Source organism: Ambystoma mexicanum, chromosome 6q, assembly GCF_040938575.1.
Source record: "Ambystoma mexicanum isolate Mex_15411 chromosome 6q, UKY_AmexF1_1, whole genome shotgun sequence".
Lineage (NCBI taxonomy): Eukaryota > Metazoa > Chordata > Amphibia > Caudata > Ambystomatidae > Ambystoma > Ambystoma mexicanum.
Genome location: NC_090937.1, coordinates 398,461,604 through 398,598,422, shown reverse-complemented (window position 1 = coordinate 398,598,422; position 136,819 = coordinate 398,461,604). Strand labels below are relative to the sequence as shown.

Genomic DNA, 136,819 nt, shown 5'->3' with positions numbered 1-136,819 from the left:
GTGGTTCATTAGAAGGCGCCCACCCATGGCTGCCATTTTTACAGACGATCGGCAGCATATTGTCTTGTTTTTCATAAGTCCTTCTTTTATTTCAACAGCAGTTCGATTGTTAGAACCTTCTGTGACTGGGGGCGGCATTCAGTTTCAAGTAGCGTGCACAAAATCTGGAGCGGATTTTCAATCCGGACTCTCAGTGCATCCTCGCTCCCTAACCCCTTCTCGCCCCGCTCTTGTCCTACCCACTTAACCCAGGAGAAGAGAGCGATAAGTCCAAGGAGGCTGTGATGACAAGGACCTGGGTCCTGGGTGTGCACTGATCAACTTTTGACCTCTCCATCCGTTTCGTTATTAAACATAGGGAGGGAGTGTGACGAATCAAGATTATCAACTCCCGGGGCACCAGTGGTCCAGGGATGAATATCGGTTTCTAACCTATCAATCAACCCCACACCTCTAGTTAACTCAAAGGGATCTGAACAGATTGTCAATTAGAAACCTCCTTGTCCCATTTTGGTAATGTGGATGTGTCATAACTTGGGCGTCACATCTGTCAGATGACGACTCACGTGTGTGGGAGGACTGTATAATCATACATGGAGGCCACGCCTGGGTGAAGGAAGGGATTCCTCCAACCTAGTGACTATGGTCCGTGTCGTTATTCAGCGTGGTGGAGCATCATAACAACTGGCGACGAAGGGGTGGTGGCCCTGTGTGGTGTGCGCATTCAGTGTGATGTGCTGACGGGACCTCAGCGCTCTCCCTGGAGACTCGCATTGTGTGGCTGGCGGCCCGTGGGCTGTTCTGGGACGGGCCAACTCCTCCCTGGGTACTGGCAGAGTGTGGCTTGCGGCCCGAGGTGGGTGCTCATGCGGCCACCTTTGCTGCTTGTGCTTGAGGCCCATGGTGGGTGTTCATGCAGCTGCTGGTGTCACTGTGGTTGTGATGAGAACCCCGCTGTAAGGAGTGCCGGCGAAGATCCATGATGGCGGATGAATGGGAGGATGAAGTGGCTGGCGATGGTGCTAGTCCTGTGGGAGGAGTGAGCCGGGATGTGGCAAGGAGTTCGGAGAGAGTAAAAGGGTTGCAATTCTTTGTTGAATTGTACTAGGCTGAGCATCTTGGCCTGGTCTGTTTTGCGTTTCAGGTGTATGTGGGCGACGCAGAGGGCCTTTTGGAGAAATACACCAATTTGTTTGACGGGGTGGGCTGTTTGAAGGACCAGGAAGTAAAGCTTCATATTGATCCCTCTGTGCAACCCGTTACTCTGTGACATCGCCGCATTCATTTACATTTGCGGCACAAGGTGGAATTGGAGTTGAAGAAGCTTGAGAAGGCCGATATTACTGAGCGAGTGGATGGTTAGATTATTTAATTTATGTTAGATTATTTAATTTATAAATAATAGTAATATAGGTGGTTCATTAGAAGGCGCCCACCCATGGCTGCCATTTTTACAGACGATCGGCAGCATATTGTCTTGTTTTTCATAAGTCCTTCTTTTATTTCAACAGCAGTTCGATTGTTAGAACCTTCTGTGACTGGGGGCGGCATTCAGTTTCAAGTAGCGTGCACAAAATCTGGAGCGGATTTTCAATCCGGACTCTCAGTGCATCCTCGCTCCCTAACCCCTTCTCGCCCCGCTCTTGTCCTACCCACTTAACCCAGGAGAAGAGAGCGATAAGTCCAAGGAGGCTGTGATGACAAGGACCTGGGTCCTGGGTGTGCACTGATCAACTTTTGACCTCTCCATCCGTTTCGTTATTAAACATAGGGAGGGAGTGTGACGAATCAAGATTATCAACTCCCGGGGCACCAGTGGTCCAGGGATGAATATCGGTTTCTAACCTATCAATCAACCCCACACCTCTAGTTAACTCAAAGGGATCTGAACAGATTGTCAATTAGAAACCTCCTTGTCCCATTTTGGTAATGTGGATGGTGTCATAACTTGGGCGTCACATCTGTCAGATGACGACTCACGTGTGTGGGAGGACTGTATAATCATACATGGAGGCCACGCCTGGGTGAAGGAAGGGATTCCTCCAACCTAGTGACTATGGTCCGTGTCGTTATTCAGCGTGGTGGAGCATCATAACAACTGGCGACGAAGGGGTGGTGGCCCTGTGTGGTGTGCGCATTCAGTGTGATGTGCTGACGGGACCTCAGCGCTCTCCCTGGAGACTCGCATTGTGTGGCTGGCGGCCCGTGGGCTGTTCTGGGACGGGCCAACTCCTCCCTGGGTACTGGCAGAGTGTGGCTTGCGGCCCGAGGTGGGTGCTCATGCGGCCACCTTTGCTGCTTGTGCTTGAGGCCCATGGTGGGTGTTCATGCAGCTGCTGGTGTCACTGTGGTTGTGATGAGAACCCCGCTGTAAGGAGTGCCGGCGAAGATCCATGATGGCGGATGAATGGGAGGATGAAGTGGCTGGCGATGGTGCTAGTCCTGTGGGAGGAGTGAGCCGGGATGTGGCAAGGAGTTCGGAGAGAGTAAAAGGGTTGCAATTCTTTGTTGAATTGTACTAGGCTGAGCATCTTGGCCTGGTCTGTTTTGCGTTTCAGGTGTATGTGGGCGACGCAGAGGGCCTTTTGGAGAAATACACCAATTTGTTTGACGGGGTGGGCTGTTTGAAGGACCAGGAAGTAAAGCTTCATATTGATCCCTCTGTGCAACCCGTTACTCTGTGACATCGCCGCATTCATTTACATTTGCGGCACAAGGTGGAATTGGAGTTGAAGAAGCTTGAGAAGGCCGATATTACTGAGCGAGTGGATGGTCCTACACCATGGGGGTCCCCAATTGTGGTTGCGGCCAAACCTAAGGCCCCCGATGAGTTGCGGATTTGTGTTGATATGCGGCTACCGAATCGTGCTATTGGCCGTGAGCGACATCGCACCCCAACTCTTGGTGATATTCTTGCCGATCTTCAGGGGTCTGGTGGCTTTTCTACTCTTGACCTGAGGGCAGGTTATCATCAGGTTTTTCTGCATGTGGACTCATGACACCTCATGACTTTTTCTTCCCATGTTCGGTTGTTAAGGTATAAGCAGTTGGGTTTTGGGGTCTCATCTGCTGCTGAGCTTTTTCAGAATAGGATCAGGGGTGTATTGGCAGGGCTTCCTGGTTTTCTAAATGTTAGTGATGATGTGCTTGTTTTCTCTGGTACCTACAAGGAACATCTTTTGAGGCTGCCGCCAGTTTTGGCACGCATGGACAGTCATGGGTTGCCGTTTAATAGGCGTAAATGTAAGATCATAAAGCTGACAGTGGACTTTTTTGGGTTTGTTTTTCATGATGGGGGGCTGTTGCCAGATCCAAAGAAGGTGAACGACATAAAGATGCCACCTCCCACTGAATCTCCCACTGCAGTCCAAAGTTATTTGGGGATGGTTAACTTTTGTGGATGGGTTGTCCCCAATCTGGCCACTATCACTGAACCCTTGAGGTTGCTCACAAAGGGGAATCAGAAATGGTGGTGGGGGTAGGTGGAAGAGGACATTTTTTTCGCAGGGTGAAGGAGACATTGGTTGAGGACACTGTCATCACTTACTTTGATCCTGCGCAGGCTACGGAGATTGTGGTGGATGCTAGCCGTTTGGGCTTGGAGAAGTACTATTGCAGGTCCATGGGCAGGTGTGAGGAAGACGGCGGTGTATGCTAGTAAGGCCCGGTCTGATACTGAATGCTGATATTCTCAGATTGAGAGATGGGCATTGGTGGTCTTGTGGGGCTGTCGACATTTTCATCTTTGGGCATCCGTTTACTGACTGTGTATATGGATCACAAGCCCCTTATCCCAATTATGTCAGGTTAGGCTCTGAGACCGCCTATTCGGTTTGAGTGTTGGCTTCTGCAGTTGCAGGAGTATGGGGTGACATTAAGGGCAGGAGTGGATAATCCAGCCAATTTCCTCTCGCGTTACCCCGTGACGGCAAATATTTTGGGTGCTTGCAGTGATGAGGGGGCTGAGACCGAGGAGATTGTCTCTATGATTGCCAGGGCAGCGGTTCCTAATACAATGTTGCTTGACGAGGTCGCTGAGGCCACTAAAAATTATTCGGGTCTGTGGAATCTTGTTGCCCAGGTACGGGTTGGCTATTGGAAGTCCTTTCTGTCAGTGTCCTAGAATAGGATGCCAGAGTCGCAGGCCTTTGTGCAGGGGCTGTGGAGGATCCATCCCGAGTTGTCTGTGGGGCCTGAAGCTGTCTTGTTCTGTGGAACTCAGTTAGTGATTCCATTGGACTTGCAGGACACGATTCTGGCGTTGGCACATGTTGGTCATCAAGGGGCAAGTAAGACTAATGCTCGACTTCGAGAGAAATTTTAGTTTCCTGATTTGGAGCAGAAGGTGGATGAAGCCCTTGTGAGGGGTAATTGGTGCCAGACCGCCAGGCCGGTGGCCAAAGGGCCATCCATTGAATTGGCAGAGAGAGCAGTGGAACTGTGGAAGACGCAGAGTATAGACTTTGGGACTATATTGTAGTCTGAACACTTTTTGGTTGTGCTGGACGAGTTCTCAAGGTATCCATTCGTTCAATTTGTGGAATCCACAGCTCCAGTGCTAGTTATTATGGTGTTTGAGGGTAATTTTGTGGCACATGTGGTCCCTGTGTCTCTGAGGTCTGATAATGGCACTCCTTTTCAAGGGGTTGAGTTTAAACACTTTTTACGGTTTTATGGCATTACGCATCAGTGTATTACTCCTTGTTGGTTCATTTTTGATGGCGTATAGGACCACGCTGCATCCGTCCACTGGGATGGCGCCAGCAGAGACCTTTTTGGGAGAAAAGTGGTGTCACTCATTCCTGACCATCCTTCTCAAAGGTTGGCTGTTCCTGACCCAAAGGGGTGGAAGCAGCGGCAGGTGCACGTCAACAGTCAGGAGTATGGGAGGAGGGCCCTGGGTGTTGAAGGTCCTGTGGTCGTTAGAACTTGGTGTTGGGAGATCCAAAAATGTGACTCATAAACTGTGTCTCCTGCATGAGGTTGAACCATGGACAGTTGAGTCTTAACGGGTCCGTGGTAACTGTGCAGAGAGGACTGGAATCAATGAATCAAAACGCTAGTTGGTTTAGGCGGGTGGCTCCACCTCTGGTAGATGGGACTGAGATGGATGAATTTGGTTCCCTGGATGATGATGACCGAGTTATGCCAGATGTTGTGGGGTGCATTTAAAGGCTCTAGACAGAAGCCCCTCTCACCTGAACAGCAGAATTTAAACACTGCCACCAAAAATGGCCTTGTTTTGCTCTTATTTCACATGAGTGGCAGGAATTTCTACACTGCAACCAAAAATGGCCCTGTTTTGCTCTTATTTCACATAAGTGGCAAGACGTTCTACAGTGCAACCAAAAACAGCCTTGTTTTACTTTCATTTCACATGAATGACAAGGAGTTATGACGCAACCAAAAACGGCCTTGCCTTACATTTTTGTTACCTCGGGGGCAAGAATTTCAACACTACAACCAAAAACGGTTTTTGCTCTCCCTTGCAAATGAACAGCAGACCTTTAAACATTGCAAACGAAAAACGGCTTGGCTTTTTCTTTGTATTCATGTCAAATTAAAGAACCACGGGGAAATGGGGCCTACCCATCATCATCTATGGACAAGCAGCAATATAAATTCACCCAAGAAGGACAAATCAAAGAATCCTGTGACCTGCAAGACAGGATTTTAACCATTAAAAGCAAAATCCACCTGCACACGTGTGAAAATAAAAACAGCTTTAAAAAGCCACAGTTTCAAAAGATAGCACTGCTCACAGGAAATGTCAGAAAGCAAAACCTGATGTGGGTGGGGTGACCAAAGCAAATTTATATTATGTTTCCCCCACCAGACTCCAGTGACCATTGAAGAGCCACTTGCTGCAGGAAAAAAACAGTTCTGGCAGGGGCAGGAAACTTCACAATTAAAGGCCCTGCTTCCAGCTGGAAGTCGCACCTACCAGCGGACAACCCTGCGATAAAATGTGATGCTGCTGAGGGCGTCATCATTACCTGTTCTGCAGACATGAAGGCAGGAGCCCAGAGATTTCAAAGAAGGCAAAGTGTGACTAAAGCATGACCAGGAGGTGTGAGCCCTTCCTGCACCCACTACAAAGAGCAAACTGCCAATTTCAAAGGTAGTCATAAAAATCTCTGGTCACCGGCTGAGCCCAGAGGAAGACAGATGGCTGTCGGGGAAGAAGCGTCCCTCACCCCACAGGTGGAACAAGACACTCCCAATTGACATTAAAAGACTGATTTCATTTTAGGCATTTTTTGCAGCAATCAGAATGAGGGTTAATTTCGTTTTTCTGCCATTTTCTCATGTAATTTCCAGGCAGTTTAAAACATATAACTTGCATTTCTCTAGGATTTTGGGGATTGAAATGGCCAGTTAAGACTAGTTTCTGGCTGATCTGAACAAGTGACAAATATGACAGTTGGTGAAAAGATGGAAAATGAAATTAGGAACATGCTTGATCATTTGCAGAATCATAACTGTTATACATTTTATGAAAAGGACAAACATTTTCCAAATGGCCATGCTACATCGTATGGATTTGGCGACCTACTTATCGAAGTCCCCATGACCAGCTAAAACCGCATATCTGTTTCACATGGCACTGGCTAGTATAATTATGAAGTTATGAGACACAACTATTTTTGCCAAAAAGTGGTAATGAGATCAAAGAATTGTAATAAATGCAAACAGACAGATGGTGCTCCCTTCCATTGAACCAATCATGCTAGGAGGCAGAGAGGGGAATGGTAAACTCTCCTATCCGAGCGGCAGGGTTAATTACAGGGTACTCCAACTAGATTGTAAAGTTAGTGATGTCATTTTTGCTATATAAGGGGGGCTGTACTAGGTCAGGGGGAGACGCACAAAAACCGGGAGACAGGAGAAGGAGGGCAGAGAAAAGGCTGCTGAACCTTACTTTCTTTGAGAGTGCAGTAACCAGATCCCTTGCACTAGCTGTCTAGAGTGCCTTGAGATCCAGCTGGCTTTCCTGAATCCTAAACCAAGGCTTGCTTTGTAAGTAGTATATAAACCTAGACCTAAATTGCATATACACCTTAATTTCTGGAGTAGTACATTTAATCCAATACCCCATTGGAAACCCTAATTTGCCAGTGTAATCCAGTCATCTTCCCCTAGAAGAATCTCTTATTTGCTTGTGTATGTTGGCATATCTCCTTTCAAAAATCTCTTGGTGTCTGTGTAAATCCTTAATATATTTTTAAGTAAATCAAATAATTCCCCCATTGAAATTCACTGTACAAGATTGTTGAAATTCAAAATCAACCATCTTGTACCTGGTGTTTATATTTAATTGTTATAGTCATTAAAGTGTTGCCTCAAAATAATCAGTCTCGTTATAATTAAAAACCGAATTTGTCCGTGTATTGTGTGTACAACCGAAAAATTCCTATTTGCATCTGTCCTATTATTTTGTTAAGGATTTCAATCGGGCGACACACCTTGGTTTTACCCTAGGATGTAGCGCATAATTGGAATGGTTTATCTTTATTTTCTATGAATTCAATTTGAGATGGCACACAACACGCCTCACACCCCCTTTTACAAATACCCCAGGTCACAATGGACCATGAACCAGGCCGGTTGGTGGTAATGTAATATTTATTTACATTAGTGGCTCCAAGATGTGTCTGCAGGTGTCCGCAGGGGACGCCAAGGAAGCCAGCAGCTAACAGACACCAACAAAAACTGTGAGTGTGGCATGGGTGGGGAGTAGGGCAATTACTCTACTCCAGAAAACCACTGCCACTCTATCTTACCTCCCAATAACATAGAGTGCCATAATATTAGCATGTCCACATTTAGACAGAATTGTAAATATTAGCCTGTCCACACTTAGACAGAATTGTAAATATTAGCATGTCCACATTTAGACAGAATTGTAAATATTAGCATGTCCACACTTAGAATTGTAAATGTTAGCATGTCCACACTTAGATAGAATTGTGAACATTAGACTACGTCGCATCTAGATGGAATTGTGAATGTTGGCATGTCCACACTTAGATAGAATTGTGACTTTGTGATAGAATTAGACATTGAATGTTAGCATGCCCACACTTAGATGGAATTGTAAATATTAGTATGTCCACACTTAGACAGAATTGTAAATATTAGCAGGTCCACACTTAGATAGAATTGTGAACATTAGCCTATGTCGCATGTAGATGGAATTGTGAACGTTGGCATGTCCACACTTAGATAGAATTTTGACTTTGTGATAGAATTAGACTTTGAATGTTATTATGCCCGCACTTAGATGGAATTGTGAATATTGGCATGCCCACACTTAGATAGAATTGCGAACATCAGCCTGCGTCGCATGTAGATGGAATTGTGAATGTTGGCATGTCCACACTTAGATAGTATTGTAAATAAATATTAGCATGTCCACACTTGGATAGAATTGTGAACATTAGCCTGCGTCGCATCTAGGTAGGACTTTGAATGTTAGCATGCCCGCATTTAGATAGAGTTGTAAATATTAGCATCTCCACACTTAGATAGAATTGTAAATAAATACTAGCATGTCCACACTTAGATAGAATTGTGAAAATTAGCCTGCGTCGTATCTAGATGGAATTGGATTCTGGACAGACCGGGATAGGGGTCTGGACATTGGCCTGTGCCGCATCTAGATGGGATTGTGAGGGTCGGCAAGTGCCACACTTAGACAAAACTGTGAATGTTAGCATGCTAAAGGTCAGGTAACCCACTAACCAATATAACCTCAAACTCTGCATACTTATCTCACTCAAAAACTCACACAACCATCTCTCGCACCACAAGCGGCACGCACTTCACAACACTGTAACAACACATAAGCCGGAACAACAGCACACGCGGACTGACACCGATCCAATACCCGCACCAAAGCTCAGCACCCGGTGTATACCGAGTTGAAGCTGCCAACAGAACAGCACTCCTCTCACTATCCTACTCCCTCTTCACCTTACTAACCCATCCCACCTTATCGTTCAAAGATCCGCCAGAGCACCTAGGGACCAATTCCGTTGGTGCGCGGTACAAATACCTTTAACCTTTAACATTTAAATTCAAAGGAAATCATACACATTTTAATATTGGGCAGCAATCACCAGTGGGGTGATAATTACAATGGAAACTGAAGCAATACACTTAGTTAACCTCCTATAAGAACATATCCAAAGCACAATTGAATAGGAGCACTTTTTCAATTAGGATAGATAGCACCAGAGTGAAGATTTCCGCCTGCAATGTTCCCTCAACCCACAATTTATCGAATTCTGAGTGTATAGAAAGATGCAGCAGGTAGTCAGGGATACGAGGCAGCAAACAGAATCAAAATCCTACCTTCCCTCACAAAATATGCAATCGCCTAAAATGACACTCAGAAATGGACAAATAAATAATTAAGGGCAGGAAAAGTACAGCAGGAAATTCCCCCTTGCCAGGTGAAGATCCTCTCTGGTGGTAAGTCATTGTCACTGTCATTGTCAAAACAGTCATTGGGGATTGGTCCTATCGGTTCATTTCCTAGATCCATGGAAAAATGTTGGTCATCAACCGCCATTCCAATATTGGTGCCTGCGCCCAGAGTGATACTCCTGAGGTCGATGTTATCCACCACTATTGGAATGGAGTTGCATTCTACATTGACTAATGGGTTTGGGTTTAACCCTGACCCCTGCTGTTGGAGATGGGCAGTGAGGTGTACATATGAATCAGGATTTTGCAGTTTCTGTCCTCTTTTAATTTTTAATTCAAGTGGGAATTGTTGGGTCCATCCTGGGATGGTGACCCAATCTCCAATTTGAACTTCAACTGCATACGGCAGCAATTGGACTGACCGAAATGCTTTTTCAGAATCATAAAAGCCCATGGGATTGCCCCCTAGTCGTGACCAGGCTTTGTAATTTATCAGGTCCAAATTAATGGCAAACCGATTGGGAATGTCACTTCCTAAGTAGAATGCACTAGGGACATCTCGCACGACCCAACAATCATGTTCTATGCTTTTGTTACCTATACAAACTTTGAGCATACACCTGCTAGGCAGGAGATGTTTGGAATTGGGAGTTTTCAGGCCCATTTCCCACTTATCGATCAATTTAAATGTGGGAATGGCTGGATCTTTTGAGAGCATTCTGAACATGGCTTCATGATGAAGCTCTTTCCGTTGTTCACGCACACTCGGACGAGAACAGACTCCTTCCCCTCATTTAACTGAATAGGGATGAACAACAGTTCTCTCATTTTCTGAATATCAGATAAACTTTGAGCTGGTTTCTCATCACTTTTGACTATAGAATTGGGATTTTCAGATTGTGAATCAGTATAAAATTTCAAAGTATTTCTTTCCAGTGTGGAATGCCACTTAAAACTGAAAGGAAGGTTGAGTTTTAGGAATGGAGCAGAGTTCCCATCACCAGTTTTTTGTCCTACAGCAATTACTGTCACGTCAGGTATTTGATTGTTCTGGAAATTAAACTCAATATGATCTGATTTTTGTTCAACCATGTGGCATGTGCCATTTAAACTAACATGGTTGCCACTCTGTTTTAATTTTATAGGCCTGATAGTCTGAGTCCAGAGGACCTTGTTCACACAGTCTATTAGGGGGGACAACCTGCGCAGGCTGTCATTCCCTAGTAGACAGGGTGTTCTCTCTGGAGTTACGACTATGACCAGGTGTTTCACTTTGTGTCGCCCAATTTTTATTTCCAAATCCGCAGTCCTCTCGACAGAAATTCCCTTCCCGTCGAAGTTCTGGAGTTGTCCAGGAAGCGGGTTGAGAGGGATCTGGTATCTCTTCCCCATTACTGAATTTTGGCTGCTCAAAGACCCTTTTTGACAGAAGATTGGCTTGGGATCCAGTGTTCACCAGTGCTGAAATTGGACATTGCCCTTGCACTTGAAGGGGGCATAAAATCTCCCCTCTTTCTTCTCAAGTGGGCAAAATTAATGTGCATTTTGGGTAAGCTGGGTGGTCAATTTCTTTATTTTGGACTCTGACCCGGTGGCAATTTGGACAATTTTCTGTATCCGAGTCTGGGGATCTGTAATATAAATTTGACACCCTGAAATAGCTGGGGATTTGGGAATCCCCTGTTTCCCTAATTATGTGCTGCCCCCTTTTACCTGGAGGCAGTCACTAGGACCAGTTTGTGGGGAGGATCCCTCCTTTCCTATCTTACTCTCAGAATGGCAATTCTGGGGTTCAGGGATAGGTGACTCTGAATCAGCCCCCACACCCATCCAGTCTTCATTTAAATCTCTTGGAACCCATTTTTCTTTGGGAGGAGTTCCCCTGTCCCTGAAGGAGAAGATGTTTTTCCCAGAATCCTCTAAGAATTCTTCCCCTTCAAACTGGAGGACACTCACTTCCTTCACAAAATTTGCCTTTTTACTGTCTTTATTTCTCCTACCAACCCTCTGTTCCCTGGGTTGCAGATTTTCGGGGGTAAGAGATTTTTGTTCCGGTTCCTGGGTGTCCAGGGGCTTTTCACGGGTGAGGAAGGAAACTTCCTCTAGGGATTTACACCTCCCTTGCCCTCGTGACTCCTCCTCTGGAACGGATGAGTTGTCGGGGTTCTCTCCCCGTCATTGTTCTGGGATGCCAGACCCTTGGTTTGTGGGGTTCTGAGCCGCCATGTTCATCTGAGGGTTTTGTTGAGCCCTCAACATGCAACCCAGATCCTGTGTTAAGTTCTGGATCTGGCGCTCCAGTTGAGACACCCGTTCCGGCTGGTACTGGGGTCTCTGTTCATACCTCGGTTGTTCTCGGGAAGGGTAACTATCCCGTCTCCCAGAGTACCCTGGATATTGTGGATTTTGGTAACCCTCCACCGTTGGCCTCCCCTCTCCCTGATTGAGTTATCTGGGTTCCTGAAACCGGGGAAAGAAAGGAGGGTTGTCCTGCAGGTTGGGGTTTTGTGGATACCAGGGAAAGAAACTTAACCCAGGATTCGGGGGATTACTGCCCTCCTGAGCAGTGTTACCAACTTGCGACTTTTATTTAGCGAGAAAGCACGGCCCCCTCGTGACTTTTTTTGGGAAAAGCGGCTAGTGAGAAATCTAGCTATTTTTTTCAATTGGTTTGGAGACTTGTGTCATTTACACAAGTTTCCAAACCAATAGAAAAAAGTGGGGCCGTGCTTTCTCGCTAAATACAGAGAAAGTCGTCTTGCTGGCAACACTGGTTATATGGCCGTGCATGTGTGCAATGGCTGCTTGTTATTGCTTCGGCTTATCTTAGAGACCTTCCCGCTCTGACCAATAGGAGAACGTTCTTGCCGTGCACCTTACTCTGCATTGATAGATTTGTCTGCTAAGTTTTTCTTTGTCTAATAATAAATATACTTTCTCTAGACATGTCAAACTAATGCAATATTGTGACATTGTGTTTATATATGTAGAATAGCTGGATTATAAAATTCTAGCATATTCAAAATGGCAGTTCATGTTTAAGAAGCTACAACAGAACATGCAATACATTATATTAATAACAGCCAACCTAATCATTGTGGGGTTTAATTAAATACTACTGCATTTGCATGTCCATGTATGCATATGGATGTAATGAGTTTGCATCTGTGCATTCGCGACTTTCATTACAAAAAAGGGGTGGGCTCAAGGAGAGGCTATAACAATCATGCCCTCGGCAACCACCCATCATGCACCTGAGGAATTATGCAAATTAGGAAATGACATCATTTTGCTACTTCTAGCTACTTTTATGACGGCCAATAGCTACTTTTCTTACTAAGGAGTTGGCAACACTGCTCCTGAAGGAAGTTAGGAGGGAAGTTTCCCGGGGAAGTACTTACCTGGAGGCACCCCCTTGGGCTGGGGGAGTCCATACGTACCCCATTACAGGTCGGTTGCCCATGTATCTGGGACTTACATAATCAGGAGAATTAGGGGTCCCATTGGTGGGATTACATCCCTGGTTGTTTGTGATTGGCCTGAAGACCTTCTTGACCTCTGGTTTTGCTGGTTTGGGATTGGTGCATTTTTAGGCTCCCCCATTTCTAGGTCCAAAATGGGGGCAACCTTCACCTCTGCCACCTTAGCAGCAGGAGGGCTGTTGGCTGGTTTAGGGTTTTTGGTCTGATTTTTATTTTCTGCATGTTTTGGTCTTCATATATCCGGGTACCCTGCTCTATTACCAAGTCCAGAGATCTTTTATCATGGAAATCCCCCACCAGCTGGATTATAATGAGCGCATGAAAGTAGGTAGTGATAAACTCTTCGCTATCCATGCGCACCCTCTTGGTGGATTGGGCAAAGGCGCGTTTTAATTCCTGCACAAACTCTCGTGGGGCCTGGTCTTCCCCACATTGCAGATTGTAGGCTGCTCTGCAAGCCTCTTGGGGGTTTCTATGGGTCGAAAAGGGCTTGAAGATGGCGGCCTTGTAGGTGGACCATCTTGAATGTTTTCGGTCTTCCAGTCCAGCAAAGAAGCTGGGGTACTATGGACAGAATGTCCTTTTGGCATAATCTATACAGTTCTGGCTATCTTTTATGTGAAATGTGTCCATCATTTGCTCATAGAGTTCCAAATGCTCCCAGACAGAATATTTTGAGTTTTTATTGTGCAGTGTCATGAAATTCCTGATGGCCTTGATCTGCCTAATGGGGTCTTTCACCAGAACTCTTTTTGGTTTATCTGCCTTCTTTCGCTCCGTCACCAGAGTCCATTCGCCCTCAGACTTAGTGGCGCTGCTATTTGAGGTTCCCTCATGATCATCTAGGCGCTCCCTGATTCTGCAAGCTTGGGAGGGGGGTTGCAGAATGGTGGGGCCTAGTTTCTTCTCCCCTGTGGCCCACAGGAGAGTAGTCTTCTGACTCCTCCCTGCTTCCAGGGTTGGCAGACTATCCCCCCACTACCCCGATTGGGTGGAGGTCTTCAGGAAGCTATTTCTGGGTCTCTTTTCCTGTTGTTCTTGTGCAAATCGAACCAACGGGTCCCTTTGGAGGTAGTGATTCTGCAGATCGAATTCCCTGACTTACTCCTCATTGGAGGTTTCCGGGCCAGAGACACCAACCATTATATATTTGTCCCTATCCAGGGATGCCCTTCTATCAATTTCTGGGGGGCGCTGACTGTAAAGACTGGAGGAGGTGTCTGTACTTCTGCTCTCTATATGGTAGAGGAGAGGCACAGAGGACCCCAGTCAAGATTCTCTATTCGGTAGCTATGGTTGAGCAATCAAGGCCTAGCTTCTCAGGAGGTGATGCAGGCTGGTTCTTAATAATAATAATAATAATAATAATTAGGCTTTTATATAGCGCTACAAACCCTCAGGTATCTGAGCGCTGCTTATTATTACCCACGGTGTGTGGTGCTCATTTATCGACCTCGGAAGGATGAAAGGCTGAGTTTGGCCCCGCCGGGATTCGAACCTGCGTTAACAGGCTCTGCACGGGTGTCAAAGCGGGCGCTCTACTCGCTGTGCCACTTGACCGGCTAAGTACAGTGTAGTCCTCAAGCCCCCACAAAGGAATGGCCACACACTGTATTAGTTAAAACTTTATATAATTAATATGCAAGGTTATATACACTATCACAATAACTCACTTTGTGCTCAGAAAATCAATAATGGTAAATATATACAGTTCTAAAGTGGTACCACAATTATTATCGGATCTCATTAAAGTGCATCAACTATACTGTCAAAATGCCACACAGATCAATAAAGAGGAAACCAGCAGTAGAGAGGGGAAGGAAAGCAAGATGGTTGAACAATTGGCAGAATGCTGACCTTTACCAACTAGGCACAATTCTGTGTGGAGATCCCCCCACCTGGGCAACCTGTAAAGCAAAGATGTATCACAAGCCCAGTCCATATATTGTTCTACGTGTCTTATTTCCCTCTACAATAGTTTTACAGCCCCAATGTACCTGGAATTGTAGCGTTCATCGTCGGGGAATCAACAGCCCTTCTTGAGTGCCCTCCCTTTAAGGCATGAGTCACGGGTCGTTGAATGTCCGACGGAGAACAGGGTGAACTACGGCGGTGAAGTGGCAGCTTCGTTCCTAGCGGTGGTAGTCGATGACGAAGCGTTGGCGTCCTGCAAGGAAGACGCGTGTGGGGCACCTCGGTGAAGGTAGTTCTGGACCGCAAAGAGTTGTTGAAGAACTGTGGCCCAGCAAGGGCGTCGAGTCGTCAGCGTCTCTGTGGTCTTTAGGTGGCGGGAAACCCACCGGTGGATGTTCTTCGGCGTGTCGACGGTCGGGCCTTCTCCATCGGGATAAAGTGGGCGGCGATGCAGACAAGAGCGTCCTTGGCTCAAATTAAGTTCTTAGGCAAACGGGAGCACAGCGGCTCCAGTCGGCGACAGCGGTCGTCGACAGTGGCGGACAACAATCCGGGCGCTTCTCTTTGGGATTCCCCGGCAGTCCCCGTCTCCGGTCGACAGCCTGTCGTAGGTCTGTCTACCAGGGAGCTTTGGCAAAGATCAGCTGGTGCACGATGGTCCCTTATAGCTCGGGAAGAGGGCGCCTTACCAGGTCCTCTCTGGGGCAGTTCTTGAAGACACAGCAGCTTGTGAAGGAGAGCAACAGCAATTCCTCTCAGCAGGGCTTCAAGGTTAAGCTTCAGTTTCAACTCCAGTTTCTCTTCAGCTTCTGGACACGAATTCTAGCAGTGAGAGGCCCCCAGATATACTAGTTGATCTCCCATTCATTCTGCTGGGTCACAATCAGGCAACCAATCGGTCAGAAGGGCATTCATGCAGGCAGCCATCCAATCAGGCATCCAATCAGGTACATAGTGCATTCAGGCCATTCACTCCTCTCCAGACACTCACAACAAGTTATGTGTATTGGGACAAGTACCCAGCCATTCAACTCTCCACAATGCATTCATACCAGTTTCGGGCAGGGCTGTCTCAGTCATTGTGTCAAACACCAGATACTAGACACCCCCAACACAGAATGCGTATTCGTCACACACTCCATTCACCCAGGTCCCTCCCACAGGGTCTACCCACAACATACAGTCACTGGGAAGGCTCCAGCCAGTCTGGCCTGGACTTCACAACAACACCATACATGGAACTTCCACCCAACAGCCGGTCAGGGGGAAGGGACAGAGTCAGGGCTTCCCAGGACTTTGGTAAAACACAGTAACAGGCAATAGAAAGTAAGAGGCCACGGGGGCCAACTTGTTTCCTATCAGGAATCAACTGATCCCAATTGCAGGGTCTGGGTATCCCAAAATGGAGGATACTCGGAGCACCAGTCAAATTCAGCATGGAGCTACCACCAGCCCATACCCTGCTCTGTGGGCCACACACAGGTGCCCAAAAACATACACTAGGGGCACAGGGATGTACCCCTACCCATGGGTGCCATAAGGGTATCCCATGGGTCTGTGCACCAAACCAAAAGAGAGAGCTGCACCGCCAGGAGTCCCACATGAACTCCTGCCTGGAAGACACAACAGAACACACAATAAAAAGCAGTAAAGGACAAGGATACGGAGGCCCTGTCCCTGCGATGCATATCCAGCATCACACTGACCTGTCAGCTCCATCATGCTAGACCTATTAAATTCTGATGGCCTCATGGTTTCTGGCTCATGTGAACCGGTAGCCATGAAGTCAGCAGTACACAAAGTATTAAATGGGGTTGAGTCTCTTAGTAGAGAGGTTATCATACTATTATCAGGGGTTGCCCTATACATCTCTACCTAGATCCTATAGATCTAGGATACCCTTTCTCCAACCTCACTAGTTTTTCCTTCTCAGCCCCTATCTCTTGATAATAGGCAACGATCTGACGCTTTTGCTCGGCTATCAGGGCTTTACTGGCCTCTATGACCCGCTCTTGAGCTGCCACTTGCTTGTGGAGCCCATCTTTCTCCTCACATTATATATTATAATGGCCTCATTATCTCTTTGGGCTGCTTGTATAGTTTGGGGACACTGAGCCAATTTTTGTTACAGGAGACTCACCTCCCGAGTCTGTGCATTTTTAGTTTGGGCGTCCTCTTCCAGAACACCTTCTACCCGCCTGGTGTGCTCCAATAACTTTTCATATTCTGTTTTGAGTTCATTTAGTTTCTGGTGGCCCAACTCACTTTCCTGTAACTCTGTTTTAAAATGTCTTAGTTCCTGACATAGGGCATCTTTCTCCTGATTTAGGGTGCCCCTCTGTTCAGCCAGGTCATCCCTTTGTTGCTTGATGGTATTTAATTTCTGGCGCTCTTGATCAAATTCTGCTTGGGAGTGGAGTTCTTTAATAATGAGTTTATTATTCTCCTCTTCCAACCTTTTGACCTGATCTTGCAGCATGGTGATTTGTCCTTTCCTCACACTCTATTTTTAATGCATTTAATTGGGCCTCTTGGTCTACATTATTCTGCTCTTGTAGAGCCAAGTCCTCTTTTAATTCTTTTATGTAATTTCCAGATTCTACCTCCAAATCTTGGCTCTTTTGTACTTTTCGATCCGCTAATTTTAGCTCAGTCTGAATTTGAGCAAAAACTTTGCATTGATTTTGCGCAAGAGTTCTATTTTCCTCATGCTTTTCCCGCATCACTCCCATATGGAGATTCATGTAGGCTGCGATTCTGACAATTTTAATCTGGTCCTCTTTAATTTTCAGAGTCATCTATGACTCGTTCAAAGCTTGATGTAATGGGTGTAACGCTCACCTGATTCCCGCAGAGGCGCCGGTCTTGACTGGGTGAATGCCGTATCTTCAAAGGTGATGTGTAACACACGGTTGGCTCTTTGGGCTGGACCTCTGTGCACTGTATGTCTGACTCGAAGAGTAAGATGTCTGCAGATAGAAAATATGGGATTAATGAACTGGGGTTATTGGGTGCCTCTCTCCTCTTCCCTTTCTCTTCTCCTGTAGAACCCCAAAGGTTAACACCCTCACCTTAGGTAAGTGAGCGCCGAGCTCTCCATCTGCCTCGGGGCAGGGTGCTGTAACCAGTTTCTTCACTGGATAAGGGTGCAGGCCTCTTGACCACAGAGGACTGCTGTCCGTCGTTAACTGCACGAACGGTAAGTTCTGCGCACTTCAAATGTCTTAAAAGTCTTTTGTAATGATATCTCTTGTTTTGCAGGGTTCCGGCGATGGCGGATGGCGGGCTGATGAGAGTTGAGGATCGAACCTGCGTGAGGAATAGAAGCGCCTGGATGCATGTAAGTAAGCGCTTGTAGCCTGCTTCACGATGCGCACTAACTGTGCCTTTTATCTTGCAGGTACAAGTTCGGAGCTTTAGAGAAGCTGAAGGGTGCTGGAATACCCACTGGATTCAGCGTGGGAAGGAGCAATGGCACGTGAGTAATAAAGTTGCCCAATGTCTTTAAACGCACCTTCTTTTGTCTTTCAGATGCGGGATGCAGCGCCGAAGGCCTCCGGAGCGTGCGAAGAGCTGGCAAGCTTTTGTCTTTCAGATGCCGGAATGCAGTGCGAAGACCTCCGGAGCATGCGAAGAGTAGGTAAGCCTTTGTCTTTCAGATGCCGGAATGCAGCGCGAGGCGTTGGTGACAGCCGATGGACCAGGTAAGAGATGCGCTGCCACTGAAGACCGTAGTGCTAACCTGTTCTTTCTTTGTCTTTACAGGTGCTGCTGACTGGATTCCAGGATGGTAAGCCTTTGTTCCCTTAGGCCCAGGATCAGAAGCAGAAGACACGATGAGCGTTCTGCTGCAGAGAATGCAGAATAACGCAAAGCAAGATTCATCCATCGGGTGTGGTTTAAATAGCCTCCTGTAGTGCTTAGGTGTCTCCTTCCACAGCCACGCCTAAGAAAAGAGTTCCTGCTTTCCAGAAGAGTTCCAGTGTTCTGAACCTAGGGAGTGGCTCCTGCCCCACCCAACAGGAAAAGTAGTCCCAAACAGAAGAGGATCAGGGGTTCAACTGGCAGGTAAGTAAGCAGCATGGTCTGCTGCAGGTAAGTCCACCCAAGCATTATGAGCCCGGCGCTTCCAGCGCTGGGACTGGGCATCTTTATGAGCCTGGTGCCACTGGCGCCAGGACAGGGTCCAAAAGGTCCCAATTGGGACTGGCTGGCACTCGGAACCGGGGTTATGGGTCTGCTTCCAAGGGAGTCGGGCAAGTCCTGATCTTTTGGAAGCAGAGATCATGACAGCACCCCCCCTCAAGGCCCCTCCCAAACCGGGCTTCTCCGGGGGTTTGGGCTTGTTAGGAAATGTTCGATGAAATCTTTTGATTAGACGAGGCGCGTGGACATATTCTGCAGGTTCCCAGGATCTTTCTTGGGGACCGTAGCCTTTCCAGTCAATCAGGTAAAATAGTTTAGATTTGGAGATCTTGGAATCCAGGATGCTTTTGACTTCAAACTCGAGTTCTCCATCAACTAGAATAGGTTTTGGAGATGTAGTTAGTCGGGTTTGAGGTTTCACAGGTTTTAATAGAGAGACGTGGAAGACCGGATGTATTTTCATGTGAGGGGGCAAGTCCAACTTGACCGCTACTGGATTTACTATGGTAGTGATGGAATAGGGACCAAGGTATCTTGGGTTGAATGTGCGTGGTCCTTTTAGAGGTAGATATTTGGTGGATAACCAGACTTGATCTCCTACTTGATATTGGGGGGCTTCCTTCCGATGTTGGTCTGCTCCTTTCTTGTATTGTTCTTTAGCCCTTTGAAGGTGAGAAACGGCTTCCTTAAAGGCTTGGGTGATTGTAGAATGCAGGTGGTCTACTGCTGGTGTTCCAAGATCTTGGAGTGGATCCAACTCCGAGGTTCGAGGGTGACTACCGTATAAAAGAAAAAACGGGGTCTTCCCAGTTCCCGAGTGGACAGAGTTATTGTAGGCATATTCGGCTATCCAAAGGATATCTTTCCACGTTTTTTCAGTTTGTTGTAGCATGCAGCGCAAATACTGTTCCAGAGTTTGATTGGTCCTCTCGGTTTGTCCGTCGGTTTGAGGGTGGAGGCTGGTCGAAAGTCTCACATCAATTTGAGCCGACCGACAGCAACTTCGCCAAAAATGAGAAATAAATTGACTACCTCGATCCGAAATTAGAACTGAAGGAAAACCGTGCAGTCGGACGATGTTTTCGAGAAATTCTCGGGCCAGAGTTGCTGCTGTTGGTAAGCCTTTGAGTGGAATGAAATGCGCCATCTTGGAGAATAGGTCCACGATTACTAGGATCGTATTGTATCCGGAGCATGGAGGTAGATCGGTGATGAAGTCCATAGAAAGCGTATGCCAAGGGCGAGGCGGGATGTCAATAGGGCGTAAGAGGCCGGCTGGTTTTTCCTTTTGACTCTTGTTTTGGGCGCATACTCCACAGGACATTATAAAGTCTCTGATATCTTTTTTCCAAGACGGCCACCAGAAGTAGTGCTTGATCTTTTCCGAGGTCTTGGTCATACCGGGATGTCCTTCCATTAAAGAATCGTGATAACAAGAGATTACCTTTTTCTGTAAATCTGTGCTGGGCAGGTATAACCGTTCTTGGAAATATAATAGGTTGTCCTTCACTGTAAAGTCCTTTCCCTGCAGATGCCAATTCTGTATGTCTGCTGGAGTTACCAGTAGCCTGGCTTTATCCTTAACTTCCTCTATGGATTGTGTGGCGATTACACCTAGAATTCTTTGTTCGGGAATGATAGGTACAGGTTTAGGATTGATCAAATGTTCTTCCACTCCCATCCGAGAAAGGGCATCAGCTTTACCGTTTTTTGTACCAGGTCGATAGGTAATTATGAAGTCAAACTCGGCAAAGAATAGTGCCCAACGGAGTTGCCTAGAGGATTGAGCTTTTGCGGTTTTCAAATATTGCAGGTTTCGGTGATCTGTAATCACAGTAACGGTGTGTCGGGCCCCCAGAAGATAATGCCGCCAAGCCTTAAAGGCGGACTTGATAGCTAGAAGTTCCTTATCAGTAATAGTGTAATTGATTTCAGGAGGCGAGAATTTGCGGGACCAAAATGCCACGGGATGCAACTGATTGGTTACTGGGTCCTTTTGTGATAGAACTGCCCCCATGGCAAGGCTCGAAGCATCAGTTTCAACGATGTAGGGGAGTTCTGGGCGAGGATATTTTAAGATCGGTGCAGAGAAAAATCTAGTCTTCAAATTCTGGAAAGCTTGTTCCGCCTTGGTAGACCATTCAAAACGTTTGTTTTTCTTTAACAAGGCGGTGATGGGGTGGACTATTCGAGAGAATTCGGGGATAAACCTGCGGTAAAAGTTAGCGAAGCCTAACATGCTTTGAACACCTTTTACGGAGCATGGCGATGGCCATTTGAGAATTGCATCGACCTTCTTTGAATCCATACGCACTCCGCTAGGTGATAATATGAATCCCAAGAATTCAACTTCAGTCACGTTGAAAACACATTTTTCCAACTTAGCGAAAAGTTTGTGTTGACGCAATCTCTCGAGGACCATTTTCACGTGTTTCCGATGTTCAGTTTCCGATGAAGAATAAACGAGGATGTCGTCAATGTAAACAACAACACACACATCTATGAGCTCTCTGAGGACATCGTTCATAAAATATTGAAAGGCGGCCGGGGCATTTCAAAGTCCGAAGGGCATGACCTGATATTCAAATAGCCCATACTTGGTGCGGAAGGCCGTCTTCCATTCATCGCCCTCTTTTACACGTACCAAGTGGTAGGCTCCTCTAAGATCCAGCTTTGTATATTTGCATGCTTTTCTGACTTGGTCCAGGAGTTCAGGGATCAAAGGTAACGGATATCTATTCTTAACGGTGATCTGGTTCAGGGCACGATAATCTATACAAGTTCTAAGGTCCCCTTCTTTTTTTGGAACGAAGAACAAAGCTGAGGAAGCAGGGGACTTGGAAGGACGAATAAACCCATTCGCTAGGTATTGATCCAGGTATTGTCGGAGGTGAAGATTCTCAGGCTCGGTGACGGCATAAATTCTACTACAAGGTGGAGTAGATCCAGGTATCAGGTCTATCTGGCAGTCATAAGACCTATGAGGAGGTAGAGAGTTAGCCTGATCCTTCCGGAAAACATCTTGGAATTCTAGGTATTCAGGAGGTAACTGATGAGCCTCCGAGGAAATTGCTGCCAGTGCAACACCATGTCGAGGGTGACAAGTAGAGACACATTCTGGAAACTGAACCGTTCTTGCTCGCCAATCGATCTGAGGATTGTGCTTCTCTAACCAAGGAATTCCTAGAATAATCTGGAACTGGGGGGCCTTGATCACATCGAACACGATCTTCTCATGGTGTCCATCTTGACTTACTAGCGTCACTTCTTGGGTGGTATGCGTTACTGGTCCGGAGGCTATCTCCGTACCATCCACCGTAGTAATGACGTCCTTTACAGCCTTTGGACAAAGAGTCAGATTCATCCTCAAAACCATTTCATGATCCACATAATTGCCGATGGCACCGCTGTCGACGTAAGCTTCAATCGCATGTAATCGATCCGGATGTTCAGGGCTAATGAGGACCATAGGTATCACGAAATGCGAGGTCACGGAACTGGTTTTAACGCTCGGCAAGAGGACCTCTATTCTTGTCGGGCGAGGTCGTTTCCCTGCTCAGAGTTTGTGACCCTGGTAACTGCAGCTCCTACTGCCTTCTTGGCTGGTTTCACCGGACAGTCTCGAAGAAAGTGCCCCGAGTTTCCGCAATAGAGGCATAATTGCAGCTGTTTTCTCCTTTCCCGCTCCTTTTGTGTTAGTGGTCCTTTCAGGCCCCCTATTTGCATGGGTTCCCCGGAGTCTACTCCTTTGGTAGGAGTTGGGGGTTTGGAAAATACTCGAGCATCAAACTTGGAACGATCGGCCTTCCTGTTCTGCAGTCTATGGTCAATTTGAACGACTAAGTCAATATAGTCCGAACAGTCTTGCGGGGGATTCACTACTTGGGCTAACACATCTTTGAGCTCTCCACGTAGACCTCTATAAAACAGCGTAATCCTTTTGTCCTCAGGCCATCGAGTTTCCACTATCAGTCTGTTGAAAGACGCCATATAAGCCAAAAGGTCTTGATTACCCTGTCGCAATGAAAGGAGCTCATTGTCCAAGGCCTGCCCCTGTGAATGTCTTGCAAACAGTTTTTCCATACTGAGCTGAAAAGCTCGAAAATCATGGAGAACCGGATCATCTTTATTAACTAGAGGGATCGACCAGTCTGCCGCATTGCCACTAAGGTACGAAAGCACGAAAGCTACCTTAGCTTGATCAGTTGGAAAGGCTGCTGGCCGGCATAAGAAGTGCAACCGGCACTGATTAATAAATACTGCAAACCTCTTTGGGTCACCAGAAAATCGTTTGGGCGGAGCCAGAGGTACATTCCCAGGCAGGTTGATCTGCACTGGGTTCGTAGAGGATGTTGAAGGAAGATTTGCCCCTGATGCGGGTAACGGAGTTTGTCCGGCTTGTGACTGTAGCAATTGTCTAGCGAGATCGTCTGTTCGCTCCTTGGAAATAATCAGTTCCCTTCTTAGAGCATTCGTTTCCTGACGGGCTGCATGCACTTCTGCTCTTAGTTCCCCAAGTAACTGGGCTAGCTGGTCGGTATCCGAGGTTTCCATAGCGCCTGGGTGGGAGTTTTGCGATAGGCTTTGCGTTCTGTAACGCTCACCTGATTCCCGCAGAGGCGCCGGTCTTGACTGGGTGAATGCCGTATCTTCAAAGGTGATGTGTAACACACGGTTGGCTCTTTGGGCTGGACCTCTGTGCACTGTATGTCTGACTCGAAGAGTAAGATGTCTCCAGATAGAAAATATGGGATTAATGAACTGGGGTTATTGGGTGCCTCTCTCCTCTTCCCTTTCTCTTCTCCTGTAGAACCCCAAAAGTTAACACCCTCACCTTAGGTAAGTGAACGCCGAGCTCTCCATCTGCCTCGGGGCAGGGTGCCGTAACCAGTTTCTTCACTGGATAAGGGTGCAGGCCTCTTGACCTCAGAGGACTGTTGTCCGTCGTTAACTGCACGAACGGTAAGTTCTGGGCACTTCAATTGTCTTAAAAGTATTTTGTAATGATATCTCTTGTTTTGCTGGGTTCCGGCGATGGCGGATGGCGTGCTGATGAGAGTTGAGGATCGAACCCGCGTGAGGAATAGAAGCGCCTGGAAGCACGTAAGTAAGCGCTTGTAGCCTGCTTCACGATGCGCACTAACTGTGCCTTTTATCTTGCAGGTACAAGTTCGGAGCTTTAGAGAAGCTGAAGGGTGCTGGAATACCCACTGGATTTGGCGTGGGAAGGAGCAATGGCACGTGAGTAATAAAGTTGCCCAATGTCTTTAAACGCACCTTCTTTTGTCTTTCAGATGCGGGATGCAGCGCCGAAGGCCTCCGGAGCGTGCGAAGAGCTGGAAAGCTTTTGTCTTTCAGATGCCGGAATGCAGTGCGAAGACCTCCGGAGCATGCGAAGAGTAGGTAAGCCTTTGTCTTTCAGATGCCGGAATGCAGCGCGAGGTGTTGGTGACAGCCGATGGACCAGGTAAGAGATGCGCTGCCACTGAAGACCGTAGTGCTAACCTGTTCTTTCTTTGTCTTTACAGGTGCTGCTGAAGACTGGATTCCAGGATGGTAAGCCTTTGTTCCCTTAGGCCCAGGATCAGAAGCAGAAGACACGATGAGCGTTCTGCTGCAGAGAATGCAGAATAACGCAAAGCAAGATTCATCCATCGGGTGTGGTTTAAATAGCCTCCTGTAGTGCTTAGGTGTCTCCTTCCACAGCCACGCCTAAGAAAAGAGTTCCTGCTTTCCAGAAGAGTTCCAGTGTTCTGAACCTAGGGAGTGGCTCCTGCCCCACCCAACAGGAAAAGTAGTCCCAAACAGAAGAGGATCAGGGGTTCAACTGGCAGGTAAGTAAGCAGCATGGTCTGCTGCAGGTAAGTCCACCCAAGCATTATGAGCCCGGCGCTTCCAGCGCTGGGACTGGGCATCTTTATGAGCCTGGTGCCACTGGCGCCAGGACAGGGTCCAAAAGGTCCCAATTGGGACTGGCTGGCACTCGGAACCGGGGTTATGGGTCTGCTTCCAAGGGAGTCGGGCAAGTCCTGATCTTTTGGAAGCAGAGATCATGACAATAGGCCACCGTCCTGCCACATATCCATGTTCATGGCAGTGACCTGTTGCACCATTTCTTCTAGCCATACTTTTTCATCTTGTTCTGCCCATTCCCCTCTGACAAATAACTTGTGCAGAAGGTGCTCCCTAGCTATATAGATCTCTACTCTGGCCATTTTGGAAAGTGTTCTTTTTAATTAATTCATTTATGCAAGGGTAATCTGTATTCTGTTGCTTTTTGTCTATTTTTGGGGTTGATTTAGCATTAATTTTATACACAGGCCTGATACTTAGGATTTTTGTTTTGGGGAGACGCTTCTATAGCATAACACAGTGTTCCAGCCACACAAAGTATTACTACCTTGAAGGTTAGCCTGCTGTGTTAAGCTGTCACCGGTGAATAAACAAACCCAATCCTGGCTACAAGCCCCCAATTTTGTTAAGGATTTCAAATGGGTGACACACCTTGGTCTTAGCCTAGGCTGTAGCGCACAATTGGAATGCTTTCTCTTTATTTTCTATGAATTCAATTTGAGATGGCACACAACCCGTCTCACACCCACTTTTACAAATACCCCGGGCCACAATGGACCATGAACCAGGCCGGTCAGTGGGAATGTAATATTTATTCATTTTAAATTCAAAGGAAACCATACAAATTTTAATATCGGGCAGCAAGCACCAATGGGGTGATAATTACAATGGAAACTGAACCAATACACTTAGTTAACCTTCTACAAGAACATATCCAAAGCACAATTGAATCCAATAGCACAATTTCACGCCTTGAAACACTTGTGTATAGGCGCGTTATAAATGCCATATCATATCATATCATATAGGAGCACTTTTTCAATTAGGATAGATAGCACCAGAGTTAAGATTTCCCCCTGCAACGTTCCCTCAACTCACAATTATCGAATTCTGAGTGGCTAGAAAGAAGCGGCAGGTAGACAGGCATATGAGGCAGCAAACAGAATCAAAATTTGACCTTCCCTCACAAAACGTGGCTTTTAAACCCTTTGCAATGGCCTAAAATGACACTGAGAAATTGACAAATAAATAATTAATGTGTGGTTAAATCTATGAGGCAAATATGATTTCTCACAATAGCAGTATTGTATAAACCCTAGCAATCACAAGGCAAAGTATCAACAAAGGCATACAGTTCAAAAGCAAGTTGAAAGTAAGAACACAATGCAGCTGAAATCACACATTGGAAAGTTGCTTTTTTTCTCAATTGCAGTTTTAAATGTCAGGCGATTTTTATAAGGAAACGGGTGAAATACACAGATTTGGAATGCAGTTTTTGGGCTGGGGATAGATTCACATCACAGGGACGATATATGGATAATAGGATGGCTATAGCTAAAGAACTGGAGGAGAATTGCAAGATAAAAGGAGGTTCAGTTTTGATAAAATTAAGCCGTGAAAGAGAGGAAACTGGTTTGGAAAGAAAGACAAGTTTTACTTAAACTACATTATCGAGACTAGATAGTTAAAGAAAGACATGGTACGATCCAAGGTTGATTTGCGACGTCAACCTTGTCACCCCTGCGTTCAACTTTATGTGGGAATTAGTTTAAATTATTCCAAATATCGCTAAGGAGTTACAAGATGGGATGAATGACAGAATTGCGCTAACACTAGAAAAACAAGGACAGGGTGCACAGAGAATGCTATCAGTTTTAAACAAGTTACCAGGGTATGGATAGGGTTACTGGGAGAGTGGAACAAGACAAAGGATCAAAACGGGTAGGCTATGTGTTTCTATGGGATGGGGAGATACTCACAGTCCACGCTTGAGCTTGGGATTTTGGAACAGTCAACCAGGTTCTGGTCATCGCTTGACGGGCGCCGGATAGTGGCGGACTCTTCTGGCAGAATGACAGCTAGGCTTGTCTGATCACTGGATGGCAAAGGTACAACTGGATGCAGGTAGTTGTACAGCTGGATGGCAGAGGTACAGCGGCATGAACCGAGCGGGCAAAAAGCTGGTCTGGTCTCAGGATGCTCCCCAAAAAGAGTACCACAGCTTTTCCCCTTTTTTTGTGGGGTTTTTAGTTCAAGGCCTTGCTGGGTTAGGGTCAGCTATACTTTGACCTTGCAGTGGATTCTGGAACCTGGCAAGATGAATGTAAAATCTCAGGATACGCGGGTGCTGGAAATTCAGGAGAGAGCGTGTCTGTGAGCTCCCACCCTTTATATAAATGCGGGTGACATCATAGAATTATATGGTAGGGCAGGCTTAGGCTGGGTATGCCCCTAAAACTAGATTGGACAGGGGTCATTGTTACCACCCTCCTATCAGCTGATTGGACTTTTAGAGACATGACATCAGCTTTATGATGTGAGTTTACTATGTCCAGTTAATTTTTCCACAACCCACTTTTGACATACATGGCATATTTTTACATCTGTGGCATCTTAACAAATCACATGGACAAATTACATATTTTACGCAGAGCTTGCAAGTCCAACTCTCCAGTTTGTAAGACTTTGTTTCGTCCGCTTAACAATTTTTCATCGTTTTCAGTAAGAAATATTCGGCCTAAAATTCTATAACTTTATACATGTGTATAGATTATTATTGGGCATATTAACATTGAATTTCAAAGTGGCATCATGTACAGTTTCCTTAGAATATGCAATTCTCTGCCATTTCTGTTCCCAATATGGCAGTGAAGGCTACAACGTCTTAAATTAAAAAACACAAAATTATATTTACAATGTCTTTTAACGTTCCTGCGAAGTCCTGTAATAAAATAGTCTTTTGAAACAAACGGGGCTGGCCTTCGTCCTTCTTTTAGCCCCTTTTTTCTCAGTTACCACCAACTGTCATTTCAGCCCAGGGTGGTCATGGAGTCTTTCCTTGAAACTCCTTGGTTTGAGTGAATAATTGGTGTCACTTCCCAGGTCGCATGTAGGTGTCCCAGATCTATTGTCTCAGCCTGAAGCACAGACAAAAGTCTGATGGGCAGGGGATGTTTTAGTGCTCTTGGTCCATTCAAAGTTTTCAAGGTTGCAATTAGCATGCATGTGTCCTAGAAGTTTATGGTGGCTCTTTTCGGGGGAAGGCATCACTTTAGCCAGCAGAAAGACCTGTTCTGGAGCTTGCAAAATCCAGCCAAAGCATTTTAATTCCTTTATTTTGTTTTGAATCAAAAACAAGTCTGTTGAGTAAAATATCCCATATATGTTCCTCAGCAAAACCCCCTTTACATTGCTAGGCAGGGACACATTTTTATTCAACATTGTACTTTTAAAACGGGCATTTTCGAGGGCGTGGCTTGGTGCTGCCGCGTGTGGAATGTCTCCCTAGGAGATCCTGGCTGGCTGGCGCACCGGATGAAATTCCGCCGGCCCCGATCCCCGTTAAGCCCTGACATTCAAGGAGGTGTTGTCGGAATGTCCGATGTAGGTCTCGCTCTCAGAAATTCTCCTGATTCTGCCCCTACCTTGACAACGGGGCAATTTAAACCCTGGGGTTGGCGCCAATCGGCATAGAAAATGGCAGCTGCCATCGCGCAACCCAAAAACCATCTACGAGGGGGAGGTGTAGGCATAAATGAAGAGCCCTGATCGCCTGACAAAACTATTTAGAGTAACCACATTTGGATCCCTGAGCTGATGGCCCCTCAGCGCTGTGACTACAGAGCTGGGTTCATCGTTACAGACCGCCTACAGCCTCAGACCCATGCTATGGAGGTCAGCCGTTCTCCCCACAGCCTGCTTAGCATCCCAACCCACGGACCGCCCTGCTGAGGATACGCTGCCTCCACTCACCACGCACCACGTGTGCAGTCATTTTTTCGAAAACATAATGTCGAAAGACAATAATTTGGAAAAAAAAATATCGAAAAAAAAGTCAAATTCTTTTTTTTTAAATTATATATTTATTTTGGGGTCCGGGAATAAAAAAAGGGGTAAAATAAAAAAATAATATAAAAAGGGGGGTTGGGGGGATTCCCCCCCATTTCAAAAAACAAAACGGATTGAAAAAGAAATTCGACTTGTTTTTTTCGACATTTTTGTTCTCGAAAAAATGACTTTCGACATTTTTGTTTTCGAAAAAATGACTATGAACCACGCACCACATGGCGATGCATCATCTGGGAGGCCGCCTCCCTTCCCATCACCAGCAGCCTTGAACACCCGCTGCTCGCGGCCCTCAGTGCACCGCCCATCTGTGTCACTTGCCATCACGGAGCCGCACCTGGGGATGCACAAAACACCGGAGGATCTCCACCCACCCGGCAGGCCCACAAAAATGGTAAGATGATCGAGGGGGAGAAGTGCGCTCCGCACCACTGATAGCCTCAGAAGAGGTGGGGGCCCCTCCCCTCCCTCCCACCAGCGGCATGGCGCCGTCACAGCTACAAGCATTTCCCCATAAAAAAATGCCCCATAGCACCAACACAGTTCAGCCACGGTGCGGCTGGGCCCACAGCAACAGCCCACTGAACGGACATACACCTAGCTGGCAGCGCTTATCTCCATGTTAATTCCACGCCGCATACTGCTCCGATACGAGAGGGGCCATAAAGGTAACAGCCCTCTGCACGGACACCTACCCAGCCGGCAGCGCTTCTCCCTAATTCCATGCTACATACTACAAAAGGGGGGTTCCGTCTAAGGAAACACCAAATTACAGAGAAGAGTCCTTCCCCAGGCAGGCAAGAGGCGCTCCATGAGACCCCTAGCAGAGGGTGATCTCTGGGAACTCAGAACTGTATACCCTCCTAACTCTCATCCTCAGGGGTGTGCTTCCCCTCACCACCACCGAGCCAAGCAAGGGGGGCGCGAGTGGAGAATCGGAGAATAGGTTGTATTCCCGACCAGCACTGCGGATCCGGGCTCCCTGGGCCCCTGCATGAAAACAGAGAGCGTGGGCACAGATTTCTTTGAAGGAGTAAGGTGCGGGTTGCCACCCACTGGCGCATATCGCTACACACTCAAGAGATAGCAGGAAGGCATCCAGACAGACGGACATTGCAGCATTAATGAGCGGGGCAGCTGCAGAGAAAGCAAAGAAGGGGGACCCACCAGGAGAACTAACACCGAGCTTTGGCCTCGTGCCAGAGAGTTCGGACCCAGCACAATCAGCCACCAAGTCAGACCTGAGGGAGTTATTATCCGCCCTGACGAGAGAGATCCAAAAAGGAACCGAGGAGGTGACACAAAAGCTCATCTCCCTAGACAAGAGGGTCGTGATGGTAGACCACTGAGATAGAGAATGAGCTTTGCAAGCAGAAAATCGAATGGGAATAGGGGCTGGACAGAATAGCAGCACTCGAGGCGAGATGCAAATCGCTAGAGGCGAAACAGGAAGACGCTGAGAACAGGTCGCAACGAAACAACATCCGCCTCCATGGGATCCTGTTCTCAATCTCTTAAGGTGTTAACGGAATGGCTGCGTGAAAGAAAGATCCTGTATCGCTATGGTTTCCCAACATCTTTGAAATTCACTTGGGAGGGAACTAAAAAGGAGATTCACTCCCTAAAGGAAGCAGAAAAATTCATGGGGATTGGCGGGGAACTGAAGAGTCAGAATCAGAGGAGACGGCCCAAAACACCTCCATGAAGCACCCGGGAACATCTTGGTCTAGAGCCAGTCGAAGGCGCAGGATCCGCAGGCCTCCTTGAAAGCCGCCTAAACCAGTCTATTATCACCTCTGTTTGACTAATATGGCTGGCTAACTCCAACCAGGAATTCATATCTCCTCATTGGCGCCAACCTGGAGTGGGTTCCAGCGGGGAAGGAGGGCACCAGCCATGGGCAGAGGGGAATAGAGAAATGCACTGGGGCATCTGTGAAGTAGGGCCTCGAGAGACTCTCGGCACATCCTTCCTTAGCACCTAAACCTGAGTTGCTATGATACACCACAGTTTATCCGTTGGGCCCAGTTGGCCACTTGATAGGTGCGGGAGCACCACGAGGTACCCTGTTAAGTGGGATGAGTTCTATCCTGCTAAGTTTGAGGGGGGATGCGGCAGGGGGGAGGGAGGGAAGTAGGAAGCACTGGAAGAACGGACTTACCTAGTCCACCCTCTCCGATAGCCTCATAGTGTTTATTCACTTTTTATGCGCGCCAAACCCGTATGTAACAGGGCGCAGCAATAAGAAAATGCAAGGCTTACAGGGTTACAAAATTACACAAAATATACAGGTTACAATATATTACACTGAGTAACAAAAGTAGAATAAATTACACATAGGGTCTCATTCCGACTCAGGCGTTAAGGGGTTTACGGCGCCGACCTTAACGCCTGATTACAAGGTTCCCTTTGTGGGATGGCTGTTTAACGCCTGATTTTTGCAGGCGTTAAAAGCTATGCCGCAAAGGGACCTTGGCGATAATTACGGCACCGTAATTTACGGTGCCGTAATTATCGCCTTTCCCCATTCCCATTATGCCCTATGGGGCAAAAATGGGAATGGGGAAGGGGCCATTGGTGAATGGGGTATTACCGCCCCACTCACCTTGGAATGGGGCAGTAATTCCGCCATCCACCATGGCGGCATTGCAACCTTAGCGGCATGGACCATGGCGCTAATAGCACCATGGTCCTCCGCCAAGGTTATAATGAGGGCCATAGTCTTATAAGCAGTGCCACAAAGTTCAAATGGGAATATTTGGCGAGTAGGAGTAAACTGATCCAGATGCGGAATCAACGTAGAGAATGGGAGACTAAGGGTTAGTAGAGATGAGATGTTTGATAGCATTTTTTCTAAAGTGTAGGTAAGGTTGGTCTGCTCTCAGGTACTGTGGCAGTAGGGTCCAGAGTTTAGCAGCCTTCACTGGGAAACTATTACCACCAATAGTGGTAAGCCTGTATCTAGGTACTGCCAGACAATTGTTGGTCTGAGAGAGATTCTTCTATGAAGTGTATCTATAAGGTAACTAGGGGCAGCGTTATTTAAGGCTTTGTGGGTCAGTGATATCGTTTTTAGCTGTATATTGTTATCAGTAGAAAGCCATTTAGGTTGGCGACTAATGGAGGAAATATGAGTTCTTTTGTCTATGCCAAGTGCTGCTCTCAAGGCGTTATTTGTAATGTTTGTGGCCTCCGGATGGTGATTGTATTAGCACCACTGTAAAGGGCATTGCAGTAGTCAATTCTGGAGAGTATTAAGGCTCTGGCCAGGATCATGTAACTGTCGTTGGAGAGGAATGGCGTGCCAGCTCTTATCAGCTTGCAAGTGTAGGCCATGGTGGAGGCCAGGGTTTTTACCTGTTTGTCAAAGGACATGGTGGCATTAAGGTAGAAACCAAGGGTTTTTACTTCCTTGGAAACTTTGATGATATTCCCGTCGATATTGAATGAGGAAAATTCCTGGCCTAGTTTTTTAATGGTGGCATGTGTGCCCATGATTATCAGCTCAGTCTTATCATTGTTCAGGCACAGGCCATGAGTGCCCATCCATGCCTGGATGATAAGATATACCCTATTCACCAACTCTGTGTCCTTACTATGATCCCCAGGAAGCGGGAGGAGAATCTGTGTATCATCTGCGTAGTTAGTGTAGGTGATACCCAGATGGTCCAGATCATCAAGCTGTCATTATGGCTCCCCCGGACATCTGGATCAAGTCCATCTGCCCAGGAAAATGGCATCCAAGCACCCACTGGGATTCCCACAATCCCAGTTAGGAGTTATATGGTTGCGGTCCTGGCGCCGTAGGCTCATATTGTTAAACTTACCTCATGCAGACCATGCTGCAAGGAACTTAAGCATAGGCCATCGTGAGGCCTGGAAGGGATTACTTTTCTTTAGGGACAATTTTTTGCTTGGGTGTGGTTTTGGGACTTCTTACCTGGGACTACTTTGAAGGCTATTTAAACCACGCCCGATGAACAGCACACGCTTCGCGTTATTCTGCCTTCTGCAGTGTAACGCTCACCGTGCCTGCAAGCCGAGCATCCTGTCTTCAGCCACGTCCGCCTCGACCAGATCCTAGAAAGAAGGGAAAGAAGAAGGAAAAGTTATAACAAGGACATTACCTTTTGATCATCAGCAGTTCTCAGAACTGCCGCACCATCGAATAGAGAAAAAGACTTAAAATTCAAACGCGTCGCATCGCCAGCTGCAGCACCGCGCCATACTCACCAGTCTTAACAGCATCTCCACGACCCGGCGCAGCCTCCATCGCCTCGTCGCCGAAATCCTGGCATCTGAAAAGACAAAACAAATAACAAGGTGAGCCAATTGCCAACAAGGACAATCTTTTTTCACCGCAAGATACTTACTTGAGTTCATCTCCCGAGGCATTCTTCTTCTGCACACCATTTCTTCTTACGCTGCACCTGTAGGGAGACAGAAGGTAGTCAGTTAAATACATTTGGACCATTATCTTTCGCCGGACAGTTTGGGAAATACAGACTCTTACCTAAGCGCTTCTGCTTCCAATGAGGTGATCATCCCTCGGCTCAAGCTGCAAGAAAAAAGGGAGAAAAGAGGGGCAAGAGTGAATAACAGACATTTTGAACTCTAAAGAACTATATGCTACTTACCTCGGAGTCATCAGTTGTCTGGAACTCGCCCAACTCCTTCAGACCAGTGAAGTAACTGGTTTTCTACGCGCCCCTGCCTTCCACGCAGGATGGAGAGCTCATCTTTTCAAACTATAAGGTGAGGCCAGTGAACAGTTCCTTTAGCACCTCCAGAACGCTTTGCAGGGGACCCAAAAAGGTTTGCTGTGTTTATGAACCAATGCCACCTGCATTTTATGTGTAGACCAGGAGCCTTTCCGAATGACCAAGCGAAGGTGGCCTTTGTATTATCATATCTCAGCGGCAGTGCTGCCGATTGGTCTATCCCATTGGTCAATCAGGATGACCCCATTCTTCGGGATTTCCAAGAATTTCAACTAAGCATGGAAAAACTATTTGCCCGACATTCCCAAGGCCAGGCCTTGGATAACGAACTTTTGTCTTTACGGCAGGGTAACCAGGATTTGTTAACTTACATCGCAACTTTCAACAGATTGATAGTAGAAACCGGGTGGCCAGAGGTCAAACGAATTACATTATTTCATTGTGATCTACGAGGTGAACTAAAAGACGTTCTGGCACAAGTAGTGAACCCACCCCAAGATTGTGCAGAATACATAGACCTGGTGGTCCAGTTGGATCACAGACTTCAGAATCGTAAGGCAGATCGAGCCCGGTTCGAGAATCGTGTATTGGTAAGACCTAAAGACAATGTTATCCCTAAAGGAACTGATGTATCTGAACTTATGCAAATTGGAGGGGTTAAAGGACCTTTAACTCAAAAAGAAAGGGAAAGGAGGCGGCAGTTAAAATTGTGTTTGTATTGTGGAACCTCGCGACACTTTTTACGGGATTGCCCATTGAAACCACCCAAAAAGATGGTAGGAGCTGCTGACAAAAGCAATATAGAGTCTGAGTCGGGAAACAACCACGCCCGACAAGCATAGAGGTCCGCTTGCCGAGCATGAAGAAGGACACTCAGGCCTCGCACCTAATTATACCAATGGTCCTTATTGATTTCAGGCAACCATCTCGTATGCACGGAGTGAAAGCATACATTGATAGCGGAGCTATAGGAAATTACATGGACCACGAATTGGCTACAAGGATGAACCTACCTCTTTGCAAAAAGATCATAACTGATGTCCTTACCACTGTCGATGGGACTGTAATTGCCTCCGGACCAGCGACTCATTCAACTTCGGAGATGACACTGTTGGGTCAAGATGGGCCTCGAGAGAGCATTGTGTTTGACTTAATCAAGGTCCCCCCAGTTCCAAATAATTCTGGGAATACCATAGTTGGAAAAGCATAACCCTTGTATTGAATGGCGAGAAAAGAGAGTGACCTTCCCGGATTGTGCACACACTTGTTACCCAGTAGAAACCTTGGACAAAGGCCTGGACACGGTTGCGAACCCGATGACTCAGTTACCTTAGGAATATCTGGAATTTCAGGATGTTTTTCAGAAAGACTAAGCAAACAGGTTACCACCTCACAGATCATATGATTGTCAGATCAATCTCTTACCCGGTGCCCACGTTCCATGCAGTAGGATCTACGCCCTCACAGAACCTGAAAACCTCCACCAACGGCAATATCTGGATCAATACCTTGTTGCTAATGGGTTCATTCGTCCATCCAAGTCTCCAGCAGCATCAACTTTATTCTTCGTGCCAAAAAAGGAAGGTGACCTTAGGACTTGCATAGATTATCGCGCGTTTAACCAAATTACGGTCAAAAACCGATACCAGCTGCCCCTGATCCCGGAATTACTGGACCAAGTAAAAGATGTCCGTATCTACACTAAGTTAGACCTTAGAGGGGCATATCATCTGGTACGAGTTAAGAAAGGGGATGAATGGAAGACTGCCTTTCGCACCAAGTACGGATTGTTCGAATACCAGGTGATGCCTTTCGGGCTGTGCAGTGCACCGGCAGCCTTCCAGTATTTTATGAACGATGTCCTTCGTGAACTCATTGATGTCTGTGTTGTTGTATACATAGATGACATTTTAGTGTACTCCTCCTCAGAATCAGACCATGTGAAACATGTTCGTGCTGTCCTTGAAAAACTACATAAGCATCGGCTATATGCGAAATTGGAAAAGTGCGTCTTCCACTCTACTGAAGTAGAATTCCTTGGATTTATCCTCACCCCAAATGGAGTTCAAATGGATTCACGAAAGGTGGACGCTATCCTCAAGTGGCCTTCACCCACCTCAGTTAAAAGAGTACAAAGCATGCTCGGATTTTCTAATTTCTACCGCAGATTTATTCCTGAATTCTCACATATTGTACACCCTGTCACGGCCCTTTTATGAAAGAATAAACGCTTCCTATGGACCGAAGAAGCAGAAAGGGCCTTCCAGAATCTAAAACAAAAATTCACTTCTGCTCCCATTTTAAGGCATCCATGTCCTGAACTTCCATACGTGGTGGAAACTGACACATCCAGCTTAGCCATGGGGGCCGTTCTTTCTCAGAAGGATCTTGAGACTGGCCAACTTCATCCAGTGGCATTCTGGTCAAGAAAATTCTCAGCACCTGAACTAAACTATGCTGTTACCGACAAGGAGCTACTGGCCATCAAGTCAGCGTTTAGGGCTTGGTGGCATTATCTTCTTGGTGCTAGGCATATCATCACTGTAATCACTGATCACAGGAATTCGCAATACTTAAAGACAGCCAAGGCCCAATCATCACGTCAGCTTAGGTGGGCCTTATTCCTTGCGGAATTTGTTTTCGTGATTACTTATCGACCAGGTTGTCGAAATGGCAAAGCTGATGCCCTATCCTGTATCGGAATGGGAGAAGCATGTTGAAGCCCTGACCCAGTACCTATAATTTCGGAGAAAAGAATCCTTGGTATATCCACTCTACAAACTCTAGATGACGTCCATATTAAAATCCAACAACTGTTCGACCCAGCAGCATTACGAGACTGGTTAAACAAGGGCCAAGATTATTCAGTCATCGATGGTCTACCCTACTATCAATGTCATCTATTTCTACCAAACAAGGAACTATGGGAATTAGTTATCTCCAATTACCACAACGCTCTGATTGAAGGACACCCTGGAATCGCCAAGACTGAGGCCAAAATCAAAAGACAATTCTGGTGGCCGACTTGGCAGAAGGACGTAAAATCATTTGTGTTGTCTTGTGGTATTTGTGCCCAAAACAAGTCCCAGAAGAAGAAACCAGCTGGTCTTTTACAACCCTTGGACATTCCACCTATGCCCTGGCACACCTTATCCCTAGACTTTATTACTGACCTTCCCCCAAGTAATGGATTTAACACCATTCTAGTTATAGTGGACCTTTTTTCCAAGATGGCTCATTTCATCCCCTTGAAGGGGCTACCTTCAGCCTCAACCTTGGCTAAGGAATTTCTTGAAAATATTGTTTGAATACACGGATTCCCCTCCGTATTGGTTTCCGATTGAGGTAGCCAGTTTATTTCACAGTTTTGGAAAAAATACTGTCAATTGGCCCAAATCGACGTGAGATTATCAACCAGCCACCATCCCCAGACCGATGGTCAGACGGAGAGGACCAATCAAACTCTTGAGCAATACCTACGTTGCATGTTACACCAAACTGAAGGCAATTGGAAGGAAATCTTCTGGCTATCCGAATATGCATACAATAACTCTTTACATTCAGGAACTGGACAAAGCCCTTTTTATACCATGTATGGGCGACATCCTCGGACCTCAGAACTCGACTCACCCCAACACTTAGAAATGCCCGCTGTAAACCATCTACACACCACTATTACACAAGCTTTTAAAAGAGCGATTGAACATTTGAAACAAGTTAAGGAAAGATACAAGAAGACTGCAGATCAACACAGAAGCGAGGCTCCGCTATACCAGATAGGAGACCAAGTTTGGCTGGCTACAAAACACATATCTCTGAAAGGAACTCGGACCTTTAACCCTAGATATTTGGGACCTTACACTATTAAAGCCATTATCAATTCCGTGGCCGTTAAATTGAAGTTCCCTTCAACTATGCAAATACACCCCGTCTTTCATGTTTCACTTCTGAAACCAGTACAACTTGGAACAAGACTCACAAAGCCACCTGATCCCATCCTAATAGACGGGGAACCCGAATTTGAAGTGAAAAATATTTTGGATTAAAAAATAGTCAAATCAAGGCTCTTTTATCTAGTTGACTGGAAGGGTTATGGGCCACAGGAAAGGTCATGGGAACCGAGTGACTACATCCATGCACCAAGGTTGATAAGAAAATTCCATCGGAATTTCCCAGATAAACCCGGACCAGCGAGAAGACCAACCTTAGGAAGGGATTACTTTTCTTTAGGGACTATTTTTTGCCTGGGTGTGGTTTTGGGACTTCTTACCTGGGACTACTTTGAAGGCTATTTAAACCATGCCCGATGAACAGCACACGCTTTGCGTTATTCCGCCTTCTGCAGCGTAACGCTCACCGTGCAAGCAAGCCGAGCAACCTGTCTTCAGCCACGCCCGCCTCGACTCCAGACCAGATCCTAGAAAGAAGGGAAAGAAGAAGGAAAAGTTAGAACAAGGACATTACCTTTTGATCATCAGCAGTTCTCAGAGCTGCCACACCATCGAATAGAGAAAAAGACTTAAAATTCAAACGCGTCTCATCGCCAGCTGCAGCGCCGCGCCATACTCACCAGTCTTTACAGCATCTCCACGACCCGGCGCAGCCTCCATCGCCTCGTCGCCGAAATCCTGGCATCTGAAAAGACAAAACAAATAACAAGGTGAGCCAATTGCCAACAAGGACAATCTTCTTTCGCCACAAGATACTTACTTGAGTTCATCGCCCGAGGCATTCTTCTTCTGCACACCATTTCTTCTTACGCCGCACCTGTAGGGAGACAGAAAGTAGTCAGTTAAATACATTTGGACCATTATTTTTCGCTGGACAGTTTGGGAAATACAGACTCTTACCTAAGCGCTTCTGCTTGCAATGAGGTGATCATCCCTCTGCTCAAGATGCAAGAAAAAAGGGAGAAAAGAGGGGCAAGAGTGAATAACAGACATTTTGAACTCTAAAGAACTATATGCTACTTACCTCAGAGTCATCAGTTGTCTGGAACTCACCCAACTCCTTCAGACCAGTGAAGTAACTGGTTTTCTACGCGCCCCTGCCTTCCACGCAGGATGGAGAGCTCATTTTTTCAAACTATAAGGTGAAGCCAGTGAACAGTTCCTTTAGCACCACCAGAACGCTTTGCAGGGGACCCAAAAAGGTTTGCTGTGTTTATGAACCAATGCCACCTGCATTTTTTGAGTAGACCAGGAGCCTTTCCGAATGACCAAGCGAAGGTGGCCTTTGTATTATCATATCTCAGCGGCAGTGCTGCCGATTGGTCTATCCCATTAGTCAATCAGGATGACCCCATTCTTCGGGATTTCCAAGGATTTCAACTAAGCATGGAAAAACTATTTGCTACTTACCTCGGAGTCATCAGTTGTCTGGAACTCGCCCAACTCCTTCAGACCAGTGAAGTAACTGGTTTTCTATGCACCCCTGCCTTCCACGCAGGATGGAGAGCTCATCTTTTCAAACTATAAAGTGAGACCAGTGAAAGGGAATACAGGAGGTGTTCAGTGGGGAACAATTGAGTGCGTGTATCCTCTCGCCCACGGGTGGCTAATTCCCTTTCTCCTACCTTTAGGAAATTATTCTTACAGGTCAAGCAGACGAAACTAGGAGGGCCAGTCCAGTCAGCCATCACCGCACTACGAGTCACGCTGGTGGAGTCCGTAGCAGTCCAGCCCCGTTCGACGCCCCTGTGGGGTCCAGGTGAGCGTAACACAAACAAGGGCTTGGTGAAGATGTTGTATAGAGTTGGCGAGACACAAAAGCCTTGAGGAACACCGCACAGGATGGGGGTAGGGTCTGAGGCTGCAGATGGAGAGAATACTCTCATGGTTCTCTCACTCAGGAATGACTCAATCTATCTGATAGCTTCAGAGGAGAAGTGGGCGGCAGAGTCCAGGTGTCTACAGAGGACCTTATGGTCCACTAGATCAAATGCAGCTGGGAAATCAAGTAGGAGCAGAAGTGCTGTCTTCCCTTTGTCTCTCAGCTTGTCAATTTGGGATTTTAAATCAATTAAGGCAGTTTCCGTCCCATTTAGTGGGCGGAAACCGGATTGTCTTTCTCCTAGGAGTTTATGCAGTTCTAGGTGTTTTTGAATCTGGATATAAGCAGCTTTGTCCAGTATTTTAAGTAAGAATGGTACCGTGGTAATGGGACGGTAGTTGGTGGGGATGAGAGGATCAAGTGTCTGTTTCTTGAGGAGTGGGAACACCTGAGAATGTTGTAGGTTGGCAAGGATGGTGCCTGAAGCAAAGGAGGCATTAATCAATTTGGAGATGAAAGGAGATACGTCTCTGGCAGCATCTTTTATTAGTTGTGCTGGGCAGATGTCGCCTATGCAATTGGAAGGTTTAAGCGAAAGGATGATTTTTTCTACTTCCAGGGTAGACATTTTAGTGAAGTGAAATATATTGTTGTGTGCCGTAGGTGGATCACTGGGCGGAGGGATAATGGGCGAGTGCTGTAGATTCAGCGTTTTTTTTTTTTGCTGCATTTTATTTTGGAGCATGTTCATTTTATTTGCTAGTGCATGTTGGATGTCTGCGCACCAGGACTTATCCTTAGTACAAATATCAGGTATGGCTACTGGGGACTCTAGTTCTTTTAGTATGGAAAAGAGTTCCTTCATGCTAGAGTTGGATTTGGCTATGCGTTCGTCATAAGAATTACGTTTTAACAAGCAGACTTCATTCTTATAATGCGAGAGAGAGGTTAATTTGGCTTTACTGTCAATGGAGGGGCATAGTCTCCAATTGGTTTCACTTTTTTTTCAGGAGGCGTAGGTCTCTAAGTTGTTGCATAAACCATTTATTTAAATGGGCTTTGGGTTTGCTTGATCTAAGTTTAAGAGGGGCAATTTTGTCCAATGTAGTGAGCATGATATTGTTGAATTCATGGACTAGAATACTGGGATCTAGATTTTCTGGCAGTGCATTTAGAGTGGGTAGGATAGCAGGGATTACTTTATCTTCTGTAGTGCTCTTTTTGTTTCTTGTTAAACATGGTGGCGCTAGTAGAGGGGCCGTAGGAGTGGTTTTGGTGGTGGATAAGTTAAAGGACACCAGAGAATGGTCTGTCCAGGGTAGAGGCATGATGGATGAGATAGTAGCTGTGCAATTATAATCTACTTTCCAATCTAATGTTCTCCCCTTCAAATGGGTGGGTTTGTTAACTTTTTGAGACACACTTAGTACCAAGGGGACCAGGAGGTCTGTATATTAGATGAATAGTGAGAGATTGTGAGTTGTTTATCTGGAATTTAGCAGATAGAATTTCACAATTGTCACCACACACACGGTTCACTCTGGCACCAGAATCGGCAGGTCCATTGCCAAACTCTCCATTGCTACTCCGGGGTATGGCTGACAAAAGTGAAATTGTATTCCTCACCTGGAATGTCCAGGGCCTTAATTCCCCAAGGAAGCGCAGATCAGTGGAACACAGGCTTGGGTTGTCTATCAGGAGACATTGTTCTCCTTCAGGAGACCCCCCTACTGCAGTCGGACGAAAGCAAATCAGATTTAAAAGATTTAAGAAAGCATTCTCCGCCTTTTCTGGGGAGGTAAAACGCAGATTGGCAATCCTGCTGAGTGATAAAGTCCCCTTAACAAAAATCACAGTTAGAAGAGACCCCGGGGGAAGATTCCTCTTGCTGAAGGGACTATTCGTGGACCAGCCCATCACTATCGTTGCAATCCACTGCCCAGAATAAATTCCTCACAGGCCTTAGTCCAAGTATTTTAGCATTTAAAGATGGGATCCTCCTCATAGGTGGAGACTTTAATCTGGTTCCCAACCCCCAAATGAATAAAACCCTGCCCCACCACCAATTCGGACTTCACGCAATCGCTCTCTCTAGCAAAGCTCCTAAGGGAAACCGAAACAGTGGAGGCATGGAGGTTGGATAATGGGGACACAAGGGACTACACCCATTACTCCGCTGCGCATGGAGGATTTTCAAGAATTGACCTCTCACTTGTCTCCAGTGTCCTGTTCCCTTGCCTAGACAAAATAGTGATCCACACCCGTATGATCTCGGACCACTCCCCAGTCTCTGCAAATCTCAGCATCTCGGGCCATGTGCACCCTCCACATTGGCAATGGAAATTGCATGACCCAATACTTCTGGATGACAGCATCAGAAGGGAAATCGGGGAAAAAATAGGAAACTATTTCAGCGAAAACACGCCCGCAGACACATCCATAGATGTAACCTGGGACGCCATGAAGGCAGTGGTGAGAGGTTCCCTTATCAGCGCAGAGGCGGGTTTCAAATATTGCTGCAGCTAAGCTTGAGAAGGGGATGAGGTTCTGGGAGGCAGAGCTGAAATCCCAGAGCTCTAGGAAAACGGAAAGGGCACTAAAGAAAGCCAAAATTGCACTCCAAATCTACTGGGTAGATCGCCCCACCAAGTTGCTGGCCTTCACAAAACAGTTTTACTATAGCAAAGGAAATAACGCGAACCGGGTCCTTGCATACAAACTAAAAAAAAGTTCAAAGTACGAATAATATCCTGAGGCTCATAGGAGCTGATGGCAAAGCCAGATACACAGAGACAGATATAATGGAGGAACTGGTGAACCACCACAGGACAATAATGTCAGGACACCCACACTGCTCACTGACCTGCCCAGATATCATCGACCCCCAAAATAAATCTCTCCTAGCACCGCTAGAATCCCCGATCACACCAAACAAAATAATTGAAGCCATCAAATCGTTAAAGAGCACGGCCCCGGGACCAGATGGCTTTACGGCAACATTTTACAAAATTCACACAAGCATATTGGCCCCATACCTGGCTGTCCTATTTAACTCCATCCTATCCATAAGCTCCATCATGAAATCAATGGCAGAGTCGCTCACAGTCCTCATCCACAAGCCAGGGAAAGATCCCGAGCAGGCTTCTTCCTATCGGCCTATTACCCTAATGAACAATGATGGGAAAATATATTCAAATGTATTGGCGGGTAGGCTGAGAGCGACCCTCCCGGATATAATCCATCGGGATCAGACGGGATTCATTCCAGGGTGGGAGACACGCGACAACATAAGGCGCACGATAAACCTAATTGAAAGCGCCTGTAGGAGGGAAGGGGGGATGTGCGTAATATCTTTAGATGCTCACAACGCCTTTGACTGGGTGGACTGGGGCTATATTCGAAAGGTTCTGGAGCATTTTGGGTTTGCTCCAAATTTTCCTAAATGGGCCATGGCTAATTATGAGATCCCCACCACGCATCTTCGGGATAATGGCAACAAAGCTGATATGATAAAGATAAATAGGGGTACACGGCAGGGGTGCCCTCTCTTGCCCTTGATCTTTGCTGTATCCATGGAGCCCTTTGCAGCCAGAATCCAGCAGAACCCTGGGATTAAGGGGCTTATGGTGGGGGACCATGAATATAAAATCGCCCTTACTGCAACTAGGTAACTACCGAAAGCTGGAAAGCTGCAGCTTGGAAATCGGGCACTCAGGGAACATTAGGCCCTCTGACGCCCATTTGGAACAACCCACATTTAAGGACAGACTTGTAAACACAAGACCTCCACAAAAAAGAAAAGTACAGACAGTACTGGAACTTACCCTTGCCTAAATTGCAGTAACTGTGGATACATCCAGAAGGGGGAATCAGTTAGCCATCCATGTACAGGAGAAAGAATTAGACTTAAAAGCTATGCCACGTGTGATTCACAAAGTATCATTTATGCAATCAGATGTCCATGTGGCCTGTACTATATAGGACAATCTCAGAGGGCGGCCAAAACCAGGTGGAACGAACACAGATCGTGCATACGCAACCATAATGTGAATTCAGCAGTTGCCAGACACTGGCAAGAAAAAAAGCATAACCTGGCACAAATAAATGTTATGATTTTGGAAGTTGTGAAAAGAAGAGATCCATATAAGAATATCCAGAAAAGACTAGACCAAAGGGAAACATTCTGGATAGACAGAATGAGTTCATTGATACCCAAATGATTGAATGAGGAGATCAACTACATGTGCTATTTATAAAATCAAGATGGTCATTCACTGACTCAGAATAGACCAAGTGATGAAGAAGGGTGAGTTTCATGTATGATAAGAGAGTGTGAGACCGGAACTGCATGCCTATTGATGTTATCTAAAGCGTGTCTACATCGCAGAATGACAATTGTATGACTGAAACATGTGAAAACCGCAGTATGACATTTGCAAAACCCAGCATATGAGATGTGAATGAAATATGCAAAGACTGCAGTATGCGATTTGCAATACACAGAAATACTTAGGACCTTTTGTTTCTTCAACAGCTCTAAAATTAACTGTTAATGCCATTTATTATATGTTTTGTTTTATTCTGAGAACATTGTCTAAGTTTACATTTACCTATGTTGGAATACACTCTGAGCGCATAATGCCTGCACACGTGACAGTGAGTTTCTTCGCCATATTGTTCGAGCCGATAAGAATCACTATGAAATACAGCCTGGTTGGTACATTGTTGGAGCGAATATGAATCAGTTTTCATTCACATCCTCATGATCCTTCAAACAGAAATCAGCACAAGTAGAATGATTATTTACATTTTGTTCACTAGCCATAGGCACTTCTACGCACACCTCCACACACAGCCATTTTCATGGGGACAGTCCTGCCCTCCTGTTGCTATGGGAGGCTAAGACGTGAGGCGGACGTGCTCCTGCAGCACTGCGGGAGCGCGACGCCTCGCCGCGTCACCATAACAACATTTAAAAACAAAGTGGAGCCGCGCGTCCTCGCGGCTTCACTCACAGATGAACGGCTCCGAGTCTGAGAGGTAAGACTCTGCAGCATACTTAGACACAATGAATAGCAACAGATAGCTCGCAGATTTACTGACATATTTACTAAATATAGGTGCCGCTTTCATTTCAATGCTGGAGTCGGCATTCGAAGATACGAAGAACACGTGGCGCATGTTGGACAAAAAGGAGTAGATAGAGGTAGGATCCTCATAGATACATCCACATGCTTATATGGATAGTTTAGAATGGAATCTTACGGCTATTGAGATTGATTGACATTTCTATCATTTCTCCTTTTTCTCCACCCCTGCAACGTTGATGACACCCAATTCGCACACTATTGGCACGTACTGGTATGTTTATTATTCTGTTTTTACATGGATGTTCCTATCTTGTTTTGAAACTATATATATTTCTTTGAATGTATATTCCTTGAATACACTTTGACAAATTTATGACGATATATGCAGCAAATTGGACAGCCCTGAAGATGGCGCTTAGCTTCACCGAAATGCATTGGCAAATGTACATTGAATAGACCTTTGTATTAGACCTCTGTCTCATTACTCGCCACTTGAAAAATATCAACACAGGAATGTGCATTAAACAGTCCCTGTACTTTTCATATGTTTCATTGGATTATGTTCTAATAAAGACAATAGTACATTTTCTTCAAAGAAATAATAAATATACAAATGAATTCTAAAAGCAAAGATGGGTCAGAACAGATATCCTGCTCTTCTCTATGCAGATGATACAGTCTTGTTGTCCACTACCCCTCGGTCTTTACACTCTTTACGAGCAAATGTGGTGACCTTGACTTAAGCCTGAATGTTGAAAAAACAAAGGTCACTGTCTTCAAGTCTAAATTTGCCAAGGATTGCAAATTGAGTATTGATGTTGAGGGTCGTACCTTTGGACTAATTCAAATGTTATGGCTATTTGGGCATCAGGTTTTATGCCTTTGAGGTACGCAGGTAGAGAAGGCATGTGGGGAAATATGGTGGAGCAACATTTACATTTTTCAATAGACATGGGACACGGGCACTTCTTCCGGCTATTGAGCTCTATGATAAACAAGCCATTCCTGCCTCCCTCTATGGCTCAGAATTATGGGGGAATACAAATACATCTAATCTCAGTAGATGGGAGGGAGGAACACATATTTTATAACAACTTTTACAGCACCCTTCTGGTACCCCCAATGTTCTCTTACACCTGCAGCTTGATACCCCCAATTGGCGACCAAGCCTCTCTCTATCCAATTTTGTATTGCTGAGGCTTTGGAGCTCTACAGTGCTGGGCAAGTATCTAGACGCCCCGAAACACCCCCTGAGTCTTGAGGGTGGCAAAAACATTCTGTGGGTGGACCATGTAAAAAAAGCCTGTTTGAACTGAATGAGGCTAGATTCTAGGAGGAACTGCAAACTATAGATAAGGTGGCCATCAGAAGAATTAAGAAAGCAGCTATTGTTCTATCTAGGAAAAAGATGATCGAAGATGCAGATTGGCTGAATTTAGAACTGCTGAACCTGGATTCTTTTTTTTTTTTTTAAACTTGTTTTTACTGGTTTTACAACATGTAACTTATAACAGTCCCTCCCTCCCTAGCCCACCCACCTCCACCCGCACCAGGATATTCTCTAGGTTGTGCGTTCTGTCCGAGGTTCCTTTCACTGTGTCAGTTAAACATGTCCAGGGTTCTTATTTTGTGTGGGCACCACTGCTCCATGTAGTCACTCTGGAGGTATTCAAGGGCTATTCCCCAGTCGTCCCGGAATCTTTGGTGTACGCCTTGCAGGTTGTACGTTATCCTCTCTAGGGATATATGTGTCCAGACCCTTCTTATCCTTTCGAGTGCTGGGGGCGGATTTTTTTGTTTCCATTTTTGGCCTATTTCAAGCCACGCGCCAATCAGTAGAACCTTCATTCTAAATCTGATTTTTGCCTTGAAAGATACCTTAACTATATTCCTCCCTCATATGCAAAATCACGTGAAGTCAGATTGATGTTTGGGACCTTGCAGATAGTCTCCCTAACACATTGATGGGCTGGCAGCGGGCTTAAAGGTTTGTCCTCTTTGTGGCTTCCACAAAGAGACAGTGATTCATTTTTTTGTTTCTGTGTGATGCCTCAAGACTACCTTGCTTAGGGAAGCTGGTGTCCGCTCAACCAACGAGGCAGTGGGACTTTGTAAAGAAAGCCCAAATCCTTGTTGTAAGTAGTGTTTCTCAATATGTTCATAGAGCCTGGCTCTTAAAACAGAAACGGACTATGTCACTCAACGAGGAAAACCAGTCTTGAATTTACCAGAACAGGAACATGGACATTAATGACTGAAATTATGAACAGACCAGAATCACTGTACGGACATGGATTATTGATGCTTTTAAGAGCCAGTAGGGCTGCGATTATACTCTCCCTACTGGACTCCTAACAGAGATTATATTTACTCTCTTCTTCACTATGCACTTTGCACTTTAACCTCTGAGCACATTTATCCATATAATGAATTTCCTGTTGATATTGTTTTAACATGTTATTGCCATGTTTTTTATGTTTCTAACTTTTATGCCATTCAAGCCGAATAAAGTCTGTTGATTGATTTCACAAAGGTATTTATCATGCACACAACTTTGCACATTAAACAAGCATTTGTAACGCTTCCGGAGACCTGAGATCTTTTAGAGTAATGGCCTACCCCTTTATTGTTTGCCGTACCAGCGGTCAGGGGAACAACCACACCAGAACCTCAGGTCATGGGGAGCAGACTAATGCTTCCAATAGTGGCTTTGTCAGTTTATAGTCCATGGTGCATGTCCAGCTGCATTTAACTATAATCCCCTGTAAGACTGAGTGACACTAAAGCTGGAGTGTCCTTACGGTTTCTGCGGGCAGTCAGAAGGGTGGTCCTGGAAAACGGTAATTCAACTGTGGGCCCTTAATTTGTGCCATGGCATGGTGTCTCCTAACATAGCATCACATAGCCTAAAATCATACAGTATGGCATAATAAGACATAAAAGCTGGAGAAAACATTTTGGAAATGTAGAAATAGCAATCTCAGCACGTGGATTCCTATGCTGTTTCTGATATATGAGATGAAATTGTATTTTTCAAATTGCGCCAGGACAAAAAAAAACTGAATTGACAAGAAGTCGTTTCACACTTATCTTACGTATTTATTAGATCTAACTCAAGGAATGCATTAATAGCCATGACACTCGTCTAAGTCTTAGTTAATTACCTGTAACTGTATTTCTCCAGCATTGGTATCTTTCATAGATTCACATGCTTGAATATTCCCTGTCATCAGACCGGGAATCCTCAGTGATTTAAATAATTATTAAAATTTTTAAATATATACATTATTTCCATAGAAATATGAGTGTAGATTGCCCATTATGGAATATGAGCCATTCACTTGTGTAGTCCCACCACCTCACTTTGGTCCTTTATGGCACCAACCAATGAGGTGGCAGTGCTTAAGCTCCACCCATGTCAGCCATCTTCAGATTTTGAACCGTAGAGACTACAGTATGATGGATGCTGAGCATAGGAGCAGCCTCTCGGGGAGGCGGGTGGGCGCATGTGAGTCTATGAAAGATACCAATGCTGGAGAAATACAGTTACAGGTAAGTTATGTTATGTTATGTTACTTTGCATTTATATAGCGCCTTATGTACCATTGGTATGGTCTGATGGCGCTGGTAGGTTGAACGCCCTTGGGAACCGAAGTTCAAGTCAGTAGAGAGATTAGAGAGAGTCAAAGGTGCGTGTGAGCACCGGATATGTGTGCAGCTGGTGTGGCATTCATGTGATAGCTGCTTCTAGCGGTAGGTGTGGTGGTTGAGAGATCAGGAGTATGTGTTCGTTCTGGCAGGATTTATTCAGACCGTGTGGTCGTGTTAGGCCTGCGGAAAACGACTGGCTAGGGTGTGTGTAACCAGCAGTGTTTAATTAGAGTGATTGGGAGTATGAGGCAGATGTTGGTATGAGAACAGCTATACCGAATGGTGTCATAGTATCGCTGTGTTCTATTTGAGTGGTGGTGTAAAGAAGAGAGTAAGCGTGGGGATGTGAATATGGCGGTTTACTTTAGGTGCTTGAGATCGCGCCCACTCCAATAATTCCCTGAACTTCATCCGTTCCATGTACTCTGACTGTTCCGTGCATTACGACCGTTTCAAGCACTCAGACTGTTCCTTTCAGTGCTCTTTCAGACGTTCCATGCCCTCCAAACCATTCCACATATGTCACGCCATTCTGTGCACTCCAATCCGTTCCATGCACTCCAATCCGTTCCATGCACTCCAATCCGTTCCATGCACTCCAACCCGTTCCATGCACTCCACCCTGTTCCATGCGCTCCAACCCATTCCATGCGCTCCCATCCGTTCCATGCACTCCCATCTATTCCATGTAATTCAACCATTTTATGCACTCCACCATTTTAAGCACTACTCCATTCATTCGATCTACCCACGTTATCCTTTCTCCATGCATCATCCATACACATGTCATCTTCACACTGCTCCTTTCATTCGTTCTACCCATGTTATCCTTACTCCATGCATCATCCATCCACATACGTCATCTTCACGTGGAGCACACGTTCCATTCACTTAACTGATTCCACCCATTTCACTCGTTCCATCCACTTCACTAGTTCCGCCCACTTCGCCGGTTCCAAGCACATCACCCGTTCATTCATCTACTTCATCCGTTCTACCATTTCACCTGTTCCACCCACTTCACCCATTATACATTACTTAATCCGTTCCATTCTCATACTTCACCCATTCCATCCACATACTTCACCTGTTCCATCCAAATACTTCACCTGTTCCATCCACATACTTTGCCCGATATAGGGCATCCACTTCACCCGTTCACCCGATATAGGGCAGACTTTCTAGACTTTGGCGCAGTGACGTTATTAGGGACATTGTCAAATTCTGCTATGCCAGAGTGGTGGTGTTATAAATGCTTCTAGAGTCAACTTTGTACCGACAGGTTATTGGACACACTCTTCCAAAATTAGCCAAGGCATGCTAATAGGCACACTTCTAAGGACAGCCAGGGCACGCTATCAGGCGCACTTCTAAATTCCACTTTGCACAGAGAGGATATTCTTCTACGTTCAACCAAGGCACGTTAATAGGCACACTTCATAATTCCACTTTGCACCGGGAGGATATTAGACACACTTCTAAATTCAGCCAAGGCACGCTAATAGGCACACCTCTAAATTCCACTTTGCACCGAAAGGATATTAGGCGCACTTCTACGTTCAACCAAGGCACGCTAATAGGCACACTTCTAAAGTCAACCAGGGCATGTTAATAGGCACACTTCTAAAGTCAACCAGGGCATGTTAATAGGCACATTTCTAAATTCCACTTTGCACAGAGAGGGTATTAGGCACACATTCTAAAGTCAACTAGGGAACGCTATTAGGCACACTTCTAAAGTCCACCATGGCATGTTAATAGGCACATTTCTAAATTCCACTTTGCACAGAGAGGGTATTTGGCACACATTCTAAAGTCAACTGGGGCATGTTGATAGGCACATTTGTGAAGTCAACCAGGGCATGTTAATAAGCACATTTCTAACTTTCACTTTGCACAGAGAGGGTATTTGGCACACATTCTAAAATCAACCGGGACACGCTATTAGGCACACTTCTGAAGTCAACCAGGGCATGCTATTAGGCACACTTCTAAAGCCAACCAGGGCATGTTAATAGGCACACTTCTAAATTCCTCCTTGCACAGAGAGGGTATTAGGCACACATTCTAAAGTCAACCGGGGCACGCTGTTAGGCACACTTCTAAAGTCCACCAGGGCATGTTAATAGGCACATTTCTAGAGTCAACCAGCGCATGTTAATAGGCACACTTCTAAAGTCAACCAGGGCATGTTAATAGGCACACTTCTAAATTCCACTTTGCACAGAGAGGGTATTTGGCACAAATTCTAAAGTCAACCAGGGCATGTTAATAGGCACATTTCTAAAGTCAACCAGGGCATGTTAATAGGCACATTTCTAAATACCACTTTGCACAGAGAGGGTATTTGGCACACTCTAAAGTCAACCGGGGCACGCTATTAGGCACACTTCTAAAGTCCACCAGGGCATGTTGATAGGCACATTTCTAAAGTCAACCAGGGCATGTTAATAGACATATTTCTAACTTCCACTTTGCACAGAGAGGGTATTTGGCACACATTCTAAAGTCAACTGGGGCACGCTATTAGGCACACTTCTAAAGTCAACCAGGGCATGTTAATAGGCACACTTCTAAATTCCACTTTGCACAGAGAGGGTATTTGGCACATATTCTAAAGTCAACCAGGGCATGTTAATAGGCACATTTCTAAAGTCAACCAGGGCATGTTAATAGGCACATTTCTAAATTCCACTTTGCACAGAGAGGGTATTTGGCACACACTCTAAAGTCAACCGGGGCACGCTATTAGGCACACTTCTAAAGTCCACCAGGGCATGTTGATAGGCACACTTCTAAATTCCACTTTGCAAAGAGAGGGTATTAGGCACATATTCTAAAGTCAACCGGGGCACGCTGTTAGGCACACTTCTAAAGCCCACCAGGGCATGTTAATAGGCACATTTCTAAATTCCACTTTGCACAGAGAGGGTATTTGGCACACATTCTATAGTCAACCAGGGCACGCTATTAGACACACTTCTAAAGTCAACCAGGGCATGTTAATAGGCACACTTCTAAATTCCACTTTGCACAGAGAGGGTATTTGGCACATATTCTAAAGTCAACCAGGGCATGTTAATAGGCACATTTCTAAAGTCAACCAGGGCATGTTAATAGGCACATTTCTAAATACCACTTTGCACAGAGAGGGTATTTGGCACACACTCTAAAGTCAACCGGGGCACGCTATTAGGCACACTTCTAAAGTCCACCAGGGCATGTTGATAGGCACATTTCTAAAGTCAACCAGGGCATGTTAATAGACACATTTCCAACTTCCACTTTGCACAGAGAGGGTATTTGGCACACATTCTAAAGTCAACCGGGGCACGCTATTAGGCACACTTCTAAAGTCAACCAGGGCATGTTAATAGACACACTTCTAAATTCCACTTTGCACAGAGAGGGTATTTGGCACATATTCTAAAGTCAACCAGGGCATGTTAATAGGCACATTTCTAAAGTCAACCAGGGCATGTTAATAGGCACATTTCTAAATTCCACTTTGCACAGAGAGGGTATTTGGCACACACTCTAAAGTCAACCGGGGCACGCTATTAGGCACACTTCTAAAGTCCACCAGGGCATGTTGATAGGCACAATTCTAAATTCCACTTTGCACAGAGAGGGTATTAGGCACACATTCTAAAGTCAACTGGGGCACGCTATTAGGCACACTTCTAAAGTCCACCAGGGCACACTATTAGGCACACTTCTAAAGTCAACCAGGGCATGTTAATAGGCACACTTCTAAATTCCTCTTTGCACAGAGAGGGTATTAGGCACACATTCTAAAGTCAACCGGGGCACGCTGTTAGGCACACTTCTAAAGTCCACCAGGGCATGTTAATAGGCACATTACTAGAGTCAACCAGGGCATGTTATTAGGAACACTTCTAAAGTCAACCAGGGCATGTTAATAGGCACACTTCTAAATTCCACTTTGCACAGAGAGGGTATTTGGCACACTTTCCTAAGTCATCCGGGGCATGTTAATAGGCACATTTCTAAAGTCAACCAGGGCATGTTAATAGGCACATTTCTAAATTCCACTTTGCACAGAGAGGGTTTTTGGCACACATTCTAAAGTCAACCGGGGCACGCTATCAGGCACACTTCTAAAGTCAACAAGGGCATGTTAATAGGCACATTTCTAAATTCAACTTTACACAGAGAGGGTATTAGGCACACATTCTAAAGTCAACCGGGTCACGGTATTAGGCACACATTCTAAAGTCAACCGGGGCACGCTATTAGGCACACTTCTAAAGTCAACCAAGGCATGTTAATAGGCACACTTCTAAATTCCTCTTTGCACAGAGATGGTATTAGGCACACATTCTAAAGTCAACCGGGGCACGCTGTTAGGCACACTTCTAAAGTCCACCATGGCATGTTAATAGGCAGATTTCTATAATCAACAGGGCATGTTAATAGGCACATTTCTAAATTCCACTTTGCACAGAGAGGGTATTTGGCACACATTCTAAAGTCAACCGGGGCACGCTAATAGGCACACTTCTAAAGTCAACCAGGGTATGTTAATAGGCACACTTCTCAATTCCACTTTGCACATAGAGGGTATTTGGCACATATTCTAAAGTCAACCAGGGCATGTTAATAGGCACATTTCTAAATTCCACTTTGCACAGAGAGGGTATTTGGCACACACTCTAAAGTCAACCGGGGCACGCTATTAGGCACACTTCTAAGTCCACCAGGGCATGTTGATAGGCACATTTCTAAAGTCAACCAGGGCATGTTAATAGGCACATTTCTAACTTCCACTTTGCACAGAGAGGGTATTTGCCACACATTCTAAAGTCAACCGGGGCACGCTATTAGGCACACTTCTAAAGTCAACCAGGGCATGCTATTAGGCACACTTCTAAAGTCAACCAAGGCATGTTAATAGGCACACTTCTAAAGTCCACCAGGACATGTTAATAGGCACATTTCTAGAGTCAACCAGGGCATGTTAATAGGCACACTTCTAAATTCTACTATGCACAGAGACGTTATTAGGCACTCAATCTAAAATCAACAGTGAGTTTCCCTTTCAAGTTGCAACTATACCAGAGATTCATTTTTAGGCACACTTTCTTGATGCAATAGTATCACAGTAATGCTATTAGGTAGGCTTTTAAGTGTAAGTGCACCACGTTATGCAGATGTTTACAATAGTGTGGTTTCTAGGGTTGAGTGGTAGGGTAGTATGGCGTGAAGTAATTGCTTCTGTCCCTGCCCTTGCCACACTTACTTATTGCTGGGTTCTTGCTTCTCCTGCTGATACCTGCAGATACGTCCTGGAGCCGTCATTGCATCATTGTCGGGGCCCTCCTTTGCCTCGGGTCCTTAGCCGCAGGGGCTGCCCTGGGATGGCCAGGGTAGCAGAGTCAGAGGACCAATCAGGGCACGGTGGTGGAGGGGAGGGGGGAAGCAAAGGCTGCGCAGGGAGGCTGGGGGCTCGAATTTAAGCTGGGAGGCGGGAGGGACTGGGGAAAAGTGGGGAAGCCGAGGGGAGTGGAGCACAACGTGGCCTGCAAAATGCCTTAAAATTAAATTATGGGCAAATGGGGCCTGTGCCGATGCACCACTCACCTGCTCTCCTGGATGGCAAAGGAGGCAGTGGGCAGCGCAAGGGTCACTAGACCATAGGAGGCAGGCTACGGCAGCCACTCAATGCCGGTGAACGGGCTGGGAGGCGTGAGGGACTGGGAAAAAGTGAGGAAGCCGAGGGGAGTGGAGCACAACGGGCCTGCAAAATGCCTTCAAATGAAATTATGGGCAAATGGGGCCTGCGCCGATGCACGCACTCACCTGCTCTCCTGGATGGCAAAGGAGGCAGGGGGCAGCGCAAGGGTCACTAGACCCACGGAAGCAGGGTACGGCAGCCAATCAATGCCGCTGGGCAGGCTGGGAGGCGGGAGGGACTGGGGAAAAGTGAGGAAGCCGAGGGGAGCGGAGCACAACATGGCCTGCAAAATGCCTTAAAATGAAATTATGGGCAAATGGGGCCTGCGCCGATGTACGCACTCACCTGCTCTCCTGGATGGCAAAGGAGGCAGGGGGCAGCGCGAGGGTCACTAGACCCGAGGAGGCAGGCTACGGCAGCCAATCAATGCCGGTGGGCGGGCTGGGAGGCGGGAGGGACTGGGGAAAAGTGAGGAAGCCAAGGGGGTGGAGCACAACGGGGCCTGCAAAATGCCTTACAATGAAATTATAGGCAAATGGGGCCTGCGCCGATGCACCACTCATCTGCTCTCCTGGATGGCAAAAAACTAGTAAGTAACTAAGACTTCTCCAGCATTGGATCTTTCATAGATTCAGATGCTTGAATAGAATACCAAGCAGTTAAAATATGCCCCCATCATACATACATAGATATGCAGAAAAAAATTCTGTGAGCCTTTACCATACAGCAACATGTTGTAAGTAGCTCATGTATGCTAGCGTGGAATTCTACATGTAGAATTCCACGCTCCAGGTTCCAATATTGTTTACCTTCGTTGTGAGTTCTACTGGTCACTTGAAGGGGTTGATGTGGGAGCTGGAGCACGGCTGGCTGACCTGAATAAATGTAATATTGATCCACTCGCAGTGTATGACTCGTTATTACACAACACAAAGGTTACATACCAAGGGAAATGCGGGAGAGCAGGCTGCCTTATGCAAAGAGGTGGTGGAGCACTGTTTGGCCCATTGCATATTCTTTGTTAGTATCTTCTGTCAGGCAGTAATGCTTGGCAACGTGTGCAAAGTGCTCCAGGTAGCGGCTCTGCATATGTCCTTCAATGCTACCCCGGCGTGAAACGCTACTGAAGCTACTCTCCCTCTGGTGGAGTGAGCCGAAGGAGGCTTGGTGAGGGGGTCGCCTTTAGACTGATGACAGTGGGTGATACATTGAGAAACCCAACATGCCAGACTCTGTTTTGAGTTATGCTGACCTTTATTGCGGGCAGAAAAAGCAATGAACAAACTGTTGGGGGAGCGGAACTCCTTACTTCTCTGTAAGTAAAACTATAGAACCCTTGCCACATCTAGAGAATGCAAAGTTCTCTCTGCATCAGAGCTGTGATTCTGGGAGAAAGTTGGGAGTGGTCAACCTGTCTACCCACGCGCCTGACTGCCTCCAGCCGTGCTGCCAAGCTGTCCCGGATTGTAATTCCCTGCCTTACCGACGGTTGCCACGTCCGGCGGCGAGCTCGAGCCCCCGGAGCTGTTTATAAAGTGAGGCTTTCCTGTGCACATCGTGCAGGCCTCGCCTTGGTACCAGCGCCCTCGCCTTCTCCGGCGGCGCTGCTGTTCGGGAGACGCATCCCATGGCAGCAGGCTGCGCTCCCCAGCCAGGTCAAGCGCGGCAGGGCGCTGGTGTGTCCTGGATCTCAGGTGAAGAAACGGAGAGCCGCAGCACACAGAGGTGAGGAAGCGAAGCGCAGCGTATGCGCTCCCTGACCCCCTGCATGGTAAGGGGTGGGGCCTGCAGCAAAGCAACCGCAGCATCCAATCGGCGTGCAGGGCTTGGCGAGGTCTCAAGCAAGGACTGCCCCCTGTATGAAATAGGCGCGCTCGCCCCCCTACAGGCAACAAGGGGCGGGGCCCTGTCGAACCCTGGTCTCCAATCAGCATACAAGACTGAATAGCCTCTGAAGAAGGCGGCCATGCTCGAGTCCTGAGCAGTAGTTAACCCTCTCTGTCCCAAGAGATTTCCACATTTGCATCTGCATATCTTTGACTTGAAGGCTGGTCACACAGTGAGGAACTGTAATTGGTCTACCAGCGCTTAATTGCTAGTGGAATATTCGGTCCATCTTTTCACCTGACATTGAACTGTTCTCATACCTCTTACCCAAATTCAAGTATTGCATTCTTCCAAGTTTCCAAGGTAACCGTTGGCGGCCAGGTTGTGTCTGCAGTTAAGTCCTTGCTGTAGAGTCCTCACCAACCATGCAGCATAGCAACGCTTGTCCTCCTCCCGCATTCCTACTCAAACCGGGAGAACCACCCATTGCCTGGGAACTTTGTGTGGACACATTCAAGGTATACCTAAGAGTATCAGGAGGTGCCAGGCTATCGGATGATGACAAGGAAGCTGCTTTTACTCAATTGTCTTGGCACAGAGGGCCTCAGAAACTTCAGACATTTGCCGGGGCCCAATGTACTGCCCCCCCCTGATAATGGTGAAAGTGGGGATGCTGCGCAAGGAGCTGTGCTCATGTATGAGACTGCGCTTAACAAATTGGAGGGGCATTTTGGGAAGAGGGCCAGTGTGTTTCTGGAGAGATATCACTTTTTCTCAAGGGCACAAGGCCCGGGCGAAGGCATCGACTCCTATGTAACTGCTCTACGTACACTCATAGCCACATGTAAATTCACGGGTATGGTGGAGGAATACATCTGTGATCAGATTATGATGAGAACAAATGAATCTAGGGTCAGGGAAAGATTGTGGACTGAGAGGGATCCACCAGTAGAGAAAGTGGTCGAAATTGCGCGAGCCATGGAGGAATCGAGAAAAATCATGAAGGAAATGTCAGAAAAAAGTGAGATTGTGCATATGGTTCAACCACGCAGGACTGAAGATGCCAGAGCTAGAGACAAGGAGCCCAAAGGGAAGTTCAATTCAAGGGATGTTTGTAGGAGGTGTGGCTGGTGTAGGCATTTGCCGGGGTTGAAGGAATGCCCTGCTGCCACAGTAGTTTGCAGAAAGTGCAAGGGGAGAGGGCATTATACCCGCATGTGCAGGAGTAATATTCCTACCAAGGAAAGTGTGAGAATGGTAGATTCGAATGATGTGATGGAAGGGGTGACGGTGATTGGTTACGTAGGGTCTTCTCAAAACTCTGATGTATGTGTCAAGGAGGGTTTGTTGTTGAGTGTGGGTTTGACAAGGAAGAGCGCATGGGCCTTGTATAAATGACGTGCCTATTGACCTGATGGTTGATGCATGATCCCCCTATACAATGGTCTTTCCAGAACTATATTATTCCAAATTTCAGAAGAGAGTGTCTGACTTGTATCCCTCTGACATCAACCCTTGTGCCTACGGGCGTGTTCTCATCAAGGTGCTGGGTTTTGGTTGGATTAACATAGAGTTTCAGGGGTGCAAGACTAAAGGGAAACTCTATGTGGCGCATAAGGGTGACCCAGTTGTGGGTTGGGACGAGCAGGCTGCCCTAGAAATAGAGATTCGCCCCGGGAAGGCTCTTCCGGTTCTGAGTGTGGGCGAGGAAAGTGGGAACAATGTTGAGTTGGCCGTACCATTGACAACGGCGACACTTCAGAACAGGTTTCCCACCGTTTTTACATCCAAATTGGGCAAGTTGCGGGGGTTTTGCACTCAAGATAGTTTTGAAAAGGGGTGCCACCCCTGTTGTACACAAAGTTCGACGTGTTCCCATTGCGGCCCGTGACTCACTTAGAGGGGAACTCACCAAGCTCATGGAGGCAGGGGTGATTGAAGAAGTGGAGTGTTCAGAGTGGCTGGCGCCGGTGGTTCTAGCACGGAAATCTGATGGGGGCATGAGGATGTGCGTCGATCTCAGGGATTTAAATTGCAACATCTGGATCGACAGGCATCCTTTACCGAACAACAGCGAGATGCTCTCCTTGGCGGGGGGGCCTCCTGTTTCTCTACTTTTGACCTCTCATCCGCCTATCATCAGATAGAATTACACATTGAGTCACGCCCCCTCACCTCTTTCATCACTCCGTTTGGCGCATTCCGCTTTTGCCGAATGCCTTTCGGTTTGGCTTCCGCATCTGCCGTTTTCCAACGAGTTATGCAGAAGCTGTTCACTGGTGTCCGTGGGGTAGAATACTTCCAAGATGACATTTTAGCCTGGAGAATCTCTCGCGAAGAACACGATGAGATAGTTCTTCAGGTGAAGAGTGTGTTGGAAAAGAGTGGTCTTGCAGTTAAGCTGAGCAAGTGCAAGGTGGGTGTGGAAAGTGTGACGTACCTCGGACATAACTTGGTGTGGATGGTGTTCGTCCCAAGGAGGATTTGGTAAAGGTTTTTTTTTTTTAATTTATTTTTATTATTTTAAACAAACAAAACAAAAAACAATACAGCTTTTCAGGACGTACATAACCAATATCAAACCATCACATTATACAGTGTTATTCTCCGCCCTCCCCCTTCCCACCCCACAAACCTGAGCCGGCTCGTCCGTGTTATCTACAGGAGCATTTACGGGGATCGCCGTGCTTGTAGACTCGTCTGAGTCTTCTGTTTCATAATTAACCTGGTGGGGGTTTGCCATAGAGGCCACCAATTGTCGCCAGGCTATCAGGGGGCCCACTTCCTCCTCTCCCCCCCTGGTAGCAGCTTCAAACCATACTGCGGATTCTGCTTCCGCCCATCTCAGGAGGTCCGCCCACCATGTCTCCACCCTAGGCCTGTGGGCCACCTTCCAACACATTGCAATCCTGCGCTTGGCCAGGATATAAGCCAGATCCTTCATCTTGCTTATGTGCTTTAGATTGCGGTGCCTGGGAAAAATCCCGAGCATGCATGCCCAAGCCGACCCCACATCCAGCACCACTCCCCCACCGGCCATTTCAGTCTTTATTTCGTCCCAAAATCTGTGCGCCTCGGGACAAGTCCAGAACATATGCAGCAGCCCCGCTTCCACCTCCGCACACCTGGGGCATTTCTGTACAGACCTGGCTATTTTCCCGGGGGTCAGATAAGCCCGGTGGGTGACATACACCTGGATCTGCTGGAGTCTCGCATTCCGGGACACCTTTTTATGGTACCTTTGAGCTCTCTCCCATTGCCCCTATGTCAAGGGTCCTCCTACCTCCTCCTCCCAGTCCTGCCTCAGTTGAAGCAGCTCCTTCCCTGCCTTTGCTCTCAGGAGCTCACATATCCTGCATCAGGGTCGTCCACCAGCACCGTCTCAGGCCACCTCCCCCTCACCCGTTTCATGAGCCTGGTGTAAGTTATATATTGGCCTCTATGCACCCCTGTCTCTTCCTGCAACCTCTGAAATTCTAATGCCTCCCCTTCCTGCCATATATCCCCGAGGGTGGCCAAGCCCACCGGTTCACAGTATCTGCGTACTACCTCAAGCAATTGAGAGTCGTTCCCACATAGCGCCACCAGCGGGACCTGCTGAGAGAGTGGATCTGGATCACCCACCGTTCTCTATGTTCTGCGCCAGACATCCCAGCCCAGCTTCAATAGTCTCCCTCTTCCCACCATTTTACTCTTTTGTAGCCACACCGTCTCTCTCAAAAAGTATGGAGCCGAGTCACCCTGCAAAAGCCTAGCCTCTGCCGAGTCCTCTGCCAACAAACACCTGGCCACAAACAACAGCTGCCCCGCCAGATAATAAAGTTCAAAGTTAAGCAGGTTTATGCCCCCGTCACACAAGTTCTGTAGTTTCCACAGGGCCACTCTATTCCTGGAGCTGCCCCATATGAAGGCCCTGCACATACCATGAAGTCTCACGAAAAAGCTTCTGGGAATCAAATACGGGACATTCACAAAAAAATGCAAGAGTCTGGCAAAACCACCATTTTGAGCAGGGCTGCTCTCCCCATCATGGATAGGGGTAATCTAGACCAGAACACCATGCTATTCTTAACTCCCTCGATCGCTTTCTCTGTATTATGTTTGTGCTCTGTCTCTATCGTATGATAAATGTTTACTCCCAGATACCTGAATGTCACATTCTGCCAGGGTATTTGCATGTCAAAACCAATACGAGAGGAAAGTGTGTCAACACTCTCCCCCGAACCACAGAAGCCGAATGAAGTCGACCCTCCACCCGTGGTGGGCACAGACACCTGATATATATATATATATACACAGGATACCACGTGGCAGCCAATGTGGGGGGAAGAGGGTTAGGAAGAGGTTGTGGAGGGGGAGGGGAATGTTAGGGAAATCGGATAGAGGGTTAAGGAACACCTAAGTTGGACAGGATGAGGGACGTAACCAGGAAAAAACCCTACCCTGCCTAACATGAGATAAAGTACCAAGGAGTCTAAAGTAAATACAGGTCAACAGTAATGTCCACTTATTACTGGACACTACTGGACAATTACTAACGTCCCAGCACCTCTTAGTACCTTCTTGCTACAGGTACTCTTAATGCTCTTGTTACATGAAATACAGATTATGCAAGCACGAAATGAAACAAAGTCATGGGAGAGTATCCCAACATGAAGAACATAACACATGGCCCTATGGGCAAGCAGTAGCACATGGACACACATAAAACATACATGACCCAGTGGTCTGAGTAACAACATTAAACATAGCACTGTGTTTCAAAGAACCCACACGGTGTAACTAGTCCATGACCCTAGCACTCAAACGTGTAGACTGTCCTTTTTGTCAGGTTAATGCCCTCACACATACACAACACCAAGAGTCCCTGTTAAATCATTGTGAGTGGCAATTGCGGAGTTCATTGCTGCCAAAATGCAAGTACACAACAAAGAAAAAACCCAACCAGCACTTATCGGAATGTCTGGGAAGCTCGGAAGCCTTCCCAGACGTTAGCTGATGACGCCGTAATAGCAGCGCGAGTCAGACCTCCGCCCCCTCATGTTCCGTGCCGCGTTCAGGAAAAAATGCAGAGCGGCATGGAAACAGCGCGTAGCCTCGGTACATTGCTCTTCCTTAGTTCAAGTTGCTGCTTGGCCCAGCAAGCGGGCGTTATTCCGCAAGATCCTCTGACATGGCTTCGCCTCCAAACACAAAATAAGCCACACCTGCCGTGCGCCGTTGAGCCCTAATAAGCTGTTACTAATTACAGACAGCTGGCTCAATGCGCGTACGGCCAGAACTACACAATTCCCCAAGGCTGCTGGGTAATGTAGTGTTTTGTCCTATTTATGTCTTTTAAGCGTTCTGAGGACCCTGACACCTTTTCCTCCTCCACCACACCACATTCCTGACATTGCAGGAGAGGCAGCCTCTCCAATGGGACACTCTTATACCTTCCCAAGGGGAACAAACTAGATTTCCCGGGGTTCACCGATATGCCCGAGAGGGTGGCATAACGATCCATCACCTCCAACACATATTGCAGGTTCTCCTCCGGGTAGCGCAAATAGAGGAGCATGTCATCTGCATACAGCAATATCAGGTGTATACCTCTTATCGTACGAATCCTCACCTCCCCGTATTGTTTTCACAGGCATATTGCCAACGGCTCTAATGCCAGAATGTATAACATGGGTGACCAGGGGCATCCCTGTCTGGTCCCCCTGCTGAGTTGCCATTTATCTGAAATTGTGGATCCCGTTTTAACTCTCGCTATCGGGGTACTATATAACATCAGGACCCACCTGATATATCGAGGTCCCATTCCGTATCCTTTCAGGGTCGCTTTCAACCATGGCCACCGCACCGAATCAAAGGCTTTAACCGCGTCTAGCGACACGATAGCCAACTCGCCCGTGTCTTCCTTGGTGTAATCAATGATATGATGCAGCCTCCTATGGTTGTCTGTGATATTCCTGCCGGGGACATAGCCCGTCTGGTCTGGGTGTATCAATTTGCCAATTACCCTCTTTAGCCTATTGGCTAGCACTGCCGTAAGTATTTTACTGTCCTGATTGAGCATGGACAAGGGTCTATAGGACCCACACTCTACGGCAGGCTTGCCTGGTTTCAGGAGTGGGATGATCACTGCCTCGCGGAGGGACGGCGGCAGTTCCCCCCGCTCATAGGCTTCATTAAAAGTAGCTCCTGCTTATATGTCTTATAAAACTCGCTAGGCAACCCATCCGACCCGGACACCTTACATGTGGGCAGATGTTGGATCACCACTTCCAGTTCGTCCGGGGTAATGGGGGCATCCAAATCCGCGCGTTCTAGGTCATCCAGGGTAGGCAGCCCTATATCCTGTGTTGTTTCCAGTATGACTCGACTCATATCCTCCCCTGTGTCCTCATATAATCATCTATAATACTTGAGGAACTCCTCATTTACCCCCTTCTGAGTATTACGGATTTGACCTTCCACATCCCTGATCTCTATGATCACCAAGCGGGGGGGTCTCCTTCTTGTACAACCAGGCCAGCAATCTAACCGCCTTATCCACCCCTGCATGTAGCCTCTCAGTGTATTTCTTGTAATTTAATTTACATAATCTGTCCCAGAGTCCACTGCAGGTTCACTGTAAGTCCTTTATCTTGGCACTGTTCTTACGGGTGGTCTCCTCATTTTGTGTAAGACCCTCCAGCTCTCTTTCTGTTTCCTGAAGTTCCCGTTCAATGCCCCCTTGGAGCCCTTTCGATTTTGATATAGCTACCCCCCGCACCACCACCTTAAAGGCCTCCCATACTGTTCCCACAGAGCGTACACTGCACATGTTAATTTCAAAATATTCCTCAATGGCCTCCCTCAGGTCCTCTCGGAACCCTGAATCTTGTAATGCCTCAGTTCTGAGCCTCCATGTCAGGATACGAGCTCTGGGTTTTGATGTCGCCACTCTATGACCAAAGGCGAATGTTCGGATAGTACCCGGGCCTTGTATTCCGCTCCCACCATTTCTCCCACTATCTCAGCAGCAGCAAACACATAATCCAGCTTTGTGTGCAAGTCATGTGGTGCTGCGTAGTGCGAATATTGCCTATCCATTGGATACAGCCTTCTCGACACATCCTCTAGGCCTAGGTCTTTCAACATTGTTCCCAGCGCTTTAGCTGCTGGCGCCAGCTTCCCTGATTTGTCATCTGACCTATCTATTCTAGGGTTCAGGGTACAATTATAGTCCCCTCCCCACACCATCGTGCCACCCACCAGGGGGCTAATCTTGCTGTAAAGGGACCTAAAATAAGCCGCTGTATCATGGTTAGGGGCGTACAAATGTATGATATGCACTTCTCTGTTCTCCAGGAGTCCCGTAACCACCAGCATTCCGACTGTCTGTCCCGTTTTCCACGTCAGGGTGATGTTGATCGTGCCCAAGAACTGGCTGGTGATGATTGTACCTTGATAGCTGGTGTCACCCCTGCTATTTGTGAACAAGTATGGAGCGAGGAGTGTAGTCGAGATCCGGTATTGATTGGTATCAGGGCTGCACTTAAAACCGGTGTCCGTGATGAGGAGTTGTCAAGGTTGTATAGTCATGTGTGGCCAGAATTATCCGAAGGTCCTTGGGGTATCGCCCGGGGTTTGAGACTGATTTCACCAGAGTCACTCAAGGGCAGGCTTGTAGACCTGGCTCGTGAGGGACACTTAGGGAGGTCTATGACCAAAAGGAGGCTCAGGGAAGTGTATTGGTGGCCCAGAATGGATGATGATGTTGAACGCGTTGTTAAGGATTGCGCAGCGTGCTCAGCTAGTGATAAGAGCAAGGTGACTGCTACCCAACCCATCTACCCTGTGGAGGTGCCTAAGGATGTGTGGTCCAAGGTGGCTGTGCATATAATGGGGCCCATAAACTCTTTGGGTGGTGGTTTGAAGTTCATTGTAGTGATGGTGGATTATACCTCCAGGTGGGTGGAGGCCAAGGCTCTGTCCTCTGCGACGACTGAGAAGGTGGTGGAGTTCCTTTCAGCAGTGTTCGATAGAGAGTGTGTTCCTGCTGGTGTGGTCACGGACAATGGCCCTCAGTTTATATCGAGTGTTATGCAGGAGTTTTTCACTAATTTAGGAATTCGCCACCATAGGGTGTTCCTGTATAATCCTGAAGCCAACGGATTGGTGGAGCGTATGAACCGCTTCGTGAAGGGTGCCATACAGTTAGCCCTCGCTAATGGTTTGCCATGGTGCAGTGTAGTTTCTGAAGCACTTAAAGCTTACAGGCTGAACCCTTCGCCTTTTACAGGTTTATCCCTGTTCGAGCTAATGAGGGGCAGGAAGCCGGGCTCTAAATTGAGGGTTCCTGCTCTCGGTGTGGGTGGTCAGTCACAGGTGGACATGCAAGAAGTTCTGAATAGAGTGCGTTGTAAACAGGTGGCGTTTGGTCAGGAGCAACTAAAAGTCAGCAAAGTTACGCAAGTGAAAGTTGGGGATCGGGTTGTTGTGAAAAACCCAATGTTTGTTGCTAACGGTTTGAGTAAATACATGCAGCCGCGTGTGGTGACCAAAACGGGACATGGTTACGTAAGGCTGGACGATGGTTCTAGATGGAGCTTGAGACGTGTTGTTGTCGTGGAAAAGGATGGTGTTGTCATGGGAGAGGAAAAATCCTCGGGTGCTAGTGGCATGTTATTCGGCGATGGCGGTGATGTGTGTTTGGACGGGGGTTTTCATGAGGTGCTACCTCCGGTTACTCTCAGCCTGAGTGTTGATAGTACTACGGAAGATATGAGTGCGCAGCGTGGGGGTCAAAAGGGTACTGAATTGACATCCACGAGTCCAGTGAATTCTGCCTCGACTTTGAGTGCTACGGAGGCAACGGTACTGACCCCTAGAGACCCTGACTCTGGGTCTGGGACTCGTAAGATTAACCCGGTTAGGGTGAGGAGGTTTCCCTCCAAGTGCAATGAGTTTATCCTAGGTCCCATTACACGTTGATTTCCTGGGTGGTTTGTGCTTCCACCAGTTTATCCTTCCCCTGTGCCTTCTCCTTCTTTCCTTCCTTCCTTTCTTCTTTCCTTGGGTTGTGTGTGTGGTTGCGTGTATGTTTGGGTTGAGTGTGTAAGGGGGGGAGAAGTGTTGTAAGTAGCTCATGTATGCTAGCGTGGAATTCTACATGTAGAATTCCACGCTCCAGGTTCCAATATTGTTTACCTTCGTTGTGAGTTCTACTGGTCACTTGAAGGGGTTGATGTGGGAGCTGGAGCACGGCTGGCTACAGGTTGACCTGAATAGATGTAATATTGATCCACTCGCAGTGTATGACTCGTTATTACACAACACAAAGGTTACATACCGAGGGAAATGCGGGAGAGCAGGCTGCCTTATATAAAGAGGTGGCGGAGCACTGTTTGGCCCACTGCATATTCTTTGTTAGTATCTTCTGTCAGGCAGTAATGCTTGGCAAACGTGTGCAGAGTGTTCCAGGTAGCGGCTCTGCATATGTCCTTCAATGCTACCCCTACTTGAAACGCTACTGAAGCTACTCTCCCTCTGGTGGAGTGAGCCAAAGGAGGCTTGGTGAGGGGGTCGCCTTTAGACTGATGACAGTGGGTGATACACTGAGAAACCCAACATGCCAGACTTTGTTTTGAGTTAGTGCTTGCAGAAAAAGCAATGAACAATCTGTTGGAGGAGCAGAACTCCTTAGTTCTCTGTAAGTAAAACTTTAGAACCATTGCCACATCTATAGAATGCAGAGTTCTCTCTGCATCAGAGGTGTGTTTCTGGGAAAAAAGTTGGGAGGACAATGCGCTCCGTGAGTGTCATCTCTGACAAGACCTTAGGAAGGAATTTAGGGTGTGTTCTCAGAATGACGCGGTCCTTATCGAACAAGGTAAAAGGAGGTTCTGATGATGAGGCTTGCAACTCACTGAACCTCCTGGCCGATGTGATGGCTATCAAGGAAGCCCTTTTCCAGGTTAAAAATGTTATGTCACATCTATGAATGGGCTCATATGGAGGTTCCATGAGAGCTGTCAGTACCGCGTTTAGGCTCCAGGCTGGGACCTATGTTGGCATAGGTGGGTAAGTACGCATCAACCCTTTCAGGAAGATCTTGACAGCCGGCTGAGTGAGTAATGACTGTTTATCTGGATTCGTCGTACATGCCGCTATGGCCGAAAGATGAACCTTGATAGAGGATAGAGAAAGTCCTGCCTTAGCCAAATACAATAAGTAAGGCAGCACTTGCTCGACCAATGCAGTGAGTGGGTTCTTTGATGATGTTTCGCACCACTTGGAGAAATAAGTCAATTGTCGGATATAGGTGATCCGAGTAGAAGGAATCCTCAAAGCCTTGATAATATCCCAGAAATCTGCAGTAAGATTCAGATTCATTAGCTTTCGCGGCTCAGGAACCAAGCCTTGAGAGACAGGATTGCTGGGTCGTGGTGGAGGACCTTGCGGTTCTGTTGTGTCAAAAGATACTGATGAGCTTTGAGATGTATCGGGGGCCAACGGGATAGGCGCTGCTGGGTTGAGTACCAGATCCGCCAAGCCCACTCCGGTGCAATCAGGATCATTTAGGAGTTATGTTCCTTCAGTCTGTGAAGCACTCTCGCTATGAGAGGGTCGGAGGCAAGGCATAAAAGAATTTCCGTGTCCAATCCACTGAGAATGCATCTCCTATTGACAGATGCTCTGGGTACCTGGAGGTGAATTTGTGGCATTTCGTGTTGGCCTTGGTGGCAAAGAGATCGATCTGTGGATGACCCCATTCTGAAAATATTTGTTGGACTTCTCTTTCGTCTAGTTCCCACTTGTGAGATGTCATGTAATCCCTGCTTAGCTTGTCCGCTAGTATATTGTCCACTCCCGGAAGATATTCTGCCTTGATTTGGACTCTGTGATGCAAGGCCCATGCCCATAGCAGTTGAGCTTCTTGTGACAAAATCTCTGACCTCGTGCCTCCTTGTTTGTTTGTTTAATGCATGAAGGTTGTGTTGTCTGTCTGTCTGGTCACCACCTGCCCGGCTAATACCGGAAGGAAGGCTTTCAGTGCCCAAAGAATATCCCTGAACTCTAGAACATTGATGTGCAGTTGGGATTCCTGGGCAGACCAAGTGCCCTTGGTTTGGAGGTCCGCTAGGTGCGCCCCCCAGCCCGACAGAGATGCATCTGTCCTGATGAGAAGGAAAGATGTTGGGGCCTGCAATGGCATTCCCTGTAACAGGTTTTGTGGTGTATTCCACCATTGAAGTGCCTTGTGTAATGTCGCTGGTAGCTGGACGGTATCCTCCCATGAACCAAGTGCTTGTTTCCATTGGCGGTCCATGGTCTCCTGAATTGGTCTCATGCGAAGTCTGCAATTTGGTATGAGAAATATACATGAGGACATCATGCACAGGAGAGATTTGAAAGAGCGTACCGTAGTTGCCACTTTCTCTAGGAACCATGAGGTCAAGTGGAGAATAGCTGCAATTCTGTCTGCCGATGGCCTTACCCTGCGAAAGCTGGTGTCGAAGTCCGCACCCAAGAAGAGTACTGTCTTGCTGGGCACTGGGCAGGATTTTGCTTTGTTGATTGAAAACCCTAACCCCTTTAAGAGGTTTATTGTTCTCAAAACCGCAAAGCGTGTGAGTTTCAATGAGCTTGACCTTATCAACCAGTCGTCCAAATATGGGAAGACTTCCGTTCCTGTCCTTCTGAGTTTTGCCGCTACAGGTGCCAGACACTTGGTAAAAACTCTTGGTGCTGACTTTAGCCTGAAAGGGAGAACGCGGAATTGAAAATGTAAGTACCCTATTGTGAACCTGAGGAACTGGCTGTGGGCAGGATGAATGGGAATGTGGAAGTAGGCGTTTTCCAAGTCTAGAGTGGCCAGGAAGTCGTGCCTGTTTAGCCAAGGTAGGACGCTTTGCAAGGATGTCATCTTGAATTTGATGTGCTTGAGCACAAGGAATTGAAAATGTAACTACCCTATTGTGAACCTGAGGAACTTTCTGTGGGCAGGATGAATGGGAATGTTGAAGTAGGCGTCTTCCAAGTCTAGAGTGGCCAGGAAGTTGTGCCTGTTTAGCCAGGGTAGGACGCTTTGCAAGGATGTCATCTTGAATTTGATGTGCCTCCATTGACCGTTTTTCTTTTTGATCAGAAAGAAATAGGAGTAGAAACCTCTTCCCTTCTGTTGGTCTGGGACCAGTTCTTTAGTTCTTTAGCTGCTTTTTGCAGCAATTTGTGAATTTCGGACATGACATGTCTTAACAGATGTACTTTGCGAGGGGTGGGAGCAAAGGATTGAGGTTGATCCATAAATTCTATGGTGTGACCCTCGCGGATCACTTGCAACACCCACTTGTCCGATGTTATTGTTTGCCAACGTTGAAAAAATCGGCTTACTCTTCCCCCCACCGGGGTGTGACATTGAGGGGGAAGACATGATCTGTCAATTCTGTTTGCTCTGGTTTTTGCCCTGGGTAGAGCCACGCCTTCCCCTCTGTGAGTACCTGCTAGAGGATTGGTGGTATCTGTTGTCCTGGAAGGTGTTTCCCTGCGTCTTTTGGCAAAAGGAGGGACGATTAAAGCCTCTGTATTTGGAGGATGAACCTCGAAAGGGACGAAAAGATCTACAGTCTTTGTCCTTGTCTTTAAGAGAACTGATGGCTCGAGCTGTGTCCATGTCCGTCTTTATTCCCTTGAGGTGGTCATCGATCTTTTTCCCAAATATGTCTTGCCCATCGAAGGGGATGTCCAATATTTGTGCTTGGACGGCTGGTCTGAAATTCTTAGCTTTCATCCAGGCTTACCCTCAGTACAGTACCGTGGGCCATTTGTCTGAAGCCTGATTCAGCCACATCTACTGCTGTGTCGATCATATGATCTGAGGTAGAATCTCCGTCCGCTATGATTGTTCTGGCTTCTTTCTGGAGATCTGCTGGTAAATGTTTGGCCAGTTTAGATATATGAAGCCATAGCTCGCGGTCAAACCGAGCTGTCATGGCTACTGAATTTCCCGCTCTGATGGTAAGAGTGGCTGACGAGGATACCTTCCTGCCAATGGCATCTAACTTACGCCCTTCCTTGTCTGGAGGGGCTGATAAAGGTGATGCAGGGTTGGCCAACTTCTTTCTGGCTGCCACCATGATGACAGAATCTGGTTTAGTATGTCCCCTTAGACAAACTGGTGCTGTGTCAAGAGCTTTGTATTTCTTTTCAGGTCTTGAAACCAGAGCAGGAGTGGATAAGGGCATAGCCAATATCTTAGATCCAGAGTCCCATATGGTATCAAGAAGAGGAATGGTAGTGACTGTTCTTGTACGTTTGTCCCTGTGCTCATAAAGCACTGACTTTTTCTCTTCTGATGCGAATTGTAATTTGAATAGCTCTGCAGCTTTGGCGATTATGGTATAAAACTAGACCAAATAGTCCGGTGGTGAAGAGTCTCCTGGAGGGTCTTTCTTTCTAGATTTTTCAACAATGTAATCTTCCCATTCGCTATGAGTGTCAGGCTCATGCATAAGCTCCCCTTACTCGGGGTCTGAGAAATCCCTAAAAGGGTCCTCTTGTCAATCTGAGACCGATGCAGTTGATGGCACAATCGTCAGATCTCGAACAGGTGATCTTGGCCTAGGCGATGATCTTGGAGACGGGACCATTGTCGGTGAAGCACTGAGCGTCGAGCTCCTGCATCTGCGAGGAGGCTCAGGTGAATGTGTTCTTTTATGTGGTCTGCTCCTGGAAGGAGAATCTCTTGGTGTGCTATGTTGAGGCGAGATGTCCCTCTGTGGAGATCTTACTTCCTTCGGTATGGATGACCTATTCTTTTCCCTTTGACATCTGTTAAATTCGTCAATGATCCTTTGCATCGACTCCATGAGTGTTGGATCGTAAGGATTAGCTGGTTCCTCTGTAGTTGGAAACCAGGCAGGGCTGTGTTCCTTGGGGGTGAGAAAAGGTTGCTCATCAACGAATTCTGTGTCCGAAAACAACTCCTGAAGAATGATGTCAGGGAGTTCTGTCATCGCTCTTAACGGAGATAGTTGTGCTCCTATTAGTTCATGAGTCTCTGATATAGGAGGCACCGTTCCCATTGGTTTGGTGGGACTGCTTTCATTGGATGGCGTAACAGTGGCGTCTGCGGAAGGTGTTTTGGGTTTTGTTTTTTCCGTAGACGAAGACGTTGATGGTGCCGTCGACGGCATCATTGCATGCTTCGTGGACGATGTCTTCGTGGACGATGACTTCGTTGACGGGTGACGGTGCTTATCCGTCGACGTGAGCTTCGTGGACGAGAGATTCATGGATGAGTGATGGGATTCCTTCGTTGACGATTGCTTTGTGGATGCTGATTTCGATGACGAGGATTTGGTCGTCGATGACGAGTTTTGAAGATTTAGGTTTTGTCGACGACTTGGTCGTCCATGGGACTCTATCACTATTGCTGCTCGTAGACGACGTTTCCGTAGACGATCCCCCCGCCCCCCGTGTTTTTTAAAACACCTCATTACCTTTGGAGGTGGTTCTTTCTTTAGGATGCTGTTTCTTTTGGTCTCCAGAACCCAAAGGGTGTGTGAGAGAAGTTAATTCCACCTTCCTCTTACTTTTATGAGAGGGAGAAGTACTCCTTTCCACTGAAGAGGCCCTTCCTTTTGATGTTTGCCTCTCAGATGGTTTGCTAGAATATACAGGAGCTGTCTTCACAGATTCTTCGTCAGAAGATAGACCTTTGGTTTATAAATGTAAAAGACGTCTTCTGTGTCTGTCCTGCAGGGTTTTATTGGAGAAAGTCCTGCAAATGTCACATTTACTGATTTCATGAGGATACAGGTAGTAGATGCATTGCTCGTGAGGATCCTTCATGTAGACAAGCTTCTTCATGCGCCTTGTGCAGTCCCTGAACAGGGAAGGCTTTTTTGCAGTTTGATGTTCAGCCATAGTTTGAGGAGAATTTCACTCGACGAACTTAAGGTGAGAACAAATGTTTTCTGAGTCCAGAAACACAGAGCAGATATAACTTCATCAGGAGATCACAATAGGGTATTTTTTTGAGAATATAATATATCTAACAAAGAGAAAAGATTTCGAAAAGCTCAGCGAGCTGGAGGATTCCCTCTGTCTGTTAGGCTGCAGTGAAAAATCTGAAGATGGCTGACTGGGGCGGAGCTTAAGCCCAGCCACCTCATTGGTTGGGACCATAAAGGACCAAAGTGAGGTGGAGGGATTACACAAGTGAATGGCTTATAGTCTATAATGGGCAATCTACACTCATATTTCTATGGAAATAATGTATATATTTAAATGTTTTAGTAATGATTTAAATCATTGAGGATTCCCAGTCTGATGATGGGGAATATTCAAGCATGTGAATCTATATCTATGAAAGCTCCAATGCTGGAGAATATTAAAGTACAGTGAGTTGGCAATTGTAAGTCTAGTTTTGATAAAGGCTCAAGACCGAAACACGTGTTAACCTAAGGACATCCTATCCAATATACACTATCATATGCAAGGTCTTACTCGCATATATCAATAAATACGTAAGTCTAAAACGACTTCTTGTCAATTCAATTTGTTTTTTTTGTTTTGGCACAATTTGAAGAATACAACTTCATTTAATTTGCTAAGAAGGAGGGGGCAATACTTCTGGGTATTCACAACTTTGACAGACATCAATTACAAATTGCTAGTGTCCAAGTCGCTGAGTGACTTTCTTAATACCCCAAGGCTTTATGTTACTTGTTGTATTTGAATGTATTGCATACCTGTGCTTCTTATATATGTCACGTGTTTCATTTTAATGTATTGCATGTCCCTTGGTGCATTTTAATGTACAGCATGACTTCTCATTTCCACAAATGTATTTCATTGTATGTGACCGCACTGGTCCAGACACAGGGGATTGCTGCATTTCAATGTATGAATGAAAAGTGTTCACACCCCAGGCCAAGCTAACAGCTGCCAGTTTTATGGCCAGTGAAGATGAACTCTTCTCTTCCCCAGTCCCTGCATGTGTACCCAGCTGTCCCCTGTGATCACCTCCTCCCCTTTCTGTCACTTGGACTTTCCTGCTCCCCCAAGGGGGCCTGCCCATGCTCTGTGATTCCCACCCTTTCTTCCATGGACTCATGAGAACAGCTGTTACCTTCATCCCCCTTCCTGGGACAGCTGTAGAGGAGGGGGCTGTGCATCCACAATTGTGTCTACCTTGGGATGTTTTCCCACCAGTCCTGTCCCTGCCCCCTTCATCATTGGTCCCTCTAACTCCTTCATGGGACATCTGTGTTCATCATGAGGAGGGGACTGTGCCTGCATGTGTCAGCCTACCCCCACCCCCTCTGTGAATTCCAACCCTTTTTCTGCACTGGACCCTGGTACCTCCTTCCCCTTTCTGGCACTTGGACAGCTGTGTTCATCATGGCCCTGCCCCCTTCCTCCTGGGATCCGGTGGACGGGCTCTGCAGGGGTGGGGCAACAGCTTTATAAGTGGACAGAGAACCAGAGCCGGGTCTCTTTTTAGGCTGCAGTGCTGGACGCGTATGTGGAGCAGGGTAGCTACATAGACCCAAGCAGGTACACTTCTCCCAATCTGGTTTACTCCCTTACCATCTTCTTGTGCCCCTTCCTCACCAATCTGCTCTCCTATGCCCTTGCCCCCCTCTCTATCTCTCTGTCTATATTTCTCCCTTTCTCTGTCTCTCTCTCTCTCCCTTTCTCTGTCTAGCTCTCTCCCTCTCTCTGTCTATCTCTCCTGCTCTCTCTGTCCAGGTCTCCTTCTCTGTGTGTGCCCCACACTCTCTCTGTGCCCTGCACTCTCTCTGTACCCCTCACTCACTTTCATTGCTCTCACTCTCTATCACTCTATGTGCCCCTCAAACTCTCTGTGTGCCCCTCGCTCTCCCTGCCCCTCACTCTGTTAGTCTCTGTGCCCCACACTAACTCTCTGTGCCCTCACTCTCTATCACTATCTGTGCCCCCCACTCTCCCTCTGTGCCCCTCACTCACCCTCACTCTCCTTCTGGGTGTACCTAGCCAGTACCCCTCTCATCAATGCCCCTCATTGTGCCCGCAGACCAGTGCGTACCAACATCCATGTCTAGTGTGCCTAACTTACTCTGCTGGCAATGAGCCTACTTCCCTGCCTGTAATAAATGTGTTTCCTGATTTCTGCAAAGGTGTTGGTGCCTTCATTTGTGTTGTCACTTTCTTGGGTAGCCTGCCTGTTATTGCCAGAGGGGTGACCCAGCCCGTATACAGAACGCACACCTCACCGAGGTCTGTTAATTCCCATTCCCAAAACTGTGGCTCTGCCTGGGGTTTCCACCACACGGCTTTGCCCATTTTGGCCTGCCTTCCACTTCCACAGTTTTCTGGTGCCTGACCGATCCAGAACCCGGTTCAAGGTCCCTGATCACATAAAGAGAGCCTTAACGTCTGCACCTTCTCTGACTAAACTCACCCCTGTTCTGCAGCCTGCACTCCACTCCTCTGTCGATTTTCTGCCTTCAGCAACAGCAATTTCTATCCACGTGGATTCTAACTTTTCCCCTCTTTCAGAATCTAGGGAGCAGTCCCAGAGAAGAGGCGTTCCGGCCCTGAGAGCTGCCTGCTATGCCTCTGCGTGGCTGCCTGGCTAACAGATCAAGTATTAAGGTAAGAACTGAAATATCAGACACACGCATTGACCTTGCCAGCTTGTAGCTTGTGGGGAGGTCTCCTAGTCTGTGAGGGGGGTGGGAACACTGAGGGCACTCCAACAGCGGCAAGGCGCTAGCACATTGCCACTGTCAGAGGAGGACTTGCACACCCACAGAACAACACAGAATTGTACTGGCAAATTGTAGGGTGCACCTTTAGGGATAATCTATCCGACTAGCCATAGTCTACAGATTTCCATCCCTAATTTAATCTTGTGTTCGGTTTTAACCCTGCGAGATCCTCTGGAGATCGGGGTCACCTACCCCTTGACAAACTCAGCTTCTAGCACCATACTGGAGGGTGAACAAGGGTAGCTGTGGCTCATTGCTCACCTTAGGAACCAGTTTGCATCGTGCCTCACTTTAGCGCGCTACCTGTCATTTAATTCACTTTACTAGTACCAGTAAGTCCTTCTGTAGATACCTTTTGTTGAGTGTGTGTGGCGTGTGCCCTGATATCCTTCAGTTTGCTTGTATGGTTGGCTGGAGCCCTCACCCAGGGGTGAGGTCGCATCTTTATGGTAGGTCCACCCGCAGATACCTCTCTGGAGTATACACTTGGCAACCTTCATTTTGATTGTCTGGGCGGCTGGGGCCCTCACCTCACTGAAGCGCCTAATTCAGTTTACTAGTACCAGAGCTACCTAGTTTGTACCAAACTCATCTCCTGGATACTCACTAGGTGTGAACAAGGCTAGTAGACGTCCCAACCTCACCCACTTACCCATTTTGATTATGTCCATATCCTGGTCGTGACAGCCGTGTATTTATTTAGGACCTTGAGAGTGGGCCTCTGGAGATAGCTTTTGCCTGGAACTCTTTTGTGTGGAGTGCCTGACCTGCCTGCCGGAATCTGAGTAGTTTTCAAGGGATGCCTTGGAATTGTAGCTGTCACTCCATTTGGAAGTGGACCAGTAGCTTGGCATAACTTTGCCCCTGTCCTGCAACAGTTTATTACCCAACCACTTCCCTAGCAGAGCACATGTGAGTGTGCATCTGTGAGTGCATGTGAGCAATTGTGAGGGTGCTAGAGTAACCCTGGTTGACAGACTTGGATAGTAGGGGCTCAGTGGTGCTGACCTACGCCCCGTATATATTTAGTATTTGTCCTCAAGAAATGTTAGTTTGTGTATGACATTGTTTTTTTCTGCATCTGTCAGAATGGGAGTGAGCCTTTCCCTTGATTCACCCGTGGCCCTCATGTCTACTCTGCATGGTCCTGATATCTTCAGATGGATGCCAGTATGGCATAAACAGACCTAGTGCCAGAACCTACTGGCCTGACCCCAAGAAGGATCCCTTGATGAGACAGTAGCTGCGGTGCGTGAGGTTCTTAAAAGGGAGAAGGGAGCTCAGCAGTTAGGCAGTGGGAGGCCTATACGTTGTGGTCACAGCAAAATGTGTCTGTGACATGTCTCTGTGGCATAGAAGTGGATGAAACAACAAGTAACCTTAGAGAAAAAGATAGAACAGCATAATTTAGAGAAGATGACAAGAGACCCCAGTTAGAGGGATGACCCCTGCCTGCCTCAATGGCAGGGATAGAACCCCCTGCCATTGAGCAGTACCCCAAGAGGGCAGGGGATATAAGGTTAGCTTAGGATTTCCTGGCCCAAGCCCTGTCTTGCCTCAAAGTTAGGGAGGGCAATGTCATTAATTACCTGTTTGACAAAGCTAGGGATTCTGACACCAACTCTTCCTCCTCCTCAGATGAGGAAGAGGAAGAGAAGGGGATGGTGGCACCCATGAGGACTGTGGCTGCCCCTCAGGCGTTCATATCCCCAATGTTAGGAAGAGCCCTCAGGAATGTGTAGTGTTCCTGAGGGATGTGATAGTCACCTATGCCCCTTCTCTGGCTGACATGCGCCAGTTACTGAGGACACTCCTGTCCTCTGACCAGTTGGCCACCATTATGACCAAGGCTAACTGGACCATAGAAATTGACCTTCACAATCTGCCTGAGAAGACAGAATGCAACAGAGTGACTCCAGCCAATCCTGTCCTGTCCCAGAAGTTAGAAGAAACTGCAAATGAAATAGCAGAACTCTACCCTGCAGTCAACGATTTTGAAAGGATAAAATCCCATAAGCAGTATAAAAATGAGGATGTTGCTGAGTATCTTGAGAGGGTAAAACAGGTCTTCCAGCAATACTCTGGGATGGATGACCATGTTGAGACAGCTAAACCCCTGATCGGCACCCGGTTTGTAGAGGGTCTTCTGCCAAAGGCAAGCACAGACATCAAGAGGATGTGGGTGGCGGTGGGACAACATGTCATATTCAAGCATCTTGGCACAAGCAAGGCACTACGGCAGCCAATATAGGAAGGAGCAGGAGGACACTAAAGAGAAAATAATGCAGCTGAAGTTTGAAACTCTACAGTTGCAGGCTGACAGGAACGCTGCTGCTTTGCCTGCACCTCCACACCTGGATGAAACTGCCCTCCAGATGGTGCATGCACATTTTGGAGGCAAGTATGGGCTTCTATAGGGCAGCATGGATTCAGCAGGGGCAGGAGAGGAAGAGCAGAAATTATTCACCACTCCCAGGTGCCACTCTGAAACCCCCTGTACATGCTTCAGCCTGTCCCAGGCCGGTATCAATCCTCAGCCCAGTGTCCATCCCAGTTGGGTGGGCCCCCTCGTGCATCAGGACCAGTGTGCTTATTGTAAGGAATTGGGCCACTGGAAATACAACTGTCCTCAGCGGATTCAACATGAACACAGCCAGGCCGCAGCCCTCTCTGCTCAGGGCCAATAACAACTAGCTGCACCATACCCGCCTGGCCCTTTTGAGTTCCCCGATCAGCCCAGACCCCCAGATCAGAATGCTGGTTCTGGCCTAGCACCCCAGCCTGGAAAATGCCAGGGCAGAACCTAGATCAATTCCTCACATCCCCAGGCCAGCAGCAAAAACAGCGAGGGTGCTTCCTCTGGCACCGTGTTTCAACCCTGGTCCCAGTAGCCAGGACAGAGTCCATTCCAGTTTCCTGAAGCATGACATGACCTGGACTCGGACTGAGTACCCCTAGAACCCCGACTCCTCGCCCTAACCATCCCCAGTGGCCCCTATGCAATAGCCCAGGTAGGTAACAAGCACGCCAGGATGCTGGTGGACACAGAAGCCACCTCCAGCACACTGAGACTGGGGAGTTCCCAGATACCCCGGTGTCAGGCTGGCCAGGCACAGCTGTAAGAGTAGAGGGCATCCCCTCTAAGGTGCTTCTCATCTTGCCCACTAGGGTTTCTCTGAGTCCCCTGACTGGCACACAGGCATTCATGTTGAGCGCTTCCTCCCCTGAAAACCTGCTGGGGATGGATTTTCTGGGAAAGGTGGGTGCAGTGATCTTTTGCAAAAAGGGTCACGGTGCTCTCTACATTCCAGACAATCCTGATGAGTTCTTCATGGAGATGTGCAAAACCAGAGTCCAAATAGAGGCATTCAAAAATCACTGCCTTACCTTCCGTGTCATGGTTCTGACGGAGGTGGATGAGCAGAAGATAGCAGCAGTACCAGGTATCTGGTGGGCCACCCAGAGCACAGAAGTGGTGCTGATGAAATCTGCTCAGACCCTGCATGTTCAGGTGATCAGTGGGTCCTGCCTGCCCCGGATCCCCCAGTACCCTATGAAGCCAGATGCTGAAAGGGGACTGCTTCCTGTCATTAACGCCTTGTTAAGACAGGACATCCTAGCTGTGGCACGGTCCCCGGCTAATACCACCATCATGGCAGTGCAGAAGCCCAATTCTAACACCTATCACCTGGTTCAGGACCTCAGACCCATTAACCCTGTAGTGGACCCCCTGACGGCCATCACCCCAAATCCAACCACACTCTTAGCCGCCATCCCTTTGACTGCTTCCCACTTCACTGTCATCAACCTTTGCAGTGCCTTCTTCAGTGTCCCTCTGCACCCAGACTCCTGGCATCTTTTGCCCCTTTTCCTTTAGGGGCATCCAGATGATTTGGGAAAGAATGCCAATGGGGTATATCCATGCCCCAACAGTGTTCTCTCAAATTCTCCACCAGGACCTCTTGAGAAATAGGGCTACCCGGCTCCAGTGAGCTTTTGATCTACATGGATGACCTGCTGATCTGCTCTTCGACAGGGGACCCTTGACATGGTCCATCTATTCGCTGAGCTGGCTAGCAGGGGCCACAAGGCATCAAAGGCGAAGCTGCAGATCTGCAAAACTGGGTTGAAGTACCTGGGGCATACCATCAGTTAGGGTTGCAAGTCCCTGGATCCGGAGAGAGTGAAGGCTATCACAGCCCACCCTCCCCCAGTGACTCAGAGCAACCTGCGCGCCTTCCTAGGTGTAGTAGGATATTTCCAGCAGTGGATCTGTGATTATGCCATCTTAGTATGACCACTGCAGGAGGCAATCATGTTGTACCAGCTAGACCCTGTGCCTTGGACCCATGCGCAGAGGGAAGCCCTTAAATGAGTAAAAGCAGCCATGTGCAGTGCACCTGCATTGGGCCTGACTGACTACAACAAATGCTTCATCCTTTATTGTCATGAAAGGAAAGTGTGGAAATGGCTGTGTGTGACTTTCATGTTTCCCAAATGTATTTTCCACCTTGCACTGCATATGGCTGTATATTCAGTGTACTGTTTATGCTAGCTGTTTATTTCTGTCAGGTGCTTGCATGTTCCATGTGTGTATTGTGTCCTGTATATAACTATTCCATTAACAAGACTTCATTGTGATTGGTTTCAACATTGCCTGATCACTATATTTTGTACCTTTATAATCTTGTTTCTGGTACACTGGACACTGCTCACCTGGGGACTCCACTCACAGCCAGTAACAAAGGGATCACATTCCTCCCAAAGGCCTGGTCAACTCCCCTGTCGGAAAACCTGTTCAGCAGCCTCCTTGAGCCAGAAACCAGCCCCAGTGTAATCTGCCGCCTAGGTCTGAATCTTTACTCACCTTCCCTGAGACCCTCCTCCACTACTGTAAGAAACCTGTGGGTATTCTCCCAAGTAGACCTTGAGAATCCCTTATTCAGGTGGCCAAGGAAGGGCTGGCGCTCTCAGATCCCAACCCTAGGGGTGGACGAGCGAGGGAGGATCACCTGGGTAGCGGAGCCCAGGGTTATGCTCCGGGGAATGCCCCAGGTGAGACACAGTATTATACCGTGGAAGAGGGAGAGGAGGACGAAGTCTTTGAGGCTTTTGTAGGCCGGATTACATCAACCTCCTTTCCACCCAAAGAATCCCCTTTATCCAACGACCCCTCCATATCTGATACATCTCCTAGAAGCCCAAATCCTGTTGCGTTCGGAAACCACATCTCCCACAATCCCTGTTTTCCTATTTTCTACCCAAATACTCCCAATCATTCTAATCCTCGTCTCTCTGGTTATTATTTCCTGAATTCCCAATCTGCCTTTATAAACCACTACCGTTCCTACAATCGCCCTTATTCATCTTTCCAACCCTATAAACCTCACCTATCTGAGTTAGCCGACCACCCCTTTCCTTATGACAGCTTTTCCCCATCCTACCCCGTTGGATATCTAGAAACCCTACCCCCCACTTTTTCCAACACTACCACTTTCTTACACTGTGACAAACAACGAACTAATACTAAAGCTATTTACCTGACATGTCCCAACCCACGGGTCAGGCAGAGTCAGGCAATTGACAATAATCACACACATCTGACAGCCCTTTACTTTCCGCACAGGGATAAAAGGCGGAGCATGAAAGCACACTTCGATCAAAGGCGAATGCACGAGGAGACAGCGACACCAAACCGGCAGTTCAAACTGAGAAGAAAGGCGGTAAGACCTGGAAGGACGACGAAGGGGGAATTGCCCTTGCGCTTTTCAACTCCGACCTGCGAAGCCTCCGAAAGGCAAAGCATAAGACTGGGAATTACAGCTGGCGTGCAGAACAGCAGATGACAATGGTACACGGGGGCCTCCTGCTTTGATAACGCAGGCGGAGAGGCAAGCTGGCTACAGTGGTACTATCCTTGACTCCAGAGATCAGAGAAGTCAACGGGTTCATCACAGCCAGTGAGTCGGAGGAAGCTGATAGCAAACCGAACTGTGTTGAGCCCAAGGTTGCAAGTGGCAACATTTTGAATGCAAGGAATCCGAAAGAGAAAGAACTTGTGTATGTGTTTGAACTTTTAAGAAAGCCCAGTTGAGGTCCAGGTGCAGAGGGGTCCAGCGCTACGTGGGTGCTCATTCGAAAGACTCAGACCGGGACCTGTTCTTTGAAACTACAAGAACCAGAAGGCCCTAGGAAATGGTGCCATGAGGCGTCAGAGTGGTCCTATAAGGCTCATGTCAAATCACTGGTACAATCAAAAGTCTCTGACCAGCTGCCAGAGGAAAGCGAGGGGAGCCCAGCTTTATGATAAGATTGTGAACTGTGGAATAAGGCAAGTGTGAACCCGACAGAGGGATACCGAAAGAAAGCTAGGAGAAGGAACACCTCACTTTTTAATGAGAATGAGCAACACATGAACTGTGATAGAAATACATGAACTGTGTTAAGGAAATGCTGTAGTGAACCCAACCCAACGGGGGGAGGCCCATTTTTGCAAGGAGGATCCAAGCCCGACAGAGGGAGACCCTAGGGGTGAAAGGCAATCACCCAAGGTGCAAGACCACAGAGAGAACTTTTGTTTTTATGTTATTTGCGAATCAAGAATAATACACCCGTGAACATTGTGTCGACAAGAGTGAACCAGGTTGAGGGTTTTTCGCAGTGGGGAATTGTTTAAAAGGACATTTGAATATCACAAGCAATATTTGGAAGGCCGTAGTGAACCCGACGGAGGGAGGCCTACGTTGCAAGAGGGATCTGATCCCGACAGAGGGTGATCCAAGGGGCGAAGAGCAATCACCCAAGGTACAAGAGTACCAAAGGAACCTTTTGTTTGCTTGTTATTTTGAATCAGCCAGCAAGCCTTTTCTGGCAAGAGTCTTTTTCTGGCAAGAGACTTAGCCTCTGAAGGTTTTGATAGTATTGAACTGGAACTGTGAACCATGTGCCGACAATGCCATGGAGTTTGCTGTGCTCGAGATGCTTGCCTTGTCCCGTGCTTCAAATATGGAGAAGGAAGACCCAGCCATACCATCTTGACTTATCATTTTGTGAAAACCTCTTTCTTTTCTGGTGAACATCATCCCACACTCGTTTTGTAATTTAGTAGTAAGGATTAGCAATAGTCCTTTTTTAGTAGAGGACCTTTTTATTTGACAAGACACCACTAGGACTGCCTTATTATTATTTGATGGTCGTAGCTTGCTCCCATCTTAGATTCAGGTTTACATTTGGCGTTTATCTCACCCATTATAAAGTTCAATAAACACCCTTGAACTGTGATCACTTGTGTCTGTCTTTTTTACTGTTGCCACCATGAGTTCCTTACACTACCCAGTGACAATTGGCCTGCCCTTTTAGAGACTGTCAGTCCATTTGTTGTGTCCATCATAGGTGGGAGCGAGCTCTGGAAAGCCACTTGTCGCATGTAATTATTCCTTTTTGTGAACCTCCTCCATTCTCCAGTCCTGCAATTAATCTCACCTTAGGGCCAAAGTGCCCTAAACTCTCACACAGAATCTAGCTTCCCCTATTGTGGGATGGTTTGGGGTGATTACCTGAAAATGTGTGCCCATCTTCCCTCCCCTCGAAACTACAAACCTGTCCCTGAGCAACCAAACAAAAACCTGCCTAGGTGATGGAGGGATGCCCTGGATGGTTGGAGCAATACAATGTGTCCCTGCAACAACCAAACAAACACTTGCATGGATGAGGAGGGTTGCCCCTGGAATGGGTGGAGCAACAGCCTTATATAAGCCTATGGAGAAAGGGCTGGGGGTCTTCTTTTTGGCTGCTGGCGGTATGTGCTGACTGGGGGAGTTGAGGGCAAAGATGCCTCCTATCTAAGATACCCTTGTCCCCAGTCTACCTTTCATTTTCTTCCTCTTCCCCAAACTGTTCTATTTTTCCTTTCTGCCCTGCCCCCCTCCCCCGGTCATTGTCTCTGTCTCCCTGTGTCTCTGACTCCCTGTTTTTCTCTCTGTGTTTGTCTCTCTGTGTACCACTCTGCACCTGCTCTTCTCTCTCTCTCTCTCTCTCTCTCTCTCTCTCTCTCTCTCTCTCTCTCTCTCTCTCTATCTCTTTTTCTCTCTCTCTCTCTGTATCTATCTCTCTCTCTCTCTCTCTCTCTCTCTCTCTAGCTCTCTCCCCCTCCCATTTCCCCCCTCTACCAGCCTCCTTCTCCAACTCCTTCTTCAACACTTCCCTTTCTCCCTTGGTGTCCCTTCCCCCCTTGCATCTTAGTGTACTCCCCAGGTCCCGGGTTCCATGCCAGTGGGTGTGCTTAGCTAGTCCAGTGTGTCTAATTTATCCTGCTGGCAATGAGTTTACTCCACTTGCTGTAATAAATGTGTTCCTGGTTTCTACAAAGACCTTGGTGCCTTCATTGTGTTCCCACTCTTCAGTGCAGCCTGCCTATTATTGCCAGGGCGGGACACAGTCCGTCTGCGTAGACAATGCACCCCCACCGGGTCTGTTGACTACCTTATCCAAAACTGTGGCCCTGTCTGGGGTCTCCATCACGGCCTCCCCCATTATGGCCAGCCTCCCATCTTCCACAGTTTTCTGGTACCTGTGCCACAGATCCAGAACCAGGTCTAGGTCCCTGATCACCCAAATAGCACCTTAATGTCTGCACCTTCTCTCAGTAAACTCACCCCTGTTCTGAGGCTTCACTCCTCTCCTCTGTCCATTTTCCCTCTGTCCATTTTCCCTCTTTTAGAAACTACAGACCAGTCCCAGAGAAGAGGAGTTCCTGTCCTGAGAGCGGCCTGCTATACCTGTGCGTGGCTGCTGGACCAAGTAGTAAGGTTAGAACTGAAGTATCAGTCACGTGCACTGACATTGCCAGCTTGTAGTTTGAGGGGAGGGCTTGTAGCCTCTGAGGGGGAGGCAACACTGAGGATAGATCGGTGTACCCATCCAGTCTACCCAAGTCCCACTCCCACAGTGGCAAGGCGCTGGTGCGTTGCCACTGCCAGAGGAGGATCTGCCCACCTACACAACATCATACAATTGTACTGGCAAATTGTAGGGTGTATTTTTCCGGATAACCTCCCCAACTAGTCATAGCATCCAGCTCTCAACCCCTAATTTTATCCGGTGTTCGGTTTTAACCTACCCCCGTAACAAACTCACCTTCTAGGCTCATACTGGAGGGTGAACACATGCAGCTGTGCTCATTGCTCACCTTAGGGACTGCTCCAACAAGAGCCCCATTTTAGAGTGTACTACATGTCGCTTAATTGAGTTTTCTGGTGTGCCTGAATCTGGGTACAAAGAATGGTGGGGTGGCACCTTAAAAGTAATTCCTTCTGTAGATACCTTTGTGGAGTGTGCCCTGATATCCTTCAGTTTGCTTGTCTGGGCAGCTGGAGCCCTCATCACACCGAAGCGCCTAATTCAGTTTACTAGTACCAGAGCCACCTAGTCTGTACCAAACCCATCTCCTAGACACTCACTAGGAGTGAACAAAGCTAGTAGAGCACCCAACCTCACCCACTTACCCATTTTTATTGTGCGTATATCCTGGTCGTGTGAGCCATGTATTTCTTTAGGACCACGAGAGTGAGACTCTATAGATCGTCTATGCCCGGAACTCTTTTGTGCGGATTTCCTGACCTGCCTGCCTGAATCGGAGTAGTTTTTCAGATGCCGCATGGGAATTGTACATAACACTACTTTTGGAAGTGGACAAGTAGCTTGGCATTTCCGTTCCCCCTGTCCTGCAACAGTTTATCATCCAACCCCTTCCCTAGTTGATCGCCTGTGAGTGTGCATATGTGAGTGTCTGAGTGAATGTGTGTGCGCTAGAGTAACCCTGGATGACAGACTTGGATAGTAGGGACTCAGTGGTGGGTGCTGACCTATGCCCTGTAGTGATTTAGTATTTGTCAAGACATCTTAGTTTGTGTACAACATCTTTTGGACTATCTTAATGGGAAATTCTGCAAGGCAGGGAGTGAGTCTTTCCCCTGATTCCGCTGTGGCACTCATGGCTACAGTGCATGGCCCAGACATTGTCAGATGGATGCCAGTATGGCATACACAGACCAAGCATCAAAACCTACTGGTCTGGCCCAAATGCAGGATCCTTTGATGATACTCACCTAGCTGCAGTGCATGAGGTTCTTAAAAGGGAGAAATGGAAGTCAGCAGGTAAGCAGTGGGAGGCTTACACATTGTGGTCCCAGCAAAGCGTGTCTGTGGCAAAGAAGAAATGGCTGAAACAAGTGACCATAGAGAAAATGCTAGAACAACATAATCTAGAGAAGATGAGAAATTACTCCAATTCAGGTGTGAGCCCCGCCTGTTCCCAGAGTTGCCCCTAATAACCCCTTCCACCCCAGAGGATGTTCTAGATTTTTCTGTGCTTTCTCACCCACCCAGCTGTTCTGCTTCCTTCCCAGTCCCTGGCCCGTGTATATATGCCCCTGCTGCCTCAGCCCCTGTACTATCTGACCCTGCTGCACCTGCACATTCTGTAGTATGATCTGCCCCTGAGCACCCTGTGCTGGCCAGCCAGGTCGTGGCTACCAGGTCTACTGACCACGTCCCTGCTTTCCTGGTCTCCACTTTACTCCTAGTGCCCAACTCTAAACAGACGTGAGCCCTTCAGCGATTAGAGATGCATATGTCAGATTCCTCTCCCCCTGTGTAGAGACTAATAGGACCAGAGCAACCGTTCAAAGGTATGGGGTGGACCACCCTGCCATTGAGCAGTACCCCAAGAGGGCATGGGATCTAAGGTTAGCTAAGGATTTCCTGGCCCAAGCCCTGTCTTGCCTCAAAGTAAGGGAGGCCAATGCCATTAAACACCTGTTTGACAAGGCCAGGAATTCTGACACCGCCTCTTCCTCCTTCTCAGAAGAGAAAGGGGGGGTGGTGGTAGCACCCATGAGGACTGTGGCTGCCCATCAGGCATTCACATTAGCCATAGTCCACCAGCCCTGGTCCCCAGCAGAGATACCAGCCTAAAGGGCCAGTTCCCCAATGTTAGGAAGAGCCCTCAGGAGTCTGTAGTGTTCTTGACGGATGTGATAGCCACCTATGCTCCTTCTCTGGCTGACATCCGTCAGTTACTGAGGACACTCCTGTCCTCTGACCAGTTGGCCACCATTATGACCATGGCTAACTGGACCATAGAAATGGACCTTCAAAATCTGCCTGGAAAGACAAAAGGTGACTCCAGCTAATCCTGCCCTGTCCCAGAAGTTAAAAGACATTGTAAACGCAGTAGCAGAACTCTACCCTGCAGTCACCAATTTTGAAAGGATCAAATCATGCAAGCAGCATAAACATGAGGATGTGGCTGAGTATCTTGAGAGGGTAAAACAGTTCTTCCAGCAATACTCTGGGATGGATAACCATGTTAAGACAGCTAGGCCCCTGATGGTCACCCAGTTTGTAGAGGGTCGGCTGCCAAAGGCAAGCACAGATAACAAGCTGGTGTGTTTTGGGTGGTACAGCATGTCCTATTCCAGCACCTTGGCACAAGCCAGGCACTACTGCAACCATCATATGAAGGCGCAGGAGGACACTAAAGAAAAAATAATGCAGCTGACGTTTGCCACTCTGGACATGCAGGCTGATGAGACGCTGCTGCTGCAATGCCCGGATCTCCTGACCTGGATGAGACAGCCCTCCAGATGGTGCATGCACCCTATGGGGGCCAGTATGGGGCCTCTAGAGGACAGTATGGATTTAGCAGGCGAGGAAGGGGAATGGAAGGAACCATTTACCACTCCCAGATGCCCCCTCTGAACTCACAGTACTGGGGACATCAGAACCCTCGGTACATGCCTCAGCCTGTCCCAGGACAATATCCACACCCTGGCCGGTACCCATCCCAGTTGGGCCCCCTCGTGCATCAGTACCAGTGCACCTGACCTAGCACCCCAAACTGGACAACCCCAGGCCGGAACCCAGACCAATACTTCTCATCCCCCAGCCAGCAGTCAGAACAGCCAGGGTGCCTCTTCTGGCACTGCGTTGCAATCCTGGTCCCAGCAGCTAGGCCAGAGTCCACTCCAGGTACCTCAAGTCTGATAGGAACTGGACCCAGATGAAGTGCCCCCAGCAGCCCAACTCCTTGCCCTAACCATCCCCTTCCCATCTGTGAGTAAAAAGGGGCTGTTGGCTTTGAAACGCTGTGTTAAAGGAGTGTTTGGTGCAAAAAGGAGTTGCAAACTACAATCCCCATGAGCCTTTGCATGGCAGTTGGCTGAGTGGGACAGGTGCAGCCAACTACTATTTAAGAACCTCCTCGGCCCATGCTGCTTGTTGGTGATTGATGGCGTGGCAGGCACGGGCCGGAGGAAGCTGTATGCGGAGATGTCGGTGGAGGTTCCATTTCTCATCTAGGACTCGGGCTGAGTGGTGAACTATTGGAACGCGGGCCCGGCGGTGACAGTCTGCTTATCTTAGCAATGCTCAATGTGTCACGGAGTAAAGGAGCAGGAGCACGGTGGCAGACCGTACAAAGCGGGATAATCATTGCCTGGGGAGGAGCCAGCGTGCCCCCCAGGCCTCAGATACGTTTTTGAATGGAACGCATGTAGTACCAAGCATGTATTTGTTTCTGTTGGATGCTGTTCGCACCGCGTGAAAGACTCGCTGATTAGCATTTTCATTACTGTGGGCGTGTTCATTTCAGTCCGCTCATAGTGACTTCTCCAAGCTTACAAACTCATGTTGGCAGCAGTACCATTATTCCTGTCAGATCAAATCACGCTCGCAGCATACGAGTGTGGAACATTTACGTAGTGTGCAGTAACAATGTGTTTATTGCACGGTGCATGTGCCCATGGGGGCTTACAATGATGTGAAGTAGCGCTGTGTTCATTATGTTACTCATGTGTCTATGGAGCATTTACATGGTGTGAAGTAACGCTGTGTCACTTATACTGCGCATGTGTCTGTTCCAGACTCCTGGCATCTGTTTTCCTTTTCCTTTAAGGGTGTCCAGATGATTTGGAAAAGAATGCCAATGGGGTATATCCATGCCACAACAGTGGTCCCCCAAATTCTCCACCAGGACCTCTCGGATATATAGTGCTGCTCGGCTCCAGCAAGCTTTTGATATATGTGGATGATCTGCTAATCTGTTCTACAACAGAGGAAATGTGCACTCTTGACACATTTCATCTGCTCACTGAGTTGACTAGCCGAGACCACAAGACATCAAAGGCGAAGCTTCAGTTCTGTAAATCTGAGGTGAAGTATCTGTGGCACATCATCAGCAAGCGTTGCAAGTTCCTGGATCCCGAGAGAGTAAAGGCTCTCTCAGCCATACCTCCCCCAGTGACTCGGAGTGAGCTGCGCTCCTTTCTATGCGTAGTAGGATACTGCCGGTAGTGGATCTGGATCTGTGATTATGCCATATTTGTATGACCACTACAGGAGGCCATCCTGTCGGATACGGTAGACCCTGTGCCTTGGGCCACTGAGCAAAGGCAGGTCTTTGTACGAGTCAAAGCAGCCCTGTGAAGTGCACCTGCATTGGGCATGCCTGACTACGACAAACGCTTCATCCTTTACTGTCATGAGAGGAAAGGACTAGCTTCCGGGGTACTGCTTCAAGATCACTGTGGTGCACTGCGTCCTCTGGCATACTTCAGCACTCTGCTTGACCTTGTCGCTGCTGCCATACCTTCCTGCTTGCATGCTGTTGCGAGCTCTGGGTCCCTGGTTCAGAAAAGCAAAAATATTGTCCTGGACAGTGAGCATGTAGTTAGGGTACCCCACTCTGTGCACACTCTCTTGACACATAGCAGACCCAACATCTTTCGCCAGCCTGCAAACTGAGATATGGGGAGACCCTTTTCAACAGTAACAACATCACTGTAGAAAGGGCCCCCGATTTCAACATTGCCTCCCAAGTGCCAGCGTTGATGAGTACCTCGGGGAGCATGACTGCCTCCTGGTAGTACATCAGCAGGTTACTGTCCGCCCTGTCCTTTCCACCACTCCAATTCCTATTTGTGGATGTGTCCGCCCAACAGTGTATGTCTGATTGGGCCTCGTATCAATTGTGTCCTGGGATGAAGTGAACAACACCTTCAATGTCCTGGAAGCAGAGCACCTATCTCCCTCACCAGAGCCTGCAAGCTGATGTCAGAGAAGCAGGTTAATATCTTGACTGACAGTAGATATGCACTAGGTGTGTGCCTAGATTATGACATCATCTGGTGGGAAACGGGATATCTCACAACAGCTGGGACCCCAATCAGGAATGCTTCCCATGTCACTGCCCTTTTAGATGCGTTGCTCCTACCTGACAAGATCTCAATGATGCACTGTAAAGTGCACCAGACCAGAAACACCCTAGCAGACAACAGGTAACAACGTGGCAGACCAGACAGCAAAACATGATGCCCAAAGCACTCCTGAGGGGACACAAGAAACAGCTCTCATTCTCCCCACTTTTTCAGTGCAAGATCCTGTTGCAGAACTGACAACATTGCTACAGACACTGCAGGCTATCCTAGGAACAAAAGAGCTAGAGAAACATAGAAGGATAGTGTGCACCCAGGATGAATCAGGACTGTTGCACTGCCCAGAAAGGAAACCAGTGGCATCAAGTTTTGCCCAAGAATATCTGATTCACCTGGCACACAGCACAGCACATGTGGGTAGCGATGCCATCACTAGCTATATAAAGAGTAGCTTATTCGCTCCTGGGTTGGGAGAGAGAGCAAAACACTTTGTTCAACAGTGTCACATCTGCCAACTTCATAACATTGGTAAGTCAGTGAAGGTTGCCGCTGGCTCTGCCCACCTGCCCCCTGTTGGGCCCTGGTATTCGATCCAAATGGATTTCATAACACTGCCACCAGTGGGTAAATACCAGTATGTTCTGGTCATCGTGGACATGTTCAGTGACTATGTGGAGGCCTTCCCATGTATCCAGATGATCCAGATGATGCTATCACAGTGGCCCGAAGATTACTTAGGGAAATGTGTCCAAGGTGGGGAGTGGCTTCTGCTCTTTCTAGTGACCTAGGCCCACATTTTGCCAACCAGGTGATGACTTACATGCTTAAGGCCCTATGCATTAACCAAAAGTTTCATGTACCATACAGACCACAAAGCTCTGGGAAAACTGAAAGGTGGAATTTGGAGCTCCAGAACAAGCTGGCAAAAATGTGTGCACTTGTTGGGTCAGAGTGTTATGTATTTGTATCAGACGCCTCTGATGAAATCTTTGACCATGCTGCTCACATCACCTCCCTTAGGGCCACCCCCAAGGATACATCCAAAGACTTTCTAGGAGGAATAAAAGACTGGTTCAGCTTTTTCTGGAAAAAACTGCGTTCATATATCTTACGCATTTGGGAAGTGCCTGGCAAGTGCTGTTAGCTATGACTGCTTTGGACCCTGCCATTTCGTCCTCGGATTCAACTACTAACAAGATATTGCAGTTTTTGACTTAACATCTTGTCATAGTGTGTAGCCCCACCCCATTGACCCTGGAACCACTACTTAAGGGTCTGTGTGGACGTATTTGGGATGTACCTGGAAAGTGCTGTTAGCTGTGACTGCTGCAGACCCTGCCATTTCATTGTCGGATTCAACTACTGACAAGGTTTCCTTTCAGGCAATTCTAAAGACACTTGGGGCCTCATTACGACTTTGGCGGTAGCCATGCCCTTAATAAGGGCATGGCTACCACCAAAACCGGGTCCGGGTTCCCTGAATGGGGAATTACCGGGCCATTCCAAGTTTGGAGGTCCCGGTAATTCCTCCTTCAGGGAACCCGGGCCCGGACTTTCCCCATTCCCATTTGAGCTCCCATAGGGCTCAATGGGAATGGGTGCAGGGAGCTAACAACGGGCCAGTTACGACCAGCCCATTGTTAGCTCCCTGGTCCCCTTGCGGGACCCGGTAAGGACGCCTGGTTTTACCAGGCGTCCTTACCGGTTTCCGCGAGAGAACCTCGTAATGAGGCGGAATGGGTTTAACGGGTCCGCCTCCATTAGTGGCACCCGTTAACCCATTCCGCCAAGGTTATAATGACACCCTTGGACTCTTTTGGCTTTGCCTTTCAACTGCTACTGAGATGTACTTATCCTGGTTCCTTATTCTATTGCAGATATTGCAGTCTTCGACTTAACATCTTGTCGTAGTGTGTAGCCCCACCCACTGGACCCCGGAGCCACTACTTAAGGGTCTTTGCACGCGTCCTTGGGAAGTGCCTGGCAAGTGCTGTTAGCTGTGACTGCTGTGGACCCTGCCATTTTGTCCTCGAATTCAACCACTGACACGGTTTCCTTTCAGACAATTCTAAAGACACTTGGACTCTTTTGGTTTTGCCTTTCAACTGCTACTGAGGTGTAACATTGTGGGATACATTGACCCACTCAGCAGAATTCCCATTCATAACGAAGCTGCACTTCAGCAGTAACAGCAAAATGGCTGCGCTGGCTCCTTTGAGAATCACTGTCTCGCATCAAAACTCTGTTTTGCAGCTCCAAAATTATGGCTGCACTGTTTTGCCAAGCACCATTGGGCAAGTTGGAACAGGGAGGACCCCAGGAAGGCTGCCAGGGTGTGTTCGGGTATGTACTATAGAAGCGGAGTGAAAAAGCAGCACTGCTTTGCTGCTAGCCAAAAGCTTCCCATTGAAAAGGGAAATATTTTACATTTACATTTAAAATGATGCCGCTCTCATGCTCTTTTCATCTGGTCTACATTACTCTGCTTTTATCAGTGAGGTCCTGCCATGCCCATCCATATTCAGATGGTGCTCCAGCAGAAGAGAGCATTATCCCTGAATAACAGGCTGTGTCAGACCAGATCCAGGAAATCAATAGAAGCTTTACTTTCAGCCGCACAGATACACGCTTGACTTTTGGGCTACAAAATGTCAAAAATCACTGCTTCAAAAGAAACCCTAGCTCTAAGGGCATATGTCAATTTCAGTGGAGCTGTGTCTTAAACAGATTGCAGTATTAGTGAAACTGACTAGGGCTGCACAACAATGCTGGAGAGTCAGAAGGAAGAGAAAACCTTTTGAAATGGTCAGCCCAGCAGACTTCACCATGTGTTAAAATGCGCTTTTGCAAATAAGGAAAAATGCCTGTTTTAAAAGTGTAATGTTGAAAAAAGGCCCTGTCTTGGCCTACCAATGTAAAGGGGGTTTTGCTGGGAAACATATATGGGATGTTTTATTTCAACAGGCTGCGGCTGATCGAGAACAAATTAAAATAAAATAAAGAAATAAAGGCATAGGCTATACTAGAAAATTAGCCAAACAGGGTTCTACTATGGCTCAAGGGACAGTTGGGGGATGGGGCTTCCCCCAACAGGAGCCACAAGGGACTTCTGGGACACCCACATGTTAACTGTTGCCTTTTGAAACTTTGAATGACCAAGAGAAAGAAATATCACACGCTCGTCAGACTTCTGTCTGGGCGTCAGCTTGAGACAATAGATCTGGGACACTTACGTGCAACTTTTGAAGTGACAACCACCAGTCACTCAAACTGGGGAAACTCCAGGGCAGCCCTGGGCTAAACTGACATTTGGTGGTGGCCTGAAGAAAAAAATGGTCCCAGTTGGAGGACAAAAGCCACCCCATATTATCTCAAAAGACTAGTTTATTAATAAAACTTTGAAACTTGTATCTCAGTTGGACAACACAGAAAGGCGAATGTTTCACAATCCAGATGCAATTTTGGTGGCTTTAATTTAAGACGTGGCAGCCTTCACTGGCATATAAAGGACAGAAATGACAGAGAATTGGATATTCTGAGGAAAGTGTATATGGTGCCACTTTGAAATTCAATATTCACATGCCTTGTGATAATATGTACACGTGTATAAAGTTATAGAATTTTAGGTATGATATTTCTCACTGAAGAGGACAGAAAATGATTAGATGGACGAAACAAAGTCCTACAAACTAGAGAGTTGGACTGCCATGCTCTGCATGAAATATGTAATCTGTTTATGTAATTTGTAAAAATTCTGCAACTGTATAAATGTGTGATTTATGTTAAGATGGATTTTTGGCTAAAAGGACTGTGGGATGGCTTTGCACCTCATAAAACACAACCCCCTAAACTGAGTCCCCTCCTTGAGGTGACCAACACAGGTTGACCTATCCGGTTCTCAAGGGGTAGGTCTAGCTTAGTTCTGCCCAACCATAAATTCTGTGATGTCCCCCGTTTTATAAATAAGAGAGGCCGACACACACTCTAGACGCTCTCTCATGAATTTCCAGCGCCTGCGTATCCAGACACTCCAGATCCACCTTTGCAAGATTCCAGACCCTACTGCCAGGCCAAAGCATTGCTGACCCCATCCCAGCAAAGCCATTGATCCAGAAACCCATCTAAGTTCCCAATAACAAAGAACAAATTCAAGCGCAGATTGTGAGTATTTCCCCATCCTATAGCCACACATAGTCTACCCCATCTTGACCCTTTGTCTTTGTCCTATTTTCTAAGTAATCCTTTCCATGTCCTGGTAACTTGTTTAAGACTGTTAGAATTTTCTGTGCATCCAGTCCTTGATCTCCCAGCATTAGTGCCACTTTTCTATTCATTTCTGTCTTGCATAGATCATAAGACCTTCGTCATATTTTGAATAATCAAATGAATTCCCACATAAAGTTGAACGCAGGCTGAAAAGGTTGACGTCACGAATCAACCTTGGAGCGTACCATGTTTTTCTTTAACAATATAGTCTTGATAATCTAGTTCAAGTAAAACTTGCCTTTCTTTCCAAACTGATTTTTTCTTTGTAACTGCTTTATTTTACCAAAAACCGAATTTCTTTCACCTTGAAAATCTCATCCAATTCTTTAGCTATAGTCACTCTTTCACTTCTATGTTATCCTTGTGATGTGCATCTATTCCCCAACCTAAAAACTGCATTCCGATTCTGTGTATTTCTCCCGTTTTAAAAAATAACTGTTTTGACTTTTGAAACTAAAAAAGGTGAAAATGCAACTTTTCCATGTGTGATTTGACTGCACTGTGTTTTCAATTTCAACCTGCTTTGTGAACTGTGTGCCTTTTTATGACATCTTACCTTATAGTTACTGGTGATATTATAGCCCTGAGACTGTGATAACACATATATATATATATATTTTTTTAATTTTATTGGTTTACATTCAAACCTTTAAAATACACAAAACATTCACAAAACAAACATTCATTCATTTCACTTCAGACCAACTCTTTACAAGTCTTTACAAATCTCCTTTTCACTGAGTCTCGCTCATCCATATCAGTGAGTGTTTAGCTATTTCTTCTTTTCCATGACCTCAACTTAAAAGGATTTTCCAAGAGGACAAGAGATGTTTCACGTCCTCACTTTTTTGCAGGCACACTTGGGACTATCAATCGATTTTCAATTATCGCTAAAAAGTGTGTTAACGGCAAGACTAATTTCATGTCTCTCCCGTTGAACATTTGTTGCCACCACTCTTCAGCGTCAAGCGACGGGTGGGAGGCACTCCAAAGGCCCAAATGACGAGTTCTTTCCGTTCTTAACCCGACACAGAATAGCACCAAGTGTTTCAATGTTTCAGGTACTTGTGTGCAGCAACGACACATCGGATCCAAGTTTGCATTTGATGACCATGCCCGTAACCGCTCTTTGGTTTTAAACCCGTTCAGCCTAAAATACATGAACAGCCTTTGGGCGTACGGATCAGGAAATAATTAGATATATTTTTGTATGCTGTTATACGCCCGAGCTTCAAGTGGGGCCTCACACATTGATTTAGAGGACAATCTTTTGGAGCATGTTAAGTCCCAATCCGCACGCCATATTTTTGTTTTTGCCGCATTCGGGTCGCCTTGGAGAACCTCAGGCTGGATATCGTACTCAAACATTAGGACTTCGCAGCGTCTCATCCACATTGACAAGACATCAGGACCAGAAGAGGTGGCACCATGTAAAACTTCAAATTGTGGAATTTGTTTGCATGTTTTTGTTTTGCGATAGAGTGATAACAAATTCCAACAAACTCTCGCATGGATTGAAATTAGTGATAATTCGTATCTTATGGATGTCGTTGCTGTTCCTTTCGGTAAGTTGAGAACTTTGGACCAGAAGATATTCTCAAGCGTGGACCATACCTCCCATGTGCAGCCCAATGCATTTTCTGCCCCGTACGTTAGTATAGGTATAACCTTTTGTTCCTAGAATTGTAAAACTGCATTGAGAGAAAATTTCCCATATCTATTGTTTATCACCAGCGCTTGATACGCTGGTTGCTTGCATTTCCATTTAGTCTCAATTATCCACGGGTCGTCATTAAGACAGGAACTGATCATCATTCAAAGGTATTTCACACTGGGCGAAATCGTCAGTTTTTCTTGACCCAATGATCATGCTGGTCTTTTTGCAAGCCTTGTCTTGCCGCTTTTCAGATCTTTAAGGACCAGTATTTCACACTTCTTTGTGTTAATAAGCAGATGGTTATCAACCACATATTGTTGGATAGCATTGATTTTCCTCTGTAATCCAATGGGTGTTAAGTCCAGCAATATGAGATCATCCGCATAGAGAAGCCAACTTAGCAGAGATTTGTGCATCTTTGGGGGAAAGGTGTTTATAGCGTCAAAGGACTTCCTGATGTCAGAAATAAACAGGCTAAATATCGCTGCCGCTAGTGGGCAGCCCTGCTTAACCCCTTTGAAAGTGTTGATCGATTGAGACAGCGTACCCGTTTGGTCCAAGCGTACCCGGATTGAAGTTCCCGTGTGTAATTCTTTTATTGCAGCCACTAGATCTTTCGGGCAACCCCATGCACGCATTTTGTTCCATAAGCGTGCGCGATCTATCGTGTCAAACGCATAGGAAAAGTCAATGAAGGCGAGGTATACCACGGTTTTAGATCTAATTGCCTCCATTTTTTTTTTCATAACAACATTTTATTTGGTTTTACATATAAGCAATGTATATATCACAACAGCAATCGCAGAACAGCAATCATACAATATGAGTTTTAGCAAAAGCGACTCATGGGAGGGCCGGAGTGCAGCGAGCAAAAGTGTTAGACTGGCCGGTACTGATCATGGATTGTCCTGTCCTTTTCCGCCGGGCAGGTTGTGGGGCGCTGGATAGCTATAGTGTGAGGTCTTGGTGCAATACAGTGGGCTGCTTTGGAGCCATCTTGTTAACGGAGGCCTCCTGGTGAGGGCCGGGAACCTGGCGGCATAGTCCATGAATGGGCCCCATATGTTTAAAGTTCTATTCAGGAAGCCTGTCCGGATCGCAGTGATTCTTTCGGCCACCACTATATCCCAGCATTTCGCCCACCAAAGTGCAACGGAGGGGCCCTCTTTATTTTTCCACACACGTGCCATTGCTATTTTTGCTGCTAGGAGTAGATGCGTGCATAGTCTGGGGATTTGGCCTGAGATTGGGAGTGCTCCATCGCCCGTGTCTCCAAGAAGGACGATTCCAGGGTCCCATGGGATGGTTAGGCCCGATATCTCCTTGATGTGTTTGAGTATCTCTTTCCAATAGATTTCCGCTTTCGGGCATGACCACACCATGTGTAGCAGAGATCCGGTAGTCGGACACCCACGCCAACAAGTTCCGGGAATGGTTGGGTGGGTCTTGTTGATTTGGGCGGGGGTTATATAGTACCTGTAGCAGAGTTTATAGCCCCCTTCTCTATCTGTGATGCATTGAGAGCTTTTGTGTAACCTGGCCCAGATTTTCCCCCATTCCTCGACTTCAATTTCTTTTCCCAGGTCCTTTTCCCATTCGATCATGTATCTTTCCTTTTTCGTGGGGTCTGCCCTGTCTAGGAGCCGATACAGGGTCGAGATTCTACCCTTGCTTGTAGGGGTTGTTAATGATAGTTCTAAGGCTGTTAGTTCTCTGGAGCATTTCTCCCTGGTTACTCTGTTGGATATCCAGTGTCGGATTTGGGCGTAGTGGAATCTCTCCCCTTCGCCCACACCGAATTTTTCTTTGCATCTTTCAAATGAGATAGGTGCTCCTGTCTTCAGGAAGTCACTGGTTTTATGTAAGCCACCTGTTATCCAGGGTTGGAAGTCATGAGCCGATAGACCTGGGGAGAAATCGGGGTTGTTCCATATGGGAGTCAGGGGGCCTAGCGGGGCGCGGATGTGCCATTTCCGGGCAGCTTCCTTCCAGCAGCGGGCTGTCGCTATTGTTGGCAGCAGCGGGCCACTATTTGCTTGTGGTTTTATGGGTGGCAGGTGTGGGAGGGATGATGGCGCTACTGACACCAAGATTCTTCGATGTGTGTCCACTTCGGCTTATCTGTTTCTTGGGCCCATGTGAAGGCGTGAGAGAGTTGCGCTGCCAGCGTGTATCTAGCAAGATCCGGAACTCCCAAACCACCCTGTGGAATTCCCCTCATCATTATTCGTTTGGCTATGCAAGGTTTTTTACCCCCCATACGAATGCTTGGATTTGCTTTTGCAGGGCTGCGAGGGCTGGGCCCGGAATGTTGATTGGGAGTGCTGTACAATGGTATAGCCATCTGGGGATCAGGTTCATTTTGATGGCTGTGATTCTGCCAAACCATGATATTTGCTGTGGCTTCCACCTTTTGAGATCTTTTTGAAGATCTTTGATCAGTTGCGGGAAGTTGCATGAGTATAGGCGCAGTGGGTCGTTGGGGATGCGAACACCGAGATAGTCGATTGGGCCTGATGACCATGGGATCGGCATTAGGAGGCTGAGATTGTCTTTTTCCTGTTTAGAGAGATTCACCGGTAATGCTACGGATTTGGATAGGTTTACCCTGAACCCTGATAGAGTCCCGAATTCTGAAATTTCATCCCATATAGCACCTAGGGACGATGCCAGGTTTGTTGCCGTTATTAGAACATCGTCAGCGTACAGCGCAATTTTATATTCATGGCCTCACACAGACAACCCACTTATGTTCGTATTTTGCCAAATTCTTGCTGCAAAGTGCTCCATAGAGAGAGTGAAGATTAGGGGGGAGAGTGGGCAACCCTGTCTAGTGCCCCTGGATATGTGGATTTTGCTGGATCCTGTGCTGTTGACCCGCAACTGTGTGGTGGGAGAGTGGTAGTTAGCCATTACCCATGTGGTAAAATTCGGCCCAAAGCCCATGTGTGTCAGAACTGCCCGGATGTAACCCCAATCAACCAGGTCAAAGGCCTTTTGTGCGTCTAAGGATATTGCGGCCATTCCTACCTTTAGTTTGTGGGCGCTCTCGATAATGTCGATCGTCCTTCTGATATTGTCATGGGTACTTCTCCCAGGGATGAATCCCGTTTGGTCTTGATCAATTAGGGTTGGTAGGGCTGGAGCTAGTCTGTTGGCCATTACTTTGGCAAACATCTTCCCGTCGATGTTTAGGAGTGAGATGGGGAGATACGAGGCAGCTAGTTCGGGGTCTTTTCCCGGTTTGTGTAGCAGGATTGTGATGGATTCAGCCATCGATTCGGTTGTTGACTTAAGTTTCTTACACCCATTTCTTTCATTCATTGTGTTGCCAAGGTTTTTTTCTGAAGCGATTTTGGGTTGAAATAGTCTATGTTCAGGTCGCCACAAAGTACCCTTCTTGGTCGACCAATAGGCGATCTATGACACTTGAAACTGCGTCAATGAACACATGTGTTCCAGCCCTCGCATGGTTCCAATATAAGTTTAAAATGGCCACTTGTTCTTTGCTGCGGGAATGTTTGACCAATTTGACGATTGTTGATTCCTGGATGAAGGGAGAGTGATTTACAGAATTGGCAATGCTGTATCCAGATGATCGTCTTACCAAGGTTATAAGACCTGCCATAGGGCGACCCTTCTCCAATTTTATGGCAGGGTTTAATGCTATCTCAAAGTCTGGTGTAACAGGGATACCACTTAACCAGGTCTCTTGAAGGCAGGCTATATCCAACCCTCCCAACCACTCAGTGTTCATCAAGTGAGTAAAACCATGCGTATTCCAGGATCCTAATACACAATGCTGCAAGGCGACACCCTTCTGGTATTATTGGTGAGAGTTGTTGTTTAAGGTGTCAGCCAGCCATTGCCAGTCATGTGTTGAGCCATGAATGTGACTAGTTATTGGAGGATCGGCGCTGAGGCGCCTGGTTGCATTTTGCCTTGTATAGTTATAGTGAGTCTCTCGCTTCCGTCCTCAAGTACAGAGCTTTTGTCTTCGACAAACGAGATCCGTTTCTTTCCGTGTAGCACTGTTCTATCTTTAGGACCATCTTCGCAAGGCGTATTGCAAATTGTCGTAGTTAAGCCAGTCAGCCGGGTATGAACTCTTTCAGTTGATGGCGCTGATGGTTTAAGTAGAGTTGAGAGTCGTGATGCAGGAAGGTCAATCCCATTCTGACCCTTACGAGGAGACACAGACTGACCATCGTCTAATTTATAGACAACAAAGCCCAATGATAAAAGAGACACATTTGCTTCCAGAATAGAACCAGCTATTAAAGTTGAGGTGACATGCAGTACCACTTTGTCATTTTGTCGCTCATCCGGAAATTCGACAAACTTTAAGTCCTCAGTGGTAACGGCACGTAAACTAGGTACGTGGTGTAGTAGGTTAATGATGTTGCGTCTTTTTAAGATCAAATTGTCAGACGTTTTAACCTCTCGACCAATAGTCTAACTATTTAAATTTAACTCGTCCAATGGTCTGATTCTCCTACAGTTCATTCTCGTTCTGGTCATCAGTCCCCCCTCATTACAGGGTACTCAGGGCAGGTCCCAATTATCTTGTTTCGTTTTTCCTGCAAAGTCTGGAAAGTCGGGCTCTTTAGTTTTTCAATCATAGGCGCTATTGATGTTTTCAATTTGTGGGGGAAGGACGTACTTTCGAACGGCTGCACTGGTTTAGCCTGACAGACGACAGGGTGCTCTAGATAGGTTCCGTTTATCCTGCTTCATTTTTCCTGCAGTGTCTGGAAAATTGGACTCTTTAGTTTCTCAGTCGTGGGCACTATTGGTGTTATCACTTCAAGGATGAGGGATGAACTTTCAAGAGGCTGCACTGTTTCAACCTGGCATACGGCAGCAACTCTTGCCTTCGGTGCTTCTTTATCGAGAACGACAATTCTGCCGTCTGTCCGACCGTTTCCCACGTTCAAAACTTTGAGTAAGGCCTCACTGGTGATTTGCATAAACAATAGGTGTATCCTACCCTTATTTAACACAATCTAAGTTGAACTAAATTCTGGGGGAGCAAACACTCGACAATTTCTTTTCAGGAATGCTGTAAGTTGTATCAATCCACTAATGCTGGCATTTATCACACGTTATAGTGAGATTGAGCTGGTTGGAGGGAGAAAAGAACAATCCTATAGTCACCTATAATTTTTGACAGATTGGGGATAATAAATGGAGTAGTGAATTGGAAAAGTAATTTAGTCCAAAACTTTTGTGCATTTTCTTAAAATCTGTATTAATTTCTTCAAAGTGCATTATATCAATTCAAAAAACACAATCATTCAACTTCATGATTCATTGTACAGAGAAATGGAGAAATCATGGACATTTTTCAAAACATTTAAACAACATGACAAACCAAAATTGAAATTTCAGCAAAATGTTCTTATAAATTCAATAAAGGAAAAAATTAGGGGGAGGGGGAAACTTTTAAAGTAGTTGCGCCTAAGTATACAGGAAGTCTTTTCAAGTTGATTCCTTTCAAGACAGTTCATTTGTCCATAAGATTGGCTTGATCTTTACTCTGGGCTTCTGTGTTACCCAATATGTGGGTCTTTATGAGGTAAAATAATTCTTTGCCAACGTGATGCTTGGCGAGCTTCTCAAGCTGTTCACGTTTCGGCGGTCTTGCAGCTTTCGCATACATCCGCCTTCATCAGGGCATATTAGTTCAAGACTCTGTGTAAGTGTAGGAAAATAAAAAATAGAGATTGAAATTCTCCCTCGCATAACCTGTCAGAATAGTTCGGACACCATAATCTTACTTATGTATCTCTGCTCAAACGGCTGTGGTTTTACCTGCCGTTGCGCTTATCCCGAGGTCTGGGTTTGAGTGTGGTCCGGAAAGTCGAGACACCCCTTGTCCTCCTATGGGGCTGCTACTGTGCCTTGTTGCGGTGCTAGTCGGTTGGACTGGAATATCTGTGGTCCCTTCCTTGGTCCTAAAACTTGTGGATCTGTCAGGAGCCAAGAAGGTAACAGAAAAGGAGGAGAAAGAAAAAGAAGAGAGGGGGAATACTGATTAGTGCCTCATGTTGCGCTGGTCCCTTTGTGTGGGTATCTGGAAGTCACCAAAAGAGACATGCCTCAGGTCCTACCTGGTCCAAGGTAAGGAGTGGTGCCCGAATTCTGGGGTGGGCCGGGAGGACTGGGCGAGTGTATCTGTGGTCAAGTCCGTAGGGTGGCACTGGTGCTCTGTCGGAATCTTGTCATTGATAATCTGGATATTGCCAGAGTGGAACCTCGCGTATGCATCGGCCTGAAAAATATGTAAGCCAGTGGTTCTTGTCAAAAGCAATTAACTTAGTGGCTGGGTAAAGCATATGTATAGGATAATGGCTGTCCTACATAGCGTGTCCTAGTGAGGAGTTTTTAACTTAGGCTGCGTGGTGGCTTGGGAATGGTGGAAAGGGTGATATATCCCAGTATATGTGCGCGGGCCCCTTGGAAGTCTCCCGTATCTAAAGTGTATAAATAGTAGTTGGCATGATCTGAACCGCATGAAAGCACTTACTTCTGGGCCTTCTACAGCGACTCGCTAAATCAGAGCCGGCGAGCTCATCCGTGTCTCTTGTTGTCGGTATCGCTCTGTGTTGAGCGGCGTTCGTTGTCATGAACACGAAAGTCGTGTGCCTGATTGGAGCACGTGATCTCGGAGACATTGGTCACGTAAGGAATACTACCGTTGCTGGGAATTGTAGTCCAAGGCAAGAAGCTCTTGCTATTGGTCGCAGCGGGTTCACGATCCTCGCTGATTGGTGCTGGCAAAACCGGTAGTGCCCTGGTGTCTTGTTGGGCGCTTGGTATTGTATACGGTTGACTTGGTTTTTGGTGATTAGTGATCCTCCCGCTAATCCCGCTTACTGCTGTGGCTAGTCGCCATCGGGAAGCATTCGGAAGCAAGTTGAAATCGTCCTGTAAGTGTGACCTGCTGATATTGCTTACTGCGTAAGGTCTGAACGCTGCATCTTTATATCTGGAGTTGAGCCTGGGGCTGTACACTTGTCCTGTACTGTTATGTATGGGCGTATGCCTCCTTCGCCTATGTGCAATGGGTGATGTTATTAGGGGGTCCGAGCCTTTAATGTGTGACCGGATGGAACGCTTCGTTGAGTCCTTGGTGGTACGTATCTAAACGATGTATCCACCGTGATTCCTTGTACAGTAGACTGTTTAGAAGATCCGGTCCTCCTTTGACTTTTTCTAAAACCCACCATTTAATATCGTTAGGGGTATGTCTCACCTCCAGGAAGTGTGGGACCAGTGGTGCTGTCAATGTTTTGCACCTAATCTTCGACCTGTGCTCCGAAATTCTCAAATGCACAGATCTCATTGTTTGTCCGACATACTTCAAACCGCATGGACATTCGATGCAGTAGATAACTTGGGCACTTTTGCAGCTCGTGAAATCCTTCAGCATCCAGTTTCTTTGTCCAATCTTAAAAGATTTCATTTTCATGGTGAAACGACAGGCCACACAGTTGCCGCATGGATGATGTCCCTGTATAGGGCGTAGTGTTCTCTGTCCTATGCGGGAAGGTTCAGCTTGAAATAGTGAGTGTATTAAGTGTTCTTTCAAATTATTTGCCCTCTTATAGGCAAATCTGGGAGGTTCTTCCTCTGGAAGGTTTAGTTTGGCAATATGCCAATGTTTCTGGACAATTCTCTTTATTGCTGCTGTGTGTTTGCCATGTGTAATGGCACAAGTGAGCCTATCCTCTCCTTTGTTGGGTTCTTCTTCTCCTGTTTGTAGGAGCTGTTCTCTATTCATATTCAGGGCTCTCTTCATCGATTGATTTAGAAGTCTTTTGGGATAACCCCTTTCCTTTAGTCTTCCCGACAGGATCTCTGCATGAGTTCGGAAATCTTCTTTCTTTGTGCAGTTTCTGCGTATCCTTAAGAATTGACCGAATGGCAAATTTTGTTTAGTGTGCTTTGGGTGGTTGCTTGTGTGATGGAGAAGAGTATTCCTGTCTGTACTCTTCCGATGCAAATTACAAATAAGTTTGCCATTCAGGTGTTGGATCATAAGGTCAAGAAAAGTGATCTTGGATTTGTTATGTTCTATAGTGAACTGTATGTCGCTGTTACATGAGTTCAGCCATTCCCAGAATTGTAGAAGTTGATCCAGTTCCCCTGTCCAAATGAAGATTACATCCTCGATGTATCTGTACTAATGGTGTATCTGTTCTTTCCATTGGTTTTGTGGGGAAAACACATATTGTTCTTCGTATTTTGCCATGTATAAAATGGCCAGACCGGGGGCAAATGCGGCCCCCATCGCAGTGCCTTTAGTTTGAAGATACATCTGCTTATCGAATGTGAACAAATTCCTCTGGAGGGCTAAAGTCATTAGTTCAATAATGAAATTAGTTGGAACCCTGTCTTGTGTGGGGTTGCTGGTGAGCCACTCCCTAGTGCATTCAATAGCAGCTTCTTGCGGGATGTTGGAGTAAAGCGCTTTTATATCCATCGTGACCAGATATTGACTATCTGGGTCAAAGGGTAAGTTCTCAAATTTATTTATGGTATGTGCAGTATCCCTCAAGTATGTGTTCGTTTGGATGCTGAGTGGTTGCAGAAATTTGTCCACAAACTTACTCAGAGGTTCTAAGATCGACCCGCACCCTGAGACTATTGGTCTTCCTGGCGGGTTGGTTGAGCCCTTGTGTATCTTAGGTAAGGCGTAAAAGCATGGAGTTCTTCCCCCTGGTGTTGCAAGAAAATCTGCTTCCTTAGAGGAAATCCAATTCCGTTCCAGTGCATAATTAACTGCTTGTGATATTTCCAGATCTAGATCTTTCGTTGGATCTTTGCGGAGAATGGAATAACATTCACGATCTCCTAAGATGGCTAGTACCATTTTCTTATATTGCGTGGTGGTCATAATTACTGTCCCACCTCCCTTGTCCGCTGGCTTTATAATAATGTCCTTGTTGTTGCGTAAATCAAGGAGTGCTTGTTTTTCTGTCCTGGTTAGATTGTGGTATCCTCCAAAGTATCTGGTATTCTTGCTATCCTTTAGTTTGGTAAAATCTTGTAGGACGCATCTTTCAAACGTCAGAAGTTCATTAGGTGTCTGTCCATCTGTTGGGGTAAAAGTAGAGGATATATGTAGCCCTGTGTCTGTTGTTACATCCCCCTGATCCATTGGGTGTTCTTTGAAGTACGTCCAGAGTCTCACTTTCCTCAGAATTTTCGGATCTCCATTTCTGAGTCGTACCAGTCCGTATCTACGATAGGGACGAAGGAGAGGCCCTTCATGAGGACCGATATCTGGCCCTCTGTTAATTCGATATTGGCTAAATTAAAGATGGGTGACTGAAGATCGTCACTGTTTTGTGCAATTATCTCTGTCTCCCTCGCCTGGGTCGGTACCCTCGCCTTCCTCCTCTTTGGGTAGGTGCCCATTGGGGATAATCCCCATGGGGGATTGCCAAAACCCCCACCCCCTAAAAAAGGAAAGAACTGTGGTGGTAGGTATGGAAAGCTTGGTTGGGAAGCACTGGTTGGTTGTCGGGTTTGATCGTCTGAAGATGATCCACTGCTGGACCCTAAGAAATTCACCCCTCTGCGTCTATCACGTTGTGGTCTGATGGGTTGAGAACCCAATTGTGCACCTTGATTTAAGTTAGCCAGGTAGTTATCAGCGATGTAGGGGTACACTTTGTCTAATTGGAAATCCTTAATGTCTTTTTGTAATTTTTTGTTTTTCCTAGACAGTGTAGTGTTTTTAAAATCTTCAAAGGTTTGGTTTAGGTCTTCCAACTGTTTCTGTGCATCAGTGATGGTGGTGTTTGACTTGAATTTATTCTCCTCTGTTTCTAATTCTTTCTGCATATGGTGACTGATTTTTTGTGCTGTGTTGATTGTTAGGACCATTAAGTCCCGGCTGCACTTAGTGGCAATGTAACTGAAATTTGTCACATATTCTTTGTCGTCTAAAAATAGACATGGGGTGTTACGTACTATAAGTCTGTTCGGGATAATACTTGCTTTCAAATATTGCCTGAGGAAATGGGCATGTAATTCAGTTCTGAATGTTTTCTTTTTTAATCTTAGAATCTCATCCCCGGTATTACTGATCCCTCCTGTCGGGTCGTTACCGGTTGCTGAGTCAAAGAATGACGGCCCTTCTATTATGTCTCGTATCTGCTGTTCGGTAAAGCTTAGTGTAGCTTGTTCTGCCATTCCTTAATCTATGAAGGGGCAGAGATGAGTAAGAGACTACTATTTATATGGGAAAAATTCCTACATAGGGTTTGTACGGGTGTCTCGACTCCAGGCCTGTCACTGTGTAGCCCAGATATCTTTTCCTTGGGAGAGGTAAAAACTGCTTAGCGATGGACTGAAGGTTGTTGCAGAATTACTACACTGAAATGTCCTAACTATAGTGGTTAGTCCTTAGCAACTTGGGTTGCCCTTAATTGGTATAATCGTGAGCCCCCGTAGGGGTTCAAGGACGAGGCTGTATAGGGTAAGGATACTGAGCCCCAAATAACTGAAATCCATAAACAATAGGTGTATCCTACCCTTACTTAACACAATCTAAGTTGAACTAAATTCTGGGGGAGCAAACACTCGACAATTTCTTTTCAGGAATGCTGTAAGTTGTATCAATCCACTAATGCTGGCATTTATCACACGTTATAGTGAGATTGAGCTGGTTGGAGGGAGAAAAGAACAATCCTATAGTCACCTATAATTTTTGACAGATTGGGGATAATAAATGGAGTAGTGAATTGGAAAAGTAATTTAGTCCAAAACTTTTGTGCATTTTCTTAAAATCTGTATTAATTTCTTCAAAGTGCATTATATCAATTCAAAAAACACAATCATTCAACTTCATGATTCATTGTACAGAGAAATGGAGAAATCATGGACATTTTTCAAAACATTTAAACAACATGACAAACCAAAATTGAAATTTCAGCAAAATGTTCTTATAAATACAATAAAGGAAAAAATTAGGGGGAGGGGGAAACTCTTAAAGTAGTTGCCCCTAAGTATACAGGAAGTCTTTTCAAGTTGATTCCTTTCAAGACAGTTCATTTGTCCATAAGATTGGCTTGATCTTTACTCTGGGCTTCTGTGTTACCCAATATGTGGGTCTTTATGAGGTAAAAGAGTTCTTTGCCAACGTGATGCTTGGCGAGCTTCTCAAGCTGTTCACGTTTCGGCTGTCTTGCAGCTTTCGCATACATCCGCCTTCATCAGGGCATATTAGTTCAAGACTCTGTGTAAGTGTAGGAAAATAAAAAATAGAGATTGAAATACTCCCTCGCATAACCTGTCAGAATAGTTCTGACACCATAATCTTACTTATGTATCTCTGCTCAAACGGCTGTGGTTTTACCTGCCGTTGCGCTTATCCCGAGGTCTGGGTTTGAGTGTGGTCCGGAAAGTCGAGACACCCCTTGTCCTCCTATGGGGCTGCTACTGTGCCTTGTTGCGGTGCTAGTCGGTTGGACTGGAATATCTGTGGTCCCTTCCTTGGTCCTAAAACTTGTGGATCTGTCAGGAGCCAAGAAGGTAACAGAAAAGGAGGAGAAAGAAAAAGAAGAGAGGGGGAATACTGATTAGTGCCTCATGTTGCGCTGGTCCCTTTGTGTGGGTATCTGGAAGTCACCAAAAGAGACATGCCTCAGGTCCTACCTGGTCCAAGGTAAGGAGTGGTTCCCGAATTCTGGGGTGGGCCGGGAGGACTGGGCGAGTGTATCTGTGGTCAAGTCCGTAGGGTGGCACTGGTGCTCTGTCGGAATCTTGTCATTGATAATCTGGATATTGCCAGAGTGGAACCTCGCGTATGCATCGGCCTGAAAAATATGTAAGCCAGTGGTTCTTGTCAAAAGCAATTAACTTAGTGGCTGGGTAAAGCATATGTATAGGATAATGGCTGTCCTACATAGCGTGTCCTAGTGAGGAGTTTTTAACTTAGGCTGCGTGGTGGCCTGGGAATGGTGGAAAGGGTGATATATCCCAGTATATGTGCGCGGGCCCCTTGGAAGTCTCCCCTATCTAAAGTGTATAAATAGTAGTTGGCATGATCTGAGCCGCATGAAAGCACTTACTTCTGGGCCTTCTACAGCGACTCGCTAAATCAGAGCCGGCGAGCTCATCCGTGTCTCTTGTTGTCGGTATCGCTCTGTGCTGAGCGGCGTTCGTTGTCATGAACACGAAAGTCGCGTGCCTGATTGGAGCACGTGATCTCGGAGACATTGGACACGTAAGGAATACTACCGTTGCTGGGAATTGTAGTCCAAGGCAAGAAGCTCTTGCTATTGGTCGCAGCGGGTTCACGATCCTCGCTGATTGGTGCTGGCAGAACCGGTAGTGCCCTGGTGTCTTGTTGGGTGCTTGGTATTGTATACGGTTGACTTGGTTTTTGGTGATTAGTGATCCTCCCGCTAATCCCGCTTACTGCTGTGGCTAGTCGCCATCGGGAAGCATTCGGAAGCAAGTTGAAATTGTCCTGTAAGTGTGACCTGCTGATATTGCTTACTGCATAAGGTCTGAACGCTGCATCTTTATATCTGGAGTTGAGCCTGGGGCTGTACACTTGTCTGTACTGTTATGTATGGGCGTATGCCTCCTTCGGCTATGTGCAATGGGTGATGTTATTAGGGGGTCCGAGCCTCTAATGTGTGACCGGATGGAACGCTTTGTTGAGTCCTTGGTGGTACGTATCTAAACGATGTATCCACCGTGATTCCTTGTACAGTAGACTGTTTAGAAGATCCGGTCCTCCTTTGACTTTCTCTAAAACCCACCATTTAATATTGTTAGGGGTATGTCTCGCCTCCAGGAAGTGTGGGACCAGTGGTGCTGTCAATGTTTTGCACCTAATCTTCGACCTGTGCTCCGAAATTCTCAAATGCACAGATCTCATTGTTTGTCCGACATACTTCAAACCGCATGGACATTTGATGCAGTAGATAACTAGGGAACTTTTGCAGTTCGTGAAATCCTTCAGCATCCAGTTTCTTTGTCCAATCTTAAAAGATTTCATTTTCATGGTGAAACGACAGGCCACACAGTTGCCGCATGGATGATGTCCCTGTATAGGGCGTAGTGTTCTCTGTCCTATGCGGGAAGGTTCAGCTTGAAATAGTGAGTGTATTAAGTGTTCTTTCAAATTTTTTGCCCTCTTATAGGCAAATCTGGGAGGTTCTTCCTCTGGAAGGTTTAGTTTGGCAATATGCCAATGTTTCTGGACAATTCTCTTTATTGCTGCTGTGTGTTTGCCATGTGTAATGGCACAAGTGAGCCTATCCTCTCCTTTGTTGGGTTCTTCTTCTCCTGTTTGTAGGAGCTGTTCTCTATTCATATTCAGGGCTCTCTTCATCGATTGATTTAGAAGTCTTTTGGGATAACCCCTTTCCTTTAGTCTCCCCGACAGGATCTCTGCATGAGTTCGGAAATCTTCTTTCTTTGTGCAGTTTCTGCGTATCCTTAAGAATTGACCGAATGGCAAATTTTGTTTAGTGTGCTTTGGGTGGTTGCTTGTGTGATGGAGAAGAGTATTCCTGTCTGTACTCTTCCGATGCAAATTACAAATAAGTTTGCCATTCAGGTGTTGGATCATAAGGTCAAGAAAAGTGATCTTGGATTTGTTATGTTCTATAGTGAACTGTATGCCGCTGTTACATGAGTTCAGCCATTCCCAGAATTTTAGAAGTTGATCCAGTTCCCCTGTCCAAATGAAGATTACATCGTCGATGTATCTGTACTAATGGTGTATCTGTTCTTTCCATTGGTTTTGTGGGGAAAACACATATTGTTCTTCGTATTTCGCCATGTATAAAATGGCCAGACTGGGGGCGAATGCTGCCCCCATCGCAGTGCCTTTAGTTTGAAGATACATCTGCTTATCGAATGTGAACAAATTCCTCTGGAGGGCTAAAGTCATTAGTTCAATAATGAAATTAGTTGGAACCCTGTCTTGTGTGGGGTTGCTGGTGAGCCACTCCCTGGTGCATTCAATAGCAGCTTCTTGCGGGATGTTGGAGTAAAGCGCTTTTATATCCATCGTGACCAGATATTGAGTATCTGGGTCAAAGGGTAAGTTCTCAAATTTATTGATGGTATGTGCAGTATCCCTCAAGTATGTGTTCGTTTGGATGCTGAGTGGTTGCAGAAATTTGTCCACAAACTTACTCAGAGGTTCTAAGATCGACCCACACCCTGAGACTATTGGTCTTCCTGGCGGGTTGGTTGAGTCCTTGTGTATCTTAGGTAAGGCGTAAAAGCTTGGAGCTCTTCCCCCTGGTGCTGCAAGAAAATCTGCTTCCTTAGAGGAAATCCAATTCCGTTCCAGTGCATAATTAACTGCTTGTGATATTTCCAGATCTAGATCTTTCGTTGGATCTTTGCGGAGAATGGAATAACATTCACGATCTCCTAAAATGGCTAGTACCATTTTCTTATATTGCTTGGTGGTCATAATTACTGTCCCACCTCCCTTGTCCGCTGGCTTTATAATAATGTCCTTGTTGTTGCGTAAATCAAGGAGTGCTTGTTTTTCTGTCCTGCTTAGATTGTGGTATCCTCCAAAGTATCTGGTATTCTTGCTATCCTTTAGTTTGGTAAAATCTTGTAGGACGCATCTTTCAAACGTCAGAAGTTCATTAGGTATCTGTCCATCTGTTGGGGTAAAAGTAGAGGGTATATGTAGCCCTGTGTCTGTTGTTACGTCCCCCTGATCCATTGGGTGTTCTTTGAAGTACGTCCGGAGTCTCACTTTCCTCAGAAATTTTCGGATCTCCATTTCTGAGTCGTACCAGTCCGTATCTACGGTAGGGACGAAGGAGAGGCTCTTCATGAGGACCGATATCTGGCCCTCTGTTAATTCGATATTGGCTAAATTAAAGATGGGTGACTGAAGATCGTCACTGTTTTGTGCAATTATCTCTGTCTCCCTCGCCTGGGTCGGTACCCTCGCCTTCCTCCTCTTTGGATAGGTGCCCATTGGGGATATCCCCATGGGGGATTGCCAAAACCCCCACCCCCTAAAAAAGGAAAGAACTGTGGTGGTAGGTATGGAAAGCTTGGTTGGGAAGCACTGGTTGGTTTTCGGGTTTGATCGTCTGAAGATGATCCACTGCTGGACCCTGAGAAATTCACCCCTCTGCGTCTATCACGTTGTGGTCTGGTGGGTTGAGGACCCAATTGTGCACCTTGATTTAAGTTAGCCAGGTAGTTATCAACAATGTAGGGGTACACTTTGTCTAATTGGAAATCCTTAATGTCTTTTTGTAATTTTTTGTTTTTCCTAGACAGTGTAGTGTTTTTAAAATCTTCAAAGGTTTGGTTTAGGTCTGCCAACTGTTTCTGTGCATCAGTGATGGTGGTGTTTGACTTGAATTTATTCTCCTCTGTTTCTAATTCTTTCTGCATATGGTGACTGATTTTTTGTGCTGTGTTGATTGTTAGGACCATTAAGTCCCGGCTGCACTTAGTGGCAATGTAACTGAAATTTGTCACATATTCTTTGTCGTCTAAAAATATACATGGGGTGTTACGTACTATAAGTCCGTTCGGGATAATACTTGCTTTCAAATATTGCCTGAGGAAATGGGCATGTAATTCAGTTCTGAATGTTTTCTTTTTTAATCTTAGAATCTCATCCCCGGTATTACTGATCCCTCCTGTCGGGTCGTTACCGGTTGCTGAGTCAAAGAATGACGGCCCTTCTATTATGTCTCGTATCTGCTGTTCGGTAAAGCTTAGTGTAGCTTGTTCTGCCATTCCTTAATCTATGAAGGGGCAGAGATGAGTAAGAGACTACTATTTATATGGGAAAAATTCCCACATAGGGTTTGTACGGGTGTCTCGACTCCAGGCCTGTCACTGTGTAGCCCAGATAGCTTTTCCTTGGGAGAGGTAAAAACTGCTTAGCGATGGACTGAAGGTTGTTGCAGAATTACTACACTGAAATGTCCTAACTATAGTGGTTAGTCCTTAGCAAATTGGGTTGCCCTTAATTGGTATCATCGTGAGCCCCTGTAGGGGTTCAAGGACGAGGCTGTATAGGGTAAGGATACTGAGCCCAAATAACTGAAATCCATAAACAATAGGTGTATCCTACCCTTATTTACCACAATCTAAGTTGAACTAAATTCTGGGGGAGCAAACACTCGAAAATTTCTTTTCAGGAATGCTGTAAGTTGTATCAATCCACTAATGCTGGCATTTATCACACGTTATAGTGAGATTGAGCTGGTTGGAGGGAGAAAAGAACAATCCTATAGTCACCTATAATTTTTGACAGATTGGGGATAATAAATGGAGTAGTGAATTGGAAAAGTAATTTAGTCCAAAACTTTTGTGCATTTTCTTAAAATCTGTATTAATTTCTTCAAAGTGCATTATATCAATTCAAAAAACACAATCATTCAACTTCATGATTCATTGTACAGAGAAATGGAGAATCATGGACATTTTTCAAAACATTTAAACAACATGACAAACCAAAATTGAAATTTCAGCAAAATGTTCTTATAAATACAATAAAGGAAAAAATTAGGGGGAGGGGGAAACTCTTAAAGTAGTTGCCCCTAAGTATACAGGAAGTCTTTTCAAGTTGATTCCTTTCAAGACAGTTCATTTGTCCATAAGATTGGCTTGATCTTTACTCTGGGCTTCTGCGTTACCCAATATGTGGGTCTTTATGAGGTAAAAGAATTCTTTGCCAACGTGATGCTTGGCGAGCTTCTCAAGCTGTTCACGTTTCGGTGGTCTTGCAGCTTTCGCATACATCCGCCTTCATCAGGACATATTAGTTCAAGACTCTGTGTAAGTGTAGGAAAATAAAAAATAGAGATTGAAATTCTCCCTCGCATAACCTGTCAGAATAGTTCTGACACCATAATCTTACTTATGTATCTCTGCTCAAACGGCTGTGGTTTTACCTGCCGTTGCGCTTATCCCGAGGTCTGGGTTTGAGTGTGGTCCGGAAAGTCGAGACACCCCTTGTCCTCCTATGGGGCTGCTACTGTGCCTTGTTGCGGTGCTAGTCGGTTGGACTGGAATATCTGTGGTCCCTTCCTTGGTCCTAAAACTTGTGGATCTGTGAGGAGCCAAGAAGGTAACAGAAAAGGAGGAGAAAGAAAAAGAAGAGAGGGGGAATACTGATTAGTGCCTCATGTTGCGCTGGTCCCTTTGTGTGGGTATCTGGAAGTCACCAAAAGAGACATGCCTCAGGTCCTACCTGGTCCAAGGTAAGGAGTGGTGCCCGATTTCTGGGGTGGGCCGGGAGGAATGGGCGAGTGTATCTGTGGTCAAGTCCGTAGGGTGGCACTGGTGCTCTGTCGGAATCTTGTCATTGATAATCTGGATATTGCCAGAGTGGAACCTTGCATGTGCATCGGCCTGAAAAATATGTAAGCCAGTGGTTCTTGTCAAAAGCAATTAACTTAGTGGCTGGGTACAGCATATGTATAGGATAATGGCTGTCCTACATAGCGTGTCCTAGTGAGGAGTTTTTAACTTAGGCTGCGTGGTGGCCTGGGAATGGTGGAAAGGGTGATATATCCCAGTATATGTGCGCGGGCCCCTTGGAAGTCTCCCGTATCTAAAGTGTATAAATAGTAGTTGGCATGATCTGAGCCGCATGAAAGCACTTACTCTGGGCCTTCTGCAGCGACTCGCTAAATCGGAGCCGGCGAGCTCATCCGTGTCTCTTGTTGTCGGTATCGCTCTGTGTTGAGCGGCGTTCGTTGTCATGAACACGAAAGTCCCGTGCCTGATTGGAGCACGTGATCTCGGAGACATAGGTCACGTAAGGAATACTACTGTTGCTGGGAATTGTAGTCCAAGGCAAGAAGCTCTTGCTATTGGTCGCAGCGGGTTCACGATCCTCGCTGATTGGTGCTGGCAGAACCGGTAGTGCCCTGGTGTCTTGTTGGGCGCTTGGTATTGTATACAGTTGACTTGGTTTTTAGTGATTAGTGATCCTCCCGCAAATCCCGCTTACTGCTGTGGCTAGTCGCCATCGGGAAGCATTCGGAAGCAAGTTGAAATCGTCCTGTAAGTGTGACCTGCTGATATTGCTTACTGCGTAAGGTCTGAACGCTGCATCTTTATATCTGGAGTTGAGCCTGGGGCTGTACACTTGTCCTGTACTGTTATGTATGGGCGTATGCCTCCTTCGGCTATGTGCAATGGGTGATGTTATTAGGGGGTCCGAGCCTTTAATGTGTGACCGGATGGAACGCTTCGTTGAGTCCTTGGTGGTACGTATCTAAACGATGTATCCACCATGATTCCTTGTACAGTAGACTGTTTAGAAGATCCAGTCCTCCTTTGACTTTTTCTAAAACCCACCATTTAATATCGTTAGGGGTATGTCTCGCCTCCAGGAAGTGTGGGACCAGTGGTGCTGTCAATGTTTTGCACCTAATCTTCGACCTGTGCTCCGAAATTCTCAAATGCACAGATCTCATTGTTTGTCCGACATACTTCAAACCGCATGGACATTCGATGCAGTAGATAACTTGGGCACTTTTGCAGTTCGTGAAATCCTTCAGCATCCAGTTTCTTTGTCCAATCTTAAAAGATTTCATTTTCATGGTGAAACGACAGGCCACACAGTTGCCGCATGGATGATGTCCCTGTATAGGGCGTAGTGTTCTCTGTCCTATGCGGGAAGGTTCAGCTTGAAATAGTGAGTGTATTAAGTGTTCTTTCAAATTATTTGCCCTCTTATAGGCAAATCTGGGAGGTTCTTCCTCTGGAAGGTTTAGTTTGGCAATATGCCAATGTTTCTGGACAATTCTCTTTATTGCTGCTGTGTGTTTGCCATGTGTAATGGCACAAGTGAGCCTATCCTCTCCTTTGTTGGGTTCTTCTTCTCCTGTTTGTAGGAGCTGTTCTCTATTCATATTAAGGGCTCTCTTCATCGATTGATTTAGAAGTCTTTTGGGATAACCCCTTTCCTTTAGTCTCCCCGACAGGATCTCTGCATGAGTTCGGAAATCTTCTTTCTTTGTGCAGTTTCTGCGTATCCTTAAGAATTGACCGAATGGCAAATTTTGTTTAGTGTGCTTTGGGTGGTTGCTTGTGTGATGGAGAAGAGTATTCCTGTCTGTACTCTTCCGATGCAAATTACAAATAAGTTTGCCATTCAGGTGTTGGATCATAAGGTCAAGAAAAGTGATCTTGGATTTGTTATGTTCTATAGTGAACTGTATGTCGCTGTTACATGAGTTCAGCCATTCCCAGAATTGTAGAAGTTGATCCAGTTCCCCTGTCCAAATGAAGATTACATCGTCGATGTATCTGTACTAATGGTGTATCTGTTCTTTCCATTGGTTTTGTGGGGAAAACACATATTGTTCTTCGTATTTCGCCATGTATAAAATGGCCAGACTGGGGGCGAATGCTGCCCCCATCGCAGTGCCTTTAGTTTGAAGATACATCTGCTTATCGAATGTGAACAAATTCCTCTGGAGGGCTAAAGTCATTAGTTCAATAATGAAATTAGTTGGAACCCTGTCTTGTGTGGGGTTGCTGGTGAGCCACTCCCTAGTGCATTCAATAGCAGCTTCTTGCGGGATGTTGGAGTAAAGCGCTTTTATATCCATCGTGACCAGATATTGAGTATCTGGGTCAAAGGGTAAGTTCTCAAATGTATTGATGGTATGTGCAGTATCCCTCAAGTATGTGCTCGTTTGGATGCTGAGTGGTTGCAGAAATTTGTCCACAAACTTACTCAGAGGTTCTAAGATCGACCCGCACCCTGAGACTATTGGTCTTCCTGGCGGGTTGGTTGAGTCCTTGTGTATCTTAGGTAAGGCGTAAAAGCATGGAGTTCTTCCCCCTGGTGTTGCAAGAAAATCTGCTTCCTTAGAGGAAATCCAATTCCGTTCCAGTGCATAATTAACTGCTTGTGATATTTCCAGATCTAGATCTTTCGTTGGATCTTTGCGGAGAATGGAATAACATTCACGATCTCCTAAAATGGCTAGTACCATTTTCTTATATTGCGTGGTGGTCATAATTACTGTCCCACCTCCCTTGTCCGCTGGCTTTATAATAATGTCCTTGTTGTTGCGTCAATCAAGGAGTGCTTGTTTTTCTGTCCTGGTTAGATTGTGGTATCCTCCAAAGTATCTGGTATTCTTGCTATCCTTTAGTTTGGTAAAATCTTGTAGGACGCATCTTTCAAACGTCAGAAGTTCATTAGGTATCTGTCCATCTGTTGGGGTAAAAGTAGAGGGTATATGTAGCCCTGTGTCTGTTGTTACGTCCCCCTGATCCATTGGGTTTTCTTTGAAGTACGTCCGGAGTCTCACTTTCCTCAGAAATTTTCGGATCTCCATTTCTGAGTCGTACCAATCCGTATCTACGGTAGGGACGAAGGAGAGGCCCTTCATGAGGACCGATATCTGGCCCTCTGTTAATTCGATATTGGCTAAATTAAAGATGGGTGACTGACGATCGTCACTGTTTTGTGCAATTATCTCTGTCTCCCTCGCCTAGGTCGGTACCCTCGCCTTCCTCCTCTTTGGGTAGGTGCCCATTGGGGATATCCCCATGGGGGATTGCCAAAACCCCCACCCCCTAAAAAAGGAAAGAACTGTGGTGGTAGGTATGGAAAGCTTGGTTGGGAAGCACTGGTTGGTTGTCGGGTTTGATCATCTGAAGATGATCCACTGCTGGACCCTGAGAAATTCACCCCTCTGCGTCTATCACGTTGTGGTCTGGTGGGTTGAGAACCCAATTGTGCACCTTGATTTAAGCTAGCCAGGTAGTTATCAGCGATGTAGGGGTACACTTTGTCTAATTGGAAATCCTTAATGTCTTTTTGTAATTTTTTGTTTTTCCTAGACAGTGTAGTGTTTTTAAAATCTTCAAAGGTTTGGTTTAGGTCTTCCAACTGTTTCTGTGCATCAGTGATGGTGGTGTTTGACTTGAATTTATTCTCCTCTGTTTCTAATTCTTTCTGCATATGGTGACTGATTTTTTGTGCTGTGTTGATTGTTAGGACCATTAAGTCCCGGCTGCACTTAGTGGCAATGTAACTGAAATTTGTCACATATTCTTTGTCGTCTAAAAATAGACATGGGGTGTTACGTACTATAAGTCCGTTCGGGATAATACTTGCTTTCAAATATTGCCTGAGGAAATGGGCATGTAATTCAGTTCTGAATGTTTTCTTTTTTAATCTTAGAATCTCATCCCCGGTATTACTGATCCCTCCTGTCGGGTCGTTACCGGTTGCTGAGTCAAAGAATGACGGCCCCTCTATTATGTCTCGTATCTGCTGTTCGGTAAAGCTTAGTGTAGCTTGTTCTGCCATTCCTTAATCTATGAAGGGGCAGAGATGAGTAAGAGACTACTATTTATATGGGAAAAATTCCCACATAGGGTTTGTACGGGTGTCTCGACTCCAGGCCTGTCACTGTGTAGCCCAGATAGCTTTTCCTTGGGAGAGGTAAAAACTGCTTAGCGATGGACTGAAGGTTGTTGCAGAATTACTACACTGAAATGTCCTAACTATAGTGGTTAGTCCTTAGCAACTTGGGTTGCCCTTAATTGGTATCATCGTGAGCCCCCGTAGGGGTTCAAGGACGAGGCTGTATAGGGTAAGGATACTGAGCCCCAAATAACTGAAATCCATAAACAATAGGTGTATCCTACCCTTACTTAACACAATCTAAGTTGAACTAAATTCTGGGGGAGCAAACACTCGACAATTTCTTTTCAGGAATGCTGTAAGTTGTATCAATCCACTAATGCTGGCATTTATCACACGTTATAGTGAGATTGAGCTGGTTGGAGGGAGAAAAGAACAATCCTATAGTCACCTATAATTTTTGACAGATTGGGGATAATAAATGGAGTAGTGAATTGGAAAAGTAATTTAGTCCAAAACTTTTGTGCATTTTCTTAAAATCTGTATTAATTTCTTCAAAGTGCATTATATCAATTCAAAAAACACAATCATTCAACTTCATGATTCATTGTACAGAGAAATGGAGAAATCATGGACATTTTTCAAAACATTTAAACAACATGACAAACCAAAATTGAAATTTCAGCAAAATGTTCTTATAAATACAATAAAGGAAAAAATTAGGGGGAGGGGGAAACTCTTAAAGTAGTTGCCCCTAAGTATACAGGAAGTCTTTTCAAGTTGATTCCTTTCAAGACAGTTCATTTGTCCATAAGATTGGCTTGATCTTTACTCTGGGCTTCTGTGTTACCCAATATGTGGGTCTTTATGAGGTAAAAGAATTCTTTGCCAACGTGATGCTTGGCGAGCTTCTCAAGCTGTTCACGTTTCGGCTGTCTTGCAGCTTTCGCATACATCCGCCTTCATCAGGGCATATTAGTTCAAGACTCTGTGTAAGTGTAGGAAAATAAAAAATAGAGATTGAAATACTCCCTCGCATAACCTGTCAGAATAGTTCTGACACCATAATCTTACTTATGTATCTCTGCTCAAACGGCTGTGGTTTTACCTGCCGTTGCGCTTATCCCGAGGTCTGGGTTTGAGTGTGGTCCGGAAAGTCGAGACACCCCTTGTCCTCCTATGGGGCTGCTACTGTGCCTTGTTGCGGTGCTAGTCGGTTGGACTGGAATATCTGTGGTCCCTTCCTTGGTCCTAAAACTTGTGGATCTGTGAGGAGCCAAGAAGGTAACAGAAAAGGAGGAGAAAGAAAAAGAAGAGAGGGGGAATACTGATTAGTGCCTCATGTTGCGCTGGTCCCTTTGTGTGGGTATCTGGAAGTCACCAAAAGAAACATGCCTCAGGTCCTACCTGGTCCAAGGTAAGGAGTGGTTCCCGAATTCTGGGGTGGGCCGGGAGGACTGGGCGAGTGTATCTGTGGTCAAGTCCGTAGGGTGGCACTGGTGCTCTGTCGGAATCTTGTCATTGATAATCTGGATATTGCCAGAGTGGAACCTCGCGTATGCATCGGCCTGAAAAATATGTAAACCAGTGGTTCTTGTCAAAAGCAATTAACTTAGTGGCTGGGTAAAGCATATGTATAGGATAATGGCTGTCCTACATAGCGTGTCCTAGTGAGGAGTTTTTAACTTAGGCTGCGTGGTGGCCTGGGAATGGTGGAAAGGGTGATATATCCCAGTATATGTGCGCGGGCCCCTTGGAAGTCTCCCCTATCTAAAGTGTATAAATAGTAGTTGGCATGATCTGAGCCGCATGAAAGCACTTACTTCTGGGCCTTCTACAGCGACTCGCTAAATCAGAGCCGGCGAGCTCATCCGTGTCTCTTGTTGTCGGTATCGCTCTGTGCTGAGCGGCGTTCGTTGTCATGAACACGAAAGTCGCGTGCCTGATTGGAGCACGTGATCTCGGAGACATTGGTCACGTAAGGAATACTACCGTTGCTGGGAATTGTAGTCCAAGGCAAGAAGCTCTTGCTATTGGTCGCAGCGGGTTCACGATCCTCGCTGATTGGTGCTGGCAGAACCGGTAGTGCCCTGGTGTCTTGTTGGGTGCTTGGTATTGTATACGGTTGACTTGGTTTTTGGTGATTAGTGATCCTCCCGCTAATCCCGCTTACTGCTGTGGCTAGTCGCCATCGGGAAGCATTCGGAAGCAAGTTGAAATTGTCCTGTAAGTGTGACCTGCTGATATTGCTTACTGCGTAAGGTCTGAACGCTGCATCTTTATATCTGGAGTTGAGCCTGGGGCTGTACACTTGTCTGTACTGTTATGTATGGGCGTATGCCTCCTTCGGCTATGTGCAATGGGTGATGTTATTAGGGGGTCCGAGCCTTTAATGTGTGACCGGATGGAACGCTTTGTTGAGTCCTTGGTGGTACGTATCTAAACGATGTATCCACCGTGATTTCTTGTACAGTAGACTGTTTAGAAGATCCGGTCCTCCTTTGACTTTCTCTAAAACCCACCATTTAATATCGTTAGGGGTATGTCTCGCCTCCAGGAAGTGTGGGACCAGTGGTGCTGTCAATGTTTTGCACCTAATCTTCGACCTGTGCTCCGAAATTCTCAAATGCACAGATCTCATTGTTTGTCCGACATACTTCAAACCGCATGGACATTTGATGCAGTAGATAACTAGGGCACTTTTGCAGTTCGTGAAATCCTTCAGCATCCAGTTTCTTTGTCCAATCTTAAAAGATTTCATTTTCATGGTGAAACGACAGGCCACACAGTTGCCGCATGGATGATGTCCCTGTATAGGGCGTAGTGTTCTCTGTCCTATGCGGGAAGGTTCAGCTTGAAATAGTGAGTGTATTAAGTGTTCTTTCAAATTTTTTGCCCTCTTATAGGCAAATCTGGGAGGTTCCTCCTCTGGAAGGTTTAGTTTGGCAATATGCCAATGTTTCTGGACAATTCTCTTTATTGCTGCTGTGTGTTTGCCATGTGTAATGGCACAAGTGAGCCTATCCTCTCCTTTGTTGGGTTCTTCTTCTCCTGTTTGTAGGAGCTGTTCTCTATTCATATTCAGGGCTCTCTTCATCGATTGATTTAGAAGTCTTTTGGGATAACCCCTTTCCTTTAGTCTCCCCGACAGGATCTCTGCATGAGTTCGGAAATCTTCTTTCTTTGTGCAGTTTCTGCGTATCCTTAAGAATTGACCGAATGGCAAATTTTGTTTAGTGTGCTTTGGGTGGTTGCTTGTGTGATGGAGAAGAGTATTCCTGTCTGTACTCTTCCGATGCAAATTACAAATAAGTTTGCCATTCAGGTGTTGGATCATAAGGTCAAGAAAAGTGATCTTGGATTTGTTATGTACTATAGTGAACTGTATGTCGCTGTTACATGAGTTCAGCCATTCCCAGAATTTTAGAAGTTGATCCAGTTCCCCTGTCCAAATGAAGATTACATCGTCGATGTATCTGTACTAATGGTGTATCTGTTCTTTCCATTGGTTTTGTGGGGAAAACACATATTGTTCTTCGTATTTCGCCATGTATGAAATGGCCAGACTGGGGGCGAATGCTGCCCCCATCGCAGTGCCTTTAGTTTGAAGATACATCTGCTTATCGAATGTGAACAAATTCCTCTGGAGGGCTAAAGTCATTAGTTCAATAATGAAATTAGTTGGAACCCTGTCTTGTGTGGGGTTGCTGGTGAGCCACTCCCTGGTGCATTCAATAGCAGCTTCTTGCGGGATGTTGGAGTAAAGCGCTTTTATATCCATCGTGACCAGATATTGAGTATCTGGGTCAAAGGGTAAGTTCTCAAATTTATTGATGGTATGTGCAGTATCCCTCAAGTATGTGTTCGTTTGGATGCTGAGTGGTTGCAGAAATTTGTCCACAAACTTACTCAGAGGTTCTAAGATCGACCCACACCCTGAGACTATTGGTCTTCCTGGCGGGTTGGTTGAGTCCTTGTGTATCTTAGGTAAGGCGTAAAAGCTTGGAGCTCTTCCCCCTGGTGCTGCAAGAAAATCTGCTTCCTTAGAGGAAATCCAATTCCGTTCCAGTGCATAATTAACTGCTTGTGATATTTCCAGATCTAGATCTTTCGTTGGATCTTTGCGGAGAATGGAATAACATTCACAATCTCCTAAAATGGCTAGTATCATTTTCTTATATTGCGTGGTGGTCATAATTACTGTCCCACCTCCCTTGTCCGCTGGCTTTATAATAATGTCCTTGTTGTTGCGTAAATCAAAGAGTGCTTGTTTTTCTGTCCTGCTTAGATTGTGGTATCCTCCAAAGTATCTGGTATTCTTGCTATCCTTTAGTTTGGTAAAATCTTGTAGGACGCATCTTTCAAACGTCAGAAGTTCATTAGGTATCTGTCCATCTGTTGGGGTAAAAGTAGAGGGTATATGTAGCCCTGTGTCTGTTGTTACGTCCCCCTGATCCATTGGGTGTTCTTTGAAGTACGTCCGGAGTCTCACTTTCCTCAGAAATTTTCGGATCTCCATTTCTGAGTCGTACCAGTCCGTATCTACGGTAGGGACGAAGGAGAGGCCCTTCATGAGGACCGATATCTGGCCCTCTGTTAATTCGATATTGGCTAAATTAAAGATGGGTGACTGAAGATCGTCACTGTTTTGTGCAATTATCTCTGTCTCCCTCGCCTGGGTCGGTACCCTCGCCTTCCTCCTCTTTGGGTAGGTGCCCATTGGGGATATCCCCATGGGGGATTGCCAAAACCCCCACCCCCTAAAAAAGGAAAGAACTGTGGTGGTAGGTATGGAAAGCTTGGTTGGGAAGCACTGGTTGGTTGTCGGGTTTGATCGTCTGAAGATGATCCACTGCTGGACCCTGAGAAATTCACCCCTCTGCGTCTATCACGTTGTGGTCTGGTGGGTTGAGGACCCAATTGTGCACCTTGATTTAAGTTAGCCAGGTAGTTATCAACAATGTAGGGGTACACTTTGTCTAATTGGAAATCCTTAATGTCTTTTTGTAATTTTTTGTTTTTCCTAGACAGTGTAGTGTTTTTAAAATCTTCAAAGGTTTGGTTTAGGTCTGCCAACTGTTTCTGTGCATCAGTGATGGTCGTGTTTGACTTGAATTTATTCTCCTCGGTTTCTAATTCTTTCTGCATATGGTGACTGATTTTTTGTGCTGTGTTGATTGTTAGGACCATTAAGTCCCGGCTGCACTTAGTGGCAATGTAACTGAAATTTGTCACATATTCTTTGTCGTCTAAAAATAGACATGGGGTGTTACGTACTATAAGTCCGTTCGGGATAATACTTGCTTTCAAATATTGCCTGAGGAAATGGGCATGTAATTCAGTTCTGAATGTTTTCTTTTTTAATCTTAGAATCTCATCCCCGGTATTACTGATCCCTCCTGTCGGGTCGTTACCGGTTGCTGAGTCAAAGAATGACGGCCCTTCTATTATGTCTCGTATCTGCTGTTCGGTAAAGCTTAGTGTAGCTTGTTCTGCCATTCCTTAATCTATGAAGGGGCAGAGATGAGTAAGAGACTACTATTTATATGGGAAAAATTCCCACATAGGGTTTGTACGGGTGTCTCGACTCCAGGCCTGTCACTGTGTAGCCCAGATAGCTTTTCCTTGGGAGAGGTAAAAACTGCTTAGCGATGGACTGAAGGTTGTTGCAGAATTACTACACTGAAATGTCCTTACTATAGTGGTTAGTCCTTAGCAAATTGGGTTGCCCTTAATTGGTATCATCGTGAGCCCCCGTAGGGGTTCAAGGACGAGGCTGTATAGGGTAAGGATACTGAGCCCCAAATAACTGAAATCCATAAACAATAGGTGTATCCTACCCTTATTTAACACAATCTAAGTTGAACTAAATTCTGGGGGAGCAAACACTCGACAATTTCTTTTCAGGAATGCTGTAAGTTGTATCAATCCACTAATGCTGGCATTTATCACACGTTATAGTGAGATTGAGCTGGTTGGAGGGAGAAAAGAACAATCCTATAGTCACCTATAATTTTTGACAGATTGGGGATAATAAATGGAGTAGTGAATTGGAAAAGTAATTTAGTCCAAAACTTTTGTGCATTTTCTTAAATTCTGTATTAATTTCTTCAAAGTGCATTATATCAATTCAAAAAACACAATCATTCAACTTCATGATTCATTGTACAGAGAAATGGAGACTCATGGACATTTTTCAAAACATTTAAACAACATGACAAACCAAAATTGAAATTTCAGCAAAATGTTCTTATAAATAAAATAAAGGAAAAAATTAGGGGGAGGGGGAAACTCTTAAAGTAGTTTCCCCTAAGTATACAGGAAGTCTTTTCAAGTTGATTCCTTTCAAGACAGTTCATTTGTCCATAAGATTGGCTTGATCTGTACTCTGGGCTTCTGTGTTACCCAATATGTGGGTCTTTATGAGGTAAAAGAATTCTTTGCCAACGTGATGCTTGGCGAGCTTCTCAAGCTGTTCACGTTTCGGCGGTCTTGCAGCTTTCGCATACATCCGCCTTCATCAGGACATATTAGTTCAAGACTCTGTGTAAGTGTAGGAAAATAAAAAATAGAGATTGAAATTCTCCCTCGCATAACCTGTCAGAATAGTTCTGACACCATAATCTTACTTATGTATCTCTGCTCAAACGGCTGTGGTTTTACCTGCCGTTGCGCTTATCCCGAGGTCTGGGTTTGAGTGTGGTCCGGAAAGTTGAGACACCCCTTGTCCTCCTATGGGGCTGCTACTGTGCCTTGTTGCGGTGCTAGTCGGTTGGACTGGAATATCTGTGGTCCCTTCCTTGGTCCTAAAACTTGTGGATCTGTGAGGAGCCAAGAAGGTAACAGAAAAGAAGGAGAAAGAAAAAGAAGAGAGGGGGAATACTGATTAGTGCCTCATGTTGCGCTGGTCCCTTTGTGTGGGTATCTGGAAGTCACCAAAAGAGACATGCCTCAGGTCCTACCTGGTCCAAGGTAAGGAGTGGTGCCCGAATTCTGGGGTGGGCCGGGAGGACTGGGCGAGTGTATCTGTGGTCAAGTCCGTAGGGTGGCACTGGTGCTCTGTCGGAATCTTGTCATTGATAATCTGGATATTGCCAGAGTGGAACCTTGCATATGCATCGGCCTGAAAAATATGTAAGCCAGTGGTTCTTGTCAAAAGCAATTAACTTAGTGGCTGGGTAAAGCATATGTATAGGATAATGGCTGTCCTACATAGCGTGTCCTAGTGAGGAGTTTTTAACTTAGGCTGCGTGGTGGCCTGGGAATGGTGGAAAGGGTGATATATCCCAGTATATGTGAGCTGGCCCCTTGGAAGTCTCCCGTATCTAAAGTGTATAAATAGTAGTTGGCATGATCTGAGCCACATGAAAGCACTTACTCTGGGCCTTCTGCAGTGACTCGCTAAATCGGAGCCGGCGAGCTCATCCGTGTCTCTTGTTGTCGGTATCGCTCTGTGTTGAGCGGCGTTCGTTGTCATGAACACGAAAGTCCCGTGCCTGATTGGAGCACGTGATCTCGGAGACATAGGTCACGTAAGGAATACTACTGTTGCTGGGAATTGTAGTCCAAGGCAAGAAGCTCTTGCTATTGGTCGCAGCGGGTTCACGATCCTCGCTGATTGGTGCTGGCAGAACCGGTAGTGCCCTGGAGTCTTGTTGGGCGCTTGGTATTGTATACAGTTGACTTGGTTTTTAGTGATTAGTGATCCTCCCGCGAATCCCGCTTACTGCTGTGGCTAGTCGCCATCGGGAAGCATTCGGAAGCAAGTTGAAATCGTCCTGTAAGTGTGACCTGCTGATATTGCTTACTGCGTAAGGTCTGAACGCTGCATCTTTATATCTGGAGTTGAGCCTGGGGCTGTACACTTGTCCTGTACTGTTATGTATGGGCGTATGCCTCCTTCGGCTATGTGCAGTGGGTGATGTTATTAGGGGGTCCGAGCCTTTAATGTGTGACCGGATGGAACGCTTCGTTGAGTCCTTGGTGGTACGTATCTAAACGATGTATCCACCGTGATTCCTTGTACAGTAGACTGTTTAGAAGATCCAGTCCTCCTTTGACTTTTTCTAAAACCCACCATTTAATATCGTTAGGGGTATGTCTCGCCTCCAGGAAGTGTGGGACCAGTGGTGCTGTCAATGTTTTGCACCTAATCTTCGACCTGTGCTCCGAAATTCTCAAATGCACAGATCTCATTGTTTGTCCGACATACTTCAAACCGCATGGGCATTCGATGCAGTAGATAACTTGGGCACTTTTGCAGTTCGTGAAATCCTTCAGCATCCAGTTTCTTTGTCCAATCTTAAAAGATTTCATTTTCATGGTGAAACGACAGGCCACACAGTTGCCGCATGGATGATGTCCCTGTATAGGGCGTAGTGTTCTCTGTCCTATGCGGGAAGGTTCAGCTTGAAATAGTGAGTGTATTAAGTGTTCTTTCAAATTTTTTGCCCTCTTATAGGCAAATCTGGGAGGTTCTTCCTCTGGAAGGTTTAGTTTGGCAATATGCCAATGTTTCTGGACAATTCTCTTTATTGCTGCTGTGTGTTTGCCATGTGTAATGGCACAAGTGAGCCTATCCTCTCCTTTGTTGGGTTCTTCTTCTCCTGTTTGTAGGAGCTGTTCTCTATTCATATTCAGGGCTCTCTTCATCGATTGATTTAGAAGTCTTTTGGGATAACCCCTTTCCTTTAGTCTCCCCGACAGGATCTCTGCATGAGTTCGGAAATCTTCTTTCTTTGTGCAGTTTCTGCGTATCCTTAAGAATTGACCGAATGGCAAATTTTGTTTAGTGTGCTTTGGGTGGTTGCTTGTGTGATGGAGAAGAGTATTCCTGTCTGTACTCTTCCGATGCAAATTACAAATAAGTTTGCCATTCAGGTGTTGGATCATAAGGTCAAGAAAAGTGATCTTGGATTTGTTATGTTCTATAGTGAACTGTATGTCGCTGTTACATGAGTTCAGCCATTCCCAGAATTGTAGAAGTTGATCCAGTTCCCCTGTCCAAATGAAGATTACATCGTCGATGTATCTGTACTAATGGTGTATCTGTTCTTTCCATTGGTTTTGTGGGGAAAACACATATTGTTCTTCGTATTTCGCCATGTATAAAATGGCCAGACTGGGGGCGAATGCTGCCCCCATCGCAGTGCCTTTAGTTTGAAGATACATCTGCTTATCGAATGTGAACAAATTCCTCTGGAGGGCTAAAGTCATTAGTTCAATAATGAAATTAGTTGGAACCCTGTCTTGTGTGGGGTTGCTGGTGAGCCACTCCCTAGTGCATTCAATAGCAGCTTCTTGCGGGATGTTGGAGTAAAGCGCTTTTATATCCATCGTGACCAGATATTGAGTATCTGGGTCAAAGGGTAAGTTCTCAAATTTATTGATGGTATGTGCAGTATCCCTCAAGTATGTGTTCGTTTGGATGCTGAGTGGTTGCAGAAATTTGTCCGCAAACTTACTCAGAGGTTCTAAGATCGACCCGCACCCTGAGACTATTGGTCTTCCTGGCGGGTTGGTTGAGTCCTTGTGTATCTTAGGTAAGGCGTAAAAGCATGGAGTTCTTCCCCCTGGTGTTGCAAGAAAATCTGCTTCCTTAGAGGAAATCCAATTCCGTTCCAGTGCATAATTAACTGGTTGTGATATTTCCAGATCTAGATCTTTCGTTGGATCTTTGCGGAGAATGGAATAACATTCACGATCTCCTAAGATGGCTAGTACCATTTTCTTATATTGTGTGGTGGTCATAATTACTGTCCCACCTCCCTTGTCCGCTGGCTTTATAATAATGTCCTTGTTGTTGCGTAAATCAAGGAGTGCTTGTTTTTCTGTCCTGGTTAGATTGTGGTATCCTCCAAAGTATCTGGTATTCTTGCTATCCTTTAGTTTGGTAAAATCTTGTAGGACGCATCTTTCAAATGTCAGAAGTTCATTAGGTATCTGTCCATCTGTTGGGGTAAAAGTAGAGGGTATATGTAGCCCTGTGTCTGTTGTTACGTCCCCCTGATCCATTGGGTGTTCTTTGAAGTACGTCCGGAGTCTCACTTTCCTCAGAAATTTTCAGATCTCCATTTCTGAGTCGTACCAGTCCGTATCTATGGTAGGGACGAAGGAGAGGCCCTTCATGAGGACCGATATCTGGCCCTCTGTTAATTCGATATTGGCTAAATTAAAGATGGGTGACTGAAGATCGTCACTGTTTTGTGCAATTATCTCTGTCTCCCTCGCCTGGGTCGGTACCCTCGCCTTCCTCCTCTTTGGGTAGGTGCCCATTGGGGATATCCCCATGGGGGATTGCCAAAACCCCCACCCCCTAAAAAAGGAAAGAACTGTGGTGGTAGGTATGGAAAGCTTGGTTGGGAAGCACTGGTTGGTTGTCGGGTTTGATCGTCTGAAGATGATCCACTGCTGGACCCTGAGAAATTCACCCCTCTGCGTCTATCACGTTGTGGTCTGGTGGGTTGAGAACCCAATTGTGCACCTTGATTTAAGTTAGCCAGGTAGTTATCAGCGATGTAGGGGTACACTTTGTCTAATTGGAAATCCTTAATGTCTTTTTGTAATTTTTTGTTTTTCCTAGACAGTGTAGTGTTTTTAAAATCTTCAAAGGTTTGGTTTAGGTCTGCCAACTGTTTCTGTGCATCAGTGTTGGTGGTGTTTGACTTGAATTTATTCTCCTCTGTTTCTAATTCTTTCTGCATATGGTGACTGATTTTTTGTGCTGTGTTGATTGTTAGGACCATTAAGTCCCGGCTGCACTTAGTGGCAATGTAACTGAAATTTGTCACATATTCTTTGTCGTCTAAAAATAGACATGGGGTGTTACGTACGATAAGTCCATTCGGGATAATACTTGCTTTCAAATATTGCCTGAGGAAATGGGCATGTAATTCAGTTCTGAATGTTTTCTTTTTTAATCTTAGAATCTCATCCCCGGTATTACTGATCCATCCTGTCGGGTCGTTACCGGTTGCTGAGTCAAAGAATGACGGCCCTTCTATTATGTCTCGTATCTGCTGTTCGGTAAAGCTTAGTGTAGCTTGTTCTGCCATTCCTTAATCTATGAAGGGGCAGAGATGAGTAAGAGACTACTATTTATATGGGAAAAATTCCCACATAGGGTTTGTACGGGTGTCTCGACTCCAGGCCTGTCACTGTGTAGCCCAGATATCTTTTCCTTGGGAGAGGTAGAAACTGCTTAGCGATGGACTGAAGGTTGTTGCAGAATTACTACACTGAAATGTCCTAACTATAGTGGTTAGTCCTTAGCAACTTGGGTTGCCCTTAATTGGTATCATCGTGAGCCCCGTAGGGGTTCAAGGACGAGGCTGTATAGGGTAAGGATACTGAGCCCCAAATAACTGAAATCCGTAAACAATAGGTCTATCCTACCCTTATTTAACACAATCTAAGTTGAACTAAATTCTGGGGGAGCAAACACTCGACAATTTCTTTTCAGGAATGCTGTAAGTTGTATCAATCCACTAATGCTGGCATTTATCACACGTTATAGTGAGATTGAGCTGGTTGGAGGGAGAAAAGAACAATCCTATAGTCACCTATAATTTTTGACAGATTGGGGATAATAAATGGAGTAGTGAATTGGAAAAGTAATTTAGTCCAAAACTTTTATGCATTTTCTTAAAATCTGTATTAATTTCTTCAAAGTGCATTATATCAATTCAAAAAACACAATCATTCAACTTCATGATTCATTGTACAGAGAAATGGAGAAATCATGGACATTTTTCAAAACATTTAAACAACATGACAAACCAAAATTGAAATTTCAGCAAAATGTTCTTATAAATACAATAAAGGAAAAAATTAGGGGAGGGGGAAACTCTTAAAGTAGTTGCCCCTAAGTATACAGGAAGTCTTTTCAAGTTGATTCCTTTCAAGACAGTTCATTTGTCCATAAGATTGGCTTGATCTTTACTCTGGGCTTCTGTGTTACCCAATATGTGGGTCTTTATGAGGTAAAAGAATTCTTTGCCAACGTGATGCTTGGCGAGCTTCTCAAGCTATTCACGTTTCGGCGGTCTTGCAGCTTTCGCATACATCCGCCTTCATCAGGGCATATTAGTTCATGACTCTGTGTAAGTGTAGGAAAATAAAAAATAGAGATTGAAATTCTCCCTCGCATAACCTCTCAGAATAGTTCTGACACCATAATCTTACTTATGTATCTCTGCTCAAACGGCTGTGGTTTTACCTGCCGTTGCGCTTATCCCGAGGTCTGGGTTTGAGTGTGGTCCGGAAAGTCGAGACACCCCTTGTCCTCCTATGGGGCTGCTACTGTGCCTTGTTGCGGTGCTAGTCGGTTGGACTGGAATATCTGTGGTCCCTTCCTTGGTCCTAAAACTTGTGGATCTGTGAGGAGCCAAGAAGGTAACAGAAAAGGAGGAGAAAGAAAAAGAAGAGAGGGGGAATACTGATTAGTGCCTCATGTTGCGCTGGTCCCTTTGTGTGGGTATCTGGAAGTCACCAAAAGAGACATGCCTCAGGTCCTACCTGGTCCAAGGTAAGGAGTGGTGCCCGAATTCTGGGGTGGGCCGGGAGGACTGGGCGAGTGTATCTGTGGTCAAGTCCGTAGGGTGGCACTGGTGCTCTGTCGGAATCTTGTCATTGATAATCTGGATATTGCCAGAGTGGAACCTCTCGTATGCATCGGCCTGAAAAATATGTAAGCCAGTGGTTCTTGTCAAAAGCAATTAACTTAGTGGCTGGGTAAAGCATATGTATAGGAAAATGGCTGTCCTACATAGCGTGTCCTAGTGAGGAGTTTTTAACTTAGGCTGCGTGGTGGCCTGGGAATGGTGGAAAGGGTGATCTATCCCAGTATATGTGAGCTGGCCCCTTGGAAGTCCCCCGTATCTAAAGTGTATAAATAGTAGTTGGCATGATCTGAGCCGCATGAAAGCACTTACTCTGGGCCTTCTGCAGCGACTCGCTAAATCGGAGCCGGCGAGCTCATCTGTGTCTCTTGTTGTCGGTATCGCTCTGTGTTGAGCGGCGTTCGTTGTCATGAACACGAAAGTCGCGTGCCTGATTGGAGCACGTGATCTCGGAGACATTGGTCACGTAAGGAATACTACCGTTGCTGGGAATTGTAGTCCAAGGCAAGAAGCTCTTGCTATTGGTCGCAGCGGGTTCACGATCCTCGCTGATTGGTGCTGGCAGAACCGGTAGTGCCCTGGTGTCTTGTTGGGCGCTTGGTATTGTATACGGTTGACTTGGTTTTTGGTGATTAGTGATCCTCCCGCTAATCCCGCTTACTGCTGTGGCTAGTCGCCATCGGGAAGCATTCGGAAGCAAGTTGAAATCGTCCTGTAAGTGTGACCTGCTGATGTTGCTTACTGCGTAAGGTCTGAACGCTGCATCTTTATATCTGGAGTTGAGCCTGGGGCTGTACACTTGTCCTGTACTGTTATGTATGGGCGTATGCCTCCTTCGCTATGTGCAATGGGTGATGTTATTAGGGGGTCCGAGCCTTTAATGTGTGACCAGATGGAACGCTTCATTGAGTCCTTGGTGGTACGTATCTAAACGATGTATCCACCGTGATTCCTTGTACAGTAGACTGTTTAGAAGATCCAGTCCTCCTTTGACTTTTTCTAAAACCCACCATTTAATATCGTTAGGGGTATGTCTCGCCTCCAGGAAGTGTGGGACCAGTGGTGCTGTCAATGTTTTGTACCTAATCTTCGACCTGTGCTCCGAAATTCTCAAATGCACAGACTTCATTGTTTGTCCGACATACTTCAAACCGCATGGACATTCGATGCAGTAGATAACTTGGGCACTTTTGCAGTTCGTGAAATTCTTCAGCATCCAGTTTCTTTGTCCAATCTTAAAAGATTTCATTTTCATGGTGAAACGACAGGCCACACAGTTGCCGCATGGATGATGTCCCTGTATAGGGCGTAGTGTTCTCTGTCCTATGCGGGAAGGTTCAACTTGAAATAGTGAGTGTATTAAGTGTTCTTTCAAATTTTTTGCCCTCTTATAGGCAAATCTGGGAGGTTCTTCCTCTGGAAGGTTTAGTTTGGCAATATGCCAATGTTTCTGGACAATTCTCTTTATTGCTGCTGTGTGTTTGCCATGTGTAATGGCACAAGTGAGCCTATCCTCTCCTTTGTTGGGTTCTTCTTCTCCTGTTTGTAGGAGCTGTTCTCTATTCATATTCAGGGCTCTCTTCATCGATTGATTTAGAAGTCTTTTGGGATAACCCCTTTCCTTTAGTCTCCCCGACAGGATCTCTGCATGAGTTCGGAAATCTTCTTTCTTTGTGCAGTTTCTGCGTATCCTTAAGAATTGACCGAATGGCAAATTTTGTTTAGTGTGCTTTGGGTGGTTGCATGTGTGATGGAGAAGAGTATTCCTGTCTGTACTCTTCCGATGCAAATTGCAAATAAGTTTGCCATTCAGGTGTTGGATCATAAGGTCAAGAAAAGTGATCTTGGATTTGTTATGTTCTATAGTGAACTGTATGTCGCTGTTACATGAGTTCAGCCATTCCCAGAATTTTAGAAGTTGATCCAGTTCCCCTGTCCAAATGAAGATTACATCGTCGATGTATCTGTACTAATGGTGTATCTGTTCTTTCCATTGGTTTTGTGGGGAAAACACATATTGTTCTTCGTATTTCGCCATGTATAAAATGGCCAGACTGGGGGCGAATGCTGCCCCGATCGCAGTGCCTTTAGTTTGAAGATACATCTGCTTATCGAATGTGAACAAATTCCTCTGGAGGGCTAAAGTCATTAGTTCAATAATGAAATTAGTTGGAACCCTGTCTTGTGTGGGGTTGCTGGTGAGCCACTCCCTGGTGCATTCAATAGCAGCTTCTTGCGGGATGTTGGAGTAAAGCGCTTTTATATCCATCGTGACCAGATATTGAGTATCTGGGTCAAAGGGTAAGTTCTCAAATTTATTGATGGTATGTGCAGTATCCCTCAAGTATGTGTTTGTTTGGATGCTGAGTGGTTGCAGAAATGTGTCCACAAACTTACTCAGAGGTTCTAAGATCGACCCACACCCTGAGACTATTGGTCTTCCTGGCGGGTTGGTTGAGTCCTTGTGTATCTTAGGTAAGGCGTAAAAGCATGGAGCTCTTCCCCCTGGTGCTGCAAGAAAATCTGCTTCCTTAGAGGAAATCCAATTCCGTTCCAGTGCATAATTAACTGCTTGTGATATTTCCAGATCTAGATCTTTCGTTGGATCTTTGCGGAGAATGGAATAACATTCACGATCTCCTAAAATGGCTAGTACCATTTTCTTATATTGCGTGGTGGTCATAATTACTGTCCCACCTCCCTTGTCCGCTGGCTTTATAATAATGTCCTTGTTGTTGCGTAAATCAAGGAGTGCTTGTTATTCTGTCCTGCTTAGATTGTGGTATCCTCCAAAGTATCTGGTATTCTTGCTATCCTTTAGTTTGGTAAAATCTTGTAGGACGCATCTTTCAAACGTCAGAAGTTCATTAGGTATCTGTCCATCTGTTGGGGTAAAAGTAGAGGGTATATGTAGCCCTGTGTCTGTTGTTACGTCCCCCTGATCCATTGGGTGTTCTTTGAAGTACGTCCGGAGTCTCACTTTCCTCAGAAATTTTCGGATCTCCATTTGGTGATTTGAGCTTCAATAACAGAAGCAGCAGACTCCACGATGTCTTCATACTCAGGGTCGTCGTAAGTTGACATGTTTAACAACTCCGACGATATTTCAGGCTCCACTATACACTTCACATTTAGACCTCCTTTGGACCCACTTTCAGAGGGGGGTTCTACAAGAGGTCTTTTAAGTACAATGGGGGCGAGTTTTGTTTTTTCATTGGCGAGCACATGCACCACTTTGATGTTCCGAAGTAATTTTCGGGTACCGGTCATTTTATTCCCCTTTTTTGCTGGTACATTTTTCATTTTTTTGCACTGCTGAGCTTTCAGATGTTTTGTGGGGCACGTACTTGGTGGTCTCACAACTTCATTGTTAAATATCGGGAACAGCATTGGCACTAAGTTTGGAGTAACTATTTTATCGCTTTGACCGACTCCATTCGGTTGAGTATTAATGTTAGACATAGAGTCAGCTTGAGTATCCACATGTGCCAGATTTGCTGTACTTCGTGCTTGCTCAAAAGCGGTATGAAAAGACACATCCACAATTTCCACAATCGGCAAAATCACAGGGTCCAGATTTCCTGTGCTTTTCGGCATAGTAGGAGCCCTTGATGACCTCTTGCTTGGTTCGACAGTGTTGGAGCACGGAACCAAGGGTACAGTGGGTAGGGGTTGAACGTTCGACTTTACCCCCTCAGTAGATACACATTTGTGGACGTCCATGATGTTATCTTGTGGCAAGGAACATGCAATTTGTGACTCGGAGTTGGATACACAAGTAGTGACATTCGTGTTGACCGTTCTCTGCATATTGCCATATGGGGCAAACTGTGAACTCTCCTCAGTTTTCTCACTAAACTCCACATTTTGAGATCTTCCTGCATCTTTTTTGAATAGAGCAAGGGCTTCTTTTGCGACCTCAGCAAACAGTCTTTTATCAGTTGTGTCGTTCTTTCTTTGTTCCTCTTACAGCTTATAACATTCGTCCAGTTTTTTAAATCTCTCATGTGTTATGCTGTTAGCGTTTGTACATATTTGTTCCAACTTTACCACTTTCGAGTTTAATAGGGCCACCATTGTGGTTAAATCTCTGGTTGCTTCATTTAAGTGTTCATATAATTTCATGAATGAGGCCGGAGAAATAGTTAATGAAGATAGGAGCAACGCTTGTAAATCTAACGAGGGCACAACTGTACTTGACTCAGGACCCTGTAACAGTACTTTTGTACAAACGTGCGATTTATCTAATCTGCCTCTTTTTCTCCTAATTTTAGGGAACGGTCGTTCCACAAAGGACGAGTCAGTTGTCTCGTCCAAATCAGGGTCGTCTATATTAGAGATTTGGACTCTGTATTAATAGGACTACCAAGTGTCTCTCGTTGGTTGCTGATGTGCAGCCTTTTCTGAGATGAAATAGGTAATCCTGAGATGTCATGTGAGTGAGATGACAACGGATCTATTTCTGACATTGTTGCTCGTTTGTGAGGCACATCAGCCGAGGTAATCTCACACGGATCAATTAGTGCGCGGTTGGTACACTTCAGTGATATTTTTGAACAGTCTTCACTGTTTAAAGGTGCAGCCACACTTGCTTTATTCTTACTGACTTTAGTCATTCTAAGTAAATTCTGCAGCACATTATTGGCAATCTCTAGTGAATCACGTCGCGTGTTGTGCCTTAATGGTAATGATGACTGTAAAAAGTCAGATGACATCCCTTTGTTTGCGGCGACAACGGTTTCTTCACACTACCCTCCAATTCTGGCGTCATTAGGTTTGGACTTGTTTAGTCCTTCGAAGCCATCAGAGGCCCTAACAGGCGACTCCATGTCGACGGGTTCAGCTGAAGTCACTAGAATGTCAACGCCAGGTGAGCTAGCCCCTAGCGGGTGCAAGGAACAAGATTCCACATCGATTGTGCCGCCCTCAACTCCTTTAGTCTTAGAAGACAGTTTCTCGCGATGCGCGGCCCCAACTGCCTGCCACGCGCACTCCTGCAACGACGCTGGCGTTCTCGCACCCACGACCACTGTCGCGTAGCATGCAGCCCCCCCAATCTCCACCACTTCATCATCCATTCCATCGTCCACCAGATGTGGCACTCTGTACTCCGCAAGGCGTGCCGCACTCGCGACCTTTGTTGCCGAACCGCCAGCACCACCGATCTCCGGAGGTAAGATTCCGCTTTCAGGTGAATGTGTGTTTGCGAGATTGGACTTAGATAAAGTTTGTAAAGGAGTTGTCAACCCACAATGGGTTGTTTCCACTTCTTTAGATTTCACTGTTGATGTGTGGGTATGGGGAAGCGTAGGCAGAACTTCGCAAGATTCAAGCCTGTTTTGTGTACAACTAAGTTTGCTTTTTAACGATGAATCAAACAGGCCAAGAGCATTGATATTGTTAGATAGAGTCTCTCTAGTAAACACCTCGTCCATCACATTATCAATCTCTGTTGATGACAGCGGGGACAAAGGAGACACTGTGCTATGTGTGTGTGACAATGAGAGTTGAACAGTCGATACAATATGAGCCTCACTTGTGGAGGTGCACGAATAATACTTGCTTACTTTGTTGGTCTGTGTGTGCTGGGGCACGGGGATTGTAGAGTTGTCTTCATTACAGTTGCGTCGCTTCTGAGTGCGCGTTTTCAACGTCGATTGACTTGACATGTGCCTTGATGGAATAAGCTGCATTTTACTCATCGTATTCGTGATGTGACACTAAGATTTTGGGCACTCCTCCACCCGCCACTCGCCAAAGAGCCCAACAGCAGTCCTTCTCAGCCCTTCACTCCTCAGGGCTTAGCGCCGCAAGGGCGGCGGAGGCGGCCTCTTAACCCCTGACCCAGCTGACCACCTCACCAGGCAGCTGGAGGGTTAAAGGGGCAGGCACACGCACCTCCCGGCAGGTCCACCGTCTCCAAAGTAGATGAATGAATGCAAATGCAGATTAGGGCACTCGCCACAGCCCAACAGCAGTCCTTCTCAGCCCTTCACTCCTCAGGGCTTAGCGCCGCAAGGGCGGCAGAGGCGGCCTCTTAACCCCTGACCCAGCTGACCACCTGACCAGGCAGCTGTAGGGTTAAAGGGGCAGGCACACGCACCTCCCGGCAGGTCCACCGTCTCCAAAGTAGATGAATGAATGCAAATGCAGATTAGGGCACTCGCCACAGCCCAACAGCAGTCCTTCTCAGCCCTTCACTCCTTAGGAGTGAAGGGCTGAGAAGGGTTAGCCTAAAACATATGTACATCATTATTTGATGACACATATCATTAATTATTTGTTAAAATCCGAGTGACCTTTTAGGCCATTACAAAGGGTTTAAAATCCGGCCGGATTTTGATTCTGTTTGCTGCCTCATATCCCTGACTACCTGTTGCTTCTTTCTATCCACTCAGAATTAGATTAATTGTGGGTTGAGGGAACATTGCAGGGAGAAACCTTAACTCGGATGCTATCTATCCTAATTGAAAAAGTGCTCCTATTCATTTGTGCTTTGGATATGTTCTTGTAGAAGGTTACCCAAGTGTTATTCAGTAGGTTTCATTTTAATTGTCACCCCATTGGTGATTGCTGCCCAATATAAAAATTGTGAGATTTTCTTTGAATTTAAAATAAATAAATATTGTGTTACTACACACTGGCCTGGTTCATGGTCCATTCTGACCCAGGGTATTTGTAAAAGGGTGTGTGAGACGGGTTGGGTATCGGCTTAATTCGAATTTGTAGAAAATAAAGAAAAAGCATTCTCATTGCGCGCTACACCTAAGGCTAAGGGCGAAGAATCCTGGTCGGGTGTATGATGCCCGATTGGAATTCTTCAGAAATTGGGGGCTCGTCCGGGATTTGGGGTTGTTTATTCACCCGTGACAGCTTAACACAGCAGGCTAACCTTCAAGGTAGTGATACTTTGTGTGGTTGGAACACTGCGTTATGCTGTAGAAGTGCCTCCTCAAAACAAAAATTCTAAGTATCAGGCCTGTGTATAAAATTAAAGATAAATCAACCCCAAACTAGACAAAAAGCAACAGAATACAGGTTACCCTTACATAAATAAATTAATAAAGAAAGAACACTTTCCAAAATGACCACAGTAGAGATCAAGATGGCTAGGGAGCACCTTCTGCACAAGTTATTTGTCAGAAGGGAACGGCCAGAGCAAGATGAAAAAGTCTGGCTAGAAGAAATGATGCAACAGGTCACAGCCATGGACATGGACATGGACACATGGCTGGACGGTGGCCTTTTACATCAAGCTTTGAGCGAGTTGTACATGACTCAGAAAATTAAATTAAAGAGGAGCAAATTAAAATTGTCAGAATCACGGCCTACAAGTATCTGCATATGGGAGTGATGTGGGAAAGGCATGAAGAAAATACAACTCTTGCGCAAAATCAATCTGAACTCATAACTAAAATTCAGACTGAACTAAAATTAGCAGAACAAAAATTGCAAAAGAGACAGGATTCTGAGACAGAATCTGGAAATTACATCAAACAACTAAAAGAGGACCTATCCCTACAACGACAGAATAATTCAGACAATGAGGCCCAATTAAATACCTTAAGAGTCGAGTGTCAGGAAAAGGCTGACTCTCTGTAAGACTAAAACTAAAATATAATAAAGTTTGCTCAGAACAAATAATCGTGTTACAGAAGGAGATTGAGAAAGTGGAAGAGGAAAATAATAAATTCATTAAGAGAGACCGCCACTCTCAATCAGATTTTGATGAAGAGCGCCAGAAAGTAGGTGCCATAACACAACAAAGGGATGACCTGGTTGAACAAAGGGGCGATCTGTATCAGGAGAAAGAGGCCCTATACTAGGAAATGTGTAGTTTAAAAAACAATCTGGAGAGAAGGGAGTCAGACCTTCAGGTACTGGCTGGCATAAAGGAAGAATGTGATCAATTAATGGGACATAGGAGACAAATGGAACTCGAGTTAGAGCAGGCCATAGAGGCTCTAAATGGGCAGAAAAAGGAGTTTTACCACCTGCAACAGAAATAGTCTCATTATTCTCAAACCATACAGGCAGCGCAAAAAGATAATGAAGCCTTCTGTGAGGAAAAAGATGGGCTCTACCAGCAGGTGGCAGCTCAAGAGCGGGTCATAGAGGCCAGTAAAGCCCTCATAGCTGAGCAAAAGGCTCAGATCTTTGCCTATTATGAAGAGGTAGGGGCTGAGAAGGAGAAACTAGCGAGGTTGGAGAAAGAGGGTGCTAGACTTAATCTAAACAGGAGGGACACCGAACAAGTAAAGAGGGTCAGGGTAACCCTTGATCATAGTATGATGACCTCTGTACTAAGGGACGCAAACCCCTTTACTGCTGTGTACACTGCTGACTTCATGTCTAGTGGTACACATGAGCCAGAAACCAGGCCGGCCGAATTAAATAGGCCGAGCATAATGGAGCTGACAGGTCAGCGCCCCCCAGTAATTGATGGACGGACGTCCCTATACAGATACAAAAATATTAAGGCTAATTTCTCTGACAAGGAAGTCTCCTATGAGGAGAAAGCCAGGGAATTAGATCTGAAGAAATACTACCTCCAAAGGGACCAGTTGGTTCAATTTGCAAAAAAAAAAGAATGAAATGAGGCCCAAAAACAGCATTCTTAAGACCTCCACCCAATCAGGGCAGTGGGGGGGACCCTCCGCCAACCGTGGAAGCAGGGAGGAGTCAGAGGACTACTCTCTTGTGTGCCACAGGGGAGAAGAAATGAGGCCCCACCATTCTGCGAGCCCCTACCAAGCTCACAGAATCAGGAAGTGCCTAGACGATGATTAGAGGTCCTCCAACAGTAGCGCCTCTGAGTCTGAGGGCGAGTGGACCCAGGTAAAGTGACAAAAAAAAGCAAATAAGCTAAAGAGAGTTCTGGTGAAAGATCCCATTAAGCAGATCAAGGCCATTAGGAATTTCATAACTCTGTATCACAAAAACGCAAAATATTCTGTTTGGTAACATTTTGAACTCAATGAACAAATGTGGGCGTGGCTACGGAGGCCATGTAGGACGACGCGTCTCGGAGGTGCTCCTGTGATCCTTCCATGATCCTTACTGCAAGTGCTGTCACAGACGCCTGCAATTGCTGAAAACCAACATGCCTGCCTATGAATATGACAAGAGGGCCTGCTGAATCTGTCAAGCCCATGCGAGGCACCGGGACAGAGTTCTGCGAGAAGAACTTGGCTGTGAGTGCTGAAGAAGGAGCCAGATACAAAATGGCCAGGGGGGAGTAAGAACAAAGGAAGCAGTCGGCTTCCAGAAGGCGCTGATACAGTAGCCGTGCGCTGGCAACATT

The 136,819-nt window shown here is 46.2% G+C and overlaps 1 long non-coding RNA gene across 2 annotated transcripts; it reads left to right on the top strand.

The window, feature by feature from the left end:
* Nucleotides 1-44,346: 44,346 nt before the first annotated feature.
* Nucleotides 44,347-92,280, top strand: LOC138516073 (uncharacterized). 2 transcript variants are annotated; one of them, XR_011282220.1, is made up of 5 exons: nt 44,347-44,425; nt 44,506-44,591; nt 44,864-44,918; nt 73,175-73,270; nt 89,477-92,280. It is a non-coding gene; the product is annotated as an uncharacterized lncRNA (long non-coding RNA). The 2 variants fall into 2 exon arrangements; XR_011282219.1 differs by lacking the exons at nt 73,175-73,270; nt 89,477-92,280 and having other exon boundaries at nt 44,864-45,392.
* The last annotated feature ends 44,539 nt before the right edge of the window (nt 92,281-136,819 follow it).